The 144,179-nt window shown below is 44.5% G+C and overlaps 2 protein-coding genes across 7 annotated transcripts; one reads left to right on the plus strand and one right to left on the minus strand.

The window, feature by feature from the left end:
• Positions 1 to 2,409: 2,409 nt before the first annotated feature.
• On the plus strand, positions 2,410 to 41,958 carry LOC308059708 (uncharacterized protein). 4 transcript variants are annotated; one of them, XM_080377471.1, is made up of 4 exons: positions 2,410 to 27,714; positions 31,524 to 31,749; positions 32,766 to 32,878; positions 34,707 to 41,958. In XM_080377471.1, the coding sequence occupies exon 1, from the start codon at positions 26,308 to 26,310 to the stop codon at positions 27,325 to 27,327; it is 1,020 nt and encodes a 339-aa protein (XP_080233597.1). In that variant the 5' UTR covers positions 2,410 to 26,307; the 3' UTR covers positions 27,328 to 27,714; positions 31,524 to 31,749; positions 32,766 to 32,878; positions 34,707 to 41,958. The 4 variants fall into 4 exon arrangements, with proteins under 4 accessions (XP_080233597.1, XP_080233596.1, XP_080233599.1 ...); XM_080377470.1 differs by having other exon boundaries at positions 31,524 to 32,878; XM_080377473.1 differs by lacking the exon at positions 31,524 to 31,749.
• Positions 41,237 to 45,080, minus strand: POU3F3 (POU class 3 homeobox 3; the record flags this gene model as incomplete). 3 transcript variants are annotated; one of them, XM_080377452.1, is made up of 2 exons in its annotated part: positions 42,869 to 45,080; positions 41,237 to 41,346 (listed from the first exon to the last, which is right to left on the minus strand). In XM_080377452.1, exons 1-2 carry the CDS (start codon positions 43,925 to 43,927, stop codon positions 41,284 to 41,286), a joined length of 1,122 nt encoding a protein of 373 aa, XP_080233578.1. In that variant the 5' UTR covers positions 43,928 to 45,080. The 3 variants fall into 3 exon arrangements, with proteins under 3 accessions (XP_080233578.1, XP_080233576.1, XP_080233577.1); XM_080377451.1 differs by lacking the exon at positions 41,237 to 41,346 and adding an exon at positions 42,608 to 42,733; XM_080377450.1 differs by lacking the exon at positions 41,237 to 41,346 and having other exon boundaries at positions 42,068 to 45,078.
• Between the last annotated feature and the right edge of the window lie 99,099 nt (positions 45,081 to 144,179).

Raw genomic sequence — 144,179 nt, forward strand, 5'->3', positions numbered from 1 at the left:
AAAGCCAACCATATACTGGGCTGCATCAAAAGCAGCGCGGCCAGCAGGCCGAGGGAGGTGATTCTGCCCCTCTGCTCTGGTCGGGTGAGACCCCACCTGCAGTGCTGCATCCAGCTCTGGGGTCCTCGGCATGGGAGAGACATGGACCTGTTGGAGTGGGTCCAGAGGAGGGCCACAAAGACGATCTGAGGGATGGAACACCTCTCCTACAGAGAAAGCCTGAGAGCTGGCGTTGTTCAGCCTGGGAAAGACAAGGCTCTGGGGAGACCTTATTGCAGCCTTTCAGTACTTAAAGGGGGCTTATACGAAAGATTGTGACAGACTTTTTAATAGGGCCTGTAGCGACAGGACAAAGGGTAATGGCTTTAATCTCAAGGAGGGTAGATTCAGGCTAGAAATAAGGAAGATATTTTTCATTATGAGGGTGGTGAGATACAGGAACAAGTTGCCCAGAGAGGTGGAGATGCCCCATCCCTGGAAAAATTCAAGGCCAGGCTGGACAGGGCTCTGAGCAACCTGATCTAGTGGAAGGTGTCCCTGATCATTGCAGGGGGTTGGAATAGATGATCTTTAAAGGTCCCTCCCAATCCAAACCATTCTGTGATTCTATTCTATGATTCTATGTTAATTTAAAAATTGTATTTTGTTTGTTAATTAGGGAACACAATTACAAAGCAGTTGAGGGTCAGATTCTCATCTAACCTATTTTAGTAGAGCTCCATTGAAATCAGTGGAGCTCTGTTGATTTATGTTAGTTGAAGATCTAGTCGTGACTTTTTATAACTTAAATTAATTCCTGCAGGAGGTTTACTTTTGGCTTGAAGGAAGGATTTGTAGATCAGGATTGATTAGCTCTTTTTTATTATTATTATTAGAGCATCTTTGGTTTTATTTTAAATTTACTTTTACTATCGATGGTAGCTTTTGTCTCTTGCCTTCATAATTTATCTGTTAAAAGTTGCTCTGAGTGTCAAAGACTTAGAGTATCTTTCAGATTCTCAGGTGACTAAGATAGGATTCTTTCTTTAATTAAAAAGAAGAAGATTGAGTTTCAGGGCAATCATGTTTTGATATTCCCATGTGTATCTAAAGTCACTCAGATTAGGAGAACTGGGCTTCAGTTTTTGAAATTAGACTTTGTTAAATTGGACTCTGAGAGTGCATTTCCCTATCTGACTAAAATACCAGTGTTACCAAATATTACAAGGTAAGCCCTCATCAACTCTGATAGATGCTAAATGCTTTACAATGTGATTCTGACCTCGTTTCTTACACGGTAAATCTGGTGTAACTCCTTCAAACTCAGTAGAATTAGTCTAGGTTTAGACCTTAATGAAGGTTGAAGTCTGTCTTTAGACTACTGCTCCTCTAAAGAAACATGATTTGATATTGTAACCAGTGTAACCAAAACCAGTATGTCAGATAATAGAAATTAATACAGCAACATTGAAGGGTTTGGAGTTTGTCTAATTTATACCACATAAAATATGACCTTCTGTTTTCCTGAATTAAAAGACTATCTTTGGGGTATTTTACTGAACTTGACTAATTATAACAATTAATTGGAACTCAGAATGTTCACCATGAGGCACCATATCAATAACATCACTGACTAGTGCAGGGCTTCCTTGGTTGAGTGAAAGAGAGGTTTTGTGGGCCAGGTGTGATGGGTTAGTGTCACACCATTCAATGTGATTGCCTCTTTAGACCAGAGGTTGTGAGAGTACATGGGCAGCACCACTTCCAAGGTCCCCCCATGCACACAGGCCCTGGGGCATCCACATTGTTTCTGGGCCATTTCTGCTTCTCCCTCCTTGCTCATTTCCTCACCCCTGTCAGGGCTGTCCGGCTCCCCTCCCCTCCAGCCTCAGGAGTCTGCATGTCATCAGCCAGCAGACATCCCTAGCTTGCCAAGCAGATGTGTGCAAAGCAAACCAGATGCAGGGAGAAGTGAAGATGGAGCTAGTGCAGGTGAGCAGCAGAGTCCAACAGTGTCTCCAGCTTCAGATTCCACAGCTGAACTCTAAGGTTCTCTCTCCTGTTGTTCAGCAGCAAAGGCCCCAAGCACATCTCTTCTTTCCAGTGAAGGAAGCATTTCAGAGCTCAGCACAAAAGTTCCTGTTGAGATTCAAGTCCTCACAATGACCCTGGCTTTTAATAACACACACATACCCAACCCCTGTGGTTTCAAAACCCCACATAGTCACATTTACTTACAAATGATTCTGCCTAATCAACCCCTTTAAAGGGATTCTTGCCAGGCTTTCCCTTCCCTTCCCTTCCCTTCCCTTCCCTTCCCTTCCCTTCCCTTCCCTTCCCTTCCCTTCCCTTCCCTTCCCTTCCCTTCCCTTCCCTTCCCTTCCCTTCCCTTCCCTTCCCTTCCCTTCCCTTCCCCTTCCCCTTCCCCTTCCCCTTCTCCTTCCCTTTCTCTTTTTTTCACTGGTCACTTCTCACAACAAAGCCCTGCACTTTTCCATTTTCAGGATTTCTTCTCCCATTGCCTTTCTAGGATAATCGCATAGTGGCGTCTGCTTGTTGCAGGTGTAGGTGAGCAGGAGCCAGCAAGGGCAAGGACAAGCCGAAGAGAGTAGACACTGGGATCAAGACTTGCATATAATGAGGGTTTGCGACTTCCAAAGCAACAAGCATATAGCACCTCAGCATCTCCAGCTGTGGTCAGGGCCTCTGCACGGAACAGGTGGGAAGAACATCCATTACAATTTGGCTCGGTTGGATCTGATGGGTAAATGACTGCGTTTTCACAGTGTTTGACTCCACTTCAGCCTCCTCCTCCAAACTTCTCCCATCTATTCCCCCTTGGCCTTGCTGGCATTGTACAGAATGTGGTCTCAAGCCTGACAGAGAAAGTTCACCACATTGCTCGTAAAAAAAAGGGGGTGGGCGGATGGAAAAAAAAACCCCACATTTCTATTTCCACTCCACAGGTTTTTTTCTGGTGAAAACTGAAGTGCTCTAGATGGTAGCTGAAACTGGCAGTGAAGGATCACTAAGGTAAGGTGAATAGTGGATAGCATAATGGTTCTGTTGACCTTGATAGGTTTAGTTGCCAGGACAAACTGAGTTACCTGCAGAGCCTTGGACAAGCAAGGGCTGTGGAAAAACTTGGCATGGTATGTCCTATCAGCTGGTAGCAATGGCAGTGAAACAAAACAGTGAACAGCAACAGCTAAAAGCACAGTGGAAACATATGCCTTCCAACTGATAGGTAACTGAGAGGTCAAGAATACAAAAAATGGTAATATAATCCTCTAACAGCCCTGACAGAGTCCAAGCTTTGTGCACCTAGTACCTACAGGCAGCACCACACAAGAATCTTCCAAATGGCACATGGCACTTTGCGAGCAGTCTTTCTGTTTTTCATCTTCAAATTGTCTAGCAAATGTAATTTGGGTTGTCAGTTTCCAAAAAACCTCTACAATCCTTTCCTGAGCATTTCCTGAGAATCATGATAGTCACCTTGCTCACCAGCCAAGATGTGGCTCAGATTTCCACAAATGCTATCTTTCTTCTTTCCATAGCTGATCATCCTTCATTTACAGCATGCTCCTCTGTTGCTATCACAGGTCCTTAGCAGCCTGGATCAGGTCCATACCTGTGCTGCCACCAGGTAAAATGGCAGTCTGCAACTTCTTATGGCAAGCAACACGTGCAGTTGCAATTTCTAACTCTGCTTGGAGTCTAGGTCACAGAGCCGTACGCAGTGGGAACCTGCATGCCTCCACATTTATACCTGTAGGACAGCTGCCGTGACCAACAGCATCCTCCTTTTCACTGCTGCTTGCAAAAGGCATGGAAGCAACAGTGAGATACACTTTGTATCCTACTGCTGAATTAGTGTCCTAGATGTAGTGTGAGTTTCTTTATTGTGAAAAGAGGACAACCAACCTTCTTCAGAAGGATCATCAGAGCTACTTCAGCAGGGCTGCGTTCCTACCCTCCCCATAAGCCAAGGCCAGCCAAAGTGCAAAGTGAGACAGCAGGCGGTGAGGCTGCAGCATACAAATAATCAGACAGGGAATTCAATTAAAATGTATATGTGCCATGTGTGAAGGGGGCAAAATGCATTCTTACAAACGATGTATAAACCCAGCACTAATGACTGCAGAACAGGTGTTATAGACAGTTAAAAATAGTTTCACAGACGTGCCACAGGCTGCTCTGTAACATCGTGGATGCAGTACTCACCTCTCAAATAGAAGAGCTTTGGCCGCATCCCTGCTCTCGATTAGGAAGAGGATGGAACTGTACACTGCTTTCTTACACGAACACCCAAAATGGACCAGCAGTTGATCCTACCCACACCGCTGGTTTTGCCTGGAGTCCCATTCAGAGATAGTGGAGTCTGTGCACATGCTGTGGAGGAGCTGTTTGCACCCAGCTAGAGCTACAAAAAGCAGCGGGCACCTGAGATAAGCTGCCATCAGCAGAAACCATCAGCAAGGGAGGCTTCTGTATTGCTCAGTTCGTGATTTACACTGGACCTGTACTTAAATGTACTGAAGACATCTTGGGGCAGGGCTGTCATTTTAGCATTTAGGCAACCTCATACCCACCTCCTGCTCAGTACTGTGCAATACTTTTGCTTCCATCCTCTGACTGATCTCATATGACTTAAACTGGCTGAAATAGGTAAAGATAGCTGTTGTTATTGTGTCATGTTTACATGCATTGATGTACGGTAGAAATGGGGGGGAAAAAGTGATTGTGGTCAAGTGAACTACTGTAGGATAAAGAGAGATAAATAATTCAGATTCTCATTATAACAGAAGAGTACAGCTCCCATAGAGAGGAGTGAGACTGTCTTTGTGTGAATTGGTATGCAGTGGCTGTTTAGTAGCCATAGCATGTAATCTAGCATTAGTATTAACATAAATCAGTGGCAGGAATTAACAATATTTCTAAAGTCTTATATGATAACTGGATCCACACTATATTGTTTAGTCCTCCTGGGCATTTTAATAATCATGTAATAGAAATGTTGGAGTAGCTGAGATATTCTTTATATTGCTCTATGAAAGGTCTTTAACACAATGTCTTTAGCAGACAGTTTTGATAGAATGTGTTGTACAAAAAAGAAATATGCCTATTTTAGTAATATGGGTATGTTTCATTAGCTCAGCCTGCAGCGATATGACATTACATTTAAAAAGGAATACAATTAATAACAATGAGAGGGGTTTTTTTTAGTTCTCAGAGTATAGCTGGAGGAACTGAGCAAGGTGTCAGGGCAATTAAATAGAGGCACTGTATTACCTTTGTCTGAACACTCATAACATCATCCTGTCTCAATGTGTTGAATAGGGGATTTCTTTGCAGTAGGATTCCTAATTTATTTTGATGTTTCCTATGACTCAGATAATAATAAGATGGACTTTTTTATTAATCTTTAAAAATGTACAAATCTTGGGAATTAGCATGTCTGTGGATCCATGTATTTTCCATTTCCCATAGAGTATGGAGCGATTGTGTTAGAGATACACACAATAGCTTCTCAGCACTGAACCATCATAATGGTTAATGGAACCATCATATCAGCGCCGTGAAGAAGTACAAAATACTGCCGGTGCATGTACAGCACATGGATTAGATAACTGCAGTCCAGGGAAAAAGTTATACTTTGAGACTATTAAAATAATCAACATGGGTATTATTTTATTCAGTATTAACCTTTATGTTCTACGTTAAATGACAATGAAACTAGTGAAACACAATCCTTCCCTAGAGTAACGGTACCTGGCATTTCTTTCATCTCTAAAGAGGCTTTCTTAATATCCTGCAATCCTAAAAATACTATTTTTCCCCCACTGCAGGTCAGATTTAATAACAGTAACAGGAGATAAATGGATTGGGCTCAGCTGAGGCTTCAGCAGCCTTGCGGATGGGAGGCAGGGATCTCTGCCCTCCTGGGGGAAGCAGCAGCAGAAGGCAGCAGGTGCACTGCAGGGGTGGCCTCGGCGGACCGAGTCCTTCTTCCTGCTCGGGACACGGTCCTTCCCGCTGCGCTCGCTTCTCTGCCGCAGGCTCTTCCACTCATCCCAGTCTGGTCTGCACATCTGGGTGGGAAGGCGGGACGGCACCATGCCCCCGGGGATTAGGGTGGCAAGGACGTAACCTGAGGCCTCACTGCAACCAGTACCCAAACATATAGGGTGATTTGCGAAAGGCTGAAAGCGTCTCGTTTGCAAGGGCAACTGGCTCACACTGCTCATGCTTTCTCAGCGGTGACAGTTACGTGGGAAAAAGCATGAGGCTGGTGCCAAAGCAGAAGCGACCTTCCCCTCTCCCCACACCTCCACGCGCCCCAGGCACAGCGGTGCCATTTTATGGGTGCCCAGCAGCAGCACACCAGAGACGGCAGCAAAACACTGTCCTGGGGCTCAGGGGGTTTAATGAACAACTCCGCAGCCGTTCATGAGTGACATATTACAGCTCGGCAGAGAACAGTTTCCTAACCCGCGGAGCACCGGGTGACTCCTCCCGCAGCAGCAGCCGGGTTAATGGCACACGGCGCCGGCTGCCCCGTCCCATCCCTGGGCAGCAGCTACCCCTGGCCCTGCTTAGCCCCGCACATATGCAGCGGCACACAGTGCCTCGAGTGATTAAATCGCCCCAATGCGCTGGGGAGGGCCCCGTCCCCTGCTAAGTGTTATTGACAGACCCATCAAAGCCAGTGATGCATCGGCCCCTGCCTCAGCCCCAGCAGGCCTGGCCGGGGGCGACATGCCATCACCGTGGCAACAGCGGGGCGTGGGGCCTGCCGGGAGGGGCGTGGTGGCCGCCCGGCGGCCATGTTGGCGGGGCCCAGCGGAGAGGCCTTGCGCCCTCCCATCGATCCGCCAGGCCTCAGCGCTATCGACCGCTCCAATTTGCAGGAATTTATGGTATCGATGTGGGGCTGATTAACATTTTGCGCCAGAGCGGTTCAATACAGGCTGGTAACAGCTTTTAATGATTAATCGACATTTATGATTCTGCCTCGGCGCTGTCAGCGAGCTGTGAACGGCGGGCATGCTCCTCCCCGAGCCACTCTCCAGTGGCACAGGGCAGTGATTGAGTACCTGGGAAATTAGTGTCCTTGCTGTCTCGTTTTATGAAAGATAAATGCTATGACATTTAATGCAGACCTTAATTTAGAACAGAACTAAGCAGATCATTTTGCAATTTAATCATAAACAGGTAAATATCAAAACTCGTTTAGCATTTCACGAGTTAGGTGGGCAGACAGCAGAGGCAAAGCAAAGCAGGCAGTGGGGAAACAGCAGAGGTAAGGTAAGGTAATGAGACTCGATGCCAGCAATGTTTTAATAGCAGCGGCAGTGTAAGTGTAGACAGTACCACATCCACAGTTCAGGTATGGTCTCCCACATGGCCATCTCGCTCTCTCTTTCTTTTTCCTCCTATAATTTCACTCACTGTTCCCATGCTAGCTGTAAAATGAGGCTTCTGACACATGACATGATATATGAAAAAAAAAAATGTCACCTACAGTTAATCTGTTACCTAAAACAAACATAAACATTATGGAAAAATTGCAAAGGAAAACAAAATTTTATTATACTCCATAACAACTGAAAAAAGATTGTCTGGAAGGCTGTGTGCTGTCAACTCCTACCTTCCTGTGTTCATATTTATAGCCTATTCCTTTGCATTCATTTTAATTAACAAGATTGTAAGTTTCTTTTTAAATAACTGTCTAAACAAAATGTCATATTATGCATGTTTATACATACAAAAGCTAAAATGGCATATTTTGATCTTCTTTGAAATTTTATTCTCTATCTTCTCACCACTCCATCGTCCCCTGTATTTGAGCTGATTTACAGAGGAAATGAGGCTGCAACGGGACAGATTCTTAAATCATTTTGACCAACTTCAGAAGAGCTGGAGAGCTGCCGAATCTCCCCATTCGAGGATTCCCTTGGCACGAGGGAGTTCCTAGCTTGTACAGAGCTGACAGAGCCAATTCCTATGCCATCTGTTCCCACAGAACCCGCTTAGAGGAGCCTAGTGGGGGCAGAGTAGGGGTGCAATTGAGGTATTTCTGCATTTTCCCTCTTCCTTTCCAAGACCCTCATGGGGGCAATAGCTCATCGATTAAAGTGGCATGAATCCCAGAAACAGAAAGCTACAATGGGCTCCCTTGCAGCTCTTCACGTCCCTCTGAACTGCACCCAGTGCTCCTTTTACAAATTGGCTGGGATACTCCAAGAAGCTGTGCAGATGAAACCAGCTCCAAAGGCACTCTCTTTTAACCTGCATCACTTTATGGAAGTCACTGTCAAGGAGCAATCAGACAAAGAGTTAAATTGCAATACTGATCGGGCAGTAACCTCTGGGGAAAGGGGGCAAAGAGGCAAACTTCTGGACATGGCTGAGTGCGTCCATATCTTAACCCCGATCAGCAGAAGTTAGAAGAGCTTGTCTAATAGTAGCCCTCAGTGCTGTCATGCCAACTATGTGATACATAGAATGCTTAGCTCTTGAATCAAAATTCATAGTGCTGAGCAAGACACCTAAAGCTCTGTGTACACTGGATGTTTGCCTATGGATTTGTCCTGATGAGCTTTGGACCCTCCTGGCGCTGTGATCAAAACAGCACGTACCCTGGCAGGTATCTGCACTCAAAAGCACCAAACTATTAGCTGAAAGGTAGTAAAGGATGGCTTTTAAAACCACTTCTCAGCTTGTGCTGCTTGTTACACTGCCACTTGACAGTAGGAGCATGTCCCCTTCTCGGCATGCAGTCAGGCAGGCTGGCAGGGAAGTGGGGTGCACGTTTCCCTGGAGTGAAGCAGGGGCAGATTCCACACAACGTATCTCAGCAATGAGGTGGTGACGACATGCTGAGGGGGAGCCTTGACGTGCTGTTTCTTTGTATCGTTTAACACTACCATTCAGGTATTTACTTCTTTCTCTCAGCCAGACCTTCTGTGCAACTGGCACATTCGGCATGTGACAGCGTACCACACTGTGCATGGGACAGACCGAGAGGTGCCTTGCCAGTGTCCCAGAATACAGCTCTGTTGCCCAAAGGGAGAGAAAGCAGAACAGGTCCCCAGGGCTGCTCCAGCTATGAGGGGAGGAGAAGCAGTGAAACGTGTCAGAGAGCCATACTTGGACACTGCTGTCACTGGGTAACTGGGGGAATGACTGCTGATCCTGGGAAGAGCAGCAGGTTCCCTGACGCATACTCCAACCTCTCACTTCATGTCATCAGACAGCCTGGCTTTCAAGGAAGCAGAACACCAGTTAAATGGCTATTATAATTGCCCATTATAACCCAGGCAAAGGTCAGTCTAAGCCACCGCTCTCACTTTGTTTGTGCTAACAGCTGGCCCTCGATAGAGCTCGAATGCATCCGCACAGATTGCCTCTCCACTGGCCCAGCAGTTTGAAGATCCAAACTAGAGAGTGTGTGCATTCTGGCTTTAGAGACAGCACTGAGTGAATTTGAGTTAGGTCACAGGCTTGGGATAAGGTATAGGCAACATGCAGGAAGTTAAAGTTTAAATTTGACTGAGGAAAGCTAGCACTTAGAAAGTAGCCATGTGAAGATGAGTACAGTGAGACACACATCTGCTCCTGTCATGTATGGTGACCCAGCTCCAGTCCCACAGCTGCATGTACCCATACAGCTACAGCAGTGGACCTAAGCTAACAAGCCTTATCGCCTGGACCAGAATGCCATATATCCATTTGGCCTGTATCACAGATGACACGGATGTGTCTGTCCATACTCATCAATTGAAACATACCCTAAGAATGGGCACAAGATGTGTGCCACCAAAGCTAACAGGAAATCCCAATGACGAGAATTTTTCTTCCCACTAGAGCTGCAGTTAACTGTGTTTTTGAATGACAGCTTCTGAACTGAGCTGCCCTGTGTTTAGCTTAGTCGCATATTTGGAGACAGGTGGCTCATCTCTGTTCTCCTTCAGGACAGGGCTCGTGGTGATAACTGCTTTTAGCTAATAGCCTGTTGAATATGTGCCCCAGAAGTGGGACTCCAGCCCTATCTCAGCAAACTCTACAGTAATGTAGAGAAGCGGGTCTCATCAGAAGGATTTAGGTGAGAGTGGGAATAGTGATGAGAGAGTGCTTCTGTTTTCTTTCTATTAGCTAGGTCACTGTGCAGCCCAGAAGGCACAGCTCATAGAGCCAGAGGGAGTAGAAAGGAGTGCTGTGAGTGGTGCAGGTAATGAGTATTCCCACTGAGAATGGGAAGCTCTGAACCCTAGTTTTCAGTCTATACCTGTCTACATGCAATGCAAAAGCAGTGCCTCGCCTTTGCTCTATTTAGCTCTGCAACTCCTGACTTCTCAGCTGCACTGTGGCTCACTTCAGTGTGAAGTATGATGTGGTCCTCTCCCCTACTACCTCTTCTCTCTCAATGAAAATCTCCTTAAGAGACCTTCAAACCCATACCTTAGGTTAAAGAGAACTGAAAGCTTTTATTTCCAATAGTGTTCTGGCTCTCAGGCAATTGCACAAAAGGTAGACAGCAGTTGTCGCCTTTGAAAGGAAGTGGCTGAGAATGCTGAAACTAAGACCACAGTAGACTGTGCTGACATGGTCTTTTGCAGACAGAGGTGACCCTGTTTTGTCCTTTTTCCAAGCCAGCTGGGGAACTGCTTTACTGTAAGCTGATCCTGAGCTAATGCAACTACACAGCTTCATGTTCAAAGCTTCTAGTTAGCACCATGTGTCCCAGAAAGGAAGCAGGGGGGCTCTCAATTGCTGTCAAAAGCCAGAGCAGTCCTACGTTCTGTTTGGGGCAAACCTCACTGATTCGGACCCAACAGGGTATGAGTTAGGGAGGGTGCAGCTTGTGAAAGGAAATGGGAATGATTCAGTTATGTAGCTCTGTAGCAGGGCCAATTCAAGATGTAAGACAAGCAGGCTGTTGCTTTTTCTGCCTCCTGTTGAAAAAAAAAAAAAAAAAAAAAAAAAAGAAAAAAAAATCAAAACCCCAAACCAGACCAAACAAACAAAAAAAGTAATAGCACTGCTTTGCTTCAGACAGAGCCCAGGAAAATGAGGCAGAAGGCTGCATCCTGGTACCTCTGCCTCTTTATTTACCTGACAGGACCAAAAGCCTTGTTCTCCTGAACCCTCAGGCGCTGTTCCAGCCTTCACTGTACCATAGCACTCTCTGCTGCAGGAGAAAAGAGGCCCCAGCTCCTGCCCCTGCAGGAAGGCTCCATTCCTTTTCACCTGAGCTGGTGTGGGTAGGAGTAGCTGGAGATATACAGTAGGACTGTATGGGCACCTAAGGAAGTCCCACCCAGCAACATATATGCTGGGAGACACCTAATCAAGACTGGCAGAATCTTTTGTGTGACCCTCAGTATGCACCTACATTCTGACTAAACTGCATTTTACACACATAGAAGACAGTTCAGGATCATGCCCAGGTTGATCTCATAGTGTCTTGAAGAAATTCTTCCTGCTTACCTATAAAAATGAGTCTTTATGCTTCCTGCTCCTTCTGTGGGGGAGCCAAGCAACGAGGAAGCATCCTGTGTTGTCTGAATAGCACAGGAGAACAAGAGTCAGAGAAAGAGAAGACGAACTGTGTGGGCAAAATCTGAACCCCGCTGAAGTCCCTGGCAAAAATTCCACCAACTTCAACAGCTTCCTATTCTATGGCTGCGCATCCTTCTGTCTGACTGCAGACCCATTCCAACAACAGTGTTAATAAGTTGTATGACTACTACCAAGAGCAGAATGTAACCTCCATTTTTATTACGCCACAGCACATGCACTCTGAGTAGCAAGTAGCATCTCTTCACATCAGGCCTTGTGCATCAGGTAATACAGGAAGACTATAGTGTATTATTAGGGAAGTGTTTCTCTCACAATGTAGAATGACTGGCATTGAATCTTTTCCCCCTCTATTCTGTGACATTCCTCTCCATTCTATTACATTTTGGGCCATACATATGTTGCATTCACTGAATATTCCCATATTCAGCCTCACTGACTTTTGTTTAGGTGCGTGATTGGGAGAGGAGTGTGGTGGACTGTATTTATAATCACATCTCTGATATTTATCCATTCAAAAATAGCACAATAAATTTTGGGGCAACAATAATATTCAGTACTTTGCCAAGAGAGGCCATTGCTTTTCTGCAGCCACATGCCAGGCATATCTCCACAAAATTCCACACATTATCGTTTTCATGGGTTCAGAGGGCAGTTACCAAGTGTAATTTCCACCTGTAGGCACTGATTTAGTTTTCCTTTTATGATTCCTCTCCCAGATTTATAAAAGAATTTAATTAGGCTTCTTATAGATTTCTTTGGCAATTTTTGAAAAAAATATATATCTCTTTGATTACGATCCCCTTTAACTCACTGGATGTCCCAAATTATAAGCTTTGCATGGAATCAGTTGCCTTTGGCTATGTTTGGTATTATGTTACCTTCTGTTCAGTTAACGGTGTGGAGATAGGCCATAAGCACTGGAAAAACCTCAAAGCTCTTTTCTGCTGTTTTGAAATTGAGAAAGCAGAAACATAATTGCTTTTGTTGGATCACAATCCTGAATAGCAAAAGACTTTTTAAACATCTGCCCTTCCTTTGATTGGCTTTACATCTTCTCTCTTTTTTGTCTACTGTTCATTATTCTGCATTTTATTCACTAATGAAAAATTCTATCCATGACAATATTTTCATATGCTGTAAGATGACTGGGATTCAATGCACTTAATCTGATCTAGCCCTACAGAAAACCTTAATAGAATGTGACAATATATGTTAATTCTATGAGGTTTGTATTTCCTTCTTGCTCGTGTAATATCTGATCTGTCCTGCCTACAATCTCAGTGCAATCTCCTGCAACCCTGACTTAACAGAGCCGGAGTCTAACTCCCAGCATGTATTTGCAACATCTATTGAAGTCAAACAACAATGCATAGCTACATGGGAAATAAATTTTGCTTTCTTTGTCACTGGGCCCTGCTCGCATTCAGATCGGTGGCAAATCAGCACTGACTTAAATTTGCCAAGATCAGGCATCAGAATTGTCCCATTTTACATGGGATTCTCTCTGACGAGAGAGCTTGCATGTGTCCCCATGTGCTGATCTCTGGCTTCCTTTTTATCACTAATCGAATGACTTGATATGTCTCTCTTCTTTTTTTTCTTTTTTTTTTTTAATACCACTGTCAAATACCTGTCATGATATTAGTATTCATTCCCAGGGAAATGTAGCAGCCAGAAATAATGCTGATCCCCGAGTGGACCAGAATAATCTGTTCGTTCTAGGGGGAATAGCTATCCCTATTCAATAATAATATTGAAATTAAGAAATAACATTCTGTCTTTTAACATGGGAAGACAATACAAATAATTGGGGAATTTCCTAATGAGTCTCTTATTAAAACAGTATCTAGAGGAAACCTGAGCATTCAGCCAACTGAAATGTGTCCTTTTCTGTCTTTTTTTTCCTGGTTTGAGCATAATGCTTGACATCAATACCACAAGTATTTTCAGTGCTACCTGGGAATAAGGGGGAATGAAGGCAGGAGGCTTTTGAAAAGTCACTTCTGATTTTGCTCATTTAAGAGCTAAGTATTTCAAAAGCAATGAGGGCCAAATTTTCAAGTGCCGATAGTCCCCGGTTGGATCCAGATTTTCAGAAAGATTCCATTCTCATTTACACTTCTCAATAAAGCATTTTTCCACAAGTGCTCAGCAGCCAGCAATTCTTTCTGGCCAGGAAGCCATTGAGAAAGCTGGCCTTCTGGGGGTTTTTCAGTGCCTAAAAGGGAATGGGGAGCTCTTTTGTGAATCGGGTTCTTCAGACAAGTTATGCCTGATGAGCCTGGCTCTGAGGAAAGAAGTGAAATATAACTTTCCCCCCTTGAAACCTCTAGAGGCAGCAGGCACTAGAAAGACCCACTGTACTGCTGGGCAGAGATCGCTCCAAGAGAGCTAGCTTGGAGACTGGAAGCAATGGAGAAACACCCATAATTCCTCCTGGAGCTTTGCAGTGTATGAGGGAACAAGTATTTCCATGAATACCAGAATTATTCCGGAAGCCTAGTTTCCAATGGAGTTCGAGTTTCATGGCTGGCTGACTGGCATTTTAAATGAATTATACTCTTGCTGTGGTGTGAATTCTGCCCTTATCAGACACTGGAGAATCCATAGGGGAGAGAAGCCTAGGCTGCGGAGTGGATTCCCTGATATCTAATAAGGTATAAGCTCTGACTGAAGCTTTCCTTCACATACATCCAGTCTCTCTCCCAGGTGGATTCTCTCCATGTCAAATGAGAACCAAGCGTGGGCTGCAGCCTTTCCATCAGTAAGAAAAATCTTCAGCTTTCTATTTTCACTTACGAAGCTGATTATCTCTGAAACCTCTACCTTTCTGCCAGGTTCAAGCTACAGTTGGCCAATGGGTACAAAAGTTATTAGACAGCCATGTGCACAAGCACACGCACACACTGCAATTATATGAGCTGTGCTTCCTTACGGAGCCAGGCTGAAAACACCCACTGCTAAACTCTAAATGACTGCAGCCTGCTGTGTCTATGAGCAAGTTGGGGAGGCTGTAATAAAGGACTGAGTGGAAAGAGAAATAAATTATTCCATATCTCCTGTCCCATATAGCAATCAGTCACATGTGTCCCTCCATCCCAAGCCGTGGGGTCTCCCTGTCAGACATGAGTGCTGCAGAGCCCCTCTAGCATGGACCGCACTGGGGGGGCAGTCAGGGGAGCTGGAAACATTCCTGGACGGTCTGCCAGTGTGAAGGATTGGCAGTGCTTCTTGCAGTTTCCTTTCCCATGAGCAACTAGCAGCAATCAAATACAATCTAGCCCTCATTATTTGCCGTTAGTTTCTTTGATTGTGATTTGGAAATACGTTGCTAAGGAAAGCAAAAACCGTGGTTAACTGATTGATAGAAAATAAGAGTCATAGAAAACATCTGGAGAGCCAGATGAGTACAAGACATTGTTTAGTTTAATACCCTTACAATATTTGCTGCAAACAGCCAAGCTGAAGGGTGGATTCTTCATCATTTTTATTATGCGCTTATTCCAAAATATTAGGGAATGGGCTTTGACAGCAATGTTTGATCCATGCCCTTTTGCCCAGACATTACCATGTCTTGGCTTCCTGAGGCCGTGTAAGGCCAAATTATCAGAACATAATATCAAAATGTAATAATGGTCATACTGGATCATACCAACATCCTTCTAGACTCTTGCCTCTGATGGTGACTAATAGCAGATGTTTAGGGAAAAATACAGAGCCAAAAAATGCAGCCGTGGTTCTCCGATACACCCTCCTATCTTCTAGTGATTAGCAGCTAGAGAACAAGCTGAGCCAGAGGTGGTATCTTTGTATTTAATATGACTAGATGGAACTTTTTTCTTCTAGGATTCTCCCTCTCGGCCTTTAAAGGTAGAAATAATTAAGAGCTTATGTTTCATCTAGGGGAAAATGTTGAAGAGGGAAACCCTGCAGCTGGAAACTTTCAGAGTCACCCCTAGGAAATGGACTCCATCAGGCTGCAGGGGCATGTCTAACTCTAAGTTAAAGAAAGTCTTAGCCTCCATTTTGACATTTTGCTGTTCACTCTGTCTAACCACACAGCTGGTGGGCAGCAGAAAGCAGTGGGGGAAATGGGGTGGAAACAAGCTGCCCAGAGCTTCTCTTCAGGTAGGCAGGAGAAGACCAGCACATCACCTAGCTGACCATGCAGCCCTCCAGCTGCAGCCCCGGGAGCCAACACCCTGGCTGAAACATGCTCCTCAAACACCTTTATGCAGGGTGGTTGCTGAGTACATTAGGTAGTTGACAGAAACGTGGTTAATGGTGAACTTTTTTCAAGACTTTCCAGGTCCATTCCTATGTTGATTATAGTTATTCAACAACTGTGCTTTACACTGTCCTGGTTTCAGCTGGGATGGAGTTAATTTTCTTCTTAGTAGCTGGTGCAGTGCTGTGGTTTGGATTTGGTGTGAGAACAGTGTTGATAGCACACTGATGTGTTTAGTTGTTGCTGGGTGATGTTTATACTAAATCAAGGACTTTTCAGTTTCTTGGGCCCTGCCAGCGAGAGGGCTGGGGGGCACAGAAAATTGGGAGGGGACACAGCCAGGGCAGGTGACCCAAACTGTCCAAAGAGGTATTCCATACTATATGACGTCATGCTGAGTATATAAGCTGGGGGAAGAAGAAGGAAGACGGGGACATTTGGCATTATGGCATTTGTCTTCCCAAGTAACCGTTACATGCGATGGAGCCCGGCTTCCCTGGGGATGGCCGAACACCTGCCTGCCCATGGGAAGCGGTGAATGAATTCCTTGCTTTGCTTCATGTGCAGCTTTTGCTTTACCTATTAAATTGTTCTTATCTCAACCCTTGGATTTTACATTCCTTTCTGACTCTTGTCCCCATCCCTCCACGTGAGGGGCAGTGAGCAAGCGGCTGTGTGGGGCTGAGTTGCCAGCTGGGGTTAATCCACGACATACACCTACATCAGAGTGTTGTGGATTTCTTAAGAAACCCTCTGCGGGCCCAGGAGGACAGACAAATGTTAACATATTCCCGATTGTACAGATACTGAAAAGGAGACAAAGGGTTGAAATCACTTGCCTGAAGTTCACTAAGTGAATCAGGAACTGAACCAGGTGTAGAAACTACACACTTCTAATTCTCTGTTTTCAATAGGTAGCCAGCACTTTCTTTCATCTAATTCGCTGTTAAATCTAGAGGAATAATCTAGAGATTCGTTTATGAAGGGGGCTGTTTCCTCAGAGAACTTTATTCAATATTCATAGTATGTGCTTATGATGCTGATCATCTACGAAATCACATTGTTTTGACTCTATAAGTGATATTTTAACTAACAAGAATAGTTGCATTAAAAAAAATGAACTGGCAGTTCCAGAAATACCATGTTTTTTTCCTAATTCACACATCAGTTCTGAATTCATTACAATACAAAGCTGTTTGTAGTGCCAATACATTTTTGCACTTAATTCAATCAAATTTCACTGTGAGTTTAGATCAGCCACGTCATCTCACATTCCACAGAAATATGAGCCTTGTAAGGAAGAGGAGAGGAGAGGAGAGGAGAGGAGAGGAGAGGAGAGGAGAGGAGAGGAGAGGAGAGGAGAGGAGAGGAGAGGAGAGGAGAGGAGAGGAGAGGAGAGGAGAGGAGAGGGGAGGGGAGGGGAGGGGAGGGGAGGGGAGGGGAGGGGAGGGGAGGGGAGGGGAGGGGAGGGGAGGGGAGGGAGAAAAGGAAAGTGTGGAAGGAGGAAGGAAGGGAGGGAGGAAAGAAGAGGGGAACAAAACCTTGGATGCGTTTTGTCTGCCCAAGTCAAGTGACTACCTTACTTCTTCAAATACGCTTACATTTAAGCCTGGTTTTGCTTACATATTTGCCATTGTTATGAAGTCACTCATATTCTAGGTAGGTTTTTTATGGCTTAACATGATCAAAATGTTAGTTTGCCAGAAGTAGCTGCTGAGCTAGTGTTGAGCCCACGGCTCAGAAACATTGACTCCTGAGAACATTCTGTGAACATACATGAGGGCATCCACTGCAGCCTTTTTTAATTCTACAGGGTCTGTTCATGCCCTTTCTCACATTGCATTAATTTCTACCCAAAAGTGGTGTGGTCCTAAAGCTACCCCCACAGAATCACCCTTCAAATCAGAACAGACAGTGTCGTCCCTGCTCTCTACTATTCCATTACACCTTGTTCACTACATGTGAAAGGGCTTACCAGCAAAGCTACACTAATATAATACCAACAGAGCCACCTCAGTGGAACCGTTTTGATGAACAAAATAATAAACCAGAAAAAAGATTTTTTTTCCCCCCTAATATTGTTCTGTCCACAGGCAATTGTTTTCATGCTTCTGACTGACACAGCAAGAATGGCAAAACTCTCTGCGTATACAAGAAATCTTGGAGGGGAAAGCGGGGAACAGAATATTCACTGCTGGTTCTGGTTGCATCTCAGTTGTCTCCCTGAGCCGGCTGCTTGCATGTGGGAGTTTGCTTTTAGAACTGTATTACTGGAGATCTGGGGAAGATGCCATTATTATTTTTTTTAATTTTCCTTTTTTAGTATTGCTTCTTATTTAAAAGAGCACTAGGGTCTAGCATTTCTTGATGCTATAGCAAATAAAAAATAGGCCAAAAAAAGAATGCTTTGAGGAAGATCAACAGATAGCCGAAGGACTGGCAGTGTTTGACCGTTGGGATGTATTTACTGAAAGAAGACCCTTTTTGAAGGACAGACTCTCTCTGAGCAACTGTGGAAATAGCCTTCTGGAAGCAAGTCTGGCAGAACTGATAAGCAGAGCTTTGAACTTAGAAATGAAGGGTACAGAGTCAAAGACTTGAATAATCTCCACATGCCCGTAGAACACCAGAGGAGAAAGCCTAGGTACACGAGGGTATGCCAAAGGATAAAGAAATTTCAGTGATCAGAATGGCAGGGAATAAGAAAAAAGAAAGTTCAAACTGTGATGAGAACTGCTTCCAAGTTGGCAATACAGTGAGTGTCAGGAGCAGGTCTTAACAAAGCTGTGGTATGGGGTACAGAAATATTTAACAACAATATATGTACCAAAAAAAGGGAAGAGCATGAACTGAGCTGACAGGGTACTAGGCAGGACAGGTATGCACTGGTAACTCAACAGAATAGCAATCACGGCTGGAACAGTGGTCTCAAAGCATATGCATTATTCAGAAAGGCAGAGATAAAGGTGAAGGTGGTGGCAAATAACTGCACATTAATGATACGAAACACTGCAAAGAAGGATGTGCAGAAGGGCTAACGTGAAAAGCAGAATTTGTTGCAGTTAAAATCACTTTGGGGAAAGCTGGAAAAAGAAGTGCTTAGAAAGTGCTGGTTATGGGTAAAGTCAGCAGTAATGCCATTAGAGAGACAAGTTCTATAGTGTTTGTATCACACAGGGAAATTTTTGCCCTCTCAAATACAGATCAAAGAGCAAATGCCACTAATTGTGACAGAATACAGAAAATTCTAGTGGTAGCAGTCAGCAAATTCCTTAATAAAATTCTCACAGAACCAGTAAAAAGTGATGCTGGTTGAGACTTGGGTTTGGTAACTGACAACTGCAGCAAAAAATTACCTTGGCTCAAGTGACCAGGGACTGACACTTCCTAAATAAATGGAACAGATAAATGAGTCTGTTAATCAGGCTTTGCATTTCAAAAGGGCAAAGTTTGGTAAACTCATGGAATTGATTAGTAAAGCTGGATGGACTGCAGAATTTGGGCATTAAAACATGAAAGAGGCCTGGAGCTTCTACAGGTCTGAGTGACTAAGTTTTGGGAATCTGTGTAACAGGCAAAAAAAAAAGTCTGGTTGCATAACGACTTCAGGAGGGGTACTAGTACATTAGCTTATGTCTTTTAAAAGAAAGACCAGGTGCTAAACAGGGAATTGATTAAAATGTGACATGAAAGATCACACCAAAGTCCTCCTAAGCTTTCTTGGACAAGATGATTTCCTACACAGAGAGAACAGCCTAGATACTGTCTATTTGCATTTTGCTACAGCATTTGACACAGTGGCACAGAAGATGTTATTTTTTTAGCTGGAGCTTTGCAGAAAAACTGAATGTATAATAAGGATCTGGTTTATAGCATATAGGCACTACTGAAAAAAAGAGCATTACAAGCTTGGAAAGAAGCAATTAGGAGAGGTCTTCAGACTAAGTGTTGGGACCAATCTTGTTTACTGTTTTCATGAATTATCATTACATAGATACAGACTTTTAAATTTTTGATGACGCAGCATTGAGAGGTGTTGTTAATGCAAGGAAAAGCATATCAAGACCCTGAAAACAGGTAAAGATTTAAAAAAAAAATGTAAATGCAAAGTTAGGACTGATAGTACAATTTCCTCTGGTTGCGCCAAGCTTGTAAGTGAGCAGAAATACCTGGCCACACTACCCAGGGTGACTCTATGCTACACTGTGACTCAGCCTTCAAAGCAGGTAACTAAAATCCAGTGAGACAGAGATCAGAAAGTGTTAATGCTTCAGCACAAAACCTGATTTGTGATGGGATTTCGTGTGCAGCTCTGAGCACCCACAGGCAGGAAAGCTTGATTCCAGATGGAAGCACTGTGCAGAAACACAGCTAACTTGACCAAGAGGAAACAGAAGAAGCCTGAATAACTTGGCTGGTTAAGTTGCAGAGAGTGGGGGGAAGGAGAATGAGAAGATACAAGCTATCAACAAGAAATCAGCAAAATCAGAAAATGCTTCCTAGCTGTTAGTCATCAGTCTTGCTGTGGGGGAGAGTGAGCACCAAGAACTGAACGGTATGTAAGACTGAACATGACACATCGTTGAAAGCAAATCTATGTGTTTGTGATAAGAGGAGGTCTTGCTAATCCAAGAAGCCTATTCTAGTCTGGTGGGCCTAACTGTGGCTGAATACCCAAGGAAGAGAATAAAAGGTGAGATTTGTGTGATGAGAGAAGACTGCGGGTCTCGGGTGTTTGATAAATATTTTAGCTGCTTCTCAATTCTAAACTTTTGCTAGTTTGCCAAACATGAACTGAAACAGAAAGACCCAAATCTTGCAAAAAACTTTTCATTTCAAGTTTGAGCAATATTCAGTAGCTTGAATGGTGAAAGAGGAATAACGTGGAGCTTCATGTAAAATTTAAAACATTTTTCTCAGTCTTGTCTGACTGCTCAGATGAACTTTACCATCTGAAATATTCAGGCTGGCTATGTCCTACACAGAAAACAATCCCCACTCACGACTTGCCTGCCAGCCAAGCATCAAAAGTGAAAACAAAGTGGCCTAGGGCATTTGTTTAATACCATCTCATGTGTATGCTGTGTTGCTGTTTGCCAGCTTGAAGATAAGTCTGCTTGCAGGGCTAAAGGCTTGGGCATCCTCTTGCAAGAGGTCATAGGAAATTATCCATTGGCTTCACTGGGATAATATATATGGAGTTGTTATAGCTGAGCAGGTGGATACATTATCCTCTGTCCACAGGCTCCATCCACTTCTGCTGCTTCTCCAGAGAGGTCCTTGGAGTGAAATTTTTAACAAAAGGGACAGGTTCCCCTGAGATATGTTCTTCCGAAGAAACTGGTACTTGGTTATCCTTATGCTTCTGCCACTCTTAATCAGCCATTCCCTGTGTCATGTTCTACTCTTGGGACTCACCTGTCCAGCCCTGGTCTTGCACTGTGGCTCTGGCAAGTTGCTTGTTTCCAGCCCAGTGCTACAGGCTGTCTCAGGCTGCTGATCTCCCGAGCTAGGTAATTGATCCCCCCACCATGTGGCTCCAACTGACCCATGAAAACTTGGAGCAAAACACAAAAAAAGGCTTTGGGGGTATGTACATCTCTTCTACCACAGCCCAGCATAGATGCTCTTTTGTCTTCGTACCTCCCAGATCATGGGGTGTCACTAACTGGGTAATGAGAAAAAAAGTTTGAGTTTAATATGGTATAGACCTAACTCTATACAAGCTGTGTATGCCAGCCCTGGTTAAAGAGGTACAACCACATGAAAAGGTATTCCTATATTCATTTCTGCCAGGTTTTGGGTTGGGGTTTGAAGGTCTTCGGTTTGTTTTTTTATAAGCAGTCTAATGCTGCTTGGTATTTGCTGTAACGCCTGGCTCCTAGACTCACACGGTTATGTAGAAAATGCTGGAACAAAAGGGAGGGTCCAGCTCATCCTGTCATGACAAAAAACTTGAAGATCTCACACCTCAAAGAAGCAGCACAGCCTGGATGGCAAATAAAGAGGTGCCAAAGTAAAACTGCATTTCAGTAGACATCACAGCAGATTGATCAAATGAGCTAGCTGTAGGCTGGGGTCACTTTTCCTGAGCATTTTACCACTGGCTGCGGTATAAACCAGGCCCCAAGAAATATTGTTTGTCATGGGCAAAACACATTCACACTCAGTAACAACAGCTCATCTCGACCAGTTCTGAGTCCTGAGAGAGCGCTGGACACAGCTAGTTCCTGTCTGCACTGCCTGTAGAGAGGTAGGACAGGATCCATCTACCCTAACTGCAGCCATCTGGTCAGGTACACTATAACTAAGATAGCTGCCTGGCCTCCTGCTATAATCGACTGAGCGACGCAGGCAACTTCCAAAGGTGACTCATCCCTCCCTTTAATAGATGCCTAAGTTAGCTGGCATGAATCGCCCTCTGTCTTTCTCCACTGAATACAGAGGCAGCCCAGACTTGGCCTACGCATTAACCAGTATGTGTCTGGTGAAGATAAACCCCATCTGCAGTCAGTGCTGAATCTGATAACTCAACTGCTAAAGCCGCATTGGAAATGCAGGCATTGCTTTTAGGAATAGGTATCATAAACTTATTGGTATCAGATGTTCTCCATAAATGAGCAGTCCTAAGGCGGGGACGGGACAGGGCAGGGACAGACACAGAGAGGGGGGAAGGGGGATGGGGGGCAATAGTAACCCCTTGATTGTGAAATTACATGATTAGTAAATGTATATGATTCTTCAGCAGGCTGTTTTTAATGTCTAGGTTGTGTTTCTAATGAAGGAAAACATGTTGTATCACTGATCCATATCACAGAGCTCATGCTGTCTGCTATCAAGTGAAGGCAGCCTCTAAACACAGGATCTCTCAGATTTTTATTCATACCTGCAGAAATAAAACCAGAAGGTTGTTCTTTTTTAAAATCAAATAGTCTCTGTGCAGTGTATCTGATTCAAACCATATTGCTAGCAAGGTAGAACCTTGAAAACATTAAGATTTTTCTATGGTAAAAGTTAAAGATTAGAGGGCCCTGAGGAAACAGAACACATGGGCCAAAAGTTTTAAACCCAATATTAAAGATAGTCAGCCAAGTCAAAACATTGGCATCTACATGAAGGGATCATGAATTACAGAGGGACTGAGCACCCACTGAGTCTGCTTATTCCCTGGCACTTCTGAAAACTACTCCAATTTTAATTACATACCTTAACGTGGATGAAGCTGCTTCTATTTTGTACAAAGGAATTCTTGTGCTCCTTGTTTTACTAGAAAAAACCCTAAAGCGTTTGGTCCCTTGTCTTTCTACACCAGAAAGGGAAGAACGATGAGAGAAGCCTTTGGTGCTGACAGAGTTTTTTTCAGTTGAATGAGAACTAACCCCCCAGACAAAAAAAACAAAGGGACCTGTCACATAGTTCACCAATGGCACAGCAAAAGGACTTTGGAGGAACAGAAACCTTCCACCACAACTTCAGCAAGTTCAGGATCAAAAGCATAGGATGGTCTAATCGCCATGAGTTGCACAGCGAAAGGTACTGTTGACTTGCTGCAGCTGATGCTGCCTATGGCCCTCCTGGGACTGACCTGGGAAATGCATTGCCTTGAGTTAGCTCAAGGAGCTGTTCTCATCTTCCAAGTGTAAGAAAACTGACAACACTGGAGTAATTTCAAAGCCAAAGCTTAACTTCTTTGAATGATAAAGAAAACCCCAAGGTCCTCTAGATTATATAGTAAAAGAAAATAGGTGTCGTGTTTTAGGGTGAATAACAATCTTTATGTCCCACCTTATAGTAACAAATGAATTATCTGCTACTGTAGAGATGAAAGTAGGTCTCCCTCACCAATCTCAGGAAGACCTTTCCCAAGTTGGAAGTTGTGACAGCAAAATGTGCCATCTGCCAGCCTTCCGGACTCATGCTTCTTGTGGGGTGACTGAAGAACAAGCATGGGGAATCCTCCATCTGAAAGACATCAGGCAGCTGTCCTTCCATCACTCTTCACATAAAAGTGGAGGAAAAACTTTTCCTCTCTTGGTTTAAAAGATTCTCTCAGTTAAAACCAGTAATTCGCATTTCCTAATGTAACCACAAGCCTGGGCTTTTCTGCTCTTCCTGTCCTTTGCTGGACAGTATGGCTTTGGACAAGGCACAAAAGATTCATCTGTACATACCTTCTTCACTCACGGTATAGTGAGCCCTGCTGCCAAATGCAACATCAGGGATGCCAGTCTTGGGGCAAGGCACTTGAAGTTTAAGTACTGAGACAACTAATTTTCAAGACATGTAAATCCTTCACTGGATCTAGTCATAAACCTCTCTAGCCTAACTCTTCATAGATGGCTAATGAACTGGAGTGTGTCTGAGTTTTCATGCCTACTCTGAGACATCCTAGCCTGACTATCAGAGGTTGTCTACTGTCCATACACCCCAAAATGCATTCTTATTTCAGCACAGATGGAAATTGCCATCCCTCCTCAATCACTGAACAAGATAAGCATTCCTAGACTCAAGAATGAAAATCTATCCCTGTCTGTGAATAACACACATTACAATCTCTTGTCTATAAAACCAGCTCAGCATCAGTACTCTATTTCATTTTTGCCATGCAAAGTTTAGTTTTTACAAGCCTTATTTTGATACTGGAATAAATGTGTGTTATTTTTAATTATTAGTGCTCATAAGGTGTCAGAAGATTACATGGGATGGGGATCACGAATCACACTTTCACCTCTGAAAATGCAAAACCTGGTAAAATTTGACCAAACAACAGAGAACTGATCAGACGGTTGTTACTGACACTTAATTGTCTGGTCACTGTAGTGGCCTGTGGTGCAGCACAATCAGAAAGGATAAAGTCCTGGTCACCTTGCACTTCAGATTCCTTCTGGTGTGTATGTATGGGAAATTTTTGCTCCCTACGATAAAGCAGGAAAGAGCACCTAAAAAGTCTGCTTCTGGCTGTCAGGGGACTTCAGAGCTGAATTTCAAGGTGTAGATTTTTTGACATGTTTAACCATCCTTCTGTTCAGAAGGCGTAGGCAACCTAGGATGAATGACGGATGAATCCTGTTTCCAAGCCATGTGGATCCCATCAAAGATGTTTCAGATGTTACAATGAAATAAAGAGGGAGTTAGAACCTAAATATTTTAGTATGGGCTTTAAGACTAAGGGCCACATATGACAAAAATGATTTAGACTTTGTAACTCTCATGTAGTTTTTTATCTCCCTGTTGGTGTCTGGAGGAAGTCAGGACCTCACCCAGGAGCCTGTAGCCTAAACCCTCTGTTTGGGCTGGGCCTTAAATGCCTTGGAAGTGGTAAAGTTCAGAGTCAATGGATGTCAGTGGCACTCAGGTACCTAATCTGCCAAAATCACCTTGGCAAATGTAACCTGGTCATCTGAGTCACACAGGATTTGCCACACACAGAAATCATATCCAACAGCACCAGACAACCCGGACCGAAAAATAAATACAGTTTGAGTGGCTGATGCAAATACAGTTGTTGCTAGCCAAAGGCTACACTACCGTTTTATGACTTGAGGTACGGACAGAAAGTTTTCTGTGCTTCTTTGGGACTCCCTGCCAACATGCGTGTACAGAAGACCTACATAAACACAGAGAAATTGGTATGTGTAATTGAAGACATAACAGAAATTCAGAAGCAGAATGAAAGTAAACTTCAAACCTAATGACAAACCTCTATCCTGGTTCAGCAGAAATGCCTGTATTCTGCCATTCTAACTTGAGTACTTTGAAGGGGCAAGAGCTGAAGAAGCAGGCACCAGTGGAGACTGGCTGTGATCTTCCAAGAGCCCAGACATGTGCGGGAGAGTCTCTGTTTCCTTTTGCTGCCCATGCCACAGGCCTGGGGTGAGCAGGCTCCTAATCTGGGCAACTCGGTGCCTTAAACAAACTGGGGGGACCAGGTTGAGTGCCTCCCAAAATGAGTGTCAGTCTGGCTGTCAACCCAGGCATGGCTGCAGTGCCCTGGCAAAAGGGCAGCGTCATAATTTAACCTTTAAAATTAGCATATGCTCAAAAGTTTTGGGAACAGAGAGCTTCCTGGGATACTGAAGAAGCAGCAGAAACGGGGGCCCTATTCACTTTGAAGACACAGCAGCTGGCTGGGGCCCTCCCTGACCTCCCAGAAAAGGGAAAGAGTCGATCATGCTGGGCTGGGAGAGCATTCTCCCATCCACCCTCAGCTCTGTCTGGCTTTGCTGGGATTTATTCCCCTCCTAAAAAAGAAAACAAAACAAAATAAAAAGCTCTACCAGCTTTTCACAGCTATGATGACATAAAAAATAAAAGCACAGAGGCTGGAAAAGCTCCTGGAGGATGACCCCTCCGGCTGAGTTACAAAGCAACTTTTGGGCAGGTTTGGTGCAGAGAACCCTTCTGGCCCAGCCTCCTCGCTCCCAAGAGCCATCCCCACGCCAGCCCCTTGCCCCACTGCCCCACTCCCAAGGGCCAGGGCATCCCCCACACTCCTCTGCATCCCACAGGTGATGCCGCTGAGCCGGCAGGGTGTCAGGGCAGCAGCCTGGCACCTGCCATGGAAGAAATCAGCGCGCCCTGAGGTCGATACCTGTTTTGCCTGGGACAGGGGGTGCTTTAAAAAAGAAAGAAAAAAAAAAAGCAGAAATAAAGAAAAAGGAGGAAACGAAATAAAGGCGCCAATAAAAAGGGGTCAAAAAAGGGAGCAAATAAATCCTTCACCCCCAGCCTCGGCGTTTCGGAGGAGGAAGGGTGCCGGGAGGAGCGGGGCGGGGGTGCAGCGCCCCGCGGGGCCGGAGCGGCGGGGCAGGGCCCGCTGGCCCCGCTGCCCCCGGTTGCGCCCTGCCCGCGGCGGCGCGGCGCGGCCCCCGCCCCCCGTTAGGTGGCGCTACAGACTTTGCAACCACGTGCGGCGGGACACACCGGAGCAACAGGGCGAGCCCCGCAGCGCCCGGGCGCCGCGGCGGGGAACGGCGGGGGACGGCGGGGGACGGCGGGGGACCCCTTCCCCGCGGGGGCCGCCCGGGACCGGCCGCACCCCTGCGCCGGCGGGGCTCGGCCCCCGGGGCAAGGCAGAGGGCGAGCGAGGGCCAGCGGAGCCGGTGCTCCTCCCGGGGAAATATGCTGCCCCGGGCGGGGGGGCCGCCGGCCGGTTCCCAAGCGGGGAGCTGGGCGAAAGCCGCGCTCAGGTTCCCGTCCCTCCTCCGCGTTACTTTTCCTTTTCAAAAAGCTGCGCTGGCAATCTGCACAGCCTGCCTGGCCTCTGCTGGTTGATTGTTTCGTCAATCCCCCCCCGCCCCGCCCCGCTTTTTTGCTTTTTGCTTTTTTTTTTTGCCTTTTTTTTTCTTCCCCGAGTCCCGCGTTTTCCCCCTGTTCAGGACCCTGCAAGTTTTCGGGCAGCCGGTCGGTGGTTGCCGCGGGGACCCACCGGAGCCGGACTGCCCCGGGAGCGCGGCTCTGCCCCTCGCCCATCCCGGCCGAGGAAGGGGGGACGGGGTCGGCGCTGCGGGGTGAAGGCGCCGGTCCGCTGAGACGCAGCTCACTGAGGCGGTGACCGACTTGCCATCACTTCTCCGCCCGGTCCCGAGCACAAGGGTTCTCCCCAGCCCTGTTTGCTGAGCGTGTGGGCGAACACCATGGGAAGGGGTTAGGGCTGTCCCGACGCAAGGGCCACCCCCGCACCCCCCCTCCCGTGCCTGCCGTCGGGCTGTGAACTTTCCGGTGGGGTAAGTTCTCCTTTAAGAAAGCGAACTGTTCCTTATGCATATTTAACGCTGTTTGTCTGCAGTGCCCAGCTGACGCGGGGCTGGAGGCTCACACGCGGGACCTGAATTGTAGGGGAGTAAATCATCCACACTTTAAACGCACCTTCTGCCAGGGCTCCAGTTGGGAGCCTCTTGCCGTTGCTCTAAACACATGTAAGTCAGAACCGGGGGGGGGGGGGAGGGAACGGGGAGGGGAGGGAGGCTGAGGCTGAGTCTAGTTAGGGAGATGAGTAGGTAGGTTATTTTGTTCATTCCCATCACCAAGGGGACAAAAAAAAAAAAAAAAAAAAAAAAGACGAAAATCCCAGAAAACACAGTTTAGAGCAAGAAATCTTGCCCTTGGACTTTTTTTATTATTATTTCCGTATTATTTTCCGCCCAGCCCAGGGGCTCCTGACCCGCTCCTCACGCGTGTACCCCTGAGGCAGCCGAGCGGCGGGCTGCCGGGCTCCCTCCCTCCTTTCGGCCTCCACGGGAGCGCTTTGCGGGGCGCGCAAGGGTGCGTGTGAGGAGCGGAGAGGAGCGCCGGGAGGGCGAGTGACTCCCTCGCTTCAGCCGGGGGAGAGGGGCGCGGGAGGAGACCTCTCTTGTCACCCGCGCATCAGAGGGCTCCGCCGCCGCGCCGGGGGTGGGATCCCGGGCAGCCTCCATCACCCTGCAGCGAGCGGGGGGGGCCTCCCGGGGATGCGACCGCCTTGCGAAAGCCCCCCACCCCACCCCCCCACGGCCAGGCACCCCGCCACCTACACGCGGTATGCTTCTGCACGTGTACGGAACGGCGAAGTGTACGTGAAGGTCAGACGGGCGATCTTCCACTGGAGCTCAAGTGGGAAGGAGCAACTTTCAGTGCTGTGCTCTTAGCGGTTTCCTGCCTTTTAAAGTGAACTTGTTCGAGTGTGTTACTCAAAATGTGGTTCAGTAGTTATGCCTTCAAATTAAGTTGCTTCTCCGTCCTCACTGGGAAAAGCAGACATGTGTCCTCAATTGTATAGTATTAAAAAAAAAAAAAAAAAATCTACTAGGTACTTTATGATTCCATCTGGAGAAATTAAAAGCCCAGAGCTGTAATGTTTATTCTTACATAGTTTACAAAAAAAAGGGGGAAAATGTGTGAGACACATGTCTCCAAATATAACCAAAGTGCTTTCCCTTCTGGTTAAAAAGTTGCATGGAAATGTTTTCATTTTAACACTCCCTGCCACCTGTACTTCGCAGGGAAACTTTTCTTGGCGTTAGTGATGAAGCACCAATAGTACTTATTAATGAATTAATTATTATTATGGCTGCTGAATTGACTTAAAGTGCTTTGGAGGCCAAACTAATCCATGTTAATCAGTTACAATTAATTGTGTTTCAGCTGCTGTTTTAAACACAGTTTCAAAGGCAGAGGCGAGGAGGCTGTGCATGGGGTGCGGGGGTGGGGGGGGGTGTCGGGCGTACTCTGGGTCCCCCACCCCGGCCCCCAGCACCGACCCCCGCACCCAGAGGTTTCTTTTCGGATTGCAGAAACCGGTGCAACGTTGTCCCGGTGCCCGCGTCAGGTCGCACAGAGGTGCGAGGGGCAACCTGGGTGACAAACTCCGCTTTACCCTGCGGAAAGCTGCAAAGGTTAAGTAAGGGGCTGTCGGGCTAAGGAGGGAGATTTCCCTCTGGAGTTCGCATTGTGGAGAGGGCAGCGGGCGTGAGCTTTGCTGTGCCGCCTTTGCTTGACCGCTTTGGTCCGGGGCTTTTGTGTTGGCGGCGGAGACAAGGAGGCACGGGTGGGCAGCGAGGCTGAGGGGTGCCCTGCGGAGGCTGAGCCCCCTCCGGAGGGCCCGGCTGCAGCCCGCGCCCAGGAGGCCTCGGGGAGAGGGGAGTGGGGGCAAAGAAGAAAAAAAGCCCCCCGAGGGGACGAGCGGCAGCTGGGCCGGGCTCTGTGCGTGCCAGGGGGCGGGGGGACGAGGGGCGGCCGCAAGGGCCGAGGGCAGGCAACGCAGGGGCGGGCGGGCAGGCAGGCGAGACACCAAGGGGATGGTCACCCCCTGCCCTGCCGCTCCCCGGCCGCCCCGCCGCCGGCGGGACCTGGGTGCTGGGGGCGCCGCACTCAGCCGGGCGGCGGCGGGGAGAGCGGGGAAAGGCAAGGCCGGACAGAGGAGCTGGGAGAGCTGGGCCAAGTCTGGGAAAGCCCCCGGGGCGACGTGCCGGGGCGGGGGCGAGGGCCGCCGGTCGCCAGCTGGTCGCAGGGCGGCCCGTCTGTGCCCGGCAAGGCGGCTGCGGGGACGCATCCCCTCCCCGAGGGATGAAACGCGAAAGCAGAGCTGGCCCTGGCTCAGGTGGGCCGGGCGAAGCCGGGGTCGAGCCGGCGGGGCCGGGGGCCGCGCACCGGCTGCCTGCACGCCCGGAGGGGAGATGGCGGTGGGGAGGCTGGACGCCCAGCTGCCCCTCTTTTGCCAGGGAAACGGGCTTTTCCACACTAATAACGCCCCCCCTCCCAAAGTTAGGGGCGGGAGAGAGGGAGAGCGGCGGGTTGCGCTGGGGAGAGCTGGCGCCCACCCCCACTCACCCACCCCCGCCCCAGGCTGGGCGCCGCACCCGCGCCCTGCCTGCCTCACGGCCCTCGGGGGCCCCGGGGGGCAAGCCTGCCCGGGGGGGCATCAGGTGTCACGAAGGATTGATTGTCGTTAGAGACTTACACTTCGCAAAAGTAAAACTCCCCCATCTTGTCCCAGCCCTCAATGAGATTTTTTTTTTTTTTCTTTTATGGTAGTCCGCAGAATGGCAATTGGGAAATTGTACTCCCTCCCATCCTCTCTGGAATTGGGCTGCTGGGATTTTTTTGTGGTTTGATTTTTTCTTCTACCACTCCACTGAGAAAGAGGGCTCTTTCTCAAAGATTCACCCTCTTTTACATGTTGTTGTTTTGGGTTTTTCCTTCTTCATCCCATTGACTCTGCTCAGCTTTTGCTTAAGACGGGCAAGCAAAAAACCAAACAACCTTCCCCCTATACGTGCAAACAGACCTTTCTTGGAGAGCAGTAAAGCAAACAAAAAAACTTTCACCTGCAAGAGAAGCTAGTGTATAAATTTATTCTCACCCCACCCCCACCCGCCACGTCCCGTATCGAATATAGCTGTAATTCAATGAAAATTGCGGGAAAAGATGCATTTTCCACGTGGGAACAGAACAAATAAGGCAGCAGCGGGCGGCCGGGTAGGTAGGACACCTCGTTGCTGCTCATCTCGCGTGGAATCGTTGTCTCCAGCTGGGGCAGGTGCTAGTGTTCTCGCAGAGGTGCAGGAAACAAATCCTTGGCTTTCGTATATCACAAAAGCAGGCTGCGTTTGTTGAAACATGCGTGTTAACCAACTTCCCCCCCCCCCCCCCCCCGCCCCCTTTTTGTTTGCTTCCCTTGGTTGCGGGACGTCGGTGGTCAAAACAAAAAAAAAAATGCACTTGCGTTTGTGGTGGAACTTTGTCGTTGGGTCTGCAAACCCGCATTAGATTATTGCCGGGGATTTATTTGCATGCAGCTGCAAACCCACAACCCGGCTGCTGACCGCTGTGCATAAAGGGCTGCCGGGGCCAGCCCCTGCCCGGCAGCCGCGGCTCCCAGCGGGAGCACGGCCCGGGCGCGCCGCGGGGGCGGGCGGGGGGCAATTTGGCAGGGGGTTTGCTCCCGGCACAGCCCTGGGGGGGGTCCCCAGCGCAGCCAAAAGTTGCAGGTGCGTGAGGGGGGGCGGCAGCCCGCGGCCCCGACCCACAGCCCCCCTCCCCGCAGACCGGCTCGCCCCCAAAGGCAGGCGCGGCTCCCGCTGGCCTTGCTCACCAGCACCTCCGAGGAAATACTTCGCCTAACGCCTATGTCCCGGGTAAAAAGAACCGGTGGTGGATCCTCGGGATTTCTTAGAGCTATTTTCAGCGCTTTGAAATTTGCAGTAATGTTGATGTTCTTTTTTTTCCTCCCCTTCTCCCCTCTCTTCAGCCCGGTAGAGGTAGCGTTTGGCAACGTTTGATGAGGGAGCTGTTAACCTTTGAAGCCAGGACTCGAGGTTCAAACGGCCTCCTTGGCTACTCCCTGTATCCCCACACACACCCACGTCGCAAGGATGGATTTGGCTGCATCTGGGATCGATGCATCTGTCTCCTAAGGCCTTCTTCTACCTCGGGCTACGCCACCAGGTCCCCTTCATCTGCTCCCGGAGAGCCAGGTGAAGGCGCGAAGTTCCCGGGGCTAGAACTTGCTCCCCTCCGAGCACAGTGGGAACAAAAGCTGCCCCTGGAGCGGGGCCGGCGCGGGGGGAAACCCCACGGCAGCGCTGCCGTGGCCTGGCCTGACACCCCCCCCTCCGTGCGGGGAAGGACCGGGACAAACCGGCCTCCCGAAAACTTTGGGGGAGCTGCTATCCATCCCTCTGCCCCGGTGGCCCGCATGGGGCTGTAGGAGAAGGGGAAGACAAAACTGGATGTGGGGAGCTTAGTTATTTCGGCAGAGGAAGGAGCCGCTCCCATTCCACACAGGCTCCTGCGGCTGGGCATGAGCAGGGGGGCTGCTCCGGGCGTTTCTGCCACATACAGGGGGCTACGGAGCGGGGTCTACCAGGTAGTGTGCAAGCAGGGAGGGCAGTGCCGAGTGGGCCCAGAAAACCGCCCCGGGGGGGGCGAAGCTGGAAGGACAATGGAGGTCCACACACAGAGTCGCTCGCCCCCCACCTCCCTCGCATCCCCACGGCTGTGCGTGGGCATGTCGCGCTGCCCCTGGGCCAGGCCACTCCACCGGGAGGGGGTGCATCCCTTCTGCTTGCTGACAGGCCGGGGAGGGGGGCGGACACGGCTTGGGCGGCCGGAGGGCAGCTCACCCCGCCGGGCCGCCCCGTCTAACGCGGCGCCCCCCGGGTACGGCGCGGCCGCGTGAAGGATCCTGCCGGGCTGCGGAGGCACAGGAGCGCGCAGCCCCCCGCTCCCCGCCTCTCGCCCTCCCAGAGCGGTGGGGGTGGTTCTCCAGCCCCTTCCCTCTGAAAACTGGGCGACAAAGGGCTGGGGGTGCTTGCGCCAGCCGGGAAGCGCCCGCGGGCTGCAGCGGGCAGTGCTTGTGGGGGAGCGGGTCGGCGACCAGCGTGGCCAGAAGTGCAGGGAAAGGCAGGAGGGGATGAAACCATTCGCAGACTCCACGCGGAGCGGGGGTGTGTTGTCATCTTTGTTTTGGTTGTGTTGGTTTGTTTTCCAGGGGATTGGGACAATAGGTGGAGTGGATTATTCATTCCCGTAGGCAATACTTCCCTTTATGGGCTTCAGGATGCAGTTGGAGGCTCGGGAACAAAGCGGGCACCTAATGTCAAGGTAACTGGTCCCCTTCCTTTGTTTATGCTATTGTTAATGACGGGGCTCACTCAGCCCTGGCCTCAGCCGTGCTGTACGGCGTTAATATTGACTTGAGAGAGTAGGCAGGACAATTAAAAACCAAAACCAAAACCCAGGACAACAGCAGCATCCAGCCCAAGCCCAGTACTTCAGGTAAAACATGCCTCTTCTGGGCTACTGAGAATGGTATCGTCATCTCTCCTGGTATTCACAGAAATATACATACCATTCACAAGATTAAACACGTCCATGTATCCATCATTAACACCTAGGGGAGACACTGTAACCCTGTCCTTCAGTACAAAATCAAAAGGGAAAGAGCATTATTTTCAAATACCCACTACTAGAGCATGAGGGAATTCTTACCATGCTAAAGAAAAAAAAAAGAAAAGAAAAAAAAGAAAAAAAATCTAACAAAATAATTCTTTTAATTACGATAATCTAAAAGTAGCAGAAACCTGAGCGTTTATTGACTCATTTTCTTCGGATGGTATTTAAAGTTCAACATTTCACACAGCTCCTTGTTTAGTTTAATTTCCTCGACAATCTAGGCGATTTTAGCAAACTGAGTTAAGAATTTTGGTACACATTTGAGTATGGACCTGCATAAAATAGAGAAGGCAGCAGAACTGGGGAGCGGTTATTTTATTATTTTAGGAAGAGAAGGGAGTGTGTGTTTGCATGTGTGGGAATGCATGTGTGTGACAGAGAGAGAAACAAATGAAGAGCTTTGCACCTTACATTTGGTCTGTGGCTTTAATGTGGACTCTGGAACAAATATCTATTAGTTTTTGGTGAGAAATGTCCCACTCAGGCAGATGGGCCCCTGTTTTGAATGAGAGCTCCAGAAGAGGAAAGAAATGTATGTTATTCCAGCACAATTCTTCACTAACCCACTCCCGCCATCCCCCCCGCCGCCCCACCTCCCCCCTTTAGAAGGACTAGTTTCAGCTCTGCTATCCTAGGCCTATTTTCTGTCAGGGAAGGGATATAATAATGATCAATACCCAGCACTTCTCATTTCTTTTGTACTTGGTAAATATTCACAATGTCTCAAACTTGGTGGGAAGGTGGAAAGATGAGACCAAAGTCAGGTTCAGAGGATGTCCCTGTCCTCTCTGGCTTTCACAAGCACTCACACAGAGGGGGAAAAGAATCCAAACCACCAAACCAACCCTTTCAGAAGACCCTCCAGCCCACACCTGCCCTACAGCCACGCGCTTGCTTCTTGTATTTTAGCTGCCTGCTCGGTGAAATGGTCTACATACATTGGGCTACCTGGGTTTATGCAATCACCTCCGGGTGTATGTTAGTACTCCAGTTGGAAATAGAGCCTGGAGTTGTTGAGCAAACAGCTCCTGCTTGACTGTAGCGTGGACTGAATGCTGTATAGTCAGCTCTATGGAGCGCTGGCAGGGAAGTAACACCAACCATTTCCAAAACTAATAACAAAAAGGTTACTATATATAAAACATTTATACAGCCCACACTGCCTCAAGTTGTTTAAATTTCGGTTTGATGCACATAAATATAGCAGCCATGCAGTTCCCCATTAGGCAGTCCCTGCTTTTTTAAACCAATTCATTTCAATTTGAAAGAATGGCCCTGAACACGAGACGGTGAACAACCCTTTGGCTTTCTCCACTCAACGTGGACCTCAGGAAGAAATAGCATCTGTCTTTGTCATTTCACACGCATATCTCAGCGCCTTGACATTGTGTTTAAGAGCAGGCCTACCACCAGCAACAGTATAACAGTCCCCGGCTGGTTTCCCCTTTCTAATCCATTTCCCCCCTTCTCATCTTAGGCTTCTTCCAAGGAAGAAATAATTCTGCTGGGACCCCATGCCTGGACTTTGGAAGGCATGGCACAGCAGTCTGATCTGAAAGTACCGTCCCTGTGGGTAGAAAGTCTCCTCTGTATCACGCACCTTGCAAGGAAGGCAGCAAGGGGATGTTTGGGGTGACCAGGCATCTGGCATCAAGGAGCAGCAATCCACTTCACCTACTCCGGAGGGAAGTTTGTTCCCAAACCAAATATTTTGTGGTACTCAGTACTGGTGTTGAATTGGTTCGAACCATCCCAAGTCTAAAATAAAGATCTCCATTGTGGTATGCCCGTGAGCTTGTCTTGCTGAACCTTCCCTGTTTGCGTTGAAGGTACCGAGCTGATGTAATGCTGTCTTTTCACCCCACTGATGTGCGCAATAGGAACAATTCAGAAAAGTTCTGTTTAGCTTTTTATCCCTTGTACTTGAAGAAATGCAAGCTATCAGAAACAAGCCTATGTTTGAAGGTACAGTTTTCAACACGTGAGTGGGAAACATATGTACTGGCACAATTCAACCGCTCTGTAAGGGCTGTGCTTGGATTTTGGCTTTTAATCTCAACTCTGTTAGAGAGAGAGATGCAAAATGGAAGGGAATGTGATTATTTATGCTGTAGCCTTGTGATACTCATCCTATAACCGTTGGGGAGAGAAGCAAAACACTCTGCTAAAGCTATGCATGAGCCTGAGTTTCAGGGGGACTCTAGTCTTCACAGGTTCTCACTTCACTGCCTTTCTTCCCTTGGTATTTGTTATATGGGATGTTTTTTGGTTTTTTTTTTGTCTGCCGTTCTACATTCTACATTTTAAAGTGTGTAGGAACTAAATCCTGCTGAGAGAGCGAGCTCCCTCCTTCTCAAACTCACGTTTGGAAAACGCCTACTCCCCTCGACCGCCCCCCTTCAAGCCATCCTCCCCCTGAAAGAAAATAAAACCTTAAAAGGCGGGGGGAAGGAGGGGGGAACCCCTGATTCCTCAGTGACCTGCACACAGCTCCGGTGGACCTCCAAGTTCCCCTTCTCCTGCAGACAAACTCCATGGGAAACACACCACCACCCCCCACGCCTGAACTTTTAACGGGGGTTGGGGTTTGTACAATTCAGGCTCAATGTTAGCACTTTCCAGGGGTCAAAAAAAAAAAAAAAAAAAAAGATAAAAAGGGGGAGAAGGCAGCAGAAGGTTTGGATTTAACCCTTCGTTGCTACAAAGGCAACACGACCAAACCCTCAGCCACCAGCGAAAGCAGCCAGCGGCCCCCGTGCCCGGTGCCCGGTGCCCCAAGGGCAGCCCATCCAGCGGCAGCGGCCCTCACACAATGGCGGGCGCGGGGGGGGCGGCCCGGCCCCCGGCCCTGCCTGGCAGCGCCCTGCGCTGGGCTGCGGCCCTGCCCGGGGCACCCCACCGCCCGCTGCGGCCCTGCCCCACCGCCCGCTGCCCTGCGGTACGGGGCCGCCTCCCGCCGCAGGCTGCAGGGGAAGCCAGCCTGCCTGCAGGCTCCGGGGCTGGCAGCGAAGTTTTTTGGTACTGCTGGAGGCATACACACACTTATATATATATCTCTATATCATATACACACATCTTTATATATAGATTTATATGTAGGTGTCTAATCTATGTTTAAATAATCCTATCTATACACACAGTCCTCCTCTGATGAGGTCATTCTCCCATATATACGAGATGGGGTGCATGATGCCAGAATCTAACACCAACATCTTATCTCCACCGATCTAAGAGCAATATAAAGTAAATGTTAGCAGAAGGGGAAATAAATTATGGAGAGAAACATTCAACAAGGTGTCCCTGAAGGCTTTTCTCCTGCCCTCCCCCCCCCGCGGAATACCCACGCATGTTTTGCCAAAGGGAACCATTTCGGCAGCCGAGGCTCCCGCTGCAGAGCAAGGGCAGGCTGCACCCCGGGTCGTGGGGCTGTGCCTGGCTGGGGCTGCACCCTGACATTTTTAATCCCCCTTCCCTTTCCTGAGCGATGCTCGCCTCTCCAACGCGCCGGTCGGCTGCAGCTTATTTATTTACTTTTTTTTCTCCCTGTGCCTCCAAATGTCTCAATGTTGGTTTTGGTTTTTTTTATTTTGTTTTATTTCAGGAAACTCAACGCAGAAGGGGGGATGCTACTTGAAAGTGTGACTCAAAAAAAAAAAAAAAAGGTTTCGCTTTACAGCCATCAGTAGCACCAGGAGACAGCTCCATTAAAATAGTAGTTTTCCACTGCTCTTGAAAAGCCGTTGTTTTTTACATCGCTTTTAGGAAGATAGATTAACAAAACATCACATTTCAAGCCACTCTGATCTGTAATTAAATGGAGGAGCCGGTTTGTATTCTCCTATGGCTTTTACAGAAGTTGCAGTGATCCAAAGTCAGGTTGCTGTGTCAGAGTGGCATTTTTATTAATGAGAATACAAAAAGCTTGCATATTCTTAGCCCGGCTTGAATTTAGTTGCTAAGCAACCGCTGTATGGTAATTCATCCGCGAAATTTAAATCTTGGAGAAAGGATCCTGCGTTTTGCTGAATGGTCGCCACGAGGAAAACAACTTGTGGGACCCGCAGCAGCTGCCGCCGCGGCACCGCGCCGCCCGCCGGACCGCCCGCCGCCTCCCCCGGGCCGCCCGCCGCCCCGGGCCGCCCCGCCGCCCGCCGGGAGCAGCGGCCCGGCCGCCCCTCCCGGGCTGCTCCGCCTCTCGGGCCGCCCCGCCGGGGAGGGAGCGTGGCCGGGCACCGGCGGCCGCCCCGTCGGCGCGGCCCGGGACCGGCCTTCCACGCGTGGGGGAGGGCGACGCGGCCCCGTTTCCCCGCGCCCCGCCGCAGCCGGCCCCGGAGAGGGCGGGGGTGGGGGGGTGGGGGGGCAGGGCCGGGTCCCGGCGCGGCCCCGACGGCGCGGCCCCGCGGGCGCCCCCGCGGCCCTGGCTGCTCCTTTGGCGTCGGGCAGGACGGGATCGGAGGCGAGCCTTCCCCCGCTCGGCCTTCGCTCCTCAGCTTTTTGTCTCGCCAAAGCCTCTCAGCCAAAAAAGCTCCCTACTGCTGTGTCATTGATACCGCGGGGTCGCTGGCTGCCTTTCTCTCCCCTCTCTCCCGCCGCCTATTGAAGGCTGCGCCCGCTCCATTATTCCAAACTGCAACTGAAAATACCGCTGGGGCAACCACCTCCCTGCCTCTCCTCCGCTCGCTCCATCCATCCGTCTCGCCACAGGCGACCGAGCTCCTCGCCATCCCTGGCCTTAGCAAGGTCGGTCCCTGTCCTAAAGCGCTCCCTCCGCGCCCGCCTCCGAGGCCGGGACTTGTTGCGTCCCTTTTAAAGTTTGATTAATTACCCTGGAACTTAAGCAAACTAAAGTACATGTGGCGAAGAAGCTCACGCCTACAGTACGGCCCTGCAGCCTGCCAGTTACAGAGGCAGTCTTTACACTCTCGCGCAAATCGGAACAAGCATCTCTGCGCCTCAGGAAGGTATCCCTGGATAAATATATAGAAGTATCGATTTTGCCGTAGCTTGAAGGTGTTGATCATTTATTACAAAAATAAACGAATAAATACAACAATATATTGTTGCTTTCAACAGGATAAATATTTTACAAATATATAATTTAAAAAAACAAATTTAATTGTTAAAATTATTTAAAATATTACACTTATTGATAAAATTATCAATAGTATATACTGCATTTCATATTAGAACCGATTATTCTCTAAACGTTCCATTTAAAACCATTCATACAAAACAAGTTATGAGCATTGTAATGTGCAAACACGAGTCACTACATTAAAGCATAAGGATTCTGTAAAGATCACTTTCCCATAGGAACCGCTGCGTTTTCAAACCAAGGTAGAGCTCTTTGCTAAATTCCGGAAAATATGCGGATCAACAGCAGTGAGATGACTATTTTAAATACACCTGAAAATGATTTATTGTGTACAGACTCGACGGGGGAAGGATGGGATGCAAGTGAGAAGACTGGGGCGTAGTAGAGGACCGCAGGATATGAAAATGTAAACTATAAATAATCACATCTCAGGATTACCCAGACTGATCAAACATAACTTTGTAAAACATTTGGCTTTCCTTTAAGCAGGAAATAAAAAAAAAAAGGGGGGGGGGGGGAGGGAGTAAAGAAAATGATGCCGACTCAGTTACCAAGCACAGAACACTGATATTATAAATGAATACAATTACTAAATTCATTAAGAGATCTGGCGATATATAACAATATTTTCATTATTTACACGTGTAACAATATAACCCTTAGCGCAAACCCTCTCAGTTATTATCTACCTCTCGTTATCTCATAGACTCGCAACCCTGAAATTCCTAAATACATTCAAAGGATTCAGTTTCTTGGGGGCGGGGGTGGGGGTGGGGGGGAGTGGGGGGAGCGCCCATGGCCTCACTTTTTGTGCATGACAAGCCCGCGGCACGGGCACACGGGGCACATTTTGCCAGTCCCTCCGAGCAAACGCGACTCGCCCAGCCTAAGCCCCAGCTTTTCTCACGCAGCAGCCCGCAGAAGGTTGCCTGTTAACAGAAACCCGTGCGGAGCCTCACGTTGGCTCTTTGTTGCCATCCAAATCGAGTAACCAAATACCGCTCCGAAATTTAAATAGACCCTCTCCGTGCCTGACCAGCCGCTCCCCTTCACCTTGAGCGGCAGGAGCCCACCGCCCGCGCTGGCGGTGCCCTGCACCCGGCCCTGCCCGCCCGCCTCCCGCGCCCGGCCTTTCCCTCCCGAGCCGCGGAATTACCCGGGAGCTTTTGCTAAAACGAACAAAAGAAAGAGCGTCCTTTACCCTTTCGGGTTTTCTTTCTCTTTGTTGGTTCCCCCTCCACCCCCCGCCCCCCCCCACCCCCCCACCCCCTTTCCTCTGTGCCAGTCGGGCCTTTCGGATTTCACAAATCAAACCGACAGTGATATTTACTACGAGCTGGTGTTAAAATAATGCATCCCGGTGCACGGCTCTCAGGTTGGCTTTAATTTATGGACTGACACAAGGCCTATCTGAAAGGAAGAAATGTTTGTTGTTCCTACAGCAGTTTTCTGGGGGTTTAACCCCTGCCTCGATAGCACGTAAAGAAGCAAGGCCGGGGAAGGCGGACGGGGGCGGGGGGGGGGGGGGGTGCGGACGGGGGGAGGGAGATGAAGGTGAGGAAGGTCTCAGGGACAAGATGGATCATAAAAAGAAAACCTTATTCTCCGGTAGGCTACAGTAGGGGCGGGTGGAGGCGTTAGATGCAGCTCTCTAATTCCCACAACCTCCCCACTTCAAAATGAAAAGAGTTGAAACGGTCATTCACTTGTCCCTTATTGCAATAAATTACAGCGGATAAATATGACAGACCAGCCAGTGCGTCCATCGGCATCTCCAACCCTACTAACGCACGCGTGTGCTTGCAAAGAAGGTATGGCAGCGCTATGGTAGAGTGGAGGAGAAAACTAGACTACACCACTTCACACCCCATAGAAACCCCCCTAAAACAACAACAACAACAACAGCAACAGCAACAACAGAAATGGTGAACTAGGCGGACCTCACGGAGGATGCTGAAAATATTATTCTTATATATCCTTTTCTGGGGGGGAGGGGGAAGTACCTTCTCCTTAATTTATAAAGATAAATTAAATACAAATATTCATACAGACATAAAATGCGTCAAAATAAATCATAGCTTAGCTTCCTTTCTCCCCCCACCCCCCGCCCCAAGCCCCAGTTTGCAAAGAGAGCAGACCAGACCGAACTTTTGGGAACACCCCTGCCCTCAGCGTCGGCCGCTGGCGGCCAGGGGCCAGGCTCAGGCATCGCCCGCACCGCAGGGCGAGCCCAAACCGAACCGGTACAGCCCCTCCCGGGAGAAGGCGGCCTTTGGCGACCTCTCGCCCGCCTTCCCCACGGCACAGGGTCCCCGGGCTGAGGGACGGGGCCGCGGGCAGCGGCCGGGCGGCGGGCTGGGCAGGGGGCGAGCCCGGCGCCGCGCAGCCCCCGGCAGGGACGCGCTGCCGGGGAGCGAGGGGGGCGCGCAGTAGCCAGCAGCTCCGACCTCCCGCATTTCTCCCACTTCAGCATTTGCAGTATTTCCCTTCAAAGAACTTTTTTTTTTTTTTTTGACACAGTGTTTATGCATCAGACACAGACTATTTCATTCTAACAAATTTATTTTCTCAATCAGCTCTTACGGAATCACTACTCAAATTAAATTACAATCAAATTATCACATCAAAAGATACCCTTATTACCTAACAACTGTCCATATTTTCATTTCATTTTGATTTGTGCTCGTCTGAAAAAAACACGTAATACAAGATCTGGGGAAAAAATAAATTACCGTTTTGCAGCAGTTCATAGGTATTCTGAATAAAATATTAAAAGAAGTCATTTAATGAAAATATAAAGCAAATTTTTTTTTTTTAGATCAACAACGGATCTAACAATTCTATATTGCCGTCTTTTTGAAAAGTCTGTTTATTAAAACCTACCAAAAACACTGCTTGGAAATGGCAGTATTATATAATCACATCCACAGCACCCATTCAATCAAAGTTGGCAACGGATTTAGGAGAGGAGAAGTTCAGATAAGTGCAGCTGCAGATGCTCAGTCCTTCTAAATCCCTTTATCTGAATCAGTCCAGAAATAAAAAATAAAAATATTAATAAAAAAAATATTAGCAGTGGATTTTTTTTAATGACTCTTCCATGATGATTGGCAGCCGTCAGGAGCAGGACTTTGACAGCCCTAAATTATTTCCCTTTCTCTCGCTGGTTCCCTTAATTCATGCAAAGTCCTTCTACAGAGCTTGAACTTTAGGGACCAACAACCTCTCCTTCTCCCACCCTCCCCCCGGCGTCTGTCCCTCCCCCCTTCCTCCTCAGGGTCAGTTTTTCGGCGTGAGGCATTTATTTCCATATTTTTGTTCTATAGCTATACCTATATATATAGATAAATATATATATATGTATTTGCTTCCCTATGCAGTCTGCTTGTTTTTAGTGCTGTGTGCATATTTTTTTTTCCTGGAAAAAGTGGCCCCTTTCATTTTGCAGAATATAGATATATATGTTTTTAGAGTGGATGTCTGCCTTGCACCAAAATTCTATGGTTTGGCCAAGAAAAACAGGGTGCTGGAATGCAGCAGGCACCCTCTGATTAACAGGATTATTTTGCTTCTGCTTCCCTTTTTTGGATTGCTCCCATAAAAAAAAAAATAAAGAAAAGAAAAAGAAAGAAAAGAGGAGGGGAAAAAAAAGAGGGAGAGAGAAAGGAGAAAAAAAGTTTCTGTGATTCATAGAAGAGAGCCCTTTTGGGGATAGGGGGGAGAGTGCAGGGAGGGGGGGAGGAGGGGAGAGAAGAGGCGCAGACATCAGTGGTGTTCCTCGCTGCGAGAGGGGGCTAATTTGGAGAGTGAAAAATAAAAATAATAATAATAATAATAATAATTAAAAAAAAAAGCCCAAGCCCACCCACCCAAGCCCTCTCCCCACAACCAACCCCCCAGCACATCTGCAGTTTGGTGCATTACGCATCTCCACCCCGTTTTCCCAACACGGTCTGAACGCACTCGCTCGGATCGACCTTCTCCACCGCTCCCTATTGGTATCGATCTTATATATATATAGATGCACGCATATATCCATATATATATAAACACAAGCAGTCTGAACGAGCCTGGATCGTGTGTGTGTGCGCGCGCGCGTGTGTGTATGTGTGTGTGTGTGCGTGCGTGCGTGTGAGTGTGTCGGTGTGAGCGTGCGGCTGTGCGCGGCGGTGCCGGTACCGGCGGCGGTGGCGGTGCCGGCGGCGGTGGCGGTGCCGGCGGCGGTGCCCGGCCCGGCCCGGCCCGCGCTGCCCCCGCGCCCCCCGGCCCGGCCGCGGTGCCCCTCACTGCACGCTGGTCTGCAGTCCGTGGTGAGGGGGTGGCGTGTCGGAGTTGACGGTGCCGACCTGGGAGTAGACATCGTCGGGGGTCTGCTGCTGGATCCCCGGGGGGGTCATCCGTTTCTCTTTCTGCCTCCGATTGCAAAACCAAACCCTGACCACCTCCTTCTCCAGCTGCAGGCTGTCCGCTAGGTTCGTAATCTCCTGGGCGGAGGGCTTGGGGCATTTCAGAAAGTGGCTCTCCAAGGCCCCCTTGACACTCACCTCGATGGAGGTCCGCTTCTTCCTCTTCCTGCCCTGGGCGGCGATCTTGTCGATGCTGGTGGGGCTGCCCGTGGAGGAGTCGGCTTCCTCCAGCCACTTGTTCAACAAAGGCTTCAGCTTGCACATGTTCTTGAAGCTGAGCTGCAGGGCCTCGAAACGGCAGATGGTGGTCTGCGAGAAGACGTTGCCGTAGAGGGTGCCCAGCGCCAGCCCCACGTCGGCCTGGGTGAAGCCCAGCTTAATCCGCCGCTGCTTGAACTGCTTGGCGAACTGCTCCAGGTCGTCGGAGGTCGGCGTGTCCTCGTCCGAGTGCGGGTCGTGGCTGTTGACGCCGCCGTGGTGCGGCGGGTGGTGCCCGGGGTGCTGGTGGTGGTGGTGGTGGTGGTGCCCGGGGTGCTCGCCCAGCTCCGGCGTCTCGCCGCGCACCAGCCCCGGGTGCACCAGGCTCTGCCCGCCGGGGGGGGGGCTCAGCATGCCGTTCACCGTGAAGCCCCCGGGCTGCGAGTAGAGGAGCGACTGCTGCTGCTGCTGCCCGCCGGCCATGGAGGGCAGGTGGGCGGCCGCCGCCGCCCCCCAGGCCGCCGGGTGCCCCTGGTGCGGGGGGCCCAGGTGGGGCGGCCGGTGGTGCAGCGCCGCGCCCGAGTGCAGGTCGTCGCGCCCGCCGCTGCCCTTGACGTCGGGCGGCGGCGGCGGCTGCTGGGGGCTGCCCGTCATGCCCACGGGGCTGCCGGACCAGGGCGAGCCCGCTTCGGCGGCGGCGGCGGCGGCGGCGGCGGCGGCGGCGGCGGCGTGGGGCAGGGCTGTCACCCACTGGTGGGCATGGCTCAGCATATGGCCGCCGTTGCTGGCGGCCATGGCGCCCGGCATGAAGTCGCTCTGGACCATCTTGGCCGCCGGGTCGCCGCGGTAGCCGCCCGCCACCGAGGTGACGGCCACGCTGCCCGGCTGCATGCCGCCGCCGCCGCCGCCGCCGCCGCCGCCCGAGTCCGCGTGGACGATGGAGCCGGCCGCCAGGATGCCGTTGCCGGGGAGGTAGGGGTTAGAGGTGGCTGCGGCCATCCCGCGCCCGCCGCCCGCCGCTCGCCCCCGCCGCGCCGCCGCCGCCGCCGCGCCGCCGCCGCCGGCTGCCGGGCGCCCGCCGCGAGCGCCCTTGCCCGGCGCTGCCGGGGCCGCTGCCGGGGCCGCCGCCCGCGCCGCCGCCGCCGCCGCCGCCGCCTTCCCAGCCTCGCCGGGGCGCCGGGGCGCGGGGTTCACCTGCTAGCGCTCCGCGGCGCGCTCTCCTCCGCCCGTCCGCCGGCCGTCCTGCCTGCCTCCGCTCCGCGGCGCGCTCTTTGCAGTCGCCGGCTCTCGCTTCGCCTTTTTTTTAAATCGCTTTTCTTTTCTTTTTTTTTCTTTTTTTTTTTTTTCCAAAAAAAAAGAGAAATATTTAGCCGTACATGTATTTTTCCTCCGCCGCCTTCTCGCCCGGGTTTGCTGCTCGCAGGGAGGAAACCAAACAAAGGCTAAAAAGCGAAAAAGGGGGGGGGATCAAAAAGCCCCCGTGCCTTCTCCCCTCCGCTCCCCTAGGAGTACATCTCCACCTCTCAGCCTTCCCCTCTCAGAGTGAAACTTTTCCTTTTCTTCTTCCTTTAAGGCTTTGTGTGTTGGGTATATTTTCCTTTTTCTGTCTCTCTCTCTGTCTTTCTCGCTCTCCTCGGCTCCTCGATCTCCTTTGCTCTTTTATTTGCAAGTTTTGTTGGTGTCCTAAGAAAACTTCCTGTGATGATGATGGTGGTGATGGTGGTGATGATGCATTTCTCAAAGTTGTGCTGTTGCTGGAGCACTTTGTGCCCTTTGAAACAAGAGTCCTGTCGGAGCCTTCTTGCTAGAGTCACGCTCTGGATAAGACATTTTTCCTCTCTACCTTTCCTTTAGGCGGTTGGGAAAAAAAAAGTAAAAAAAAAAAAAAAGTTGAAATTTCTCGTTACCTCGCGAATTGTTTCTCTCCCTCTCCCGCTCGCTCGCTCTCTCGCTTGGTCTGTTGTTTTTTTTTTTTTTGTTGTTGGTTTTTTTTTTTGGTGTTTGTTTTGCTTTTTATTTTAATTCCAGCAGTTGGTCGAGGGAGGAGGCGGAGGAGGAGCGCCTTGGTGGAGAGGTGTGTGTATGTGTGTGTGCATATATGGTATCCTTTATACACTAACTCCAGCGGGGAAGTTGGCTGCCGGGCTGGCAGCGCGCACTGGCGGTGCCGGAGTCCCGCCGCTCGCCTCTCCCCGCCTCCCTCTCCCGGGCCGTGCCCGCGCCCTCCCTCCCTCCCTCCCTCCCCCCTCCCTCCCTCCCGCCGTCTGCCCGCCGCCGCCGCCCGCGCCGCCACCACCCGGCCCCGCCGCGAGGAAGCCGGCCGCCGCCGCCCCCGCCGATTGGCTGCGCGCCCCGTGACGGACAGCCCGCCGCCGGCCGCGCGGCCCCCCTTCCGGCCGTTCCGATTGGCTGCTTTTTAATTTAGGCAAAGTGGCGTCGGAGCTGGAAGTTGCCCCCCCCCCCCCCCAAACCCTCCTCCCTCTCCCCTCCCTCCTCCAGCCGTCCCTCCCGCCCCTCCTCCCTCCGCCTCTTAACTCTTCCCGCCCGGCAGACACACGCACCCCGGAGCTCTGCCGCCGCCGTTCGGGCAGGGGCGAGTGCGGGGGGCGGGGGGGGAGGGGGACAGCGGGCGGGCGCTCATAATTAATATCAACAATAATAACAACAATAATAACGACGGCGAAGCCGGAGCGGTGTTTGCGCGGGGGTGCACACGCATCCACCCCCGCCCCAGCACCCAGAACTGCCCCCCCGCCGCTCTGCCCCGGAGGCGTCCGCCCCCGCCCGCCCCCTCCTCCCTTTGTCCGCCCCCCCCACCCCCGCACCCCGGGGTGCGCCCAGGACCCCGGCCGCCCTCCTGCCCGCCGCCGTCACGCCGGGAGGCCGGCCCGGCAGCCCCGGCGAGGGGCCGCCCCGTCGGCGGGGGAGGCGGGCAGGGGAACCGGCGGCCGGGCTTGCCCTGCGAGCCGCGGTCTCTCGCGGGGAGCCGGCCCCGCGGCATGAAACGCGGCATTATTTCCCGTCCAGCGGAAAGAGTTAAGGGGGGCGGGGGAAGGCGGGGGAGCGAGGGGGAGAGATGCGACCGAGCGGAAACGCTGCGCACAGGCAACCTCAGTGAACCACGGAAAAAGAGAAAGTGGCAACAAAAACAAGGGCAAATTGAACGCTCCTCGGGGACCGCCGGTGCAATAACACCGCTCGGACATCCAGGGGACACGGCGCTGCTAACGACCGTCGCGCCGTCCCACGCACGCCGCCCCGCACACGCTCCCCTACGGGCGAGCTGCTCCGGGAAAACACGCGCGGGGTGGGCACCGGCGCGGGGAGCGTGTGTGTGTGTGTCCCGCCCCCCGGCCGGACCTGCGCGCCACCCCGCTCCTTCCTCCGCACGCTGCACAACTTGACCCCAGGAGGCGGCGGCGAGGCGCGTCCCGCCGGCAGCGCCCTGCGCGCCGCTCCGCTGCCGCGCATCCCGCTCGCTGCCGCGCAGCACGCCCCGCTCCCGCGCAGCCCGCCCCGCCCGCCCGGCAGCCGCTGCTCGGAGCTCCGGCCGGCCCCCGGCTGGCGCGGTAAGAAATACCGCGGTGGGCAGGTTTAGGAAAACCATTAAAGTGAAGCGTAGGGATCTGACGGGCTCTGGTAACTAAACACCAAACATAACGATCATATATATATATATATATCTTATTATTTTTGTTCCCGTGCGTCTTCCAAAGGTTTCTTTTTTAAATATAAAGGATCCAACACAGATTTCATTGAATAAATCTGAGATCTCCAGGTGCAGACGTTTGAATAGTCAGTGCCAGAACCCCATGTTTTCCTTTCCAGCCGATTTTGCTTGGATCAGGCTCAAAAACCGAGTGAGTCTCGTGGTTTTGTTTACACTGAATGGGGAGGATAGGAACGGTGCCATGGGGCCGTCTTTCATTAATATACAGTGAGGATTTTGTCTAAATTACTGCTATGAATTTCACAGTACACGCTTTCAAAAGCCGTCTCAGGTGGCCTGATGAAACGTGATAGCGCCTCTGCAAACAGATCTACTTTCTTAATAAAAAAGGGGGGGTGGGAGGAGAGAAATCCCCCCAAAATAATAATAAAAAAATACACACCCTCCTAACAGCGACAACAAAAAATAAAGCTCGATCTGGAGTAATGTCTTTTATTAAAAAAAACAACCCCTAAAACAACCAACTTAGTTCCCCAACTCTTCCCACCCCCTCCCTTGCAGAGTGAGATTGTTTTGTCTGGAAAAAAATCCAAAGTATAACAAGGGGAGAACAGTTAGTGCTGATTTTCATTTGCATAAATTTTCATATATTTTGGTGAAAATAATAGACTAGTGGAGAGCGGGGCTTAGTGGAGTCAGTGCAAAGGAAAATCTTAACATGGATCGTTTCGCTGGAGTTGAGAACATGCTTTTTTCCCCCTGTCACCTTATTAAAATCAAAAATTAAAAAAATTATCTCTAAATCCTGGAAGTATGATCGGTAAGTGTTTTACGTTTTTTTATCTACTTTTGTTTTCTTTAAAGTCTTCTGGATATATATTTTCAAAAGCTTAGGACAAGAGAGGGAAACCCATGGCAACTGCCTGGAAGGAAACAGGCTGAAAAAAAAAAAAAAAAAGGGAAAGGGAAAGGAAAAAAAAATCCCACCAGCAACAAAAAGCACCTTAGTGAAATATTACATAAAAAGCGTGGATTCATTCCAAAGCTCAGGGCAGCAAAGCAATTCTTCAGGGCTGGAAAGTCTTTCTGGTTACTACTGCACTTTTCTGGGCACTGTTAATTATTGTAACACCAGGACTCGGGGAGGGTTTGGGGGGGGGGGTAGTGGGGGGGGAAGGAAAGCTCTCGAAAATATTACAGATCTGCAACGGAGAGGCAGAGATGCGGGCTGTTTTCAAACGCTGCTTCTCGGAGTGGGGGGGGGGGGCGGGTCGCCCGGCGGGCGGGGAGGGGGCCCGGCCGGTGCAGCGGTCGGAGTGGGGCCGGGGCCGGGGCCGGGGCGCGGGCAGAAGGGCACCTGCTGGCAGCGCCGGTGCGGAGGGACGGGCGCGGGGGGAGGCAGGGGAAGGTGCGGAGCGGCGGTGCACGCAGAGGGTTAATATTGTAACTAGGGAACAGACGGTTAAGCACAACATCTAGAGCTCTGTAGTGAAAGTCCATCAGAAAGAGTATAATCAATCAAAACTAACCAGGACATCCCTTCATTTTATTCTCCAAGGAGATTGGGGCTGGAGGATTACAGACCAGATTTCACTTTCTCTCTCCTGACAGTCTTGCCTGTCTCTCCGCTTTCCCCGAATCCCGTCTAATTGAGAGGTGTAGGCTAATGATCTGAAACTCTTTTATAGCGTTTGGGTCAGTGTGATAAATAATGTGATAAATAATGTAGGATAAAATTAGTAGGCCAGATACCGCTCCTGAAAACTTTACCGAGGCTTAAATATCCCATTACGTGACTTTCATTTATTTTAATTTTGCCGTGTTATTTGCATTTTTTTTCCCCTTTCCCCCTCTGTCGCTGCTCTTTTGGACACACAATAGCCGGTGATCATTGTAATTTCCTAGAATTAGTTACTTCTTTGGAAACGGTCGATAGTCAAATCAATAAAATGGCTTGTAAAACTAGGGAGGTATAGGTTTCAATTTGGGGGGGAGAAGAATCGCTCATTTTCCACTTCTTGTTGACGTGCCCAGCGTCTCTTTTGACTGGGGTTAACTCTGTGTGCTCCATCGGAACAGATGCCGTATAGAGCTGCTCCCTCAAGATCATTTGTTTCCTTGATGGGGGAACATTTCTGAGCAGAACATATTGGTTGCCATAGAGAAAGAAATAAAAGGAAGAACACTAGTCACATTAAGCTATATGTTTGTGCACTGGGCTTTAGATAAAAGGACCCCAGTTCTAGCCAGAGAGAGCGGGGCCAAACCAGAGCTTCTTAGCTTCACTAAAACTAGCTTTATTTTGTTTTGGACTTTTACGGTTGAAACATGTAAGCTAATTTTATTGGCTGCCGTTAATTTTATACGATACGGCTTGCTGAACAAAATCAACTTTCGGCGCGCTCCGCCAGGCGCCGGCCTCCCGCCAGGGGGCGCGCTGCTGCCCCCCCCCCCCCCCCCCCCCCCCCCCCCCCCTCCCAGCACACCCTTCCCCCCGCCCCCCGTCCTGTCCCGTCCCGTCCTCGGTGTGTGTGTGGGGGGCACGCTCGGGTTTTTCCTGGCCCTTGGCCTCTGCCCCCCCGGCACAGCCCCATCGCCGAGGCAGCCCGGCCGGGGGAGAAAGCCCCAAAACTCCCGGGGCCGGCGGGCGGGAGCGGAGCTGCGGGGGCGGGGGGACTGCCGGTGCAAAGGCCGCCCCGACGGTGTCCCCGGTTGGTGCCATGCCTCCAACGGACCTCAGGCCTGCAAGGGGGTGAGGGCGGCTAATTAAACACAGTCATGGGCACCACGGGTCGGTGTAACCTAAGGTGCCCCGCAGGGTTGGGAGGGTTTTGGTTTGTTTTGGGTTTTTCTGTTGTTTTTTCCAAATAAGGCGCTTAAGCCTCTGGAGATGCAATAAACCGACTCGGGTTTTTTACATCATTTAATATTTAATCGCCGTATTAAACCTGGAAAAGTAGCTGCTTTATTTTTCTTTCTCCTCCCGCCCCCCCACCTCCTCAAGCTGGCCACTCCCCCCCCCCGCCTTCTGTATCTGCCAGAGCCAGCGCCGGACTCCCCCCGCCTCCCGCCCTGCCCACACCGGCCGCACACCGGGCACGAGTTGTCGCCGGCCGGGACACTCGCAGGCGTTAACCTCAACTAAAACCAACACCGACGGCGACCACAGCTCAGCTCGACACAGCTCGGCTCTCTGTCCCTTCCCAAACGAGTAGTTTCAGCCCCTTACCCCGAGCGCCCGCTTCTTTTCTCCGTTTCCCTCCCTAAGCGGTTACAAGAGAGGACAGGAGTGAGGAATTTCGTTGTTGGTTTTTTTAGTGGTATTCCTGCCTAAACAGGAGTAGCAGCCCTGCTTCTCCCCTCCTCCGCCCGCCGGCACGATGCTGGGCACGGGCCGACAAACGTGGCTGCAGCATCCCCTTAACGCACCTGCAAGGGGGATGTCCCGGGCAGCTCCGGAGGCGGAGTGGGGTGGGGGTGGAAAGCGACGGCCCCGGGGCCGGAGGGGGGGAATTGAAGTCACTTTGTTCCCCTGCGCTGGAGCCCCAGCAGTTTCCGTGCGACTGGGCAAGTTTTATTCCTTGCCTCCATAAAGGAAAGACCAATTGGAGCCCTGGAAATCACACAGCCCATAAATATGATAGATCCTGGCAAGATGAACTATCCACCTAAAAACCTAACACATACACACACACAAATAAAAAAAAAAAGAATTAAAAACAAAAGAAGAAGAAAAAAGAAGGGTGGGGAAAGAGAAAAGTAATCAAAGAGAGAAAACAACCTACAAGAAGATACACTTTTCATTTTAAGTGTTTGTGGGTCTTCATTTGGAAAACGGAGTCAAGTCTCCGTGTGTATCGACCGTGCGGGAAAACGGTCGAGATATTTACATGAACAAAACTTTCCACCTACCGCATTTGGCGAAATAAACACTAGCAATATTCCAGACTAGTAAAACACATTTCCAGAGCTCAATTCTCCTCAGAAACGTGCTCGCTTACTTGAGATTTGCCGTACTTTAGCGAACATTTCCCTCGCCTCTGGAGCGGCCGGTTTTGGAGTTGAAAGAGCCCAGCAAAGTTCAGCATCCCGGCTTGGGGACTGAGCGGATTTCCCCACAGCTTTCCTCTGCCCCCCCCTTCCCCCGACCCTCCAAGTGTAACCCGCGTTATACTTTAAACAAAACAAGAGTTAGCAGCACAGCCTCTCCGCTGTGTGTCCGCATCACTTAGCCGCAGCAGGCTTCGGGGTACCGCAGGCGAACAGAAAAAAAACGCTAAAACGAGCAACAAGTTAATTCGGCAAAACTGAACTTTGCTGGCTGCCTCTGGAAAAGCCCTGCCCGGCCAGGGGTGCCGGGGCTATGCCTGCAGTGGCACCTCATCGCAAAAGGGCTACAGAGAGCATTTTTTTTTTCACCACCCCCCCCCCCCCCTTCTTTTATGAATACCTATTTTGTCCGAATGGACGCCTCTGGAAAATGGATGTAGAAGCGATGCTGTCGCTGAGGTAGGGAAAAGAAAGTGAATGTTTACCGTATTTAGTATTCATTTACTTATAGTGGGAAATGATTAGGTATCTCCTAATATAACCGTGGAGACCAACTGCCTAATTAGCATTTACAAATTAAAATGTTAAACATAAAGACATATTCCGTATACAGTCTGCTATATGTAAAACACATTCGTGCATAATACAGCAGTCAGCTGCAAACGTGAAGTTGACTGGCTTCCAGGTATGTAGCGTTCTTGGCTAATGTGATCTGCTCTGGGTTTTTCAAGCTTACCCATACTGTAGTTCATAGTTCTTATGACCACGTTGATAGCTGCACTAGGGATATTACACTAACCAATCTGGAGAAGATAGGAAAATACACAGATTACTTTTAAAGGCTGACGGTAATAACGATAAACACAATAGGCAGGCGGATCATTTATCCATACCTTTTATTCTGAAGGCTTCACTCTGAACCTTATTTATTGTTTTGAGCGTAACAAAGCAGTTTGGGTTCTGTAATAAATTAGAACAATAATACAGAATTGCACATGCAAAACAAGATAGCTTTTAAAATAGGGGTCCTTTCTCTCCCAGCTGCATAATTCTGATATTACCCAATGTGTCGTGCTCAGGGTTCACCTCACACGGACTGTAATGAAAGTTGCCAAATTAATGGAACAATCTTTCTGTTGACTTGAGCTCAACGTAGACACATCACATATGATAGCAACCTAATGCTCCCACAGACATTAATAGTTCCAATCCAGCTCCTTGAACATGTAGATTTTTATTTATAAGAATAATTGTGCATGTAGTGACATAAAAAGGGGATTTACAAGTTGGAGTCTTTTAAAAGAGACTGTGAAAACCTTAGCTCGGCTTTTATTAGACATGATATCATTCTGATTTGCGTGCTTGCCATCTCAATAGCGTTTCACATGTTAAAAAAAAAAAGAAGAAGAAAGATCCATATGCATTACATAGATTTTCTTTTACACGCATAAGGACTGGCAGTCTCGTAGTGGATAAGAGGGTGAATAATTGTGATACATCAGAAAACAGTTCGTGCAGTTTGGCAGCTCTGGGTTTTATTATTAGATTTTTTGACATTTGAACTTGTCTATTGTCTGAGGAGCTCAGTGCAGATTGCAGTAGGTCAACCTTAAGGCTGCTCTTTTTGGCATTGCACACAAACATGCACACGCTGTCTGTTCTCCTTGCGTGAATGCAGCAGTTACAGTTTTACCGTGCTTTTTTTTTTTTTTTTTTTTTTTATGCACATGTATTTATATTTATCTAATCCATTTGGGGTTTTCACGGTCGTGTGGTTTGTTTGTATGCTCGTTCATTTTACACCCGTTCCTCCAGTCTATGTGCTTGCCTGATGTTGGATACTTTTAAGTGCTCAATCGCTTTTACATCAGCGTAATTCCAGCATCACGACGTTTGATAAAAGGGACTTCGGTAGCCCTGGGATTAAATGACATATTTCCCCGCAGCTTCGCTCAACTCCATCATGACTCCTACAGTCAAAAGTTAACATTATTCATCATCTCCTCGCATTTATTCCCTCCTCCCCTCTCTAAATTCAGCCCCGTCATCCGACTTCTGAAACAATTTCTTCCTGCCTGCTAAGCGCTGGGAGGGGAGAAGGGAGAGGCAGGGATACCCGAACTCCCGGTGGGAGCCCACCGCCACCCCACGGCCCCGGGGGCGGCCCCCGCTCCGCCGGCCTTTCCGCGGGCGCGCAGCGGGCCGCGGGCGCGCCGAGCTCCCCGCGAACGCTCGCCCAGGCGGGGCGCCGGGGGAGAGGCAGCCGGGGCTGGGCAGGAAAATGTGGAATAGGGATGGATCCCCCCGGGGTGGGAGGGGGAAGGGGAGCGGGAAAACTGGATCAGGCGCGGTTAGGAGAGTCAGTTTGCGCTGCGAAAACCCAGAGAAACGTCTAAATAACTTTTCCCTGGAGTGATTTGCGCCTCTTCCTTCCCTCGTTCGGTTGGTGCTGTTTTAAACTGAGGCTCATCTGCCTGGGTGCAGGGACTCAGGCCGAACAACTGCCGATCTCATGGCAGTCTTTCATTTAAATGTGTATCTATATACATATCTAAGGATACGCATATACAGGTACACGTGCACCCAGGCATGCACAGACGCATATACGTCTACATTTGTTCCCCTCTTCCCTTCACTCCCCCCTTCCCTAACAAGCGCCTGATAACGCGTTTACGGCTTGTTATTTGAACTCTCAGATCAGCATGCAGAAATGTAATTGCGACGTTTTTCATCAGGCAAGAAAAAGGAGGAAGGGCTCCCCCCCCCCCCCGCGCTCGGTAATCGCTGAGTCACCATATTGGGGGTCAGTGGGTAAACACGAAGGAGAGAGCAGCATCTTAGTGAAACCCCCGGCGCAAACCGCATCCCTCCTCATCTCCAGCCTGGAGATCCCTCCCCTCCTCCTTCCCCTGGATTTATTCATCCGGACTTGGAATAAAGTCACCCAAGTGCGGCCAGGGCCCTCTTTTGGGGCTGGACGTCCTCCCCAGGCGCAGTGGGACCCACTTTGTTGTGGGGACGTGTGTGTGTGTGGGAGAATCAACATTAAACTGCTTTTGGGCTAACGGTGATGGGCGTCGTTTCAGAGGGGGGGGGGAAAGGGGAGGAGGAGGAAAGGGGGTAACACCGGCCAGTTCACCTAGGGATGTAAAGAGAGGGAAAGCTTTCTCTGGGGCTGGGCTCTGATCTGGGCATGTTTATTCCTGTTTAAATGCTATTGTTCCTGCCAGCCTTTGACACAAACAAAAGGGGCTTGGGGTGTGTGTGTGTGGTGGAGGGGGGGGGGGGCGGGAGGGTGGTGACGGGTGACTGGAACAAAGCTGCTCAAACCCAAGCAATCCCTAAAGGCAGAGGAATACTTTCTTTTCATCCTTTAAAAATGTATGTGAGAAGACTTTCTGTTTGAGGTTGTTTTCTGGGTGTCCTTGTGTCTGTCCCCCCCTCCTGTGAGCTGAGCAGAGTGCCTTGCTGTGATTCACTTACCAGGGCCCGTTTAGAGAGATACGTCCCCCCAGATGTGTGCCAGGGAGCCTTGCAGGGACAGCTTCGTGGGCCCATGGGCTGCCGGTGGGTTGAAGGAGCAGACTTGAAATCGGTTTGTGGCAAGGCCTGCAGTGGGAAACAAAGAGGCAGAAATGTTGGGAGCCCAAGGAGAGCCTGAAATACAGAGAGGCATTGAGCTTCCCAGAGATGCTTCAGCTTCTCAGTGGGGGACAGCAGGATCCTTTTTGGGCTGACTCTGTGCAGTTGAGGGCTGGACTGTACAGCCCACAGTGAATCAGAGGCATTGTGTGCAAATGAATAAGTGCACATTGTTTTGAGATACTGCTATTGTATTTGGGGTTGGGGGGAGGAGGGGGTTATATTTTGTGTGCGTGTGTGCATGTGGGTCTGTGTGCTTTTGAAAGGTGAGTGCAGATTGCAATAGTTGCTGCTCTGTTTTTGTTTGTCAAACAGGGCCCTTCTCTTGGGAGAGGGGCATGTGGCAGATCCCGGCCCAGGATTACATTAATCAAAGCATTATTTCCCCAGGGATGCACAGCACAAATGATAGTAAATCCTAATAAAATTGGATCGCTGAGAAATTGAACGCTTAAAGTAATCTGCTCTGCCTGATAAAAACTTCAAATTTATAAGATATTATGCATCCCCACCCCCAAACACCTTAGGTATCATCACTATGTGTGTGTATTATACATCTATCTGTAGGAGAGAAATCACTGCTCAGTGTAACAGGCCCATCACTATTGAATATATACATACATATAAGTGTATGTGTGTGTGCACACATACATATATTGCACACACACACATTCACAGTCATAAAATAAGCTAAACTCTATGCGCACATAATCATAATGACGATGGTCAATATTTTAAGGACTTTGCATATACCACCTTTGCTGTGGCAGGTGCTGTAGAAGGCGGGGAAGAGGCTGTACATGGTCGTGTACCAGCACTGTAATCTTCTTGCCTGGGGACCCTTATTTTCTCCTGCTCTTTACTGATGCTCACCATAGGCCTCCACGATGGCACCTGCGATCTCAGGCCCACTAAAAGCAGCTTTGCTTTTTAAAGCTGAGACCACGGCGGGGGTATAAGGGAAAAAAAAAAGAATAAAAAATAGATGGACATGAGCATTTGAAGCAGAGTTTAGAAAGCCTTTGAGGGGGATGACCTTTAGAAGGGAATTGCCTTGGACTAGGTGGGCATAGCTGAAAGAAGGGAGGGTGTTCCCAGGCCAGTTATTTTGCCTCAGATGTTAAGTGTGCTGCACCCACAGCCCCTCTGCACAGGGCCAGGCCACCACCTCCCCTGCCCCACGGTGAGGGCCAGCGAAGGCCAGGGCAGCCGCTGGCCACTTGCCAGCTTCAGACCCTCAGTCTCAGCTACTTCCTCTTTGCAGAAGGAAAGTTTGTTTATAGTTGCAGCCCTAGGACATGACAGTAGGCTCAAAGAGACCCACTGTCCGGCAGGGGGGAAAGAAAAAAAATAATTGCTTTTTTCCCCTGCTCCTCCCTTTAAAAGACCCTTGCGCTTCCAAATGTGAAGGGGGCAGAAGGCATTTCCACTCACCCAGCTGAAACTCTTTGAAAGGCTGCTGAGTTTTCCCCGCAGTTATAAATGCCGATCATTCCTCTTGCCCCTGCCTTCCCGGGGAGCCTGTCCGGCCGCAGGACCCCGCTCCTCCTGCGGGAGCTGGCCCCGCTGAGGACCCCCACTTGTGGCCGTGACCGGCCCGGCCCTGTCCCGCCCTGCCCGCCGCCCCACACGCCGCTCCCTGCCCCTTTCCCAGCATCGCTGGGCACACCGAAGGCGGTTTATCCCTTTCCCTGGAGCGGGGTTTTCCTGCCCCGTCCGGGCCCCGGGGGCTTGCGGCGAAAGGCGGGAGGAGGCGGCCCCGGCCCCGCAGCGCCCCGCGGGGGGGGGCGCCCTGCCCTGCCCGTAGCTGCCCCCCCCCGCCGTGTGCGGGCAGGGACGTGGCGGGGGGAGAGGGGGGCGCTGAGCCCTCTCCCAGCCCCGAAATGACGCAGCCCCTGCTTCAGCATCGTCTCCCATTTGGGCTGGCTCCATTTCAGGAGCTCCGTCTCCCCCCACCCCCTTCTTCCCAGCCTTCCTCCTCCTCCTCGCCTCACCGTCACTCTCAAACATTCCCCCCCCGCCCCCCCCCCCGCCGCCCGCCCGCTCCCCCACTCCCCCCCGCCGCCCCAAACTCCTTCCTCAGGACCGTGGGATGCTGGTGAGCTCTGGTGAGAGTTGCCGTCCATTTCCAAGCGGGGAGCCGCCGGGAGCGGTGAGGCAGCGGGGCCGGGGGAGCAGCGGGGGGTGGGAGGGGTGGGGGGCCGAGAGAGGCGATGAATGAAGGAGGGCAGAGGGGGCGGCCGCCGCACCCGCGCACCCCCAGCCGTTGGAGCACCCCCGCTCCCGGGCAGGGGCAGCGCCCGCGCCCCGCCCGCCCCTGCCCGCCGCCGACACGGCGGCTCCGCGCCCCTCCGCGCCCCGCACGGCTCCCCTCGCCCCCCACGCGTGTGCGGCGCGGGCGGGCGGGGACCCGCTCACCCCGCCACTGACGGTGCCTCTTTTCCTCTACCCCCCGCCTTTCCCTAAAAAAAAAAAAAACCAACCGTATACCACCGCCCCCCAAAAACCCCCATTCATTTGCATACCGTTTGGCTCCCTCGCCCGGTACCCCCCCTCCGCCGCCCCGCACTCATTTTATCCCCTCTCCACCCCCACCCAGAGCGACCCTTCTCCCCCCGCCTGCCGCATCCCGGGTGTAGCCGGATGACAAAAATCAAAGCTGTTTCCAATTTACCCCAGTTGTCTTCCTTTGAACACTCATAAGGTAGGTATGGTGGGGTGCTGCGCTCCCACTCCCCATGTGTTCAGTAAGGTGCCGTCCTCCCCCCCCTCCCCTCCCCGCTTTCTTTTCCTTAATTGGCTCTATCTTGATGTGCACTTGTTTTGTTTAGCCTATTTTACCACTGCGGACGAGATAGGCAGAAAAAGGAGCGTTTGACTTGGTATGTCTCTCTGATTCTTCCCCCCCCCCTTTCCGAGGTTAATTTGCATTTGAGGTTTAATTCATATTTCAAAATCCTGGTGTTTGAGGTCCGTATAGGAACAGGGCATTCATTGCTGCTGCTGAGGAGAAGCCTCTCCTGTATTTGCTCTTCTCTGTGTAATTTCATTGTATTCACAAGTGACAGGGATTTGCATCAGTTATTTTGCAATTAATTTTTTTTAAGACTTGGATCAAATTTAAAGAAAAAAATCTTATTTTTTAAAAAATTGCAAAGGGAGCGAATACCAGGCTTTAAAAAAGGAATATACATTACTAACAATGTTGCAAACTTAAAGGCACAGACTATATATCTATAAAAACGTATTAATCTTCATAACTTGGGAGTTGGATTTCTAGCTCCTGAGCATCTAATTTTGATGACAGTCAGAGAAAGTCAGCTATACAAATACTGAGGTATATTTATAGTTCCTTACATCTATTTACAGGTGATTTTACAGATGCTGTTTGCTACTCTTGCTCCAGCGCTTTCTAATTGTTTCACTACTGAAAGGCGTTTCATAGGACTAGATGTTGCTTTACTCATGAAAGATTTTCAGCCTGTCCAGGTGTAACTTCCATCGGCATCTCTGGAAATAGTTATGTGGCCATGTGGACTTTATGGAAACATTATAAAAGATACATAGCCATATAAAAAGATTCTGTTTTATATCCACAGTTCTTTCAGTTCTTTGGATGTGATGAAGAATTCGTCTACATTTAGGCCTTTATAGGTCCTTTAAGGACTTCCTCCACATATTTTATTTGTATCTATGAAATGAATTTTATTTATATATAATGATTACATGAATGGCATATGTTGCAAAATATGCATACGAAGCATGTTAAGTATTTCTACACACGCACAAATTTATTTTTCACAAATGTATATGTGTGCGTCCGTGCATGTTTATACACCTGTGTGATGAAATACACGCTGGAAGAGAGAACTACTGAAAATAAAAAATGTTCATAAAGGAAAAGCTGTTAAGGTAGTTCACTGGGAGTGTGTATCTGGTGCCTTGCAAAAGTCACTTCAGTTACTGACTTTACTGTGAATATCTACATATACCCCAATCTCAGCATAAAAATATTTGTGCATATATTTGTCCTTCTAGAACTAACCGAACAGGGCTATGAATTATGCCTAAAAAGATGCCACTGAGATAAAAAACTTATAAAATAGTAATGGAATATAGAATTTTATATAATGCCAACAACTTTAGCATGATTCTTGGCATAAGCCATTTAGTGCAATTTCATTTGTCTGAACCAGAATGATATTACAAAGTGAATTAATAGAACATTAGTACTGAAAAGAGAAACACTTCTTCCTTTGAAATATGAAGTGCCACTAACTTGAGATGAAACCTGAAAGTCAGTGAATAATATATGGGAAATATTAATATTTTAAATGTATCATATTTAAAATTGCTGTGAACTTAAACAAGGTTTCACATCAAGAAAAAACAAGTAATTCATTTTAGGTTCCAATTTTATGTGCAATATTTTACAAATGAAGCAATTCACTAAAGAAGTGAAGTCAGGTATGTAAGCTTATTTTGTTATTTTGCACATGAAATACGGTCATTATGGAATATGAATTTAATTTGGGAAATGATAAAAAAGAACATTTATTTATTTTTCTACTGTGCTGCAAGGAAAACATTTTTAAGTAGCTGATTAATGAGATGAAATGAACTGATACAGCCCATAATACCTGCACGAGCTTTTATACCTCATGAAACCGCACCACAATGGGACCTTTATAAAAAGTATGAAGTCAAGTAATGCAATCTTATTTTAAATTTAGAATGGGAGTTGATATGATTCAGCTTGATGTTGTAAAAAGTGAGCCCTCTGGCACTTGGCATTACATTACTTAAAAATCACTTCTGCAAGGAAAGTTAGCGCAGACAGCGTAGCAGGGCTGATGCCCAGCACTACAGCTCAGGGGCAAATCGTGGTGCCACCACCTGCCTTGCCGTTGGTTTTAGCAGGGAGAAAGCATAGCCCTTCGTCTTCTCCTTCGTACAAGGTCTGTTGACTCCAGTGTTTCACTGCCCTGCTCCAATGAGTGGGTGCAGCTCAGCCCCTGGAAGCCAAACCTTGTGCTCCTCAAGATGGGCCAAATCCTGCTTGTCCCCATCTTTGAAGCCACCTGGAGTTTTGTCTCATAGGAACGAGCAGGATCTGGCCCTCAGTCCACACCCTGGTCTATCTCCATTGGACTTTAATATCAATGGAGGGGTTAAGTTTGTGTTTATTTGATGTGGATGGAGTTAGGTCTGAGGGCCACGGTGACCTTGCCCTTATGCCTAAGCCATGTGAGGGTGAGGTCCTACTCACCCTGGCTGTGGTGGACCAGGCCAGCAATAACTGCAGTCACTATATGCGATACATAGGATACATATTGACTGGGCATTTTGAACAGTTGCACAAAAAAAGGTGCCTTTGCACCAATGGAGAGTGCTGGGATGCGTATGAGCTCTGTAGAAAGGGCTGTTGCATGTTCAAGGAAGGACTGAGTCTGTCATGAGGACTGTAAGCGCTTAGGAACTAGCTTGTTGAAGGACAGCAAAAGTCTGGTTAGTCCATAGCCTGATTCCCACCAGGAGCTATTCACAACTGCCACAGAAGGCAGCAGCTTGTTGTTGGTGGGGAGGGGACATGCTTGTCACCTTCTACACAGCAGATCTCTTTCTGGCCATTTTTGCCCAAAGCCCTGGTTTGCTATGATTCTCCCAATTATCTCCAATTAATTTCAGTAGCTCGTGTTTGTTACGAATGCCCAGTGCCCTTCTGAAACTCACTGCAAATATTTTAAATTCAGAATAACTGTGATGGGGGAAACCCCCCTGCTTTTCCTTTTTAAACAGTTTTACCATTTTATCACAGTGTGTTTAAATATACATTTCTTTGCTGTGAAATAACCTTCCTTTCCACATTTATACCCATATGCACAATGCTAACTCATAGCAGAAACAACATTTTAAAACACTGTGTCATGCTTATAGGATAATTATTAATCTTGTCAGAATAAAAAGCATACTAAAAGTACTCCATACAAAGGTTTGTGCCTTAACGTTTTTGAAAGTTTTTTTTTTAAGTGATCGGAGATGTCATAACAGAGAGAGAAACTATACGATATATAGCACATAGTAAAAGTATATGACTCCTACAGGACTATTTAGAAATATACAGATTATTTTTTCTCCTTTTGGTAGGCAGATGAAAAGGTATGTTTTTATTTTTATTCCTGCTTGTGTCTTACAGTTCTATGAAGATGATGTGAAACTACAAATTCCAAATTTTAGTAGCTATGAATGATATCAAAATAAGGAAATGTTCATGATACATATCTGGAGGGATAAATACACAATAATCATGCAATCTGATAGCAGAAAGAATAACTATTTGACAATAAAACCAATGCTAAATACAAACAGAACAATATTGTTCTAGCGAGAAATATAGCAAATAAAATAATACAACAAAAAGATACTTTTTCAATAGAAGCTCCCTCTATGTTTAGATCTTTTCCAGCTGAATGTTCCTTTCTAATGTATTGTGACCATCGAGATACAGTTAGTGAAAAAGTTAGTCAAAACTTTTCTGTCTTGATTTTCATATCCCATATCTACAAATCCAAAATTGTAACCTGTAGCAACCCCACTTCATGTTAGGAAGGTGATTTTTCTGTTGGTTGCTTGGGTTTTGCTTGAGATCTGATTTTGCATGCTGTGACTTGTGTGCTGAAATTGCTGGGGTATGTGAGCAGTGTTTGTAGAGTTATCTACTGACTTTGTGCAGGAGAGCCAGCTTTTTCATACTGGGGGTTCACATAAACACAGGAAAGGGGTAGTGCAGGAAAGGGGACTATTTTTCAAGAGCACTGGACATTTACCCCTTCATTTGACTTCAGTGAGAACTGTGAAAGCTCAGTATTTAAAAAAAAAGAAGAAAACGGCCACTTTTCTTTAGAAAGTCAAACGTGAGCATCATATCTAAAAATGGTAAAATGTTGTTGCTGGAAATTTCTGGTTTTATCTTCGCATAGGTTTAGCATCAGCGCTACGGATGTAAAGCACAAACCTACCTTTCCCCATGTGATAACTGTTTGCTCTGCCTTTTCCTTCAGCGAGGTAGGAGAAATGATTAAACCACTGCCACCCTGAAAAAAACAGACATCTATAATAGAAATTATTGTTCATTACTCAATTAAGAAAATAAGAAGTCTAGAATCTGCATAGGCTGTATTATGATTTTAAATGCTCATGTTTTGACTTTCTGAAAGTAGGATCTTAGTACAGAACTCTTCCAGCTATTTCTTAGCACCGTTAGGAAAGAATGATATGCAAATTTTAAAGACCTGTTAGAGGGACAGCTTTCTGCATGGTAACATGCTGAAACCTAAGGGAAATACAGCGAATGTTTTGAAGAGCAGCCAATGGTTGGGGAGAGGAGAATATGCTGTAGATGCCTCTCTGCTTGTGAACCCTGTAGCAGGTCGTGTGCACCTGGGGTTACAGGCTCCTCTTCAGAAGAAGAGAAGCAGAACTAAACCCCATGACCGGTTATCGCTTAAAGTCTCCTCAGTGTGGCACCATCAAGTTTTGGGATGAATTTTGGCTGGATGATGTCAAGCTGGAAGTGGGAAAGGGACCCAGTGCAAAGCTCAGCCTGCCCCTGGTGCCCGTACTTGGGGGATAATTTGTTTCCTAGTGGTGGGTGAAGCCATGACCCTCCTCCCAGCAAAAACCAGGGACAAGCCACACCACGCCCCCCGGCAGGAGCTGGGGTCCCTGGGGCAGGAGCGGTGACCCTCTTTGTTGTGCCCAACCCGTAAGGACAGGGCTCCCCTCCACATCCCAGCCCCAACTTCACTCTTTGGTTTCATCTCTAACAATGCTGCTAGGTTTTTATTTCATTTTAAATCCTGGCTTCGTCTAGAAACGATTGGGCTGTGCTCAGAACCGGCTGTCTTGATAGGTTTGAAATTCCTGGGAAACCTCAATACTGGCATTTTTTAAACAGAGTAGGCAAAGCACACTGGAATACTCATCGGTGAAACATTTTAAAGGGGCACCATCACGTTGTAATTTCATCTGTTAAAATATATTGGCTAGGGGCAGTTTGGGGGAGTTGCAGCAAAGCCACAAGTGTTCTTTGCAATTTAAGGCTTCTGTGTTTTAATTATTTCTTTTTTTTTTTTTTTTTTTTTTCTGCCACTGTGAAAGATCCCTGGAGACAATGGGGGCTGTGACACTGAGGAACAGGTTATCCTGGCTGCACAGGGAGCACCATAAGAAACACAAAGTGGACACACAGAATAAAATACAACACATACACCCCCACTCCTTCCCAGTTTCTCTGATTTCTGGCATTTATAGTAGTTACATTACATCAGCAGTGGGTAAAAAGAAAAAAAAAGCAGACGGAAATGTGGTCCCTAAACTGACAGAGCCTCTAAATTTGCTTGAAGAACTATCTCAGAAAAAAGAAAGAAAAAAAAAAAAAGACATACTACAGTGTTCGGGTTTTTATTTGTTTAAAAGCAAATTTATGGAGCTGGCCATACACCAAAAACTGGAGAGTTTGGTACTGCAGTTGCTTTGGTGTATTTTTCCGCATTGTAATGGGCTACAGGGAGACAAAGGAGAATATGAATATATGGCAGCTGATATTTAGGTTTGGGTGACATTTTTGCTTGTTGTAACTGTCATTTTTAAAAATCCATTTTCCTTCTATCATGCTGTTGAATCACAGCAGACGTTGATGTAGAAAAGCTGGAATTATTTAATAACCAAAATTAGGAGTGATTTTTGTACTATATTTCTCATTACCGACCTCTCAACTGATGAAGAAGTCTGAGGTCCAGGCTAAACTCACCCATGGGGTAGAGTGGGTTGTTAAGGAGTGAGATGACAGACGGACCCCTTCCTCACCCCCCCTGACTGGTTTCTTTATAAAGCGGTAGAAAGCAGACCCTCTCGTAGAGCATCAAAAAGGAAGCTCAAGCATGACACTGCTATCACACCTTTCATGGTATGTTTTTTTCAGGAGTCTGCCCCTGATTTTAGTCCAAAGGAGCAGCTTTCGGGAATTGCGTGTCCGGCTCCCGTGTTTGCCTGCTGAGGAAGAGGTATGCCCTTTGTCCCTCACCTGCAGATGGCTTGGATACTTTTACTTTTCCGAGGCGAGCACTTCCCAGTGGGCTGCATTCAGAAAGTGCTTTTCGTAGCATTAGTACGGAACCAAGTTACAAAAGAATATTAATCTAATACATTCCAAAATTCAAATATGTGTGATTAATAAGCATTATTATCTATAAATAAGGCTCTAATGATACTTTGGCAGTGTTGTAAACACAAGAATCAGAAGCAATTATTGTCATTATTGTTCTGCAAGTACTTTCCATGAATACCAAATGGATATTACTGTCCAGCTACTTGGCACATAGAAATCCTGTAAAGAAACAGTTGTCAGTCAGTCAGGTCTGGCTGGCTGCTGTTAACTACGTTTGTCTAAAATGCAGCGTACCTAAAGACAAAGCCTGCAAGCTGTTGAAAGCAAGATGATTGTTGATTTAAAAAATTCTTGTCTTTTGCAACCCCCCAGCTGATGTTAAATAAAGCTGTGATATATAAAGGATAAATAAAGTTCATCTTGTGAGATGAACTGTTTGTGTGATGGCTGTGATTAAAAATGGAAATGGATTCTCTGCCAAAAAAGCTGCCCTTCTTTGTGTGAAACCCACAAAGGTGAGAATGTCCCGGCTGAAAGGTGGTGTGAAAATAACGACAAAGACCCCCCCCCAGCCATTGGAGGTAACCCATGGCTAGTTTTCAAGGATGCGGGATGAAAGGGGCATTCATTCCCATCACGTTTGCCTCTCCCCACTTTGTAGCAGTCCCACAGTCTCGAGTCACGCTGGTGGCCGGGTCCCACTCGCTGTGACACCCCCACTTGCCTTCCTTTGGCAGTCTCACCTCCCTCACCAAACCTCGCCACTTTAGATGGTGCCAGCCAACAGCAGCATTTTGTGGTGGGTGTCATGTTGTTCTTCAGATGCCAGGGTGTCATCGCGAGCGGGAACAGTGTGGGTCTGACTCTCCGAATCTGCAGAAAGAAAAAGAAAAAGGAAAAAAACAACAAACCCCAAACAGTAAGCTTTACTTTCCAAATGTGTTCAATTCTTCTTTCCTCTCCTTGATATTTGGGGCGTGCAGCACCCTATACCATGTGGTTTAACATTTTGTTCTCTATTTGTAGGTCAACATTTCCATGATTAAACTTCATCCTTTATTCAGCCTGTTCTGGCTAGGCTTTGCAGCACATGTGATATAAGCTGTTTTCACAGCTAGTAGGCCAAATCTTACTCTGGGTAAGGGAGCCAAACATATGTGACTGAGTCAGACACTTAAATCAGCTCCCTGGTAAATGGGAGATAACTCCAGGTGCAGTGTTGAACACTGAGAACCAAAAAAGTGGGAAGGGTGGCCAGCATTTTTCCGTGTGGGAAAGGAGACATCCTAAGCACACAGACAGTGAAATCATAGCCCTGCCCAAATTTTGGTCTCCCGCATTTGCCTGAGGGTACTCGTCACTGGAGTCATTGGGAATCTTCCCATTGACTTCGGTGGGGTAGGGGGCAGGCAAACCTGAGGCAAGCTTGTGCAGGAGGGGATGAGGTGGGAGAAGGCGAGGCCCTTCTTGGAGACCTCACCTTGCACTTGCAGCGTGCACAAGGTGGCTGCTGGGGAGACACGGAGCACCCCGTTACGGCACTGCATTTCTTTCGCTCGCCCTCTCTCCGTCATCCTTACCGTAGCTGGCTCATTTACTGACTGAGGCTGGTGACTGTTCTTTCACCTGGTTGCAGGTATCAGTTACTCTAACATAGGGTTGGACCGGGCGACATCTCCTCATAAATCAATGGAACAATTCCTGGAAGTCCTGGCCACCCAGAGTTAGCATTACCCAACCCATTAATCCTCTGTGCAGAGGATTAGCATTAAAGGACTCTCTGGCTGTGTGGCCAGCAGCCCCCCTTCTCCTGTCCTTCTTTGCCATTGCCTGGTAACTCTGGTAAGTAACAGGAAAGCCTACAGGGCTCGTTAAGTGCAAACAGAAAAGCCAGATGAGCAGGTGGGTGTCGTGTATGATGCAGAGCTGCTATGTTATTGCTGTGTGGCATTCCTACCGTCACCAGGGCTCGACTGGTCCTGGCTGTTGGTACACAGCAAGTACCAGGGTTGACTAGAGTGAATAGCGCAGGAGAGCTCCTGCAGCGAGGACACATTTTCCTCAAATGAGCAAGGCTGTACCCATCATGTTGCAGAGAGAGGACTGCGCTTCATCTATTATTTGGTGATAAACTGCAGCATCACAGAAGGGGGCTGGCAATGAACAGTTTCCCTCAGGAACAAGCCCTTCCAGAGCTCCACTCGGGCTGACTCCCTCAGCTAAAGAAAATAGTGTTGGCAATGTAGACAGCAGGACTTCCAGTAACTTTTGGTTTTATCGGGTTTTTTATGGCACCCATCCTTTAGCTTTTTTTAATTTGCTTTGATTTTTTCGATAGCTTTTTTAATTTAGAAAAAAACATCTCCTGCCCAAAACTAAATCTGCTTGCTAGATATTCAACGGATAAGCTCAAATAATGAATACTGTGGCTGTGTGAGCACTGTGTTACCCACTGTTTAGAAAGTCCTGTCCTGATAACACACATGGTGGCACGCAGGATGAAGTGGATGTACCACTCTGAGGCTTGAAGGACTTGCCTCATGGTTGGGGTGGTGGTGAGGGGGAGGATCTGATTGACTTTTCTGCCATTGCATTGGGAAGAAGAGTCTGCTGGCTACGAGAAGAAAGTTGCAGGTGCCTTCAGTGCTTGTCATGCGGCTAGGGGATGCTGTCCTAAAGTGAGACACAGATGTAGAAGATCTGGTCTGGTCCGGTCTGCCTAGGGACATGAAATGGTGCAAGGCAGAGAAAGGATGAAGCAACAGGGGGAGTACCACAATTCTGCCCTCACTGGTGTGAAAGTTAATCGAGAATATGCTGGAATAAATCCACATGTGCTTCAAAGACACATCGGTGTCAAATTAGTGGAAAGGAGAGGGGAATTCAGGCCAGTAAGATCTGCTGATAGGGTCAAGTGACCTCCCTGTCCCTGGGTCTGCCTTTTGGAAACACAAACTGCACTTTGGTTTCTCTTTTAAAAGTGTCAGCCAAATTGTGATGCTTACAGAAAGCAAGAGGAGCAGAAGGAGATGGGAAAGTCCTGTGAGCAGGGTGTGAGAGGACTGCACGGCCGTACAGTGATATGAAGTTGAGGAAAAGCAAATTAAGCTTTTGCTCTGTGGTTATGTAGACAAAGGAAGTTAAGTCACCCTTTTCTTATGCTTAAATAACAGTCTCCCTCTTCCACGGTATAAAAGATCTTGGGATCACACAGGAATGAATTAAGACCATGGTACCAGATGTCATTTCAAGTTAATGAAGAGACAGTGTATTTTGTATTATCTTTTCTCTTGTTTCGGATTGTTCTTTTTTGGGGTTGATATTACTGTAAATAAATACACTTGTCTTTTGTTTCATTTTCCCCTTGTGACCTATTTCATTTAATTAGAAGGAAATGTATAATAGGAAATGAGTAGCGTCACACTGGGCTCTGTCCAAAGCCTGTGAAATCATCAGGAATTTTTCCCGGGCTTTTCATAAGCACCAGACCTGGCCCAGCAGAAACGAGGGGCTGTTTCCACCTTATCTGGAAGAATGTGTGCTGCCAGTGTCAAAATATTACAGTCCTCCTTTTAAGATCTGGCCCAGATACTAGAGAAGGATTTTGCTACTGCATATGCCTCTCTCTGCCACATGTTTCACATCTGCAGCAGCATGTTAAAGGATAAAGGTTCCTAAAACCTTGACTCTGAATATACATATAAAAAGAAGATACAAATTAGGGAAAAGATAAAAGATATTGATGGAAGTACAGGAGATGCTCTTTAACATGCATATTATTGACTCAATAGATTGTTACAGCTTCAGAGCTATTAGGGTCTGCTGTGTCAATGTGTACTTAGGGACTGTTTAATATGCAGATGGTTGACATGACAGACCGAAGCCATTACAGTCTATCATGTCAGGGGGGATACATGAATACGCACTTTGCCAACACTGTAAAAAGTCCATTTAAAATACAGTTGCTGTGCATACTTAGCTGCTTTAAAAATAATTTAATAGGTTTGGTTCTTTGGATGCCCAGAGACTACGGAGTCTGGATATATCAGCAACAAAATTTATTTCCAAATTAAGCCATTTTCCATGTGGAATGTGCAGGCAGGAGGACAGGGTGTAATCTCAGATACGCAGCTCCTATCAAATCTTGTAAAATTAGCTCCTGCACTTGTGCATGTGTAGAAGAGATCAGAATCTATCTGTCGGCATGTGTCTTTTTGAAGAATATAGTTTTGTATTTTTGAGGGGTAAGGGAGAATGTCGTCTCTTTTTTCATTCAAATAATCTTCAGTAGCAATTAAATAGCTTATGCTACCTAAGAGATCAGTTATTACAAGATAAGCAGCATGACAGTTTGGAAAAACTGAATAAGTCTTTGATTATTTACTAAGTTTTGATATCTGCTATTTGCCTCAAAATGCTAAAAAGTGAAGTATAAGATACAAACATGAAAGGCTCATTTGATCATCATAAGGAAAGGAATCAGTAGTTTTGCTTTTCTTTTCCTCAACAACTTATTTTTTATTAAAATAGCAAAGCCAAGTGTTGTGTTTAATAAGATATATTTTTTTCATTTGAATATCAAATGGAAAAATACAATTAAAATATTTCTGCTTTTACATTAGTTGTAGGCTATATTTCAACAACACATATATCTAAGAAGCTCAGCATACACATTTGGTATATATTAGATGCTTCTAACAGATGCCCAGACCTCTTCCCCTGATTTTTAATGTTCTTTTTTATGGCAGCGATCCAGGGACATTTTAATTTGCAAGCCTGTGAACTTGGAAATAATACTTGTAGTGGGGCATTACATCTAGTCCACATACCCTCTGAGCTTATTGTCTTGTGTCACCTAGCTCTGATTTTAGCTGATCTTCTGGGCTGAGGTGCACCGTGCAACTCCAGCACAAAATTCACAGAGCAAAAGCCCCCAGCCTTGCAAACAACAGTAGCTGTGCGACGTTGCAAAGGCCTTTCCTCTTACCTGTGGGACAGCTGGGGGGCAAATCTTGCAAAGGCAAATTTTCAGGCAAATGTGATGGTTGATTTTCTGAGGGCTCTTTTTACTGCCTGACACGAACGGTGAGACCATTGGGGCCATTGGGTTGTGGTGGTCACGGGTAGGACAAGTGCCAGGAGGTAGAAAGCGTGGAGAGGACATTTCCCATAGCCCATCACACATATGCTCCTGGTTCTTCTGTGAGCTCTCTGCAGTGACACAGGGAAGCCAGGAAAGGCCTGGGGGGGGTGGGAATGAAAGAGGTCCAGCAAACCCTAGGCAGCGGCTGCTTCTTACAGCTGAATGAATTCACCCTGTGCTCCAGGAGAGGTCCCGAACAGGAGGTGCCTGTCCCTGGGCTGAGTTACCTCTGCAACCAACCAGCAGGAGCCCGAGCTGCAGAAAAACATAGCATAGCCTCAAACAGCACCAGTGCCGGTGGGAAAGGTGTGCTTTGCTTCCTCCCCAGCCCTGGGAAGGTGGGTGCATCCCTGTGGTTGCCTCTTGGCAATGGGTGGTGGCCACGGCTGCGAGAGCAGCAGCCCCTGCACCCCTTCCCGCTCCACCTCTGGTCATCCGGGGGGGGCATGTCTGGCTCCCCAGGATTCTGCCCTTCTGGGTCCCTGGGAGCTCCACATCCCTCTCTGTGTACCCGTGTGCAGGGAAACATCAGCTGAAAAAGGATCGTACGAGGGTGCGATGCAAGGCGCTGCGTTACCTGGTGCTAATCAATAAAGCGAAAATGTAGCTTTTTGACAGCACTTGTAATTTTGACTATTGCAATGGTGTGCCATTTCTTTGAATGCAGTATGCTTCTGTGCCCCATTAAAGGATGGCTGGCATCGCTTTCAACTATTCACAAATGCTGAGATGTTGAAAAATGTAACATTTACAAAAGATACATCTGGTGTATATTTACAAGGCTCAGGAATCATTTAAATAGTGCCTGTGCCATCACCATATTAGGAAAAAAGTTAGTCCCAGCCCCATATGTGAAATCAGTAGTCAAATGTGTGCTGGTTGAAAGTCCGCTGATCTGATATAGTATTTTGGAGTATTAAACGTAAATGTGCCATACTGGGTGTAATACCTACATGTGTACGCCGGTATAACGTGTGATAATTGCCCATGTGCACCTGCTTCAAACTATGTGGTCAGGAGAGGATTGTGGGTTTTGAGGGGCAAGTGTGTAATTTTTTATTAAAGAAGAATCTTTGGCTTCTTGCTGTGAGAAGTCATCGTATTTTTTCCTACTCTTCAATGAGAATTGTAAGACCTGCCTAAGAATCAAGGAAAAAGACATTGAACAGCTTCCTTTATATCACATAACATGTTGAGGACAAAAAAGTGTTTGTCTCCTCCTGCCAGTGCAATACCACTTAGGCTACATTTGAAAACTATTTTTTAATTAATGTGATGGGTCGTGTGGGTCACCACACTAAGGCAGGAAATTCAAGGTAAACCAGATACTCCCTTTCTCAGTCACACAAACATGAATTAAGCATGTAGCATCAGACTTAATTTCAATTTCTAGGTCTGTAATTGAATCTAGCTCAATGTGAACTTTTTTTTCTGCACCGTCACATTTATATCTGGATGTTAGTGACATTATTTAAAGCAACAAATCAACCTATAGGACTGTGTTCAGCTATACTTTCTTTATGTCATTTGACAGTAAATGGAATAAAAAATGTTACTTTTCTCTAGGGGCAGATTTGTTAAAGGGTTTTCATCTTTTGTCAAGATATTTAATCTCGGAATGTTACAAAAAAATTGCACAGTTTGTACAAGTGCAGATTTCTGCATGCACAGTTTGCCTGATTGCTAATTTGGATGAACACGCTTAGGCTTAACACAGGCGAATGAGGGAGGAAAGATAATTTTTGTGTATATCCTTCTGAGTCAAGTGTGAGTCCCTGGACTCTAAGGGAAGCAGGTATCCACTTTTGGGGCTGAAGGCTGTCACTCTGGATTACCCCATACATCAGTCTCAGTTCATGCATGCCAATGAGAACAAATCCTAACAATGAGCTGTTGAGTGATGCCAGCAGAAATGAACGTTTCTGAAAGCTTCGGGGTTTTGGAGAAAGCAGCTGAAGCCGACTCTGCAGCGTTCACCACTGCTGACTAACCAAAGGAGGGTGAGATTTTGGCAAAAGCCTCCCACGTAATGGACAATTTTGAACACACCTTTGTTTTCCAACGGGCTGAGTAAAGCTGATATGGCACTATAGAATTAAGCCAAAATGCCCAACCGTGTTATTTCCTCAGAGGGGTTCACTGATGGAACGACCTATCCAAAATTATTAGTGCTCCTAGTAATTATTATTATTATTAACTCCTGTTGGTAAGCCTGTCCTTCCACCACAGTAATAATCACGTGCTGGGATGTCTACTGCTTAGGACATCATACACCTTTGGAAATGGATGATTGTTTAATTGATAGATTGTAAAGATGGGCTGACCTATTGCCTTTCCATGTTTTGCTTTGCTTCAATTGCTTGGACTCTTGCAGCTCCTTAGTAGCTTCTCTGATCCATCATGTCAGGCTGGCAGCTGTGCCTCTGCACTCTGCCTGCCTGCCCACCGTGAGCCAGATTTCGATCTCAGATGCATGGCATACCCTCCTCCCTCCCTGTCCTCTCGCCGGAGAGCTGATTTTGCCTGCACCTCTATTAAATGGCTTGATTTTAATGGGAACAACTGCTTTCTCCCACGGGTCCTCTCAATCCAGGGCACTAGGTGTGCAAGGACAGAGGAGGGCACACTCCCAGATGTCCCTAGGTGTGTGCTACGCATCCAAGATCAGGCTCCTGCCTGACATCCGTGGGCTGAGCAACCATCCCCTCTGCCCTGCCCCGCCCCCCCCCCCCCCCCCCCCCCCCCGCCAGCGAATGGTCCCACTCAGTACTGTGGCCATTTTCACGTGGAGATATTTCCCCCACGCTGTGTAACTTCTGCCCTTACTGCGGACTCCCTGCTTCTTTCTACCTTAATTTCTCTGTGGCATGCAGGCTCCCAAAGGACAGCATCCTAAATGAATAAACTCCATTTTACATCAATCCACTTGGGAAATTGTCCTCAGAGGTTTCCACCCCCTCCCCACCACTAGAAAAAATGTTTAGTAGATGGTTGAAATTTTACAAGAAAATGTTCAAGAAGGAACAGATATTTTTTACTGCCAAGCTGTATAATAGGTGTTTTTGAGAGGTCGTTAACTTCAACAGTATAGTCAAAACCTGTGTTACACCCTACACTGCATCCTTCGTTAAGCAATTAAGTTACTGATAGGCTTTTACATTTATTTACCTTGATGGAAAGATATGTTTACTCAACCTGAGTACAAATCAACATGAGGAGGTGGAAGTTCAGAGAAAATTTGACTAATGATGTTGTGTTTTCATCCTTAAAAGAAAGAAAAAAGCCTCCCTGCTTTTGATGCTATTTTATCTTCATTGGAAGGGATCCGAAATGATCCCAACTGTCATGTGAGTGCTCAGTTAGGCTCAGATCCTCTTTGATTGCAGCTGAACATCTCTCTCTGTTGGCTCATACCTTCCCTTATATGAATACAGCGTACAGCACTTCAGGTTGTTTATTAAACAGTGCTTTAACTCTTCCTCTGTGGATGCTCTCACAATTATATCTTTAAGCAAAATACAGGCTGCGGCCACCTTTGCCTGGGGAGATGTTAATGGGTCCACATCACTGACGTGAAGGAAGAATTTCCTCTCAGTTTCAGAATAACTCCTAAAATACAAACCTGACTGATACTAATCATATTTCTTTCAGTGAACCTTAATTATCTTTCCTTTTCTTTCAGGCCCACTCTGTTCTCCAGGCTTGTTACGTGGATTTCTTTCTCTGCAAGTAATTCCTCAGCATCTCCTTGAATGGCATCTACCACACGTGAGCATCCTTCACGTCTCTAAGATACTTTTGTTGTTATTCTTTTTTGAACATTTGTTTTTTTGAGATGACATTGATAGACATGAGGCCTAAGTCTGGAGATGTTCTGTGGGTAGAGCTCACATTTATTTCAGTATGTTGAGCAGTTTTAGGATCTGATCCATATTGAAGACTAGCACGGCGTAATGAGGCCTGGGCATATAAAACAATATGTATTCTAACACAGCTCACTCAAAACAAATATGTTCCCTTCTCTTCGGCTGGTGTAAACAAACAATCTCCATTGTGTGCAGCAGGGCTGTGCTGCACTGCCTCGCGTGCAGCAAGAGCCTGGCTTCCCAGTTCATGGAACAGCATCTCCATCCCGTGACACGGGTCTTCCCACTGCACGCCCGGGCAACCCAGGTGTAGGACACCGGTCCTAAAAGCTGACGTTAAGTCTGGTGTTAAGTCCTAAGTGCTTTATAGGGAGAACTTTTCTGGCTGCAGACATACTTAAAGGGGGTCTTGTTTCTGAGTCCTGTGCTCTTCAGTCAGGCAAACCTGTCTCTGGATTGCAGGACAGTTTGCATGGTGGGCAAGCAGAGAATGGGTGTAATAGTTGTCGCGAGATGCCCTCGTACTGATCCCCAAAATTGTCTCTTCTGATATCTAAATTTCCTTGTCATAAAGATCGGCAACCTCATGAAAAATTCGTGATGACTCGAGGTGGAAACATTAGCAGAGGCTGGTTCAAAACTCACGTGCAAGATTCCTTGTCTGTGTGAAGCGCCGCAAGTTTGAACCCAGGTGCTCCTTCTGTGATTGAACTCAGACTTCTATCCTGTTCTGCAAAACCATTACCCTCTCCTTGTAACTTGTGCTGGAAGCGGAGTGAGCTGTTTTGGCACAGAAATGATTTCATTGTTAGGCTAAGTGTTACACAGATGGCATTCTTAAATGTAAAATTCTTTTTATGATTCTTTCAATTTCATATTTATTTCATTAGATCATTATTTATGTTAAAGAGACACCATTAATATGAAACGTGCTCAGCTTGAAAGAAAATGTTGAGAGGAGTTTCAGGTATCTGATCCTCAATCCTTTAGTTTTTGTGTTTTGCATTTTCCTATTTAAAATGTTTTTTTGTGTCTCTAGGTGCTATGTGACAGATCCACACAAACAACAGAGGGGAAAGAGCCTCACTTAACTGATTAGAGGAGAGAAGCAGTGAAAGGGAATATGCACAAAGCACTGCCAAGTTCACAGAGCAAAGGAAAAGATAAAAAAAATAGAATAATTTCACCAACTTTTTTTTTTTATTATTTTTATTTAGAGTAATGCGAGGTATTTCTTATACTAGCAGCAAGGAAACAATTTTCAGACAAAAATGTGATTTCTTAATCAAGGGTCTCTAATTCAAAATATATTTATTTAATACACAGTAATTATGATAGCTGCAACTACTCATTCATATCAATAATTCATTCAAAAGTAAACCATATAATCATACTAGCATTTATTTTTCCATTTAATAGGCTGTGATTTAAAATAAATGTAAATCGTCATAGTCATTCAGCTCCATATACTGGGAAAGGAAAAGTCACCTTAAACCAAATGGATATTGTGGAAAAAAAGGGGACGAGAAGTTGTTCCAGAGAAACAGCTTATGGGGGCAGATCTTAACATGAGGTAAAGAGAATCTGCTTTGTAGATGTAAACAGAGCTTTAAGCTGAAAAAGGGTAGATTTAGGTTACATATTAGGAAGAAGTTCTTTACTGTGAAGGTGGTGAGTCACAGAAACAGGTTGCCCAGAGAAGCTGTGGATGCCCCATCCCTTGAAGCATTCAAGGCCAGGCTGGATGGGGCTCTGAGCAACCTGGCTGAGTGGAAGGTGTCCCTGGCCATGGCAGGGGTGTTTGAACTGGGTGATCTTTAAGGTCCCTTCCAACCCAAACCATCCTATGATTCTATGATTGTAAGGCTGAGTTACGCTAGATGAGATTCAAGTCAGTAATTTTAAAGGATGGGATGTCGTAGAGGGTTTTCCACTGAGTCATATTTCTTTCTTTAAGAAAATAGATGAATATGATTTCTTCCACTTTTAAACAAGAAAAGGTAACAAATGTGACCAAGAAAATTCTAGTTTGAAGAAGTTTATGTGTGGAAACAATAGGCTGTTTGCAAGTCGTAGGTTGGCTCTGCACGTGTATGTGGAGCAGTATTTATTTTTTCCTGTTGCTAAATAGTTAGCCAAACCCTTTCCTAACTTGTATCCCTAACTACCCACCTCATTTCGTCAGCTGACAGCTTTTTTTAAACTCCTTAACCATCAGCACTCCCGCAGCAAGCTTTGTTGAAAGCCTTTCTTTCTGTCCCCTTGTCTGAGGTCCAGAGAGTGGTGTTTGTAGGCTGTGGAGCATGGTGGCACTGTTAGAACAATCTTTTTTTTTTTCCTTTGGGCACAGGAAAAAAGCAATGAAGAGCTTGAGCCCCAGTCAGCATGTGCTAGAGCATCCCAAGCGCTGGGTGCAGATCTTGCCTTGCAGCTTTTTCTGTTGCTTTTGCTTTCAGTAGGAGAGGCCAGAGCTCGTGATGGGGAGCGGGGTGTCACTGCACCGCCTATTCTGCTCCCACATCCGAGCCAGCGCCGATGGCATACCCTTCGGGCCTTGTCACAGCCATAGGGCCCTCTTGTCCTCCGATGAGCTCAGCAAAGCCCTTTTCCTCCCTCAGACAGAGCGCCCTGTGTTCTGGCTGGGAAAATAAGGCCATGCACCCCTTCTTCCCCTGAGCTCTGGCAGCGATGCTTTCGGGGAACATCTGGAGGTGGTGGCTGCAGCCACAGTGCTGCCGTGAGCACGGTGCAGGTTAACCCTGCCAAAAGATCTTTTCACAGCCTCGCAGCTGAGTTTTGTCACCCATACAGCTATTGTGTTACTCTCCCAAGGCTGTCCCAGCAGTGGCTGCCCCACAGGTGTAGCCTGCAGTGCACAGGGGTGTACGGCCACAGGGCAGGCAAGTTAAAGTGGTACCTGACTTCTGGTTCTTCCAGTCTCTGCCATGCTTTGTGCTGTTGACATTCCTCCAACAGATTTTAAGGAGAAAAGTGAGTCATGTTTAATTTTCTCTGTCCTAATAGAGAGGAACCATACTTTTTCCACCAGTTACTGCATTATTCCTCTCTCTGGTGTGGCTCTGATTTAGTGCTGGATGAAGCTCAAAAGGAGGATTAGTGTAGATATACTCCCATATGCTTGGATGCATTTCTGAACTGTGTCTGTACCATCCTCACTGCTTTTGATGGAAAAAGCTGGGCTATAAACCTGATGAGAACAGGCTTCCATGCAAGATGTTTAGTATTTCCTGCTTCCATTTGGGCCAGGAATACAGCACATCCAGCCCCCTTTGGCCCTGCAGCTCTTGGTCACGGGCTTGCCTGAAATGCAGAAAATCACAGCAGCAGAAAACGAATGGGGGAATAAAAGGAAGTTTTTATCTACTTTAATAAAGGCTAGATTAGGGTTTAGTTCCAGCTTTGACCAAAACTTTGCAGGGGGATGGGCACAGGTAGAATGTTTTTATTTTAATGGAATTGGTTTATCCACCTTTTACATGGTTGCACTGGAGTGCAAGCCCATTTTTACAGTCCTGAGTAAAAGAACCTGTGCTGCTTTTTAAAAGCTGCACCTTCTGGGAAAATTAGGGCTGGCTGTAGGACCCTGACTGTGTTGCATTCAAGCAAATTGGGAGTACAAGAAGGGAGAAAGAAGAACAGAAAGAGTGAAAGAAGGAGAGAGGGAGGCTTTCCTAAAGATAAGCTGCTACAGTGAGTCATATTACTCCTTGGTGTCACACATGGGGGCTTCATTATACCAAATACCTAGTCATCATCAAATTGTTTAATAGTCAAACACCAAGCCACACTGAACTTAATCCCAAAACTGCTGTTCTGCTGCCATTTGGGGACTTTCTTCTTTCTTCTTTGTTTTTTAAAAGAATTTCCTTTTAATACTGTAATCAGATGGTCATTTTTGCTGATTATTCTCTCCATTACAAGGGTTTCTGAGTTTATGAATGAAAGGCTATGTTTTCTCAACCAAATCCTCCACTCCTCAGTCTATTAACAAACTAATGTTAACTTCCCAGTTTTGACTGAAACGACAGTCTCTGTGAGCTGGATGCTTGAGGAGTCCAAGCTAGCTAGGTAAAGAAACACCTTTTTCACATGCCCCGGTCTGGCTCCTGCGTTGCCCCACAAGTTTCTATCAGCACAAAGGCTGACATTGTCTGTAAGGAGCAACTCAGATTACGGCCCCTTCCAGCTGCATTGCCCCTGACCCGAGTCCTGCCCCGGGCTGCCCACACTCTGCCCTCCCCATATGCGTGGAGCCTTCAGCTACAGCCCGCTGCCTGCCAATGTTGGGTCTGGTCTTTAAGGGTGGCCTTGGATGCGTTTTGAAAGGCAGCGCAGATGCTCTGTGGGGATAACATGGAATGATTATTTTAGGGCAGATTTTCCCCTAAAAAAAAAAATAGTTCTACATGCACGCAGTTTGATCTTCACACAAAGGATTTATATAAGAACTCACTTCTCTCTGTCAGTTATGAAAAAAAAAAAGCATGCTGGTGGGATTTAGGGAAGTGTGCAGGCTAGAGGATAGCAGCAGACAAAAGGGAGTTTTTTCTTCTAAGAACATCTGCACAGCTGGAGCTCTGGCAGCACTGCGGTTAGAAAGCCTAGGTGTTGCCTGGCCAGGGCAAGGGACGATGTCTGTTTGGCACCCTCCTGACAGGCAAATTTGGCCAACAGTTCTTAGAGCAGTCCTCAGCCCCATCCCCTGCCGTGTATACACAGAGGTACATGCATTATTTTGCCATCAAATGCCTGTTCTTGGGAATCTGCCACCCTGGAGGTAAACTGCATGTAAATGGTCTAAGGGTAAGGATGTGAGAAGAAATTGTGATTCCTTTCCATGGTAAAGTAGATGTAAAATAGGTACAAAGTTCGCTGGGTCTGTCAGGAATAGAATTGCCGCAGTGCCTCTAGACCAGCACAAACCCAACATCCTGACTCCTAGATGCCCTGCAAAAATGTGCCTACAGCTCAGGGTAGAGAGACTTAGCAATAGGTCTGCTAGAGAAACAGCCCTTGCAGCCTAGCAAGGGCCCAGCAGGATAGGAAACATTTGGCACCTGCACCCCCAAAAGTCTTCCTAAGGTTGGGTCAGCACCTACGAGTGGAGCACTGGCTAACTCTGTCCAGTCTGTGTTGTGCTGTGAAGGAAATGTGCATGTGAGACTGAAGTTGCTCAGATTTCTGTCTGTCTCAGGCTGGCCCCATTCAGCTATCTCTGTCCTTCCTAGGGAGTGAGTCCCAAATCCAAAGACAGATCCTAACAATACAACCTCTGTGCTTGCCTTTAATATAGCATGATTCTTAAAACTGAATATAAGCAGGGATGAGGCTTTAGATCTTCCTCAAACCTTAGTGTAACTTCGAGGTTGTCAGGCAGTATTGAAGTGAGAGATCTGGAGTAGGAAAATTAGTGAACACAAAAGTCATGATATTTACTCAGTTTATGCATTTTCTCTCTTTTTTTTCCCATAAAACCTGCATAACTGGCGTGTAATTGTTTTGCTAAGTGAGCCTTGAAAGCAAAAGTCTTGATAGCTGTCACATATCTTCTTTGTAGTACAGTGTGTTGTCCTTAGAAGCTAATCAGTAGAACTTGCTCAGAAGAACTTAATCAGCAGAACTGAGCATATTGTCAGTGCTTAACAAATAATAAATTATAATAATAACAGCCGTTCCTTTTGACACAACTATCAAACTTTTGCTTTATTTCCAGGAGTGCCTTACTTGCCTCTAGTTAGGATTTAATACCTACTACATCTCTGCTTACTGTGGTTGAGAGGATGGGTGATACAACCTAACAGGGTGGAAGTACTGGTTGAAATGAAATTTTGACAAACAGCAGAAAAAGAAACCCAAGAAAGTTATTGGGCTGTTCCTTTTCACTTACTGGTGTTGCTTATAAGACTTAAAAATTGGATTCAAGAATAGATTTGATCTGTTAGATTGTTAAAATGTGAAACATTGTGCTTATAAGTTAATAGAATCACATATGAATTTCCTGGTAGTCTCTTTTTTAAAAGACAGACTCATCAGGGTTTCCTTGCAGAAAGGTGAATGTATCCAGAAGCACATCTATTGTTATTAATTATTTTTATTATAAGGAGCTTGGATAGCTTGGAGAGTTGTTAACATATCTGGGGCTATCACTTCTTTGTCACCACTGTAATTTGTCCTGGACTGGGAGTTAGTGACAATCATTTCATTTTCTGATTGTTTGGTAGTTTATATGCAACTAGTTGGTGAGTTTTATTCACTTTCAACAAGACATATATCCACATTATAAAGGAAGACACCGTGTCAGCTCTGAGCTGACAATAATTGTCACAGGCTTAAATGGAACTGTGTCAATTTATCCCGGTTGAGGATCTGACCAATGATCACAACTGGCATTAATTAGTAGATGTGTTATCGGACTCCATGGAGATGGCCTGGGTTGAGTGACAATAGAGGTGCTCAGCCACCGTGGCCAGTGGAGCTGTGCCAGTTTGGCAGCTGATGGCACGGTACCCAGTGCCAGCAGGTGGATAGTCCAGGTCACCTGTGATGGAGGCATGGTGGTGGCTGCTGCTGCCAGGCCCCACGCAGAAGGAGTCCCAGAGCACAGGGCAGCCGGTTGTATTAAAACACAAGCAACGTAAGGCACCTGGGAGAGGAGGAGGCGGGGAGGGAAGAGGGGGAGGATGCTCCAGCACTGAACTGACTCATCCTTGGAGCCGGGTATGCATGAGAGATTGCGCTGTTAGTGCAAAGTGAAAGCCGCCGGCAAATGTGCTGGGGCTCTGGCTTCCTGAGTGCACCATCTGAACGGACACTGTAATGCCAGTTGCATGCATGTGACAGAAGGGTGGGGGAGACAGCTCTAAAAAAAGGGGATCCTAAAGAGCAGCAGGATTTTGCAATGGCAGCTACTTTCACCCACAGTGCTGTTATGGCTGTAAACCAGGGGTTTGGACCATGAGTAGAGGTGTCTTGAGCAGGTCATGTGGGTGAATGAAGAGCAGGAACATGACAAATTTGAGAGGCTGCACCTTCACCAGGAGAAATAAAGGACATACTATCCTCCCTTTGCATTCATCTGAGTGCAGAGTGGGTTAAAACCAAGCCAATAACCTGTGCAGATCCTTCTTGCTCAACAGCAGCCACCCCATATCCTTTTTCATGCCCACTTGTCACCACGGGATGGTGGAAAGGAACAAGCTGCCAAGTTAATGATGTGAGACCTTTGTAAAGATTTCTAGTCTCAACATTCACAGGACAAACTTGGACCCCCGGTAGCTCAGGGAGTAATCTTTTCAGTGACTGACACAGTTTCAAAAATGGCTCAAGTTAACTGACCCCATGCTTTTTGGTGCACTGGGAAAAAAATTCTTTTCACTGTGAGATCTTTTCGGTGTAACCCAGGAAAGAAAAACAGCAGAATAATGAGTTAAACAGTACTGGGAATGGAGAGGTCTGTGGGCTGGTCCCAGGCCTCTGACCCGGCTGATGGGAAGATGCAGACTATCTGAGGAAGGTGAGACAGTAACCACCACCCTCAAATCCTGTCACCCTTTCCGCACACTTCTCACACCATTTTAAGCAAGATATGAAAAGATGTTTAGGCACCTATTTGCTGTGACAAATCTGGGTCCCTCTCTGAATAGCCATCTCTGGGCCCAAAGCCACAAGAGGATATGACTGAGACGCCTGTGGGATATAGATGTCCAAGTCCAGGATCCCAATCCACATCCCCCCTAAGTTCATCACCCACATTTTTGCTAATAAAGGTCTTAGGACATCTAAAATCCTTCTTCTGCTCATGCCCCTTGGCCAGACAGTCATGAGCTCAGCTGAGCTGAACTTCTCAGAAGCTAATCCTGATTCACCTCCTCAAACTATGCATTGCTTTGCCTGCATGTCCACAGAGTGATCTGGCAAAACACATGTAACACGTGCTCAGAACTGAGCAGTACACTAAGTACAGCCGCTGCCTTCACTGTCACTGAGGGTAAATGCCTAAATGCCCTCAAAGTCCACCTGGGCTTCAAGAGGTTCTTATCTACAAAAAGAGCAGGAACCATAGCCAGGAATCTACAAGCTAAAAGTCCGTGGGGGAAGGTATTTTCCGCACTTTCTGCAGAAGTGGTGCCGATATGCATAAGGTTCTCTGGGAGGAGTTTGAGGCAATAAGGTGGAGTATAAGATACCTACTCCAGCCCTCCTCTGCTGAATTATCTTGCTCTGCACTTAGATGTTTTGGATTGGTACAAGGCAGAGGATCTTATTTGGTATACTCATTGCTGCGTAAGGTGTTTCTAAAATATTGGCTTCACAGCCTAATGAAAATACAGTGATTTTTCAGAAAAATCAGTAGAACACATCCTCAAAGGATATACAGACGTGATGATTATTAGAGTTTTAATTAAAATATCAGGTAGAATAAGTATTATGGTGTGTTATCATTTCTAAGATAACAACAGAATAAAGGTGCCCATTTCTTTCTTGAGTGCAATTTTCTAAATGAAAAAGTAAACATTAATATCTTCAGAGATCTTACTGATCTTGTACGATAATTTAGAAAAATATCTCTATTAGGGATAGTTATGTATGCTTTTTGTTGGAAATGCAATCACAGGATATGCACATAGCTGCAATCTGTAGACAGATTAAGTAAATTAAATCACTCAATGTCTTTTTTCAATAGCTCTAAAGTTAAAAGTAATTTGCAAAGAAAATACTCAGTTTCAATTGGTTTGTAATATCTGTTAATGATCTTTGGAAAAATTTCTGATAACATGCAGGAATTCCCTCAGGGACAGGGTTGTGAATAAGTGGATTTTTTTAAGTTGGAGATGTCATTAGCTAGTGATTTCTTTGAAGTAAAAAGCTGTTATGGAATAAATTGCAGAGGTATACAAGTGAACAGGACAATCATTTTTATGAATAATATACATTTTTTCTACTGTGCTTTCTGCCCCCCAAAGAAATAATTTACAATCTAAGTTGCCATTGCAAACATCCTGGAATCACAACTGTGTGTGCATTTTGTGCTTACTTTATGTACATGCTCCATCTTTATGTGAAAGCACAGATTGCTGGTGTAAAACTGCTAGTGTAAGGAGCTGATTTGCTCCTTTTAATGTTGTTTTTTTTTCTGTTCTTCCATCCCAGTAGATAACTTTTCTAACCTGCAATGCTGAAACAGCTTCCCATAACTGAAATGACTCCAGCACAGCTATTCCCTAGAAGACATCCTCCCTGATTTCTTGTGGGGCCTGTAAGATGACTGAAGTTGTAGGTAAGTGCGATCACGGAAAAAAAAGGCTTCTGTTCTTTTGGTACCTTGTTAGCATTAAGAACTTTTTAACAGTTCAGAGATGAACCAGGTATCTATCATGTGTCACTACAATAAGGCAACATTTCTCAGGGCAAGTGAGATCTCCTGGTCTCTGTCCCATCTGAAGCAGAAAAGAGTGCCGGGGCACCACAGAGTGCATGTGCCCACGGGGAACATTGCCCTGCTTCAGAGGTTCAGCTGTACCATTTGGCCACAGGCAGCTGAGGATGGGCCATATGTCTCCGTAGGCTCCTGTGGGTGGGTCTGTTTTTACACAGGGACTGGGGACACTCTGAAGGGATGCTGGTCTGGGTGATGTGGCAGTAGGACTCCAGGGTGTGCTGTCACACGGACCAAAAAAGAAGGCTAGCTGCAGCCATTGAGCCTTTGGTTTCCTCACCTTCCTCCAAACCTCTTTAGCCCAAGATTGTATTGACCTTGGTCTGCTTTTTCCTGATCTGCAGACAGGGCTCTAAGGCACACCATGCTAGTGTGAATATGACTGTTGCCTCCAGGGTTCCCACACAGGGTTGGAGAAAATTTGTCTGGCTCTAGAAAGAGACATGAACAGCCACCGGTCTGAAAAGCCTCCTAGTGTTTCCTCTGAAGGCCTATGTAGGAATCCATACCTTCCCTGATAATCCATCAGCAGGTCAGACAGCCCCTCACTTCCCATACACAGATGTTCAGTGATGCTCTGCAATTGCTCTGAGTGTAGTAGGATGCCTTCCTGGCTGCTCCTTAGCGTTCACTGGCCCTGGTCAATCCTAAGATGCCTTGACTTTGACAGAGGCCAATACTAGACAATATGGAAGGAGACTTTCCCTCCTCACTGCGTGTTTAACAGTGTAACAGTTAACCACGTATGAAGATGCCTTCCTGACCCTGTCTATTGACTGACATATGCCAAGAACCATGGGGATGATTAGCATGCTAGAAAAACTCACAGATTTTTTGAAGGCTAGGAGCAGCCAGTGTTATAACCTAACCTGATCTTCTGCATATTACATGCTACTGAATTGAACCCAATCTGAATTTTGTGTGAAGATTTGCTTTTATGGCTAAAAATGCCTCCCCATTTATAAATATGATGCTGTTTCTCTCAGTACTATCCAGGCAGCAGCAAGTTCCATTAACTGTATAGAGTTTAGAAAAACAATACCTCTTCTCCATTTGAAATTTGATACATCTTTGTTTCACCTTGCAGGATAGGAAAGGTTTTTTGTTTTGTTTTTTTTTTCCTTTGCTGCTAATTAGATTGGAAGATCATGAGGACAACATGTTATTTATATTATAGTCATGGTTAAGTAGAGCTCTGATGAAGCCTGGGGATCCCATCACACAAAGTGAGGGAGACTGTGCAAGTCCTTTGGGGCTGGGACTATTTGAATAGACAAATGGCACATTTTCAAGGAAGCTGAGTGATTTAACTGGAAAGATTGTCACGCAGGTCAATGGATTTGTACCTCTGAATCACCTATGCTTTTCTGAAAAACTCATGCAAAGTTTGAAAGAAGGGTATGGAAAAGCGAAGTTTCTAAAACAGACTAAAAAATGAGTTTGGGATATAGTCAGCAAAGGAAAAAAGGTGTTGCTAATATGTAGCTCTGTGTCCTGTCCACTATCCATAGGTCACATTAACCTCCAGTGGCTGAAAGTCCTCAAAGAGAACAGCGTACACTGATGAAAGTATCTGCAATGATGTCTGCTTCATGCAAGGGCCCAAAGCCTTCCAGAAGAACTGCTAGGGTCCAAGGACATCTTCTAGATTATCTTAGGCAACAGCTCTTGTTCCAAGTTTATGGAAAGGGTTCATGTATGATTTGCAGTCCTATGAGGGTGAATGTTCTCTGAGAGACAAGCTGGTGCTTGTGTTCTTTATCTCTTCTCAAGAAATTTTCCATCCTTTTGACTTTTATCATTTTTGTTGCCATTCTCTGGACTTGTTCTTTTTCTACTTCCTTTTTTCAGGGATGAGGTGACCAAACTTGAAGACAGTATTCAAAGTGAGGATGTGCCACTGATTTATATAATAGCATTATAATATTTCCCATATTATTCTCTAAAACTCTTTTCTTCGTACAAACCCCATAAGATTCTTTTTAATTCTTTGAACTGCAGTGCCTTTTAACATCTGTAGTTTACTCTGATCAGATTTCGACAAAGGAATAAAAGGCTCCATTTTTCACATAGAATTTTATTTATTGTTTGAACTTTAGAGGAGAAATTGGTTAACTTACAATTTAAAATTCTTGGCAATGTAGACCACTGGGCAAAGATTTAATTATCAGCCCTTCCATACTTTCTGTAGAAATGTGTGAGGCTGAAAGTTGGTACAAGGTCTTGGCTTAATAGACTTGTCTTTTGTTTTACAAACACAGCCAAAGACTTAATTTAGAGCTGTCAGCATCCCCAAAGATGTCAGAAATGTCTTTCACCTGTACCTCCTTCCCAATGAAGCATGCTGGGGCCGTGTATTTACATGCCGTTCAACCAGGACCACACACACGTGCAAGCAGTACCCGAGTTCTGTGGTGTCCTCTTCGCTGTACTGCACACCTCCACACCAGCTCAGGGAAGACCCCTTTGAAAATGAGGTGCTTGATAACTGCAGAGGGTGAGGATGTCACTCTCATGTCACAGCCGGGTGTTATGCCTTCATCAGGGTTTTAGAAAAGGCCCAGGGAAAACAGTTATGTCTCTTCTATTGCCCAAGACACTTCCTGCAGCTACTGCCTTTCCTTAGAGTTACCAATCCAAGTGCTGACCCTGCCTGACCCTACTTATCTTGTAAAAGCTGACAAGATCACAGCCTGAAGCAGTATAGCCACAGGCTTAATACTGGCTACCAAAATGTCTGTTTAGTATTTTCAAGAAATGCTGCTCTAAAGATTTACAATACTAGCTGCTAGATATATGGACAACACCAACACACAGCCCTGACCCCTGAACATTCAGCCTCACTTACACAGAAATTTGTGCCTCTCAAGGGGCCAACACAGAGCTGCCACAAAACAGTGATTCCCTATGTGCAAGTGAGCTGGAATTTAAGCATCATGTGATTACATACACTCAGATATTGGGTAAAAGTGTTTGAAAACAGAATTCATTGTTAGCTGCTTTCATCAGTTGCATTTCTGCTTTAGCAATAGAAAGAGCTCTGCCATTTCTGTGTAATATATATATTTTAGTTTAGTGTAGAGAATTGTCTTCATTCTGCCTTGACCAAGGCAGTTTTTCGTCAAAAGTTATTCTTAGATAACTGTAAGTTTCTTCCCGAGCAAACATTTTAGATACACTGTATGAAAGCAAACACGCATTTACTCAGATACCTCTAAGGATAAACACAGTTTTAAATATTCAAGAAATATTAAGGGACCGATCTAGTTTAGTTGTATATACATCCATACACAACATACATTAATAGTTCTTGCAGGAGTGGTGGTGTTTTTTAGGTTTTTTTTTTCCTTTTCTTTTTAGAACAGCAAAGACATGGAAAAGGTCCTATTGCTCCTGTCGGAAACTTCTGCTGACTGCAGCATGAGTTGGATTGGGCCCAGAGAAACCAAATACACACAAGTAACAATGAGTTGGCCATACAAGCAAGGAAAATCACAGATAACAGGTGCACACAAATTAGCAGTGTACCTTTTAGGTCATCCAGTACAGCTCCCTGACACCATGAGATTGTTTCCTATGGCATATTTTCGGTTGTTTTGTGTGCCTAGATTAAATGTCCTAAGTGATGCCATGTCCCTAGGGAGAGATTGTGCTGTCTAGAGTATCTTGTTGTCAGAAGTTTTTTTTTTCCTTTCTTAACATCATCATATTTCTCCTAGTAATGTCTGTTTGCAAATCTTCTTCTTTTCCTTCATTGATGCTATTTTCCTTCAATATCTTTTAACTAGCGTGATGTTGTGTTTAGTTAACATTAAGCCAACCCATAGCTATTTAGCTCATTTAATCTTCCCTAACAAATCAGTCCTTTCAGTCTCCTGGTTAATCTTCCTCTCCTCTTGTCACACTCCTGCCTGTCAGTATCTTTTTTAGTTATGAGATTTTAAAGATGTGATGCATTTCTCTGAACTAATGACAGATCTGGTATAGAGCTGAGTGTCCTCAATGTCTTCTCACTGGAAAACCCTCATGACGTGCCCAGGGGAAAGCTGCCAGCACTCTGGAGAGACACACAGGTAGAGTATCCTGCTCAAACCGCTTCCTTGGTGCCACTTATTCTATGGGCCAACAAAAACCTATAGAAACACTTAACCTAGTAGATCAAAAACCAAATACATGCCATTATGGATTTATTTTACTTCTCACAATGGTAGGAGATAGGGTAGCACAGATAAAAAGATCTTTGTTGCTGTTGTTGAGATTTTCTAACTCTTGGTCATGGACATTACAGTCTAAAATTATGGAAGATGTCACCTTCCATAACTATATCTGAGTACAGAGAGAGTACACTGTAGAAAGTAATTATATACGTAGTCACAAGCCTAGCTGTTCACTTCAGGCAATAAATTCTGATCAACAAACAACACTTCTTTAGTGCTAAATGAGATCTTGGTTGTAATTGAATGTCTTTACCTTTGTGTTCTGTTGGATTGGAGGAATATCATTTTAATCTGCTCTCTTTAAATTTTCATTAAGGAACGTTTCAGCTACCTGCAGCCTCATCTGATGATGTTTAATGATACCAGCTAGCTCGGTCTGCCATGCACCAGCAGGGGCTTCTTTAAATTGGTCAACTTTATGGAACATTGTTTTCAAGTTTAATGTACTTGGAATCAACCTTTAAAAATAATGGTATCTTTAAAGACAGTTTATATATGTAGTGCACATACATGCATGCATTTGTATGTGCATATGTGTGTATGCATATATATGTGTAAATGCATACATGTGTACAGAAACACTGATCCTGTTCACCTCCTTGAAATCATTACAGCTAGTGTTACATAAATGTGCTGTTAAATTGGCAGTGTTATACATTCTTGTTGGAGTTTACTTCTGTAACATAAAATCAGAAAGATAAGCTGTGAAACTCATGCAGCTGATGACATAATGCTAGGATCTCGTGATGCTGAATCTCATATTTCTAGGAGTGTGGGATGGATGTTCCTTGCTGAAATAATTATACTGCCTATTCCAATATACGTTTCCTTGTTTTCATGTGGGCACTGAGATGTCCAAACCATTAAATGTATATGGTATGAGTCCTGTGTTCCTTTTTTATTCTAAAGAAGGCATTCACTTTCTACGGTTGTTTTATTGTATAATAAAGCCAATTACTCTAAGAATCTGCGATGAACATAGCAATAATATGTGACAATATGCATATTTACATTTAATAATGATGTCCAAATGTACATATGTGCATATAAATATGCATATATGTATATACAAATACACATAGAGAGACATATACACAAATTAAATGGAACCAATTAGAATGTGGCATAAACAGTTTCAAAGCTTACCTGTTATGGCTGTGTGAAGGGATAATTTAAGCTACAAAGACATGCAAGAAAGCATAGCTCAGTACACTCCATTGGCTCATTCCCATTATGCTCAACAGCGACAGGCTGTATGCTAAGATGGGGTACCAGCAGACATCCGTAATGACAGCTGGTTCAAAACAGAGCTTTCAAAATAGTGCAACACCCCTAACTTCCTTCCAAATCTTGGTGGTTGCCAGCACTTGACTGAGGCTGGTTCTTAAGGTCAGATGTTCAGATAAAAGTTACTCACAAAGAAACTGGTTCTTTATGTTTGAACTGTATATATATTCAGCACATAGACTCTTTGTTGCCCATGAATTTGCATTTGAGCTCACACATGGATTATGCTTGGCTATTACCTGCAAAAGCGATTGATGTTTCTCCCTGATACCATGCCCTATATGCCTGAGGCTGTCTTCTGTGGAGTTCTCCACTCTCTTGTGGGCTACATAAACTGAGATCCAGACAGTAGCTCGCTCTTTTTACTGGGACCAAAAAGATCCCTCAGCCTCTCTGTTGAGAAATGGAGGAAAAGTGGCTTCCCTTTAACATCACCCACATCACACCCACTATGCTCATCCAACTAGGAACACAGCAACCCCCGCCCCCCCTTCAGTTGTCCTGTGTGACTTTTCCTGGTGGATGCATATAGAATCTGGAAATAAACACAATTCTCCTTTGGAAGGAAATGCAAACAGGGTTTATCTATTTGCATTTGAACTCAGTGAAAAATAACCAGGCACAGAAAACAAGCTTGAAGATAAGACATGAATATAAGTAAAGCTAAATTTCACTAAGCTAAATTTGAGTGAAATGTGCCACGCTGTTATAATTATTACACAGAACATGTGCTAATTAATCGTTATGCTGTGCTAGTGAAATAGTTAAGTATTCCATATGGGGCAAGTAGAGGAGCTTACCCTGGGATGCTATTGACTTTGCTGAGGAGCCAGTATGTGGGGAGCATGCCATGAACAATCTTGTGAAAAGCAGGCTGGTGAACTGATTTGGCCTTAGACATGACTTTTCAGGGTGGTTAGGAAAATATTTCAAATCTACGATAAATTTTAGTTGTAGCACTGGACTTCTAAGTGTGTGCAGCGTGTTCAAAAGCAGTTTTTCATTTATCATATCACCTGGGCTAAGTGCTAAGCATCAGACCTTCAGAGTAATTCAGACAGCTAAAAGTGCTGCTGTTCGGGGATCTTCAGAACTGCGTGGACCTTCTCTCCAAATAAAATCAAGTAGACCTGGGTATCAAGGCACTTCAGAAAAGCATTGACCAGATGCCTATCAGCCTCTTGGGGAGCTGTACTCATTTCAGGAGTATTGACCCTGCTTCAGCTGGAGGTGCCTCTGGGGAGATGCTGAGGGGAGCAGGATGAGTCTGTGCTCGTTTCTGGAGGAGGTATGGCTCTCTTGCAAACCAAAGGCTTGTGCAGGGCTGCTTCACTGCGGCAGGCTTGCTTGGCTTACCGACACTCGTCCTGCTAGCTCCGGCATGGTATGTGTGAGCAGTGCTGGCCACACAGTCTGGCTGGCGATGCTCCTGTTTGCCATCAGCCTTCCCTCCTGGATCAGGGCCGCTACCAATTGCTGAGGGGTAGCCAGAAGCAGCTCCCTCTGGTGAACCTCTTTTGTGCTTTTATCTCCCTCTTCTTGGCAGTAAGCTGCCACTGGCTCCCAGCCACGGCCCTCTCGCCCTCCCCAGTGCCCGGCTTGCATGCTCAGCCAATGCCTACATCTTTTCCAGCAGCTGGCCCTACTTTTCCTCCACAGCTGGCTGCTGCCCCCTACTGTGGTAATTATTATTTATTATGGATATTCAGTGTTCATTATGTGTCCGGAGTCCAGTACTGTCTGAATGACTACCAGGGTCCCACTGTGTGGGCAGAAGCGTGCAGGAGAGTACACGGTTGTTCCACACTGATACTCACCCGACTCTCACTCTGGGAAACACTGAGGGGGAAGGAGCGAAGGTGGCTGTTGGCACCTATTAACACTATCTGGTGCAACATGTACTCTCTGTCCTGTGTTACATGACTCTAGCGACAGCACAGCTGAGTGCAGAACTGCTTTTTCTCCACCTTGCTATCAATAGCAGGTCTCCCACTATTCCTGCTATCTAGCAGGAAACACCTGAGGTGTTTTCCAAAAGTCATGGTTGCTGCTCAGTCACAGTTTAACTGTTGAACCGTTGCTGTGAATGCAGATGTTGCTTGGTTTTCAGTTGCTCTCAAGAAGTAATGCCCTTAGACCACAGTATGGCTATGTGGGACATAATTTTCTTTCCTGTTTCTCTCCCCTGCCTTCTTCTCTGGAGTTCTCTGTTTGCGCTGATTCCTTTGTGCGTGTGTCCTTCTTGCACTTCATCCTTCCTCCTCACCCTGCCTTCCTGAGGACACGACCCTCAGTTAAAAACAGAGGAGCTTTAACTCCTACAACTTAGTGCACAGGCAAAAGCACCTGGAGGAAGAAGCAGCTTCTGTGCATTTGCAAAAATACAGAATCCTAAACATATTTCACACATATACGCAACATGCGTGAGAGGCGGGTTCTCAGCTGTGGTGGTTAGGGTTAGCTCTGTTCAAGAAGATGGAGCAACACTGATCCATGGCAGCTGAGGATCTGTCCCAGTATGTAAATGTAAATATCTATTTTTACAAGCCCTCCTACAGTTTGCTTAAAAAAAATGCTTTCTTTTTAGAAAGAAAGAAAAAACTGAAAGCATACAAACCAGTCAGAAATGTCCCACTTTCTATATTTTATCTAATTCCTGCCTATGACTTCCTTTGAAAGCTTTCAAAATCTAATGAAATCAAAAGAGACAGAGTGAATTAAAAGTGAAGTAGGTTTACCTTCAGTGCACTGGGCCTGCAGGAACTGAAAAAAACAGGAGAGAAACTGAAAGGGTACAAAGCCCTGTAAATCCAGATAATTTAAAATGTTTGATTGTAAGCAGGCTCACCAAACCCAGAAAAATTCCCACTGTCCTATTACTTGTAATCTTCTGCCCTTTCAGCTAGCTGCAGCAAGTTAATGTCAAGAGCGAATATTCATGTTAAGCAGTCTGTACATCAGAGCACTTTCTGGCATGAATAATTTTTTAAATTGTTTTCAGTGTACATTTAATTGCTTCCTTTGCATGCTATGTGTACACATGCACTTCTCCGGTCCCCTGCTCCCCTCCCCCCCCCCCCCCCCCCCCCTTTGGTATGTAACTGTCATGTAGGCTGGAGCTATGGTCTTTGGGTATGGAGGATTCAAACCTCAGAGCTCAAGGAGTTTGAATCCAGGAACTGATTTGTCCTCTTTTAAGATGGAAACCACATGTGTGACTTGGATCCAGATTTGGGGTGGATTCTGGCTATGCTAATTTGAATGCATTAAGATGTGGGATTCAGACTCATTTATTTGTTACGACAATAGTTCTAGTACCCACTACAGGGTGCTCACCTTTCCACTCACTAGAAAGATAAATGCTTTGCATATTTACTTCCTCTGGACTGATTTGTGGTTCATTCCAGGAACAAATAATCTTCAAGATATTTTTCTGTTTGATTTCTTAACATCCTTTATGACACTTGCTTATAAGTGACCTTTGCAAAAACTTTGGAACATTTGGATCACTTGGTCACTTTCCTCTGAGAAGACCCTGTTATCCCACTGTCCTTCTGAAGGCAGCTCCACTGGTTTTTCAAAGTACTCCAATGCTATAGAGAGGTAATTTCCCCTCTTGTATCAGCTTCAGTGGTTTGAGAGACTGAACACCCTCATGGGGTGCTCCTGTCCAACAAATTCTCTTCAACTGCTGTTCAGAACTGGTTTCTTGGGCTCCCTAAAATTGTGGTAAACTTCAAAGCTCTGCAATTCCCAGGATTTTCCTCATCTCCTTTTGAAGACAGGCAACATAATAGGGCTCCCCAGCCTTCTTGTGTTGATGCATTTTTCAAGGGAAGAAGGCATCTCCTTGTCAGTATCTTGGCTTTTTCTCACTTTATTTCCCCACAGAACTCCCAGATGAACACCATCCGGTTGTGGTGATTTACTACACTTGAGTTTCTCAAGTTACTCTACAACTTCCTCCTTAGAGACTTCAATCTGTATAAAGGCCACACTCTGATTTTCTTTGCAAAGTGCCTTTGGCACAGGAATTTCTACATGACTCTCAGCAGCAGACATGATGCAAGAGATTCATTTAACTCCTCTGCTAGCTTGTTGCACTCTTCTCCTGACCCACTTCACACGCATTTGTGGGGATCTCTGGGGTGTTTGGGTCATAACCCAGCCTAAGATTTACATTTGCCAACAGGTGAGGCTTGGCTCTCAGCAGGTATTCTCTCACTGCTCCACTGAAGGATCTTTCTGTGCATTACCGCAGCCACTTTCACCACATCTTATTTGTCTGGCTTATTAAGCCCAGTCCCGTTCCTCTGCACTACGTCTGTCACAAGTGGGTTAGATCCTCACCCGTGCAAACTGGCACTGTCCCTAGGAAGGTGTTCAGGTGAGGAGCTGGTCCTGCAGGAGCCCCCTCCTCTAGCACTGGGCAAGTGACCCCCTGGCATGTCATGGCAAAGGGGCAGGTGGAGTGCTCAGTGCCACAGCCCAGGGGGAGCGGGACCCACATCCTAGCCCACAGCCTGGCCCTCAGCCAAGTGAACACCCTTTTGGTCTTGCAGCTTTGGCAAAGGGATGCCAGAGGGCTGCAGAAATCCTTTCTCTTCTCCCCTCTTTCTTTTGTATATCTTCATTTCTATTTCTTCCCACTCCCTTTCTGTTTTAAGAAAGACAGAAACTGCCGTACAGCCAATCCAGCCTTTAATGATTGTGAAGGACAGAACTAGAACAGCAGAAATGGGGCAAACATTCTCCATGACCTATTTTATTCTCTGGCCAGCGTAGGCTGGCCTTCAGTCTAGATGTTTCAAAAGAAGGTCAGTTTTATGAGGATGCGTGCTCACAACACTACTGAGATTTGTGACATAAAAATTATTTCAATGAATTTTCACAACCATTACTTGGTTTGTTTATAGAATCATACCCAAGATAACTAGCTTAATCTGTATTATATTCATTAAAGATATATATACCTGATGTGAGACACAGAGAAACACTGCTTTGATACGGGATGGGTTTGAAATTGACATTAACTATAACTACCTAAGGCACAGATACGGAAACTATATCTGAAACCAACTCCATGGCTTCATCCATCAATGAGAAAAGTATTTCTGCTGTTATTGATGTTGTCCTAGCTTTCGGAAAGAGTGATGGGTATCCTTATTTCACTAACATTCTTATTTCAAACAGCTCTACTTTCTCATTGGCTTTTGGGAATAAATAAAAGACCCTGAACTTCCTAACCTTTCTAGGTTGACATTAAATATGTCTCAAGATCCATAATTCCAGAGTTGTCAGTTAAAGTCCAGCCTATGAAATCTATGTCAAGATACAAACTGGCATGCTCATCCCTAGCACATCTGTTTAAATAGATGAACAAATCCTTAGAAGTTAATAGGGTCGTTAATTTCCTAAAGTTAGGGAATTCACATGTAGGGCAGGATTCATTATAACTCGCTGTAGCTGTCTTAGAATTAGCTATCTAGTATTAGGTGACTCTTTTCTTTGTCTGCTGTGGGTGGCACCTCCAGATCTCATTCAGTTCAACTATTTCATGTGGCCATTTTAGGATGGCATCTCAGACCATCACAGTAAAATAGGTTTCATTGGTGGAGTCTGTCTTTTTCCCTCTTGACTACAGAAGGACGGTAGGCAACTGCCTTAGACCAAACCACTAAGGTGACATTATCCCATTGTTAACCTCTTGGTTCAATGTAATTTTTAATTTGAATTAATGTAGTGTTATTCTGATTTGATATATATATATTTATTTTTACTGTAGTCCACAATTATGACTATGCCTCTCAAACATCCCTGTTTTTACTGAAATGATTTTCAGATTTTCTGCTTTACACAATGTGAAGAGAAATGCTACTTTCTTGGTCTTATTTTCATCACCTATAGGTGTTCTCATTCTATCTTTCAATATTTTGACTGAATGTAGTGATACGCTAGGATCCCACTTCACAGTGCAGGAGCAAAATCTCAGCAAATGGCCTCATAGTCAGTACAAACTTAAGATACAGACTGTAGAAAGGCAGTTTTAGAGTGTTTTCTTCTAACTGATATAACCAATTTTGTACAGTTACAATGTTACATGGACAAAATATATCACAATACGTTTTCGAATTGGTTTTAAAGTATCTCAATGGCCAGAACAAGTAAGATGTGTGTATATTTATAAAATATGGCTAGCAATAGCTAAGTGAAGTAACTGAAATCGTACTATACAGCATTTAAGGCAATTTCTATTTCTCCATGTTTGCACCTTGCCTTCTCACAAAACAGGCAGGTTACACAACCCCCCAAAAAGTAAGTTTCTGAGAGATCAGAAATCTTTCAGAGACCTTTAGGAAGGGACACCCAAAGGTATACAAAACACAGAAAGAGAGGTATCTGTTCATGTTGGGATCTCCAACATGACTCCAGTTAGTAAAAGGGAGACAACAATCCTAATAAAGAAGCAAGGCAAGTCTTGGTCCTTTATTTTCACCATGCTTCCAGAGTTTGAAAAAGCAGTTACATGGCCCCACGGGTGACAGAAGAGCACCTCTTGTCACTAATGCTGTTGGCAAGGTGCAAAAATTAGCAAAGCTTAGCCTTGAATTTTGGGTTACATTTGGAGTCTGTTTGACCTGTGGAATGGCTAGTCCCTCCTCAAAAACTCTGCATCACCAAATACTTTTTCTCATTGAAAGGCATATGCTATTCTCTTTCTCTATACCCTCCCTCCATCTTTAAGATACTGAAGCCATTGTTGCTGGCTCAGGTTATGGTTCACCGGTCCATGGCCTGAACACTCTCAAAAGAGGCTTTCTGGACACCATTGCATCACCTCACCTTCTAACTACACCTTATTCAAAAATGTGCACCACCTTCCTCTCCTTTTCATGGCATTTATGCCAGGACTTTACAAAGTCTTGCCTGCCCACAGGACAAGGCAGATAGTGCCTGGAAGCACTGCCTCTGGTGTCAATCAGGCTTCTAGTCTGCCTTCTTTATCATTCTTCCATGCCCCCACATGGCTTACTGCATGGAACTGTAAGAGAGCTAGACAGAACATTTTTTGGAGAGTGCTTTCTTTGCATTGCCTTCCTTGCACATATCTGTATAGTCCCATGCAGTAATTTATATTTTTGGTTGGGATGTATAGAAAGGATCCATGGGAAAATGACAAATAACCACTGTCATCATCTTTTTTGCGGATATCAAAGAGTGCTTTGTAGGTGAACCAGGAGAGAAAACTTATTGTAAAGTGACGGGAGTTCCTTTCAAATCCAGTAAGAACTATCTTGAATCATCCCACAATTGAGAACATTTGCAGGGATGACTGCCTCTTCACAGTACTCAATATACCGGTCACTTCTGTCGGTAGGAGCTACTTTCTGAGGGAATATGATCAAGTGGAGGAAATCTCCTGTGGCATAGACATGATTGTTGATGGAAAATGAATGATTAGTAAACATCTTTCAGTTGGTGTTGAAAACAGAGATGTGCAAGAAACAAACCTTGAACACAAACAAAATTGCTTATTTGGCATCCATTCTACCCGTGGGGTGATTCATGGTTGTCTTGTGCCGGCAGAATTTTCATCAACACTGGAGAATTTTGCCAAAACTAAGATGATGTCAAGACCTCTGCAGAGCATCTGTTACTTGCTTATGCATCTAAGTCTGGACAACAGTTTCTCATTTAGTCAGAAAACATTTTCTAATTAATCTATTACCTCTGGACTCTTTCAGGTTTTAGGAAAGTTCCGACACAAATTTAGATATGGAAATGAGATCTTAATGACAGATGAACATACCTCTGTGAAGAGTTACGATGCAACCTCAACTTGCAATTCTCTGTTCTGGGAGGAATTTTGATTAAACTTCAGATGTGAATGTCACAGTTTAGGGCCATTTATAAAATCTGAGTCTTGCAACTGGCTCTGAACATTAGTGTACTTGGGGGGACCCATGACACTCTGTGTGATCTCAGAGTGGCATCCTGGAAGAGCAGGTTTTGTTCTTCTTTTTCTGTCTATAGATCCTTAAAAATATGCAAATCTTTGTGATCTGCTTCTCATACAAAGAGTTGCAAATTCAGCTACGGATCAAAGATTAGAGCATATGCCTATTATTGCGGCTGCCAGTTAACCAATCCAAATGTTTAACTCTTTAAAGAAATAGAGGGTCAGCAGCTTTCTGAATAATTGTTTCCAGACAGTCTTCTGTTGGTTAGATTTCTATATCACATTCAACTTCAATTGCTGCTGTAATTTATCTCCACTCCACAGACTCTAACTACTAAATTCACGTGTTAGTATTTGAGTCACTTACGTTTAGACTAATCCAGAGCATGCTCCATGATCATTGATTGTTTTATATGGTGCCTCACAGATTAAATGAAAAAAAACAGTGCCATCCCAACACCTGCCTCTGGCCTTTTGTTGTTCTAGGAAGTGCAGAGAGGAAGAAACCGGGCCAAAATTGACTCAAAAATAAATCAAGTTGGGATGTGTACTAACTTTTTTGTAAGCTTACCTTCACTTGGGTGTTGGCAGCCAGAACAGAGGGTGTATTGCTGACATCCACGGTTGCCAGCGTAGTGCCACATAGTGAGACAATGCTTCTTCACTGGTTTGTAGGTGAACTTCCTTGTCTTTCAGTCTTGCCTTGTCTTCAGGAAGGAAAGCACTTCAGAGGTGCTCTGATCATGTCCTTTGTCCCACCCTGGTGGGCACCAACTCACCCTCAAGCCTGCCAGAGAAGGGACCTTGTTGTGGGGCCAGCAGAACCAGCCACACCTTCAGTGCTCCCTCCTGGAGTGTCACTGACTGCCGCCTGCTGCATGCTCTTGCGCTGCGTCAGTTTGCTTCCCCAGCCTCCTCCTGCCTCAGTGCAGTCACAAACCAGCCAGTTGTTACCTAAAATGATGGAAAAAAGGCTGTATGTTTTTTACTTTTAGCCAATATTAAACTGAAAAGTAGAACACACTGCAAATCTGTTCCTGTTCCAGTTTTGGTCTGGGCTATTCAGTGCCAGTGGGCCCTACTTCATCAAATGACCATGTCTCAAGTTAAATATTTTCCTTAACAGGCACTTGACTTTGATGGAGAGAGCAATGTGTGATTTTTAAACTAAAAAGGGCTGAGGAGATGAAATGGTTAAGGACATACTCTAGACCCATAGCCTTTCCTCAGAAGGAATGATAAACACCTCTCTTTGGCCAGGTCTACTTTCCTACACCTTTCTGAGGAGAAGTAATGGAGAGTGCTATTTATTATGTGTTGGGATGAAGGTAGGGAATGTTTTCCACCATTTAAAAAAATAAAATCCAGAATTTATGGGAGTTTGAAAAGCAATTTCCTTTTAAGGTGCAAATTCCTAATTTGCCACATAAAAGTACAGGAATTAAGTGCTAAATCCTTTTTTGCCAGTGAGACCTGTGAAAGGAGGTATGAAAAAAGAGTTACTGTTAGATTTCTATTCATGTCTCCTGAAAGCCAATGTATGCAAAAGTGCACTGAAACAGCCCTGATTTTTTTTCAAAGCCTTCCTGCCGTTCTGACTGACTTTTAAAAAATGAACCCTTGTCCGGTTTTATTTGTGTGGTGGGTTCTGATTTTGTTCTGCCTGTACTGTATCACTTTTCTCTCCTCACCATTAATCTTCCATGAATGTTCCCTAGGGTACAGTTCTCCCTTTTCTGCATGGAGAGTTTCTATTGAAATTAATGGACATTCTTCTCATGGGTGGAGGGAAGAATACACCCTTATATCAGCCCTGCTGCAAAAGAAGATTATTCATTGAAAGGAAGCGTTAGTCTCACTCCTGAAAGCCCAAGGTCTAGTCAGGCAGATTATAGTGGGAGATCCCAACAGGAGGTCTGGTACAGAAGCAAGAACTACTTGTGCAACATGAAAACAAAAGCCAGAACAGAAGACTTTTTAAATGTTGGAACAAAACCCTGTGGAAAGTCAGTGGTTGTACTCTGTGATGAAGTGTACTGTCCCAAACCTAGTGTTAGGGCAGATACGGTGCAGTGAAGGCATCCATAAGGAACCTGTAGAACCAGGCATAGTCAAGAGACCCGCACAGTGCCAAAACCTAATTTGATCTGCAGAGAGGCACTGCAGATTGGCCAGGGGTCTGGGCCAGGCAAATAAGGGTATATTGTGCTGTGCAGATGTATCACCTCATTTGGAACTTGGGCTTGGGAGCTTGGGCATCTTTAACACAGGCGTGCATTGCACAATATAGATGGGCTAATAAGTCTCATTCCCCTTAGAGGCTTAAATGGAAAAGTCTTACGTTCCTTCACAGAGAACTCTTTAATGAATTAAAGAGGGTGTTGACAACCTTCAAGCGGAACCGCATAAATTCTCATAGGAAGGATAGTAGCTGCAATGTGAGGTCTTGAAGCAGGCGGATGACCTTATAAAACAGTACAGTATCTAAGTTTAGTAAAACAAACACACTATATTTAAGTAGGCTATGGAAAGGTAAATATGCTCCAGGAATGGCCCCAAGCAGTTTATATTATAGTAATGCTACTGTCACATTTTAGATAGATCATTACTATAGATACTATAATCAATGGCTAGGAGATAGACTTTAATAGGCACGGGAGAAAGTTAAATAGAGGATAAACAGCCTTCTTTCCTCAGAAGTATTTTCAAGTATGAGCCTCTCCTCCACCTTGTACTCCAAAGGAAAGGAAAAAACCACTTGTCTAAGGAAGTGTTATATGGATGTGCTAGGCTACCTCAATATTCTTAATTCTTTGGGATATTTCATAGGGGAGTCCTACACACAAGGATGACTCCTTTCACCATGCCTGTCTGCTTCCCTTGATGCCTTGTTCCACACAGTGATGGAAAGAGTGTTAAAAGTTGGAGAACCACAGGGGTGGAACAAACAAGGATTTCTTGTGTGTTTACGGTTTGTGAAACCTTGATTGTTGTATAATTAACGTGCCAGTTACCCTTGGATTTCCAGTCTCAGCAACCGATGTGTTTTTAATATTTAAATTTGATTTGAGCGTCTCTGGCAAAGCTCTGCTATTAATTTGTGCATATTTGTATTTTGGTTGAAGATTATATACATATCTATCAAGATGATTAGTTTAAACAGTGCACTATCTGCTCCTTCCACCAAACCTGGAACGCTTGCTTTAAGATTAGCCTTGTCAAATTTACTTAAAGTGACCAGGCAAATACATACAACTAATTTTGTTATAGGCAAAATTAACTAATGCTCTTTTTCATGGTGAGGTGCTGTAATGATTTTATATAGCAGTCAAACTATTTAAATACTAATGCTGCCTTCATGCTGTAATCACCATTCCAGTCAGATGTCATTTTTAGTAGCCTATAGGGAATTCCATCCCTTAATTATTCTTCAATACACAAACCAAGCATTCTTTAATTGGTGTAAATTGAACAGTGTTCCAACGCAAACAAGGAGAGGACAAACTAATCAATGATTCTGTGCATGTCTATTGGAAAGCTATTGCCATTAGATCAAGTAACAAATCCTCGACTCCATTAGCTTCAGAGGAACGATGAGGGAAAAATACTGCTAATGCTGCTTCTTGCTATCAATCAGTAGTGGAAAGTGTGTAGCAAATCCTATAGCAGAACTCCAGCTTTTCTTGAAAGTGCTCATGGAAATGTAAAATATGAAGATATTATGACTTTACAGTCCCCAGTCATATGTCTTTGATGGGGGTTTGTCTGGAAACGATGTGTTTTTATCCTCTGCTGCTTCTAGTCATGTGGACTGTTTTTTATTTTTCTCTTTTAAATAAACGACTCTTGAATGATAACATAACTTTTTTTAACTTGTCAGGAAATTTTTGGCAAATTTTCTGGCTCTCACAGGCTATGCTCCATATATTCATATGTATTCACTACTGCAGCACAACATAAATTGGGCGGCTCTCCCATCTTTTTTTTTAATACGAGCTGAAATAAAGGTGCTGTATTTAAGAAACAGATGAAAAATCCGTCTCATAAATGTGTCATATTCACTTTTCATTCTTGTCTCTTTTTATCAATTCTCTGAAACTGATTATTTATCACTGGAGAGGGAAGGGAAAAAAAAAAGTAAAAGGCCCATTACAAACCCCTGGCCCAGATCTGCCAGTCTGACAGTTTTAGTTAGTGTGGAAAGTGAAACTCCTCTGGAAAGAAATATACTGGCTATGGTTGTTCACTTTTTAATCTATTTGTTTTTGATATAATATGCTATTTACTGTTTAAGGACCTTTCATGTTGGTTTAAATTGAAGTTTTTAAAACCAGCCTAGCATAAAAAGCTCTAAGTGACATAGACTGCGTAGAGAAATACAGTGTCTTCTACAGACAGCCTTTGTTCACAATACAGTTGAAATAAGTATAGAGCAGGCTTGGTAGAAAACCCACCTTCGTAAAACCAGAGGGCTTCTAATTTTCACATGTCCTAATCACAGTCACATTACTTTGCTGTCTGTACCAGACCCCTCAGGGCTGGCTCTAGGTTTTGCTGTGAAGTCACATGTGTGGGGCCTGAGGCACTTTTCCATCATGCCTGCAGCTGGGGAGTGTGAAATTTTATTTTTTTTTTTTCTTTTGTTGGTTGGGATTCTCTAACTGGCTCAGTTGTCATGGGTGGCTGGCTTGGGCGGTGACGAAGAGAGCAGCACTAAGGTAATCACTCTCAAGGTTTCATACTTATTTGTTTGCTGTCAGGATGAAGATGCTGAAAGATTTGTTTTCTGAGGGAAAGGGAGCTGCTCCCCTCACCTCCTTTCCCAGACCAATGTATGTGATTTCCAGGTAATGAATTCTCCTGTTTCCCTACCCTTGCTTCTTTGCTGGTTGGCTCTTGTGTGTAGTTATACTGTTCCTCAAAAAAGTAGAGTGTCCCATCTGATTTAAGGCATCTTTCTTCTCCCTGCTACTCTTCAGCATCTTCAGTGGCAGCTATAAAAGGGATGCTGATGCCAGCAAGTGGTTATGACGCTTAGAGTGGGGTTTCTGGGGTGCTGAAGAGGTTTTCCAAGAGTGATAAGCCACCACTTTGCTCCTCATTCTGGTGAAAGTGTGTTCTGAAAGGCAGGGTGTCCTTCGGAGTCTGTGTCTGCTTCCTTGTTTTGGGAGATCTGGACCCTGAAACAAAGGCACCTGGGGCCCAAGCAGCTGGGAGACACCAAAAGAAACCTTGTGGTGTGTGGGTGGGATACAAGCTTTGAGATGACATTGCTGTACTATGACAAAGAGAAAACTTTATCAAAGCAGGATGTTAGATAAGATGGTTTTTAAAAAAGTTTATAAAGTCAAATTTTTTTTGTAAAGCTTGTGAATTCTACTTATTTGAAAAAGACAGTTGCTGTACCACTGTTTATATACACAGGATCAAGTCTTACTGGAGTTGAAACCACATAAGAAAAGAATCAAAACTACACTTGGGATCCAAATGACACCACTGGGAGGATTTAGTGTAACAAGTTTACCTGAAGTTGGAAACAACCATTGGCAGCTGTATTGGTTTGGGCTATAAGAAAAAGCTAAGATTTCTCACTCGATATTTAGGAAGAACAAAGCAAGGAATTTTTATTTTGGTTTCTTGTTCAAAGAAAAGCCCCAGATTGCTGAGAGAGTTTCAGTGGAATAATTTCTTAATTGCCTGTATATTTGTAGGCATATCTGGCCTTTAAAGTCCGTATTAAAACTCCCCAATGATTTCCTTGGGATTATGCCCTTCAGAATGGATGACAGGAGGAACAAACACTCACCAGGTCTGCACTGTGGCCTGGAAATCCCAAGGGAAATGCCCCTCTGATCCCCACAAGGCAATCCTCAGTCACCATTTTACAGGATAAGGAAGATCCCTCCATTCCCAAGGATGATAGAAAGAGAGAAAGACAGACTGCATGAGGTGGGATATGTCACTCCGTGTTTGAGACAGAAAAGAGAACGATAGCACACGAGCAGCCAAGGGAAGGGGAGCCAGCAGAAGGCTTTTGTAAAGCAGCTAGAATATGTAGTGTTGTTGTTTCAATGTAAACACATACAAATGCATTAATAAAATATCTTGAATTGTGCTAAGTTTAGAGTGTGACAATATTTTAAAATTCCTTTTAGCGTGGTATGTACTTTTTAACACTTTTGCACATGACTCCAGAGATCATTCTGATTTGAAAGATTTATGTTTTAAATAGTATGACCTATGAGATATTTTTTAGTTTTTTAAAATTTAAGAGTGAAGTGTTCTAGTAATGTGGATTTTATTTATTTATTTCCTAAAATAAACAGATACTACCTGGAAGAAATAATCATTCTCATTTAAGCGTGCATTATTCCAGTTGCATTCTGTGTATCTTTGCCAAATTGCTATTATACCAATGTTGGGCCAGAATCTGAGATTGCTTTCCCTCGTACCTCTCTGCTTGGTCACTGTCATAGTGACCTGCGATCCTAAAAGATGCTGAATAAACCTTAGCTTCCATGAAGAAGTTCTGACATATTGACTTCTTTTGTTTGATAGTATTCAATGCCAAATTACTTGTCGCTGAAAGCTTCTATCAATTTTTGAATTTATTTTTATTTTAATGAACTCACCTTTGGTCATACGGACCATTCTATCTGTCCTGCTTCTGCAGATAAACCCTCTCTGCAATTGTTCTTACTCATAATGGCAGCTGGGCTGGGCATTCACAGCATGTTTTTTGCCCTAGAAAAATTTAGAAGTTTATTTGATACTACCACATAAGTAGGAGTTCCATCAGCTTCTTAAAGTCAATTAAAAATATCAGTGTAATAACTGCTGAGAGATTGCTTTCAGCCAGAAACTAGATTCACATTTTTTTGGAAAGAAGTTTGGGCAGCTTATTCTCAAAGGTCTTCAGTGAGGGGGACTTCACACTCTCCACAGACAATCCCTTCCGCAGCTTCAATGTCTTCACTGTCAGAAAGTTTTTGCCAATGTCTGACCCAAATCTCCTTTGTTTCAATGTAGAGCTGTTACCTTCTGGCATTCTGCTGTAGACCTGAAGTACAAGACCTTCCTTGCCTCTTTGCAGGAGAGGTTTTCAGATTTGTGGTCTTCGTTGTTTAGTTCCATTCATTTTCTTCTCCTCGAGGTGAAATCACCCAGTTCAGGTTTTCTTGCAGGCCACATTTCTCAATCTTCTGATCATTCTCATTCCTCTTGTTTTGACAGTCTTGAAGGTAGCTGTATCTTCCCTGAAATGTGGTGCTTTAACAGGGTCCTTGCCAGTGCTCAGCTGAGCAGCATGAACACTGCCTTGTATCTTACAAGAAAACTTCTGTGCGCACAGCTCCCAACAACTTAGCCCTCTTGTAACCAGTTATGCTTCTGATTTTCTCTCCTATGGCTCTGGGGAGAAAGAGATTCTCTCTCACACAAAATGAAGGTTCAGCCTTGTGTTGCCCACTGCTACCTGGAAAGTTCTTCAGATGCTGCTTAAGACAGAAAGAGGGTCCTGGGCATAATCCTTTGAGGAGATTGGAAACCAAGCTTTGCATAGATGAGACATATAATTTTGATCCCTTACAATTCTCCTTTTGTTTTTCCTTCCGAATTGAAAATATAAAAATGTAATGCTTAATTTTAATTTTTTCAATTTTTCCTCGTGCAATTATTTGGATTACTAATTTAAGCAAAAGCACCATCCTGTCCCCCCCATGTCCCTCCCTCCTCCAATATTACTTTTTATTTTCTTTATCATTATTTTATCCAAAGTGGCTTGCATAGTTAAGCATAAAAAATGTGGCTTGTCATGATCTGTTTAAAACTTAAGATCAGTAAAAAATTTGTACAAAACCCTCACCCAATTTCAGAGCAGATACTCTCCTTCTTGACTGGAATCAATTAAGCAAATAAACTGTTTGGAAATTCTAATATAAGTCTGTCGCCTGTGTAAATTCATTCAGATTTTATATCAGGCTAGCTGGTTGGGTTTGTTTACAGCTGCATATTTTGAATATTTTCTAAAAAATTGCATTATTTTAGTCACAGACAACTTAGACTTAGGGGTCTCACTCCCTTAAAGTCAACAGAAAACTCCCTTGAGCTTCTCTTGGGAAGGTCTGAGCCTTTAATCTGTGTTTGTTTAGTAATAAGTCCCTGAGATAGGCTGGTAGATAGGTTTCTTTGAGCCACACTTGTAGCAATATTAAGCATGTTTTTCTTTCTGATATACCCTGGTTTCTTAGACTGCTTAAGCAGGTACTAATGACTTTGCTACCATGATCTGCTCCTGAACCTCTGGTTTGTCTTTCTATTCCTAATCCATGAAGGTAGATAAATATTTTGCAATGGAAGTGTGAATATATATATATTTTTAAATGAGTGGTCCATCATTACTCTGCTGGTTTCTTATTCCATTAAATTCCACCACACATGATCATTTCTGAACAAACATTTGCAGTCAATATTTGCTAAAAAAGTCCAACTCATCCTAGTAAATAAAGCATTAGAAAACATAATTTTGTTCCTTCACCCAGCTAAATCCATTAAGACTTTAACACAAGTAAAAACTAAAGACAAAGGGAATTTCTTAAAACATGAAGGTCTATAGCACATTTGCATTTTGAAATTAATTGCTGACCTAATTATTTGTCAGTAGTAGGATAAGTTAATCAAATATAACTTACAGTAAAGCTTCTAAACACCCGCAGGATTTTCTCCCCCTGAGTAAATTGTCATAGTGGTCCAGTCTGACAATCCATTCTCACTGTCATCTTGTGACCAAAGGAAGACTATCTGGGAAGTGGTACCATATGGAGACACAAGAGAGAATGAAACACTTAGATCTCCTGTACAAAGGCATGATAAGCTAACAGTCACCAGAGGAAGTCAGGAACGACAAAGCTTTGAAAAAAGAAATACCCTGCCTTTCAAATCCATTTAGATTTATTTTTATACTGTCTCCAATTTGGACTAAAATGCTCTGATATTAAACATGCATATAAAATAGAAAGCAAACATATTGTGTAATGTTTCATTTCTAGCATATCCACGGATCTGCGTTTCATGCTTAGCATCAGTTTGGTGGAAAGGCCAGTATTAAATAGACAAGACTAGGACCTTTTCTTCTTCATCTTAGGGAAATTGATTGTGTTATCCACAAATAATATGTCGCAACCAACCACTTCATGACCTGAGGCTAAGGATGCACAATTTTATTTCAGAATGCACTTGGAAACAAAGTCTGATTAAACTATCAGGTAATATGACCAACACATTATTTTCAAAAGGCATACCTAGGGATTTGAGTTAAAAACACCTCATCAGTAGTAGTATGAACTACTTCATCGCTTCTCTTATTACAGTACTGCCTCTCTCCTGTCATCTGCCGGCAATGGCAACCCACAGTAAAGGATGTTTTTCTGATCATTTTGCACTCATTAAATACAGCTGTCACAATAGCGGATGCTAGAATGCGTACAAAACTTTTATGCCACGTCAAAATAAAGCAGAAACATTTTAAAAAGATCTGAAACCTTTGAAGCTTCTTCTTGAGAAATATTGAAATATTGCTTTTTGTTGTTGTTGTTTTCGACAATTGAAATTGTTCCACAGCAACACGCATTAAAACTCACTGCAGAACAAAACATCATCCATCAAAATTAAAGAAAAAGGCAAAAAAATGGAGAAAAAATAAAACCAAACCCAATCTCTCAGAAGCACAAATTGTTTGGTTTCTGAGAGTCTGAAGTTCTGGTTCATCACCTGATTTCTGGGGCTGAACACACATCGAGTTCCAAAATCTCAAGGGAGCTGACATTTGGTTCTGGACCATAAATGAAATCTGCCCCATAAAGCTTCCAGCTTAGTGAAAACATCTTCCCCAAGTTCCCAATTCTGAGAAACAGCTCCCTTTCAGGCAAAGCAGCAGTAAATTCTGTAGTTGTTTGACATTATTGCCATAAAAAAATATTTAAAAGGGCAGCATGAATGACCCCGAAGCCATTCTGTAACTGGTGTGAGTAAAGAATCCCCTATGAGTAGCTTTAGTTAATCTTGTCTGTATGCAAGTGTGTTCTGAGGAACTGTAACATCCAAGGTGACCTGTTGAAGACTTCGGTCACCCTAAGCTAGAAGAAAGCAATAATTTGCACCTGTCTTGAATCTCCCCATTTCAGGATTGCATGATTATTTATAAAAAAAAAAGTGGTTAACTTTGAAGCATCTCCTTGAGTTGATTACTATCCTGAAACTGTGAAGCAGAGCCCTTGAGCAAAGATACAGATTTGCAAAGATACAGATTTTTCAAATGACACCCACCTTGTGGGTAATATAGTACTCACAAGAACAAACTTAAGATATTCTGGATGCCTGATCCTAAGCTTTAATCAAGACACTTCTTCAAAGACTGGACCACACAGGTATAAATCCACTACTTTTATTACTTGCAGTTACTCATTTAACAAAAATGGCATGAGCTCCATTACCTTGTTTTAAGTCCTACCTTCTGCCTCTCCTGAAATTATGGACTGGGGCCAATTATGTGATTTACTTGTTGTGGACTTCCATTGCCTTTTAATTTTTAATTTGCAATTTTTGCATGTGCAAACAACGATGGGAAAAATGTACAGGTGCATGTGTGTGTGTCTAAACATACCCTTAACACATACCTGAAGAGTGCTTCACGCTCACAATCTTAGCAGTAGGATGCAGCAGGGATGCTGGGAAAGGAGGTCCTCAAAAGCTGTGTCTGGGCTGGAGCAGCTCCAGGCTGTCTCATTCCCCCTGCCAAAGTGCAAGCCTGTGATGGTCAAAGGGAGACCTCTTCCAGCATCCGTGCACTTGGCACCCACGCAACGCAAGCTGCTTTCATTACGGGAAGCTAAGTTGTCTCCATGAGATACGGTGGCACTACAACTGTTGTGTGGAGATACACTCTGTTGTCTCTCTCTCTGACTTCCATCTTCCTGATGCAACTGTTTCCTGCTCCCTTTACTTCTCTTTGTGTATTGTCCTTTGCCTTTGTAAAGATGTCTTTCCTGAGATGAAAGACAGAAAATTTTTGTCCGTGGCTTTGGGAAAAGGAGAAAGACAGCATGAACCTTACTTCAAGAGCATATTCACCTAGAGCAGCAGTTTTTATTAATGGATATATTGAAGGCAGGACAGAATTGGTGGGTGAGAATATTAACACTGGGAAGAACGTTGCTCAGCTCTCATTTACCATTACTGCCTACCACTACCATTCCTGGCTCAGCTTGTTCCAAGCTCAGTCCACCTGAGTTCCTGGCTAGTATCTTCTTCCTGGACTGTCAGAAAACTTTTGCAGACAGTGCTAGACTCCATAAATCTGAATCTCAGAGCAGTATGTAATCCCAGCTATGGTTGTAGGGTCAAGTCACTTTAGGACTTAACTGGGTGGGGATTAATCACGGTGGAGTGACCCGTGGGAGAAAATACAGCCAGACAAAGTATCAGTGTGTAGATTGTGGATGAGTATGAACAGAAATTAAGGTAAAGATGAAGAATTTGGCATGCCATACATTGAAGAAAGAAGTGAGAGAGAATTCAGTTAAAGGGCACAGGTAGTGAAAGGGAGATAGATTAACAGGAAAAGCAGAAACATGAAAAATATGAGAAGGAGGGGAAGAATGTAGTAGAGGGAAGGAGAAAAGTTCCTGTGGCAGAATGCAAGAGGGAGAGGAAAAGGAGTGACAGAGCAGTAGAAGGGAAAAAGGGATGCTGCCCCAGTGCATGATGTAGGAAAAACTTTATGGGGAAAGTTGAGATGAAGGCGAGACAAAACCCACATGACACATCCACAAGCAACCATCCAACTCCCTTCGCATACATCCACATCTTGCTGGACCACAGAGTGCAACTTCTTTCTCAATGCCAGAGCCCCCCTCCTGGTCTTGGGCCAGCCCGGACACCAGGCTGGTGCCCTGGCTGCTCCTGGCCCTCTCTGCTGGCACCTTTGCTCCTCTCTGCTGTTGTACCATGCCAGGCCAGTACACTCGAGTGCTTGGACAGCTTCTGTCTTATGGCTTTCAAAAGTAATTTCAAGACTGGTCTATAATCCAGAAATCTGCCTGACAGGGCACAGTATAATCCCAGCTCTATTTTAAAGGTCAAGTCCTGCAGGTTTTGCTCGGTTTTGACTCATTCAGGCCTTCTAGCAATCTCAAAAAGCCATCGACCTACATAAGGGAGGGCAGAACCAGGGCCAGAGTCAGATTTCCAGTATAAAAGTGACTTCATTTTCAGGTGGCTTTGCTGTACCTGCTGTAAAGTTTCACTGTTCTGTTTCTCTCATTGAAATACATGGAAGGCACTGTACATCAAATACATAAAAGATTTGACTTTTAATTCCTACTGTGTATTTTGGTAAGAGGAATTAAATGTCAAAACACAAAAGCAATTATACACTTAATGGTAAAAAACATATAATCAAGTCATTTTTTTTATTTTCAGATTGCGGGCATTGAAATAAAAGGGCAAGAGGGTCTTACTTTGACATTATATGAGATGGAAAGGCACATTTGTATCCTTTTGTACCTTTTACAAAATGAATACGCCTGTAATCAGACCCATTCATTTTGAAAAGGAGATTGTGCATTAGATCTATGGCATATTTGCAAGGGTGTTGAGAAAGAATCTAAGTAAAATGTGCCATAGGAAATCAACTCTGGGGAAATGCAGTTATTCTTCATGATGATATACAACTAGTTTGCCATAACACTTGGGGTGAAGCAAAGCCTGCTGGTACAGGAGAGTCATTGCTGCATATTTTACCAACCATCATTACAGCAAGGTAGGCAAATTTTTCTAGTGCGGGGAGTCCTTGAGCTGCAAATTGCTGAAGGCTGGGAGAGTGATCTGGGGCACTCTGCTATGAGGTTGCCCTCTTTTCCTCTTCTGTAGTCAGCTGCTGGTGGCCACCATTGGGGTTAAGACACAGGTTCTTAGATTTTCCTTTGCCAGGGCAATTTTTATGTTCCTTTCCTCTATGCACCCAGCACATTTAAAAGGGGAAGAAAGTCATGCTGGCGCTTCTATATTTCTATAGTATTAGTAACTAGTGGGTAGTTGCTAGTGTGTCTGTACAAACGCTAACACAGTGAACCGCTGCTCCCACTCCTAGGCTGGCAGGCACCTTTATGTCACCTGTGGGCAGCTATATAGCACAGCTCATGTGGCAGTATGTCCCACAGTCCTAGCGAGCTGGTCCTCCAGACTGGACACAGCACAGGGTGCATCACAGCTCTCTCTGGCTTGAGCAGGTGGGTCCCCTTTCCAGAGGCTGGGGATGACTGTTCCACATTTGCAGCCTGATCTGTCAGTCTTCTATTACAAGTCCCCCTCTAGCTGAGACAGACCGAAGGTACAGAAATGATCTTCTATGAGCTTAGTGACAACTCACAAGTCATGAGATGGTGCTTTTCAACTTCTGCAGCAGTTTATGGGGGAATAGAAGTCCTGCTACGCTACTGCAATCCAACAATTGCTTACACAGCCTCAGTGTCTGCCAACCATTAGACCAAATTCCCTTTTACTGCTGCAAGATCTATGAACATCTCCTACCAGAAACATACCAGATGTAAGGTGTAGGGTCATTCTCCCATCCCACAGACTAGTGTACTTAGATTGCTCCAAATTCTGGGGTCTGACTCCTACTTACGAAGATTCCTGAAGCTGTGTAAAAGGACAAAAAATGAATACATAGGAATGTAGGTAAACATATACAGCTGAGTGGCTTTGGCATGAGCTAGGAGAAAGCTCCCAAAGCACAAATCTGAAAACACAACTTAAAACTCCCCAGAAATGAAATTCACACTGAATTACCTATCAGCCCACAGTTTTGTCATTCTAAATGGGAAATATTTCTGTGGAGTGTGGTGATTCCCTGTATACATAGACAGTTGGCACTCTGCTTAAAGCTCATCCAGGTAGCCAACTTTCGGGAAAGATTTCCCTTCAACGGAATTACACCAGTAACCTGCCCCAGACTAGAAGCAGCTTATGTACTATGAAGCTGGGCCAACTAGGATTCTACTTTAATGTAAGCTCTAATTCTGACTTCTAAAATTCATTTTGGCATATTTATTTCTGTATAAATACTTAAGTGTTTTCTCACTGTCTTTTGTATAGCAGTAATATAAATATTTAAAAAAAAAACCCAAAACAAACCAACAAAATACAAGTGAAAATAATCAGTTGAGGAAGCATGAAAACACTGGCCAGTTCACCCAGAGATCTGCCGCTTCTTTACACCACTTCACGTGTATAGAGGTCTTAAAAAAAACCCAGAAGATTTTAAGAGAATATTTGTATGTATGGTTTATGTCTAAGAAATAGTAAAACATCTATTTTGTATGCCAAAGCACTATTATATATCTATATTTAGCTTTCACTTTTAGTGGGTGTTATCTGCTAATGTATATTTCAGGGAGTTTGGAAATCTAATGTTAAACCGTGGTATTTTTCACTTGCTGAAAAGAATGGGCTTTTGATAACAAAAGAAGCAAAAAAAGACAACCTGTTAAATGGTACTTACTGAGAAATAGGATTCTCTCTTCCAGCGAGAGAGAGCCATCAACTTCTAAATCCTACTTGCAGGCTTGCGATTTTATAGGGGAAAAAAAAAAGGATTAAAAAATCCCCTTTTTTACAAAAGTTAATTTCTCTCAAATTTGGAGAATTGAGTTGAGTCCCATCAAGCTGAGTTTCCCCACAGAGAGAATGCAATGACTGGTGTAGTAAGTCCCTGAAAACCAAGTTTTTGATGGACATTTTCTGTCACCTTTTGCCTTCACAGCATACATTTTCCTGTCATATAATATACGGTAATTATATGGATTTTCCTCTTTCCAAATCACAGGAATGCTTCCTTACTTGAACGGAGGGGCCACAGACTACTAGTCAACCTAAAAATCCTGTTAGCGTTACATCTCAACACAAATGAAGAATCTGGATCAGTGCCTTGTTAGATCACTGCTATTTCTAGCTCGCTGAGTAAAAAGAGCATTTTTTGCAGCCTAGTTTGATAAGTAAAAGGTGTCTTTCTCACCTGCATGCACTCTGAATTGTCACTCTCATTCTTTGTTCCTTTGCATGAGGCTGTTGTCAGCTCCCGAGTCACAGAACCACTTGCAGGAACGGCTCAGGAGAGTTTTGGAAGAAAGGAAAGGGAAAAAAGGAGCCGCATTTTTATTTAACAGGAGAAGGAGAACATAAAGAAAAGAAAGGTGTTCTCAAGAATGTAGCCCGCAGCCTTGTCAGGTAGCATTTCTTCAGATGTTTTTTTTCTCTCCCGTTTCCCACCCCAAGATCTCTCTTCATCATTTTTTTAAACATCTCTTCTGGGACAGGGACATGAAAGTGAATTGTGGGTCAAAGGCAAGAATTAGGGGTTGCCAGGGCTGCTTTCTGATGGCTTTACTTTATCTTTGTGTCCAAGCTTTTGCCAGTCAGCAGGTACTGTGGGTTATCCATTCCAGTCACATCATTTTCTGCTTGATGACAAGCATCACACCTTCATCCATCACATTTACATTTCAAACTGCCACGCTGCTCTATTGATTAATTATTTAGCAGCTCTTGGCCACTTGTGAGTGTTGCTGCACTCACATTTCATGGAGAAGGTCCGTTCTTTTTATTTATGTACAGTTTTGTAAAACAAAAAAAATATGTAAAGCCTTTAACATACACACATCCTAATAACCTCTGTGTGCATGCCTGTATATATGCATACATGTGTGCATATTTACATCTCTGTGTGTGCGTACACTGGTACAATAAGGTAAACACAGGGATCAGAAGCAGGTAATCTGATCAATAAGCCCATGCTCACACTGATAATAGATCTCTGAGTTTTTAGAGCACTGAGTAGCAGATCAATGAGACCTTGCAGGTATGCTCGAGCCGGGAATTGCATCAGCTAGACAATGCTCCCTACAGACGAGTGGGGAACATGCACATCATCCTCTGGGCTCTGTCACTTTGAGCAAAAACAGGTGGAGGGCTTTTGCAGGTGCCTGATAATGGCTATGTTTCTTCCACATCACAGGCAGCAAAAGGCAGTGTTTGAAGAGGACAGGGGATCTGGTTCCACCTAGGGCTCTGCTTGCCTGATCACTTGCCTTCTAAATCACTCCATCTGTCTTTTCCTCAGTTCTCCTTTGGTGAAACAGAGAATTAGGATCTAATCTTACAGTCCTTTTGCATGCTTGATTTTATCTGTGTTAAAAATCCACTATAAGAATAAAATCTGTCTGCTCTAGCAAGAAATGAAAAATTTAAGTTAGTTTTAGAAATCTGTTTGGAAGATTGATGTCTGGCCCTGCTTCTGATCCCTGGGGTGCTCCTGGGCACTCTGCTCTGGCTGGACACTTTTATGACCCATCACCACCTCCCACCCAGCAGTTCCAATGAGAGCAATCTGTAATCCTTTGGTGTCCCAGGTGGTGGTGTGCTCCAGACTACTCTCATATTCATAACTGCTTGCCCAAAGATACATGTCTCTAGAAGGAACAGCTGACAGAAGCAGGCAAGATGAAGTATTTGATGATGGGAAGAGGAATGTTTTCAGTAAAGGTTTTGAAAAAATCTTGTGATGTTTGTGACATCACATGCTTATGTTGGAGCAGGAAATGAGGTCATCTTGACTACTAAAATACAGTTAGTATTTGGATCTGTTTTAATGTTTTCTACTGTTTTCATTTTTTACAAGTCTATTGCAGATATAACCCAACAAATGTAAACAGGGTAATTCTTTTTCCTGCTATTCATTTTCAATAATTTCTGACTTATGCAAAGCCTATTAAAATCAAAGGGAGTATGTACATTAACTTAATAGGCTCTGGATGAGACCCTTGAAGAGGAGGGACCACATGGTTCTTATTGCTCCATCTCTTACATTTCTATCTTTATCCTTCAAATTGTAAAAGTAAATGTAATGCCACTGACTTTTTTTAATGGATGGGATTTGTGCCAGCATTGAGCTCATTGTCTGAATGGTGTTAGGCTAGGGTTGGTCAACATTTTTCTGTCAAAATTACTTGCTTTATTATAAAGTACATTGGGAACTTGTATAAGGCAAGTGAATACCCTATTTATATATTTACAGTAAAATATTACAGCATTCAGACAATAAAACAAAACCATCTGCTTGGTGTACCCTCTATAGGAAATGGCAGTTTGTTGGCTGTTAGGCTTGCTTTTCCTAGTTACCTTCTACAGCAGTTCTGTGTGTATTCCGTATGCCTTTGGGGGTCCACAGATCCCGATTCTAAAAACCCTTTCCCTAAGGTGGTAATCCAGATTTCATGGGAAACTGGATGTCACAGAGTTACAGAGACTGCTGTGGCACAACATTTAAGAGGTCAAGCTTCTCCAAATGGCCTGGAAGATGGCTGTGGTTATTTTGGTGTTTGAAGGAAATGTGAAGTCCTCAGCCTTCAAAAATGACCATTGGTTGGACTCGATGATCTTAAAGGTCCTTTTCAACCTAAATGACTCTTTGATTCTATGATGCTAGTACACTGTTCAACGCCCAGAGAATAACTGACTGGCTCCTTTCTATGGAGAGCATTGAAATAAAAAATGAAGTCAGCCTTAGTCCTGACGGGTTCGGGAGGATTTGGTTGTTTGGTCAAATATAATCTCCATCTCTGACTGCAGTTAAAGGAAATATTTAATGTTTGATTTTTGCCATGTCTTCCCCTCTGTGTTTGCTTCTCCTCCTGACTCACTTAGTTCCTTTTTGTCTCTTTTTAACAGAAAATTCTGTGAAGTGCAAAGTCATCTACTGTTTTTTTCCTGCTCATTCCAAAACTCCTCCACTGCTGGCATTTAGTGCCAGCACCTAAAGCTGACAAAGGCCATTTTATGTGAACGGACTCAATATCATGCAGACCGAACTCTCCAGCTTATGTCTACTTCTGGCCGTCAGGGCCAGGCCTGAAGAAAGGCAAGGTGATGGCTCCTGGGTCAAGTGTGTTCCCTTGCCTTGGGTAAATGAAGGAATGGAAGATAAAGCAGCTATTTCAGACATCCCTCATATCTTCTCCAAGGTAGCGGTTTTGTCCAGATCTAAAGCTTATGCCTGATAAAGAAGACCACTGAATCCCTGCTAGTGAGGGAATTGGTTTACTCACTCTGGTGTGTAGGGGAGGAGGGGAATGTAGGTAGCATAGATGTCCATGGAGGCAAACAACAGCAATGAATGGTTTTCTCTGTAAGAAGTCCTGGCCTCTCAATTTCCAGTACACTATGAATATACAGAGAAAAAGCTATTTATTTCTGTCTGTTACCCCAAGTGGTTTACACTGATGTAACTGCTGGATATGAAATGTCATGGAGGCAGTACTGAGTTATAATCACAATAATTAAAACTTCAAGTAATTTGAAAATCAGCACTTTCATGGTTAAACAAAGGTGAAGATATCTATTACCTCTACAATTAACAAAGTGTCTTATAATGTAAAGTGTACAACTCTGAAAGATGCTGCAATTTGCATGAACATCGAAATACCCAGGTCTGGTTTAAGTACAAAAATGAAGGACAGAATGTGAACCTTTAACTTGTGCAACAGAGTGGTTTCACTCACATGAGTAACCTCGACAGGAAAATGGCAATCTAGTACTATGGCAATGCTTGATAAGATCAAGGACATTATTACCTAGACCTCTGTGCAATATACTGTTCCACTGTAAAGATCTGAAATTAAAAGAAAACCAGATGAAGCTCCTTCTCTAATATTGCCATCATATAGTGTCTAAGAACGTATTTACATGCCTTTTACATTTTTTTTCTTTATTTCCTTTGAAATAACCCTTCTTTGTAGAATAACTGTCTCTTACGTACCTATTCACTCATCGATCCTAAAACTAGGAGTTGATACAGTGTCATAGACGGTATGGCAGCAAAGCTCTTCACACTTCTCTTTGTTTTTTGCTTGCTTCATCTCTTCACATTCACAGTTAACAGGCTTGCTCTGTATAAAAAAAAAAAAATCATAGTAATTAGTTGCCATAGGTGTGTTTAATTTGTATTGTCACAAATAAAAAGGAAAAATAACACTTCAGTTTTTTTGGGCTTAATGAGATCAGGAAAGTATTTTCATAATTGAAAAGAAAGATTCTTTTAAATAAGATCTTTTATTAGGAAGTGAAAACAATATAAAGTAGGCACCTTCCAGTGAGCTATTCTGTAAAATGGCAAACTTGATAATAAACAAAAACAATTAGATTATGAGTGGACTCCTTACTTTACAAAGATTAAAATACATAAACATAATAATTTTGAGTACTTGACAGGATTACACAGGCTCTGATTCTAAGTTATGCCATTTCTGACTGCACAAATACTAGCCAGCACATCCTGCTACTGCCAGTAATGAGAAAGGTCCCAACAAATCAATGATATGAGGGAGAGAAAAAAAAAGTACTAGAGCAACAGGTGGTTCTTCACCTTATCTATGGATACAGCACTACTTTACTATTTCAAGAAGGAGCAAATACTCAGCTATTGCTGAGAAGGTGGTCAGTCACACCATCAAAGTTATCTGTTTTCCACTTTGGTAACTAGAGTTCATTAAAGATGAACATCCACATCTTATTGTCAATCTTTTTCTGCAAAAGCATTATTGTTAATCAATTTTGATATAAAGGTCAGAGAAGAAGAATGCTATATCTTCTGCCCAAGCCTGGACATTCAGTCAACAGAGAGAGCCAGTAGAGTGTTTTCCAGAGGAATTAAAAAGACAGACAAATAAACAAACAACGAAACCACGAAATGGCAAGTCATAGATCAAGCTAATAGTGCAGTGCTGTTGTCCGTGGAGAACAACATTCCTGCCTGACTTCCCAGCACATGGAGCACTTGCTCTTATTTTATTAGTCAAGCAGGGCTCACTTCTGCCTTCCCAGTGCACCCAGAAGTTCCTGGAATACCGGATTGGTCCCATCTATTATGGTAATAGCATTAACAACTAATCTTTCCAGCACAGGAGCCCTGTTTATCAGATGGCCACCTGTAGCAGCAAATCCCATAGGCTGACCACATACAACACAACTAATTTCATTTTATTTCCTCTAAATTTACTAGCCTATACCATTTAACTTCACTGACTGCCCTCTTGTTTATAAGTAATGTGACAGGAAAAAAAAAAGGTCATGACTTGTGGTTTAATTATTCACACCTAATTAATCACACTTTCAGAAGCCTCTAGTAGATATAATATTGAGAAACAAAGTTTCTGGCTGTGCCTTTTACACAATAACATTGATCCAGAGAAAAGGGAGAGTGCTCCCAGCCCTCAGGGGTGTGACTCCCAGCCATCGCATGGAGGAGACACCTTTTGGAAGTAACCGTCCCACAGGACCGCATGTTTCTAGTGCACTCCTGCCCTTTCTATGGAGATGCTTGAAAAATATGCAGAAGCCATGGATACAGCTCTTTGTATAGCCTATATTAACATTACTGCCTAAACCAGACAAGCAATAACATGCCTTGGCTTATGGGATGAATTCCTCCTAGGTAACTTCTCTCTGCCTACACAGTAGGTAAAAACCCAATGGATTATGGTACCTCTTTTTTTTTCTCTCCAGACCAATAAACCTTAAAATTTTTCTTAAAGTGTGTCGCGTTTCCAACAGGGACTGAACACCCTGATTCAAAGGATTGTGGCTAAGGGGAGTCTCTGCAAGGTGGCAGTGACAAGGCTGACTGTCCTGGGGCTGGAAAGAGAAGTGACCTGGGGTGTCCTCATATGTGAAACATTGCCTAAACCATTACTAGGCTGTTAGTAAAAGATTAGTTTACAGCATCACTGCTAAGACTGTGATAATGCTGCAAAAGGCAAGAATGGGGTTATTAATTTATTTGAATCAGATATTGCTAGTGTCAGCCTAAGAAGAGAACTCCAGGCTCCAAGCTGGCTGGGGGCCACATTGCTGAAAAGGGCCATGATTACAGATACATGCTGGAGCATGGTCCTCATGCTTGAACCTTTCCCTGTCCAGCTGTTTTGGTTCCCACTCAGATTTCTACCTTTCCCTACATAGTGTTGAAAAGACAAGAAACACAAGTTTCTGCAGTTGCTTCTGCAAACTGGTGCTCAAAAATGATGTGCAGTGCTGTGCCTAGACCTTCAGGGAGGTAGCTGTTAGTATCTCTTCAAACAACCCCTTCTGGGGACAAAGAAAGAAAGACTGGCACCATGGTTAGCAGGGGTGCAAGGTGCGTGGATTTAAGTCCCTCTTCCCTCTAATTCTCTCTACAAAATGGGAGCTCTTGGAAGAAGGAAAGTACTCTAGACCCTACTGACTCTAGATGTCATTGCTTCATCTTGATGCAGAAGGGAAACATCCTCGAGTCCAGTATTCTGGTGGGATGAGAGATCTTTTTCCTCCTCAGCTGGAGCTGTGACTGAGCTGTGAGCTGAATTTCACACTCAAAGCAGCAATCCAGTAAGACAGTGACTTGATGTTTGGTGGTTATCTTGATTTGGTAGTGCAGTGGAGAACGATTCGTACTTAACTTCACATAAATGACACTGGCATAGCTACGTGAAAAATCCTGTGGGAGCAGCAGAAACTGTGTACAGCTTTTAGGCTAAGGATTAGCTGCCTTTAAAGAAGGCTGCCCTCACTAGATTGAGAACTGATTGCAATAACTTCTTGTCTCTTCCTGTCAATAATTTTTAGGGTTCAAAATAATCAGAGTTCAGTAATTCCTCCGCAGGAACAATCATACAGTGTTGAATTACATACCCCAGTCTGCCTAAGTGTGAAAGAATAAAGGCAAATTTTGAACAAAACTTGCTACATTGAAGCAAAACACATGTCTCTGCAGCTGACAGACATGTGTCTTTGCTGCTTTGCAAAGCTTAATACTTAAGGGGAATAAACTCTGGTAGTGCAACAGACTTAAAAACCAAACAAATCAGCCCAAAACTCAGTGATATGTGACCTGCCTGTGCCTTTAAATACTATTAAAATAGAATTTGACTAGACTTGCTCAAATCAGACTTATTATCAACAACACATTGTCTCAGGAGACCAACATTTGTCCAGTTAGGGCTTCCTTCATTAATCGTCCAGCATCAAGCAAGCCAAATCCAAATCTGTGGAGAAAAAGCAATTAGATATTTTAAGCAGTGATAAGAACACCACAAATAATCAATTTCTATGGCATTAGCAGCTACCTGGCCCAGAAAAAGTCTATAAAAGCTAGAATTTATTGCAGAGCACCAGACAGCTTACAGAGCATTGATTCTTAGTAGTATGCATAGATTGCTGGATTTAAAGAGAAATCCCTAATGGTTCTTATGTTTAATTTTTTTCTTTTTAAAGGGAAAACAAGGATAAGGTGCTCAAAAGTCCAAACTGCAGCAAGACAAATGTCTAACAGCTGTTAAACAGAATTTGTTTACCTCTCAGACAAATAGAATACTACCATACTGTTTAATAGCAATTACGTGCAACCTGATGCATAAACTTCATAAAAGATGGGAAGATAAATACAATCATACTATTTTGTGGCTAGAAAAATATTATTTGTCCTTATTTTTAAAACATTTATTGCACCTGAGAAACTAACAAACTAGAAATCATTTTTGCATTTGTTCAGTTCGTGAATCTGTAGGCTTTAAAGCCAACTATTCTTATTCCTCCGTAACGATCTTATATTGGGGTATTAACCTTTGTGATTTTTGACTACTTATGAAAGCAAAACAAAAGGCAATGCAAAACTTGGGAATCTGTCCTGGTTTCGGCTGGGACTGAGTTAATTTTCTTCTTAGAAGTTGATGCAGTGCTGTGTTTTGGATTTGGTGTGAGAACAATGCTGGTAGCACACTGATGTTTTTAGTTGTTGCTGGGTGATGTTTATCCTAAGTCAAGGACTTTTTGGTTTCTCAGACCTTGCCAGGAAGAGGGCTGGAGTGGCATAAGAAATTGGGAGGGGACGCAGCCAGGACAGGTGACCTGAAATAGCCAAAGGGATATTCCATACCATATGGCATCATGCTGAGTATATAAGCTGAGGAAAGAAGGAAGCGGGGGACATTTGGCGTTATGGTGTTTGTCTTCCCAATTCACTGTTATGTGTGATGGAGCCTGGAGGCAGTGAACACCTGCCTGCCCATGGGAAGTGGTGAATGAATCCCTTGTTTTGCTTTGCTTGTGTGCACGGCTTTTGCTTTACCTATTAAACTGTCTTTATCTCAACCCCTGAGTTTTCTCACTTTTACTGTTCTGATTCTCTCCCCCATCGCACTGTGGGGGGAGTGAGTGAGTGGCTGGTTTGCGCTTAGTCACTGGCCAGGGTTAAACCACAACAGAAGCACAACCTTATTGTTTGCAGCGCACAGTAGAATTAAAAAAAAATATTTCATCTTAATATTCCCCAAAGACAATTTCTGTATGTAAATGTTAGAACTGATCTTTTAACACGTGAACCAAAACATCTCTGACCTCAGATTTCTAGGCCAACAGGCTCAGAAGTTGAAAGGGTCTTTGGCAATCATCTCATCTGACCTCCAGGAGACGTACGCTAGAATCTTTCCCCAGAAGCTGGATTAAATCATGTCTTTTAGAAAGATATCTAATCCTTCTCATTTCAAAGACTCCAAGCTATGGTGAGTCCACCTCCTCCCTGGGTAAGGTCTTCCAGTGCTTAATTACCCGTCCTGCTAGGAAATGGTGTCTTATTTCAAGGCTGAATTTGTCTAACTTAGCATTGCAACACTGAAAACGCGGAGTTTTTGAGAAAGAGCAAATATAAGTGACATGATACATTTTATACTAATCCTAAATCAAAAGATTATGGAAATACAGAAAACATGACAACGAAAGCTCTAGTCTGGCAAATGTTTATGCAAGGGGGTAGCTTGCTGCATAGGAAATGGTTTCTCTCAGTTCAGCAAGCCTACACACATGTGTAAAGTTACACCAGGGCTTCAAATGCGATTTGAAGAGAGGCATTCGGCGGGGCTTTTGCTGTGAAAAATATTAAGCATTAATTAATTAAGACAACCTCCCTCTGCCTCTGTCCCCACTCTGAGCAGCCTTTGAGGTGGGGTACTATAAATTACTACTAAACGAAGAAAAAGTGGGAAAACTTCCTATTGCAGAAATCTGATTGCTGCCGTAGGGGGCTGACTGCTGAAATTCAAACACAACCCGAGGGGGGAGGGAAAAAACCCACCACCAAACCCTGAATAAAAAAAAAAAAAAAAAAGGAGAGTTGTCAAGATAATTAAAACTTTGCAACAATTCAGTAGTGGTGCTGATAAAAACAGCACTGCTGGCTGAATGCAAATAAGATGGTAAAGGCCCTGTTTGGATTATGGTAATTACTCAGTCTGAAGTTAGCTCCAGCCACACACACATATGAGCACACACATACACACACAGCAGTGGAGTGGAACCTGACAACCATACTTGGCGAGTGATCATAAAATTCCCTGGCACGCTCTCAGGATGCCATGTGGAGCTATTTGTACAGTTAGGTACGGGACTCTGCGGCGCAGGAAATACCAGCGGAAGCACGGCTGACCCGCCTGGCCTTCAGCGAGAGCCTGCCCCCCTACTTATCGCTGGCCTGGATTCAAAAGTGATCTCTGGAGAAGGCAAATCAATCGAACACATGTTTGGTCTAAAAATGTCATTTTGGAATATGCTAAGATATTTCCTTACATTAGACCATTTTGTTTGCCCCAAAGATTTGTCAAGTGCAATTGAATGCATACACATCACAACGCGTGCCGGTGCCAGAACAAAATAATTTCAATGTGTCCTTTAGTACTCCGATAAAATGCAGGCAGTCAGTGTTGAAACGAGATGCCCTGTGAAAGTCTTGTGCGCTTTGGCATTCTGCATTTCTTCCAGGAACTTGTTTCTTTAAAATTTGGGATCCATCCAAATGAGCAGATTTTGTGTAAGAATGAAGAAGGGGACCAGCTCAACCTCTCCTCTTGCCTTCTAGACGGAGGAGTTGAGGCAGGCTAATTTATGTGATGAAAAATCATTAAAGAAATTACAATTTCCAACACTGATTCCTAAATAATAAAGCCTTTACGTGGACAATATCATTACAAATAACCTTATTAATCCGTTGATTCAGCTTTAGAGCCAATTCTGATATATGACAAAGATGTGTTTCTTCAACAGTTTTCACAAGTTAATATTAAATAATATCGGCACACACATCATTTTTATTACTAAGTTCTTTGATTTGTTCACCCTGCACAGTCTCTACAGCTGTGTGTTTTATGTCCTACCCATCACAGGAGAAACTCCCATTAGCACCGGCACACAGCGGAGATGTGAACTTTGCAATCAACATCATTCCTTCCCATCCTCATTCTGGTTTTGGTTAGCACTGAAAAGGCTGTTCCGAGCAAATCAGAATAGGCGCAGCCCAATCACTGCTGCTGAAAGCGCACCCGTACTGTGAAGGGCAAGCTTCCCTGCCTGGCACGTTCAAAGTCTGCACAGACTATATCAAATCCAGGTTTATACATGACTGTGGATGCCAAGATACAGTCCTCTGACCAGCAGGCTCCTGAGGGAAGGCACCCACAGCTCCCCCTTCTCTCCCCTTCCCACTGCCTTCACCCCCACACCCCCACTGCCTTCACCCCCACACCCTTTCTCTCTCTCTCTCTGGCTCGATCCAGTGTGGTTGCTATAACACACACACAAGAGCATCAGCCTTGAAACGCTGCAAGGTTCTTGGGTTGCTCTACTTCAGCTGAGACACAAAAGAGGTGTGTTTTGACTTGCTGTGTGACCCTTTGGTGGTATAAGGGTTTCTTCTCTTTTCCCAAAGAACACTGCCTTAAAGGACTACTCCGCTGATAGGACAAAAATCAAAATTACATGATGTCTCTTCTGAAATTTTCTCAGTGAAGTTTACACAGTGTTTTCTCTGAGATTTTTGTCTTGACTAAAACAAATGAGTATAAAAGGGGGAAAAAAAAGGAAAATTAAAAACTGCCAAGATCTCGTCTCTTATAAATCACCTGACAGTATTAATCCAAGACTTCTGATTGTACAATAGAGGGCTAACAATTGGTTGCAAATATGTAATTTCAACTTAGAGATCCAGTTTGACGGGGTTATCATGAAAAGGGCGGTCAATACAAATCACATGTATGACCTTAACATCATCTTTTCCACTTTTCCATATTTTATGCATATTTAATCACCTGCAGTTACATTTGACAAGATGCAAAAGTTGGGCTATGATCCTAAAGCAGTCAAGAATGTTAAGCAGTTCAGAAATGGCACAGTGTTACTTTGCCATAAAATATGAACATTTATGAAGGACATAATAATGTATTATAAAGGGAAAAATAAAAAAAAATCCATAAAAGATTGCTAGATATTAAAGGAAGTCTGATGAAAATGCACATTTATTAGTTCATATTAGACAAAAAGCACTTCATAACTATATAGCATTGCTATTGTGATAAATGCAGTATTTGTACCAAACTGCTCGGTTCTTCTCACTACTGAGAGATATGGGATTATGTGTCTTAAAATTGAGGAATAATGATAAGACTTCAAAGACAAATCGAGGACTCACAAGATCTTGAATTTTTGTATTATATATAAATTTCCAGAATGAATAATAAGTTTCTGGACTCTTTAGTGTTTTGTACTGCATGGATGTTTTTTTTTTATTAGTGTGGACAAGTAAATTTTATTTGATAGCTTGTTGTATTTAAAGACAGTGTAAAACTCTCATTGCAAACAGTTGTTTACAGTGCGCTTTTCAGCACAAAGCTGTTTTAAAGCTCAATTGTGCATTTTGCAGATAAAGTGGGAAAACTAACTGAAGGCTGTATTGTAAGCAGTGGTTGCCGTGGAAACCCCAGTTTCAAGAGCTGGTTCTCCATTACCACTTAATTTAGGCTTCCTAATTGCATTCCACTAAATCGGTAGCGACAATATCTGCAGAGCAAAACTGCATGCCCAGTCTAGCGCAAACCTCTTTGAAACAGGCTTTTTGAAAGCCAGGAGCTATAAAAACTCAGCATGACGTGGAGCATATGAGAAACCTGTAGTTCAAATGTACTGCTGCTTGCTTTCTCATCCTTAGTAACTTCAGTGCGCTCCACACCAATCTATTAGTTCAGTCTACCTTAAAGATCATAAAGCTCTGCCATGTGGAAACTCATCTGTCCACCAACACATTGGTGCAAAATAGATTTAATTGTACTCCCAACCCAGTATCATGTCCATCTTATTTTACTACACACCAGCAGGTAGCCAGTGCAGAGCCTTACTTTCCTTGAACTGCCCTTGCTCCATAATACGAGGAGAACAATACTTTCTCAGTTTAAATCATTTGCCACTGTTCAGCTGTGCAGCAAGCCAGACCGCCCATATGTGACCTAAAGAGAGCCTTGTCAGAACCACTAGACATAAAAGCATTCCAATTATCGACCATACTGCTTTAATAGAGGAGGCAACTAATATGATAGTGTAAGTGATTCTGCCACTGAGAAGCTCTTCGTCACTGTCAGATTAACACTTGAGTTAAACTCTTGTAAATCAGTCACATTATGCCGTCGGTTGAGAAATAAACACAGACCTATTACACTTAGAATTCCAGAGGGCTCTCCCCGCCATCCGAGTTGCATAGGATGCCCTATTAATCTGAATTTTGTCATGTTTATTATTTTGCAATTACTAATGTGGGTAACGGTGGGAAGATTTAAGTTGTCTGTGATTAGATTCTGAAATGGATGTACATGCCCAGCAAAACCTTCTGCAAGACAAGAGAAAGGAAGAGAGAGGGATGCAGAAGACGGCTTACATGTAACTTCTGACTGGAAAAAGCCAGCAGACCAACAATTTAATTAAATCCCATAACTCTTAAAAAAAAACTTAAGAAAAAACACAGAGCATTTAAAAGCAAAATACTTCAGTGTCTTCAAGCACAAGACCTCCCACAAGCTCACAGCGAAGCGCACCTCCTAGCCACTAATGTGGTTCCATTTGAGCCTCTAATACGTAACAAATGAATGCTCAAGTTGAAAATAATAAGTAAACAACTGCTTTTTCAACACTTCCTTCCCTCCACAGTATTATTAAATGCTGGTAAAACACCTTTAAATCATACATTATCAGGTCGTAATCAGCTTTTTTATTTCTGCAGATTTTCACAAGTTTCTGAATTGTCTCCTGCTCTGCCTGAGCTGCTTTGAAACCAAAATGAACACACCTTTGGTTTTGATTTTGGGGTTTTGGATGTGAGAGAGTGGATGGATGAAGATTGTTAACACAACCTGGGGATTTATTTTTAGTGACACAGTTCTGCCTGTTCAGCCGAGTCCTTTCAGGTGGGTAGTGAGGCTGGGAGAGCAAGGGATGGTGCCAGGGACTAGAAGACTGGCTGTTGAGTTTGTTTGGTCCCAGGTTGCTTCAGCCAGATGGACACTCCTCAAGACTTCCAGCTGGCTCCTTTTTAGATTTTAGGAGCCCTATCTGGAACCAAGGCAGATTCCCAAATCAAAATATGTACAGAACTTTCTAAAAATGCTGATCTGAGATGATATGCCAGTGTGTCCCAGGGCAGAAGCAGCAGCCACGAAGGTATTTCAGGCTAAACATCCTTCTCGTGCTATCATCTTTCTTCAGCAAAATAGGGAAATGAGCCTTCATGTCACTTTTCTTCTCTTTGGGTTTCTGCAAGGATCTTCTGAGGAGACAAGGAGAAAATGCTGGAGGTAAGAGGGGAGGAACAGAAAGGAACGGACACCACTGTGCTAAAACTCTGCAGAAAGACTGCTGGAAAGTTAATGTGGTTGGAAACTGTATTAATTTTTATATTTCACTTTGCTCTTCAGAAAGTCCTTAAAAAGGGGCAATGGCAGAAACCAAAGGAAGGCCAGCAAAATATATTGTAAGCTGGGGAAAGCCAGAAAGGACACTTTTCCACTTTTGTCTGTCTTCTAGTGCAGTCCATCTTCCAGTCCATATGTGGAAAAGTGAGGCCTTGACAAGGCTGTGTGGGAATTTGGAGGAGGAAACCATTCACCCCTTGTCTCAGATGAAATGACTTGGGGCAGAACTCAATCAGAGGCTGCTCCAGGCATCATCCGCAGCAGATTAAACTTTCCTTGGGCAGGACTACAGGAAGAGACTGTAGACATACATGATTTTCTCTCAGCAGTCTTTAAAGTGGGAGTTAGCAGATTTAAAAAAAAAACAAAAACAACAAACCCACAATGAAAGAAATTTGCCTGTCAGAGACATGTTACATTGGAGAAAAATTCTGTTTTCCAGTTTAGGTAATTCATGTCCTGGAGAACAACAAAGAAAAATGAAAAAGCTCTCAAGAGACAATGGGCTCTATTCTGTCCTCACATGCATGGCTTAGTTACAAGTGGGCTTTGAGCCAACTTCTGTGCTCAGCTACACACACGCAATTTCCTTTGACTTAAACAGAGCATATATTTATATGGGCAGTATCTGGCCTTTTTGTGTATGGGAATTCCTATGACTTGTTTATTATTTGTATGATATTATAAGGATCAGCGCCTCATTGTTTTGAGCTTTGGGAAAACAAGGCTCTGTGTTCTGTCCACTGGAGATATTATGGTCTAGGAGAGCCGGCAGCATGTGAAGGGTGTGGGCAGTCTAACCATCAGTCCTCTGTACACGGTTATATCTTTCCTGATTATAAAGAAGTGTATGTAAATTTTAGCCACTGAGAAAATAATTGGCTTTCTTGACATGGAGTGGATTCAGATGACTGACAAATTCTGTGTGTCTTTCCCATCCCTCCCTGTCCCCAGCATAACATTGCTTCCCACCCCGGATTTGCTGAATGGTAGTCTTTGTCCTTAAAGCTGGTTTACCCTTGGCAGGTGATACTCGGTTTTGTTTCAAGCACCTGCTTTTGACAGGGTCTACACACTGCTGGAGCCAGCTTCTGTGCTCAGCTACATCTGTGTGGTTTCCTTTGACATAGAGTATATATTTTTCTGGGCAGAGCCTGTTCTTTTGGGGTATGGCTCTACACAGGCATGGGAACCTGTCTGGCTCACGTTTGCTTGGGGCTTGTAAATGCCCTGGCAAAGGCCACAGAGGGGAGGAATTTGAAGGAGCAGAGGGCAATGACCTTACTGCTCTGTTCAGGGACCATACCTAGCACCAGACATGGCACTGGAAGAAGCAGGAGGATATTGGTGGGTGGGAATTGTGCAAATCAGCTCTTCCTCTGAACGCATCACTGTATACAGTGCTTTGCTATTTAGGGATAAGCATAGTGCACGCAAGAAATCAGATGGACTTAGGGACTCATTTCCCACACCCCCCCGCCCCCTCACCCCTCCTCCCCCAATCCCCCCCACCCCAATGGAGGTGAGACAGAGGACTTGAAGCCCTCAGAAAAGAGCCAAACCAGCATGTTCTCTCTCCTACATGCTGGATGCCTGTTTGAATGCCAGCAAGTGTGGCCGGGGTTCTGCAGGTTCGGGAGGGAAGGGTTTCAGGGCAGGGAGGAGAGCCAGGAAGCAACTGCTCTCCATCCCTCGCCACCCCTGGCGCCTTTCCCAGTGGAAGTCAGAGTGGGAACTAACACACATGGAACTGGTGCTGTTCCAACTCCCCAAGAGGAAAACAACATTTTTTCAAGCTATATGATTCTTGTTTGTAGCTACGTGACACCTTATTTAATGACTGTGAAATACTGCATTGTTCTGATTTTGAAGATGCGTATGTCTTTGAAGGACCGCTCTCATTTTTCTTAATGCTTTTTAAATGCAACATTTACAAACACCTTCATTTTCTTGTTGTTGCTGACTCACTCATTGACATTTTAAGCTAAACAGCATATGGCTTATAGCTTTGTACAAGCGATTGTATACAATTCATACATTTTCTGGAATTAAAAAGCCTTGAAAACATGATGACAATTTTCAGAACTACAGGTTTATTCTTAAAACTGGGAGATCTGTGAGGTCTATTCTTCATTTTTACAGATTTTTCTAAGTAATCCAAAAAGAGTTGTACAGGGCATCGCAATTTCCTGGCTGTAAAATAACAGTAACAACACAGGTGGATATTTAGATGTGTAATTCCCACATGTGTTCAATGTGCTTTGCGGTCTTTAAATGGAAGGGTATTACTGGAGTGTAAGGTATTAATTATTGTTATCAACATCTAAGACATCTCTTGCAGAAGATTTAAATCAGCTTCCCTTGGAAACGTAAGAAATAGGATTTAAAAGGACCTCCTGCGTCAAGTTCAAACCCCAACTTCTGCTGTCAACTACACATCACATAATTGGTTTCATGAACTGCTCAAGTTTCATGCTGGAACCAGTGAAGTTTCTTGCTCCCTCTGCTCCTGTTGGAGGGCTGCTCCAGGATTTCATTCCAGCACTTCCTCCTAATTTCCTGTTTGAGTTTATTCATGGCCATCTTATAACCATTTGTTCTTATGTCAACATCGTCCTTTAAATAGCTCTTCTCTCTCCTTGTATATTTATAGACAACAGTTATGTTCCCTCTGAGCTTTTGTTTTGTTTGTGTAAACAAGTGAAGCACTTTTAGTCTCCCTTATTAGATAACCTCTCCTCCTCCTCCCAGCACACCTTCTTGGTGCTTGTCCCAATTTGAATTAATTTTCTTGCATATGGGTGACCCAGGTTGTACACTGAGTGCCTGTTCTTTGTCTAGAGCAACAGCATTCAATGAATAACAGAAACACCCCTCACCATTGCCAGATAACTCTCCCTCATTACACTTTTGTTTTATAGGCACAACTTATCTAAGGCTCACTGAGACTTTTTATTAGCAAGAAGTGTGGTCCAAAACATTTAAGTACCTAATATGTATTTCTTTTTTTTTAGCCAACTGCTGAAGTAATGCTATCCACCTGAACTGGGTGCCTAAACCCACTGCTTTATAGTTTGTCTTCTGAAGTGTAGCATCTTGAGGCTATACTCCTGGATTCCACCTGGTTCCTTCCTGTTCCTTTTCTCCCCTTTCCTCTGCTTGCATTATTTACAACTCAGTATTGGTAGTTTTCCCTAGCTTTGTAAAATCAGCAAATTTCAATAGCACATACTTCCTTTTCTGTAGTGTGGTTATTAATGAAAATATGACCCTATGAAATCAGTCCAAAGAGCAGCCTGTGTAGGATTCCACTGCTAATCTCTGTCGATCTCAAGAGATCCTTTTTCAGCATAACTCATGGTCACCTCTTCAGCTAATTCCTTGCAGTTCTGCCAACTGATCTCTGCTTTCTCCAGTTTAAATAATACCTCTCACCCTGCAACTCCCTGTAATATGATTTATGGATGCCCACGGAGGTGAGTTCTATTGTATATTCTTTCTTTAAAAAAACCCCATTATTCATAAAAGAAAGTTATGAGAGCTGTATGGCATGATCTATTTTTGGTAAAAACCTGACGTGTTTCAACACATCTCTTGTTTCCTTCAAAATTAATTTTAAAACATGGCATGCAAGGAGAGAGCATTATGAATGTGAAAAATCCTGCAAGTCATGTGCTTGGTACTGTAATGGGTTAATTGCTGCAGTGCAGGAGGCTGATACGGAGCCACAAGAAGGTGCATGCCTTAATGAGGAGCTGGTAAGGAGCCTTGGGGCATGAAATAGGGGCTAATATAAAGGAGAAAACTGTACGGTAGAAAGCCGAGCAACCCAAATAAAGATACATTTGCTCTTGTTTATGCTGCAATTACTGTCTTGCATGAACACTAGACAAAACTCAGAGACACTAAAGGAACTCAATGAGATGGATGTGTGCATGGGATAGTTCTGTCCCAGACTTAATTTTCTGTTTTAAGGTTTCACTGGCACTTCCTACTATGTTTTGTCGAAACAATGGTGAGCTACCAGTTAAATTGAAAACAGAGACTAAAAATTCACACTGCGGAGCACTGCTTTAGTTGGTGGGCCTACTGTTCTTACAGACAATTCTGGGGAGGCACTCTGTTTCCAGGCTGCATTTTTTAATGGAGCAATTTTTGAAAGACATCAGGTTTACTTGGACTAAGGACAGTGCAGCAAATACTGGGAGTCACTCCCATCATACAGTTCAGAATAGCTCCACCGCAAATGCATACTAGGCCATGACACTGGTCAACTTTGTACTATTTCGTTCAGGTTTTCAGGTAAGACTACATCCAGTTACAATTTCAGAGGGGCTGGTAACATATAAAATATAAACTTTGTCTTAGTTTTTTGGATTAAATCAGTCTTCTTTCTTTCTTGGGGGCTGGTTGGCAGGGTTGGGGAGGAATCTTGGAAGGCATGAGGATCAAAACCAAAGTAAAACCAAACCAAAGTTGTTCAAACCTCAACAAATATTTAGCTTGTTATCCGGTCCAAAATGGTTCATCAGTATTTTGCTATCCCTCCTACTTTATGCATTAATTAGATACCTTTTAATCATATTTTCTCCAATAGTCTTTTTTTTTAAAGTAGATATTTTTTTGTCTTTATACCTGGTGCACAAGTAGTGGCCTTTATAATATATACTTTCTCTAACTGTAACAGCATATGGTATCTGATCTTCACAAATTGCTAATAGCTGGACATTCCTTTCTGGGATTAATTAATGATGATGATACAAACCTGGGAGGAGTGGCTGATACACCAGAAGGCTGCACTGCCATTCAGCAAGACCTGGACAGGGCACTAGGGGCTGACCTGCTGGAAGGCAGCTCTACAAGTTCTGGTGGACCCCAAGCTGCCCGGGAGCCAGCAGTGTGTCCCCATGGCCAAGGCCAATGGCACCCTGGGGTGCATGAGGAGCAGCGTGGCCAGCAGGTTGAGGGAGGTGATCCTCCCCCTCTGCTCTGCCCTGGTGAGGCCGCATCTGGAGTGCTGGGTCCGGTGCTGGGCTCCCCAGTTCCAGAGGGACAGGGAACTACTGGGTAGGGTCCAGTGGAGAGCTACAAAGATGATGAGGGGACCAGAGCATCTCCCTTGTGAGCAAAAGCTGAGAGCGCTGGGCCTGCTTAGCCTGGAGAAGGGAAGACCAAGGGGGGATCTTACCAATGCGTACAAATATCTTAAGGGTGAATGTCAAGAGGACGGGGCCTGGCTCTTCTCAGTGGTGCTCAGTGACAGGACAAGGAGCAATGGGCACAAAATGAAACACAAGAAATTCCATCTGAATGTGAGGAAGAACTCCTTTACCTTGAGGGTGACGGAGCCCTGGGACAGGCTGCCCAGAGGGGCTGTGCAGTCTCCTTCTCTGGGGACATTCAAAACCCGCCTGGACACGACTCTGTGCAACCTGCTGTGGGTGACCCTGCTGTAGCAGGGGCTTGGACTGGGTGATCTGCAGAGGTGCCTTCCAACCCTGACCTTCCTGCGATTCTGTGATTCTCTAATTGTAACAATAAATCAATATTACTATAAATGGAACAAGTAACACAATCAGACTTTCTGGTATATTGATAATCACCTAGGTAAACACTGGAGGTATTTCCAAGTCAAATAATATGATCCTTAAAAGCATATTTCTATAAAACACAGGTACATACATAGTCTTTAAAATTCTGAAGAGCCCCACTGAAATATTAAACTGGAACAAAGTAAAAGAGTATCTAAACATCAGCTCTAGCCTTTTTCTTTAACATTCCTTTATTCTCTCTTTATTCTGATAGACCCTTTTTCTTTTCCTACCACACTGTTCCTCTTGACCCTCCAGCCTTCTGCTTCCTCCTCGCTGTCTTTCCTGTAGAAAATGCCACACAGGATCAGACCATAGGTCTTTCAGGTGTAATATTCAATCTCTCTGAAAGTATCAGTGTATCAGGTCTCCTTCTTGTCTTTAACAGAGACTGACCTAAAGCCTGAAGCGTGGAATTTGTAACCTTCTTGCAAAATAGATAACTACAGGTATTTTGTACTATTGGTGTAACTGTTTTACAGAGTACTTGGCCTCAGTGTCACACAAGGGCAATTATTACCACAAACTAATTATACACTGTGGCTGGGGAGGGGAAATATTTTCTTCTCACGAGTTTCCAAAGACTAGCTTTTACTTTTAGGCAGTATTTACTTACTCTCATGTAATGATAGGAGAGGGAGGATGCAAGTTCCAGATTGACCCCTACTGTTATTTTGCAAATACTATCATGTCAGCTCCTATTTTGTTTCCTTTCTGTACTTCTGAAGTCTCCCATTCATTATCAGTTACTAGTATTTTTATTGCCGTGTGGCTTTGGTGTTGCAGGGTCTCTGCACTAAGTACTGCATAAGCATTTCAGAAAGCAACACCTTGCTCTGAGCAGCTTACAGCCAACACACAGACAGGTGAGGGAGTGAGAAGTGATGCACTCAAGGAGCTGTTCTGCTGGAAACGTGGCACGCACATGTGCGGATGCGTTCCCTAGAGTGCTATGTCCTCCCCAGAGAAGCAACATCGGTTTTACACCACCTCTGACCGTACTCCTCTGCACAGATGCCTTGACACGAAGTGGTGTTGTGCTCCATGTCCTGCGGTTTGAGCTGAGGAGCACGTGGGTGGCAGGGAGTCGGCAGAGCTGCAGGGTCAGTTGGGAATCTCCTGTAGCCCAGAGGCAGGATGCCACCCAAACCCCAGGGACAGCCAGCCCCATGTGAGCCACCCCCTCACCCAGGCAAACAGGTCCTCAGGAAGAGGAGGGAGAGAGCTGCCATGGGCAAAATCCCCGGGGAGGAAGAGACAGGAGGAGAGTACTGTGCGGTTCACCAACTGCATGGGGAGTGTGGGAGGGGGGAATCTGGTAGTAAATAGAAACAGATGGGCAAGTTCACAGGATGAGGGGTGGAAGAAGAAGAAAAAGACTTTCTTTGGGTGGATGGTGGGAACAAAGGCTGGGAAACTCAGGGAAGGAGAAGTATCCTCCTTCTTGAGATGAAAGACTTGCATCTAATACAAAAAACTCAGGAAGGATGGGTCTGTCATCAGCTCCTTGAAGACATTACATGCTAATGAGGTAGAAACAAAGACATGCTTAATTTTCCACTAAGGTGACAGTAGATACATTAAAGTTTTTATAAGTGGTTTATGCATGTCTGATCTCAGTGTTTTGATGGCACTTTCTCACCATACTCATCCCAGACTCAGCCACATTCTGCCAACCCCCCAAAATAGCAACTAGCACTTAGTTGCCAGCAATAGGGAATGGTCTAAATGCTGTAGTCTCAGTAACCATGAGCTACATGCCAATGAATTTTAGGAAACTCCAAGTAAATGGTCTATATAAAACATAAAACTGTGACAGCAGTATCTCCGACTGTTATTGAACGGAGAATCAATTCCTACAGAATCAGTTACCATAAAAAATGCTACAACACAAATTTTACCAAATTATTCTTAAAACTTGATTCAGCTAGGGCAGATGTGCCCATAAACTTCTGCGAAAGTGATTAAATTGGTACTTATCCATATTCTCGCTATGTTGTTAGATATCTGTGTATGGACAATTATTTTGCCATAGAAGTCTTTTCTATTGATTTTACTTAAATTATTTCTTTACTATAATCAGTTATCTTTACTGCATAATAGGGCCCAAAGAGGGACTTGAACCAAATTAGTAATGAAAATTCTAAAATAAAAGTCTATATTATTAATTTGGGTCACTGTGGCACATAGAAGAGTTTCTTCAAATTAATCCAAAAGAAAACTTATTTCTGCTCATGTGCAGTCTGCTATAGGATTGATACTACTGATCCAGAGTAGGCCTCCACTCATCTGTTCTTCAGAACTGCAAGTTTACCACAAGCCCATTGCTTCTCTTGTAGGCTCTCCCCATCTCTGTATGAGTGAAGAGAGAAAAGAAGATATAGCTGGATATGTTAGTAGGGGTAATGTTCAGACAAGAAAGTAATGTACAAATACTACTTTAAAACCCATCCCATCAAGTAACTGCTGAGACCTCGAAGTCTCATGATGATACCTTTGGGAGCTGTAGGGCATCTTGAAAACATTGCTGTATGTCACAGTAAGTCTCTAACAACATCTGAATGAAAACGTTGTATTGGAAGAATATCACAAGAAATAATCCATGTAGTTGATAATTTCCATTTAACAAACAATTTGTTTCCCAGATACAGCTGTTGCTGCAGAGATTTCATAATCTTAAATTTGGGATGATACAGTAGTTTTAGAGTTGTATTTCAAACATCAGCTAAGGGGACTTACTAGAATACCAAGACATAAATATATCTGCATGAAATCAGAGGTAATAGGGAAATAGTCTTAACTGGCACTGTATTTAAAAACACAAAACAAAAATTGTAAGACTTTATATAATTATGGAAACTTTTACTCAGGATACAGGAGACTAATCAAGTTTCTTGAGATGAAAATCTCTTTTTATTATCATTATTGTCTATTATTTGCATTGTGATATGCCTTCAGGCCCTGAACTAGAAGCCAGGTTCCATTATAATGGATATTGAGCATGTAATGAAAAGACATCCTCCCCCTCCAAAGCATTCTTGAGCTAAATTTATGTCTATATTGCAGTCAGAAGACAGAAGTGACTGCATGTAGTATGGAGATACTGGAGTCAGTTTTAAGTTAGGCAGCTTGGTAACCTAGCCCCAGGAACACAGGCTTAGTGAGGGCTAATTACCCTTCCTTCTCAGCAGATTTTGCGAAGGTGGCAGGGAGAAAAGAAAAAAAGTGAATCTGGAGGGGAAGAAAAAAGACTGAAGAGCAGGGAAAGTTAGTAACGTAATCAGATTTTGCTTGTAAACAAATAGCTCAGGAGCATATATGGGGCAGAGGCAAGGGAAGGTTAGAGGTAAATATAGACTTTGGAATTACACCCAGCGTAACGGCAAAATCCCTGCTGGAGGGTAGCTGTGCAAATTAGCCTGCCATCTTTGCTGTACACAGGATGCTTCTGGTGGAGGAACATGCAGCTACCACCCCTTGATGCCGCTAGGGATTAATTGAGCATAATGTCTTTTGGAAAGTAACAACATTTTCTTGGAAAGCAACAAGGGAAAACTGATAGTTTTGCTGTGTAACTGAGTTTCATAATGAAATGTTGCCATACGGTGAATCCTTGTCGCCTCATTACTTTTAAACCTTTATTAAAAAAAGCTTTTTAATTGTGTTACTTAATTGTTTAATTTGGGGATCTTACTGCACAATTCCATACCAGATCTATGTTTGGCCACTCCTAGACGAGACAGCATAGCACTTAGAAGGCAGGAATATGAAAGTTAAGGTTGAATGGACTATTTTCCCTCCTTTGTGGAAATACCTTGTGACACAGTGTAATTATATTGCCCATTAAGGTTTCTCTGTTTTTTCATTTTGCAGATCCTTAAATAAAGCACTTAACCTGCGACACTGATGTGTTCATAAGTCCAAAGCCATTACATTATGTTACTGTGTAGTTTTCTTCAAGATACAAATATCAGAGGATGCTTGAATGAAATTTGGGAAATTTTTAAGATAAAGAGCTGTGATTTTACATACTCTTAGGAAAAAGTCTGTGGTTAAGAGGTTAAAAAAAGGAAATTTCAACTCAGCATGAATGGTAACTCATTTTCAAATGCTTATAAATGGTTTATTTGACAATGGGTAGTTTTAAAGTTAGATACACATAGTATTTTTTAAATTTAAGCCATCTGCATTTTGTATTCGACTGCTAGAACAAGAAGTTTTGACAAATTATAATTGTACTTGATTTTTTTTTTAAATGGGGGAAAGTATCCACTCAAACTGTTACTTGAACCTATACTGGTCTATAAATTGGAATCATCATATCTGGAAATGAGACAAAGCATGGAGAGTTCAGCCCTGTTTCAAAAGAGGAAAAGCTTCTTAAAATCATGAGTTATAAAGAAAAGGGATCTGCATATTTACAGCAACTGTTCTGTAATGTCAGTATTTTCTCTTCTACTAGATTTCCTTGTGATTTCTGTTGTGAAGCTTTTGACTTATGTACCTCTGACTAATGTACCTTTCACAGGATTTAGCACTCCCAAGCTGTAACACACTTCACAGGGAAAATATACGTGGGTAACAGGAACAAAAATGGTAGTGCAACAGGCTCCAAGCTGTTCAGGCCCTCCAGGAAAATTTTGGGTGAATACATCGGGCTAAGTCTTAGTGCCACTGACACAGATGAAAACTCTGTTGTTGCATTTCACGAGTCTAGAAGTTCATATGGGAATACTGCAGTGTATGCAGGTGCCTAAGAAATGACAGCCTTGTTGTTCTAGGTGAGGCTCAGCTGTCTGTTCTGTATCCCATTCAATGTTGATACCACAGTTGACTTGAAAATCCATTCATCCAGCAATTGTTCTCTGGCTACTTCTGTAATTCACCACTAAGTAAGAAAATTGCCTAGATTGAGTCCTGCTATCACTTGGTGAAGCAAAGGGGACAGGAGAGAGGGAAACCAAAAGGAGGCAGTTTTGCTAAGAAAGGAAATTCACTATTATTTTCTATATCCGCTTCTTCTTTTGTATCCAAGTGAGATCTGAAAATATTCTTCATTTTATGTCTCTCAAAGTTCTTTTACAATTAATACAGACCTGTATAGGTTAGCTTAACCAGTCCTAGCTACTAGCATGGTACTTATGCTGTGTTTTTCCATTAATTGGTACCGCCTTTCATTAGATGAGCAAAGATATAACATTTCTACATCAGTAGAAATATTTCTGTAGCTGTACTATGAGACTGTAGAAGTCAACCTGACCTAAAAGAATAGGTTTCCTCAAAGAAATGTCTTTATTTTGTAAATTAATAATGGGTTAAGGGGCATACCTTTCTGATATGAGAGATATTTACCCATATTATAGCACAGGAGTTGATAACAATGAGGAACTTTTTAAGTCTGTTTACTGTACTGTTTCTGAGTGGCTTACAACAAGTAATTAAACCATTGGCCTTACAACCCCCTTTTATATGAAGTGTCCTCAGTGAACAAAATTATAGATTTGTTTTTTAGTGTTTCTCAGATGCATTAATTGTCTCCTATCGCTCGTGCTTACTGTTGACATTGCTGTATTTCCTAGTATTCCCAATCATGGACACCACTGTAATAGATGGGGTAGAAAATACAGAGCAAAATACAGAAACCAGTTCTGCAAAATCTTGAAAGCAATACAGAAATTCACTCTCCATGAGCTTGAAAGCTAGGCATAAGATAGGCAACCACAGTCAAAGAGACAGATAACAGGGCATATCAGAAACAGGCAATATTGGTCAGTATGGTAGGTAGGGTGCATAAGGGCTAAAAGAGTAACTACGAATTGCTGCATAGGTACCAAGTGACTGCTCAAGGTAAAGAAATAAGGTTTCACTAATAACTGATATTCAAACAGAGAATAAATAGCAAGCATATAAGCATTATAAGGATCTAATTCTATAAAGGGTTCAGGTCATCCCATGGTGGACAGCTCAGCTTTGCACAGATAGCCACCCTGATGGACACTGGCACCCTCGCTCAACCTAATGGAAATTATATGGAATCTGTCCAGGCATCCTCAGTGCTGGCCTGTACGAGTGACATGTTTTTTTTTTTTTATCCTTCCATTTTCTGTTACTACAGCCGCTCAATGCAATGATAGCCTTTTGTACTCACACACTTTCCTTTTATTTATGCGTAATACCAACTCCACTCCGTGATGTACTACACATGCTTTGACACCAGCCTTTCTGTACCTCAGGCACTTAAAAACTTCCCGCTGGTGAGCTCATATCTTCCAAGCCTTGATGGTTCAGACAAAGAGTCTATTATGACACTTGTCTCTTCTGTGTTTGGTGGACTTGCTATTCTACATGAAGTTGTACCTAAACTACAGGGCTTTTTCACGGGGGTTGGATGTTGAACAGAGCATCCCATAAATTATGCAGTGCCTTTTTTTAGAAAGTTGAAGAGGAGAGCTCTGTGAAACATTTATAAGGGAACCTTGTATCATAAAAAACCTGTGTGGTATGAGATTTCAGGCAACTCTGAGGTTTGTGAACGTCTCTGAGAAGTTTGCACATCAGCATGCAAGGTTCAGGCAAACTTTCAGCAGTGTGTAAGAAGGTTCCCCACTGCCCAGCAATTTTGTAAGAAATCTCAGTCCCCAGAGGGGGCTCCTCTCAAGCAGCAGGCAGATAAGTTTCTCTCTACTTCTTGGCCATCCCCAGTGGAAAGAGGGTTGCAGACATAGCTATCAAACTGTTGTCTTGTAGAAGGACCGAGGTGTGTCCATGCTCCCTAACTTCTGGCACACGACAATTAATGGAGGGAGACAGTCTCTCTTCAGGGGTGATCTGAAGCAGTAGCCATTAACAACACAGCTTATCAAGACAAATCTCCTGAATAAGTACGTGGCTAAATTTGAATAGTGTTAATACCTTATACCGTATGTTTCAGACTACCTTCCCCATGGAAATAATGATAAATAAACTCCTGCCCCCTGTTCCTCATGGAGGTGACCTGAAATGTTAAGATACTAGGTGGGGGGTGGCAGAGAATGGGAGAGAGCTGTGAGTTAATTAACTGGCATGTCTATGACAGCTGTGCCTGGAGGCCACCACCAGGACTGGCAACTCAGTGTGCAGAGCACCGTACAAGCACATAGGAAGAAATAGCCGTCAGCCCAAAGAATCTGCCATCCAAATAGACATGAAAGATGAGAAAAACAGAGAAACATGGAAGGTTATGCCGTTTCTGAGATTTGCTTCAGTTGTCTAATCCCATACTAAGTAAATTCTGAGGAAAAAACCCAACCAACCCTTTCATTCAGCCACAGCCCTCAGCAGATGCCCTTCAGTGCAACCTTCCAAAAGTTTTCTAACACCCAGCAGGCAGTAAGCTCTTTTAATGAAAGGATGCTGACTACCTCATCTATGTTTCTAAGTTCCCAGACTACAGTTATCAGTTAGCCTGGAAGAAATTGTAATTCTGACATCAGTGCTACCACTGATTACCATTTCACAGGTAGCAAAGAAACCTAAATTGCCAATAATAGTTGTGAAAGAGCTAGTGAACGAAGAGTAGAAAGCAGGCAGAGAGATGCAGTAAGGAATCATACAAACTATAAATTGCCTAATTTTATCATTTTACATATTCTTTTTTTTGCAAAAAGTGGGATATTATATAAAACAGGCCAAAATGAGATCTTCAAATTGACTTAATTTGTGGTAAAATAGTAGGTGCACAGGTATTAATAGTACAGTGATCAAAATAAAACATCTTAGAAGAAAAAATATGTATTAAAAGGCTTTTAGCTCTTGAGAAAGGGAATCCCATTGTATAATTAGATCATGAACTAAGGCCTTTCACCGCTGCAGATTCATACTGTGCACTATTTAAGTGCCACCTCTTGATTCTCCTACTGTAGCTTCTAATAGCAAACCCTGTTCTGTTTTTCTTTGTGCAAACCCAATCACATCACATCAAATTATACAACTAATTAACACAAACTCCTTAAAAAATTGCATATTATTTTGGCAAGCCAAATTAACGTCAGTCCCCTGAAACCATGTTTAGTAATTCCCACTGACTGTAGTAACGCCTACTACTGAGAGAAGGGCTAATCAACTACAGGCTCTCCTGCTGATGAGCTGAACCAAGTAACCAGATGTTTCTGCCTTCCAGGCTAATGAAAATGTCATGCATGTTTTTCTCTCCACCTAGATGAAGAACTAATTCCATCATGGCTATGGTCTAGGTAGCTCTCGCCTACCTGGTGCAGAATCTGACAGGTCCTGCTAGTTAATCCCGAGCAAGCAGGTACAGCCTTGCTTGAGGCACTCTGGTTTGAACCAACTAACCCAGCCTGCTGAGGCAGCCTGCTGCTAGGGCTTCCTTACGCAGGATGTGGACAGCAAAGGGAAAGTTGATGAACATCACTGTGGAAAAAAATATTTCCATCATATTGTACTATATGTAAAAGCTGGGCAAAGTATATTTTTTTATGTATTGGTAAGAGGTCCCATCGGCATTAAATTACTTAATGAGATGTCTATTGCAATTAAAAGAGGCATAACATTTATATTAACATTTTAAAGCTTGCTTATTTCAGGAGTGTCAGTTTACATGAGTCTAAATAGGCAATAATGAACATGATGAAGTATTCCATATTAAAACTGAGTACTGTGTAACTGTCTAGTAAAATCTTAATATTAAACTATACTGTATAACTTACAGGGCAGTATAAAAGCTTCACATGTAGATTTATCCCATCTTGAATCTCAAATAATGGACTTACGATTAAATATGAATACAAATGAAAAAAATGCATTTGCATGTAATCTTACAAAATACATTTACATGATACATTTGTTTAAAAAGCTTACAGTATACTTTGATGGATGATGCAGTCATTTTCAGAAACAGTAAGCCATAATTTAAAGATACCGTGTAATTATTTAACAGCAATATTTTCTAAGTTCAGCTGACTTGTGCCTCTCATGCTAGGTGCTAGTGTTAGATTAAAAAAGAGTGTATCAGTAGGCCCTGCTACCCCAGATGCTTACCTGGTGCAGAAAAAAGATAATGTGGTACATTCAAGATGCTGCTTAAGGAGGAGGGGAATTAGGTCTATTCATACAGCTTTGGTTTGAGAAATGCAGTGAATGTGTTAATCTCAGACCCCACCCCCAGTAGCTAAGTATATTCTTTATTTTGTTTTTCAATAAATCTGCAGTAGTATATATAGACTGTAAGCAGAAGTTAGTCTTTTTATATTTTAAATTTCCTTAACATGCTCATTGCTGTATTAACATCTGTTCTGAAACTCCCACCACCACAGCAAGGAGGCATCAATTAACATCAGTTTGGAAGTGACAGATATTCAGTCAAGGAGGAATAAAACTCCACAGCAATTTTTGCCAGTAAAATCTCACCATGTGTGCAAAGATGCAGTCTACTGGTAGCACCAGTTTGATATTTGAGGGGATGGATCACTGAAAGAATGAGGTTTGCTTCTCATGAAAGGAGACATGCATGAGCCCTTAATTCTAAATTCAAAGATAAAGCCACTGAACTGAATGACCTGGCTCTGGTCCCAGAAAGTTGTGTTTCACTGGATTTAGTTTCTACAGCAGAAGCATCTTGCAGTGTGAGAGGCAGTCTTTCAGACAGCTAGACTCACTTGTCAGTGAAAGAAATATTGGAATTATGAAATTTACCTGGGACACTGTGGGTTACTAGAGCAGACCATGGATTAGCTGACACCCGGTCATCCTGAATTACTTAATGTGCAAGCTAGTAGTTGCTAAAAGAGTGGAGGCTTCTGGCTGGATTTCAGGACTGGCTCCAAGAACAGTGGAGCTGAAAAATCCTGCTATTTGATCTTCAAAAACGTACAATGTTGTGTAAAGATCCATGTCCAAGAAGTGAGAGAACAGCCTTGGGCCGTCTTGGCAACTATACAGTTCTTCCAGCAGCTTCCTTTGCTTTTGCATGCTACAACTTTACAAACTAGAGTAACAGCGAGGAATTAGTGGAAAATGAAGAGTGAAAAATAATGTATGCACTGTTAGTATATCTCCTTCCTTGACAAGCAAGAAATAAATTCTTAAAAAGCAAAGAAAGAGAGAGACAGGGGAATGAAATTAAATAAAAAGTATTTTTTTTAAAGAGAAATTAATATTTCAGTTGGAAACTAATTAAAGATTTTAGTACTATGGAAATGTTTGGTGAAAATGTTTCTCTTTCAAAAAGGAAACCACTGGTTTTCTTTTAGGGAGGAAAAGATTACTTTTATAAAGTATTTTTTATTGAGCTTAACAACATCTCTGTGCTGGAATGACAAGAATCGAACAAACATTGCTCAGCTGTGAAGAACTTCGGCTTAGGTCCAATAATTTTGGGGCCAAGAGCAGCTGTCATGAAGAGTGAGGGACTTTTACAGGAGAGCCAATGGCTGCTTGAAATACACGAATAGTAGTTACTCCAATAGTGAAGGCAATTTTTCCATATAAAAGGAAGAATCAGAGTAAAAAAAAATAATACATATATATTTATACATACAGATAAAGAGTGGGAAAGAGGAGCCGTCTAATATTATCAGACAGTTTTGGAAACATGGGAAATTAAATATGTATTTGGAGAGGGTATAATTGAATATTCTTCATTGTCTAGTGGATTCCACAAAATGAAGGAGATTTTGTTTCCTTACAGAAGCATTTCCCTGTACACTAGTTTGTGCCAAAAAGAAAGAGAGAAAAATCACTTTGAACAGTTCAAATTAAAAGCAATAAGCCTGGACAAAAGGCTTCCAGGAAAATCACAGGATCGCACCAATGTAACATTGACCCACACACTTTTTAGTCAGCAAAGGGTCATTAGAGCCTCATGTAACCTGGTGTGCAGCTCTTGATTTTCAGTTTGTGTTAGGCTGGAGAAGGAATAACAGAATTTGTTCCTAAACACATCCATAAGAACCAGGTTTATGCTGGCACAGCTGTGCTCTGAATAAAACCTTCCATTACCACAGTACGTAGCAGTCATGTGAACATGTTCCCATGGGACTTTTGGGTAAAGTCTGGAGAAAAAACGCAGGGGTGATCCGTCCTGCTGCCGAACTGGGGATGAAATCAGACTTCTGAGCCATAAGTGTTCACTCACCTGTTGCTAGCTTCTCTGTGACCAACTTTCTAGCACTCCTATATTTGCCAGTTCCATAAACTTTTCTGTGAGGTTACTTGCCTGGGCAGTAAAAATAGATAAAGACTTATTCACATCAAAAATAATGTAAAGGAAGGACAACAGCTGAGAAAAACAGTTCTTGGAGAAAGAGCAAAATGACCTACTGTTACTTCCTGAAAAGTCTCACAAGTTTATCCATTATGCTGAATATCTTTTAGCATGAAGGAATCCTGTGGCATTTGGGATCACAGGAATGTTAAATTGTATCACACTGGAAGTCCATTTGGTCCACTGTCCTGTGAACAGTGATCAAAGCCTCACACTTCAAAGGAAGGTGCAATGAAGTATGAACAAGACACTTACGGAAATATCCAGCTTTTGATTCTTCTTTCTTATTCCAGACAACCAGTGAATGGCTTATGTTTTGGAGGTAGAGAATTTCTGCCTCTTCTAGCTTTTACTTTTTTTTTTTAGTATCATTGTGTACCTTCTTTTCATATACAAAAATCTTTCAATTTAATTTCAATAAAATTGAGATAAAGTGTAATCTTATTGCATTAATTTCTCCCTATTTTATTGATATTGTGTGATTAACTTTCCATATTCATATTCACTTATCTTTGTGGATAAAATACTCTTTTTGGCAGTCCAGTAGCCTTTGAAAGACTTATGTGAGCAAGTTATAACAATCTGTTCAAAGAATTTTGTCCCCTTTGCTCTTTGCAATGCCAATGCTTCAAAGGTCCGTTCAGATAGACTTTGCACACTGCAGAGGTGTTCATTATTTAAACTTATGGATATGCTTCTCATGCAGGTAAAGTTTTGCATATGATCAGCTTTTAAGATCTATTTGCTGTGTATATATGTTTATTCCTTAATAATTGAGCAGGATGATGAGGACTTTGCTGGGGAAGGTTGCTGCTAGGAAGGGATCATCAGCACCCTGAGAGAGCCAGGAAGTATTTTGACAGACTTGAAATGACACAGTAGGGAAATTCCTTCCTTTTCTCCAGCTATTCCAAGGATATTAAGCTGTGTTGGGTATCTTCAAGGAGGAGGAAAATCTTTCTGCTTTGGGCACACAAGCTCCACTAAACTTTCTGGAGGAAAATGTTCCTTCCTTCTGTGCTCACACTGCAGCTGAGGATAAAAAAAGAAATAATACTTCCCTGACAAAGCCTTCACAGCATCTTTCTGGAAAGTTCTTATTCGATTGCAAGAATACAAGGAAGTCCAAGTATTAAATGCACTTGAATTTAAAAAAAATTTTGTTTTTAATTTCAGTTGTGTGGATGACATTGACAAACTTACAGCTTTTTTCTTACATGGAGATAAGACCAAATAGTGTCCTGACTTGTGCACCACTGGAATGTTGAATTTTTTGAGCACACTGGGATAAGGTTCATTAGGGGGTTGCAAAATTTTAAAAAGGAGAAATCTGTAATCTGACAGTGATTACTGATTTTTTTGTGACTTATGATTTGGGCTTGCAAAAGAGCTATATTCACTCCTTTGACTTTAGCAGATGTATCAAGTGTGAACAAGGGCGCAAATAAAAAGCTGTGGAACAAGTCAGATTTTGGACTGGAGAGTATACCATAAAAATAATAACAAAGGGAAATGAAAAGCCACTGAAATAAAAGACTGTGATCCAGGTTAGGTCCACACATAGTAATGCATTATCGAGCAGTTATTTCTCCCGGTTAATCATTAAATCCACTCCTACACTCTTAAAAACTAATGTGAGGAATGCTTTTTGGACAGAGAAGAAAAGTACACACAATGGATATTTGAGAAAGACGCATGCGAACCAATAAAATAACAGCCTTCTGTTCTGTATAGCTCTATATATTCCTTTACAACTAGGTTGTTTCATTACTAATTCCAGAGCATTAGTATGTATTGTGTTATTCTGTACAGCTTGTTATACAGAAACAATTCAATAAATGAAAAGTCTGAATTCTAAGTATTATTATTATTTTTGTTCAGATTTGCTTTGTGGTGCAAGATTCTTTTGATTGCTTCAGACCTACAACAATCCCCTGTTGTTTATCATAAATAACAAGTTGTTTTATTTCTCCAGGCTTGCAAGTTTCATTTTCTTCTGTTGCTATAATTTCTATTCATTTTTAACATGAACACATTTTCCTACAGAAGTGGTCTTATATCTAACCGTACCTTGTGATTTGTTGGCTGTGAAAAGCATTCTAGTTGACGAGAAAAGGGTGAAAATCATTCCACCCCCTCACCAGAGTGAACTGAACTTTCTAAGGATATATTTTTGTCCCTTTTTGAAAGGGGATAGGTAATGCCCTTATTTCTGACTGCCCACTTGCTAGACATCTTTTTGTATTGAATTCAGAAACGTTAGTGGTGGTGCCATTAACTTTATTTCCCATAGAATTCTTATTGTATCAACTTGATCCAGCACTGCCACAAAAGAACATTGTTTGTGCAAAAAGCGCTATTTGAAACAGCATAGTTGTGTTGATTTGCTCAGAATCACCAGTTTTGCAAAATCTTTGGAAACTGCACAGTCTTTCTTCTGAACTGATCTTTTCTATTATGGCTGAGGAGAGGGAATTAGGCATCCATGATAATAACTGATCTCGTATTTATACCTATCTTTTTTCCCTAGTGAGAGCTTTGCATCTTTTCCTTGCTGAAGGTTGAATAACAGGGCTGTCTGACACAAGTACTGTAATTTTTAACTGTGGTCTTTTAGCCACTTTTTTTTTTTGCAATCAGAGCCACTTAGAGAGCATAGTCACAGATTCACTGGTTTTATGAAAACAGACAGGTTGGATCATGCTGGTCATCTGTCCACTCTGCCACTCTGCACTAACACAAGAGATTTACTTTAATGAACTCCTACACCCACAGTTTCCCAGTGTCCTCCTTGGAATCTTTAACAAAGATGTGATCAGTCATTTTGGCCTTCATTTACCTCGGAAAAATGTGACAAGAGATACAACAAGATGACCAGAACTTGTCTTGCTATCTAACCAACTGATAAGTTTGCATAACCAATTCATAATTTTTTTCTAACTGTACAGGAAAATGAGACACAACTAATGGCATGCCTATGATAAGAGTCTATTGTCATTTTAACTGCTGAAGACCCACTTTAAACCTGCAGAATCTAAATCTGCTGGGGGCAAGGAAACTGAAGTGCT

This window comes from Falco punctatus, assembly GCF_963210335.1.
Source record: "Falco punctatus genome assembly, chromosome: 2".
In the NCBI taxonomy this organism is placed as follows: Eukaryota; Metazoa; Chordata; class Aves; order Falconiformes; family Falconidae; genus Falco; species Falco punctatus.

Coding starts and splice junctions, on each gene's coding strand:
- LOC308059708 (XM_080377470.1), top strand. CDS start 26,308: ATGCCGCTGAGCCGGCAGGGTGTCAGGGCAGCAGCCTGGCACCTGCCA.